The sequence below is a fragment of the Thermobia domestica genome, chromosome 13 (genome assembly GCF_964235325.1).
Source record: "Thermobia domestica chromosome 13, izTheDome1.hap1.1, whole genome shotgun sequence".
In the NCBI taxonomy this organism is placed as follows: domain Eukaryota; kingdom Metazoa; phylum Arthropoda; class Insecta; order Zygentoma; family Lepismatidae; genus Thermobia; species Thermobia domestica.
In genome coordinates, this window is record NC_137466.1 from 64,901,690 (window position 1) to 65,045,868 (window position 144,179).

General features: G+C 35.0%; 3 protein-coding genes across 3 annotated transcripts; 2 read left to right on the forward strand and 1 right to left on the reverse strand.

Moving 5' to 3' along the window:
* Positions 1-290: 290 nt before the first annotated feature.
* Positions 291-79,698, forward strand: Mgat1 (alpha-1,3-mannosyl-glycoprotein 2-beta-N-acetylglucosaminyltransferase). The gene is made up of 11 exons (XM_081735833.1): positions 291-542; positions 7,623-7,754; positions 15,936-16,047; positions 46,815-46,933; positions 51,582-51,812; positions 57,266-57,404; positions 61,709-61,937; positions 64,910-65,014; positions 71,739-71,829; positions 73,923-74,093; positions 77,001-79,698. Exons 2-11 carry the CDS (start codon positions 7,644-7,646, stop codon positions 77,112-77,114), a joined length of 1,422 nt encoding a protein of 473 aa, XP_081591959.1. The 5' UTR covers positions 291-542; positions 7,623-7,643; the 3' UTR covers positions 77,115-79,698.
* A 12,135-nt stretch (positions 79,699-91,833) lies between these two features.
* Positions 91,834-115,848, reverse strand: LOC145668193 (translation machinery-associated protein 7 homolog). Its single transcript, XM_081735835.1, has 2 exons — positions 115,692-115,848; positions 91,834-92,293 (listed from the first exon to the last, which is right to left on the reverse strand). Exon 2 carries the CDS (start codon positions 92,261-92,263, stop codon positions 92,069-92,071), a length of 195 nt encoding a protein of 64 aa, XP_081591961.1. The 5' UTR covers positions 92,264-92,293; positions 115,692-115,848; the 3' UTR covers positions 91,834-92,068.
* A 9,174-nt stretch (positions 115,849-125,022) lies between these two features.
* LOC145668194 (proteasome subunit beta type-4-like) lies at positions 125,023-143,713 on the forward strand. The gene is made up of 6 exons (XM_081735836.1): positions 125,023-125,200; positions 126,594-126,800; positions 128,570-128,716; positions 138,402-138,600; positions 141,003-141,089; positions 143,484-143,713. The coding sequence occupies exons 1-6, from the start codon at positions 125,076-125,078 to the stop codon at positions 143,487-143,489; spliced, it is 771 nt and encodes a 256-aa protein (XP_081591962.1). The 5' UTR covers positions 125,023-125,075; the 3' UTR covers positions 143,490-143,713.
* Positions 143,714-144,179: the final 466 nt, after the last annotated feature.

Here is a 144,179-nt window from a genome sequence, read left to right on the forward strand (position 1 = left end):
ATGTTTTAATCTCACTATGAACATTGTACCGAATGACACGAAAGCTGAAAAACAGATACGAGGAATGACGTAATTAATTCACGTGTACAGATTTATATACTTTCTAATTATTACAAAGAAAAAGTAAAACATGTAACTCATGTTAAAATACAATTTTTAAAGCCTTTTATTTTCAAATTTCCTTGATAAAATGCTATAAATCCCAATGCGAGATTATTATCGTTTCAGATCGTAGGATTTTGTACTGTATCCCTCTTTAGATATTACGGCAGACGCGTTTTTAATATTGAATTTTCTTGAGTGCATTCCAACAGTCATTTGTTTTCCCGGACGTCTTTTTCCCTGCTGGCAATTGAGGTGATGAGGGATGTGGTGGTCCTAATTTTCAAGAAATGAAAGGAAATGGGTGATAGGTATATCACGACTAAAATATTACATTCAAATATGAATTAGTGTTCAAGAAATAATATGATAAAGAACACAAAAGCTCATTAAGCAGTGTTTTTGTACATCAAATTTTGTTGAACTGAGAATCACTCAAGGTAAGCAGAAAAAAAGTCTTGTTGATGTAATTTGTTGTTATTGACGTGTCTTAATTTTCACTGGAAACTTAAATGAATTTTGTGTTGGGCCCATCTCATTAATCTGTTAGTGATCTGCGATTGAATTTTAGCCATAAAAAATTACAGATCAAACGTTCTTGAAAATAAATATATTTTGAGTTGTGCTAACTGCAAATAACTGTGTACAATTAACAGTTTAGCCTCAAGAAGTGATTTAACATTTAAAAATCTCAGTAACATTGACAAGAAAAAAAATATTACACCAAGGGAATTAATGATTCTTTCCAGTTTTTCAAAGTGTAGGTGTAAGGCATGTTCGTTTAGGAATGGAACTTATGATTATGTAATTATTTCATTGTAAGTTCGTTTGAAACAATTATTGATAAGAATTATTTCATCGCTCCAATACCGGAATTCATACCTGAAGGTATTTAAACGCGAAATTATTGTTAGTGTTTCAGTGCAAGAACCCTTTAAGGGGTAAAGCAAGTATAAAAGCTATGTTTGCAATTAATTATAAATTTTGGAGATTACTCTTAGGAGCGCCAGTGATTTAACATTTTGATATTACGAAGCAATCAATCATGTGTTTTCCATTTACTTAATTAGACTGAATTTATTGTTCTTCAGGCCTTGACAAGTTCTTTGCTGTAAGGATGGTGTAAAGGGCCTAGTTTTGCCAATAGATGTCACTACAATCTTCTTATCTCACATGTATTTTTTACCTTTCACGAAAATTTACAATTTCTCTTACAGATTTCAACCTAGAGACTTCAAATTTTTAGGGAAGGAACTTCATAACCTAGGGAAGGCAACAATCCGTGCATTTTTTTTTTAAATTTAGAATTTTCTTCATTGTTAAAACAGTTCTGTTGTTAGAGGTTTGGATATCCAGTCCACGTAGCGACTAGAACTGATTCATTCAAAAATTCCGAAACAGATTGAACCGAGTCACTGAACTGAAATAATCGAATGACTGAATCGAAATAATGAATGACTTGCCATGGATTGTATTATAACTTATGGTAAACACGAATCCAGGCCAGGTTCTAGAAAACATGTCCCCCTATATAGGTTAGTAGCTAGGTTCCTTTCTGTATCAAAGTTTAATTCACATAGTATTGCCGAGCGAGCATTAGCGAATAAAGGCGGGTTAGAGCCCCGACGGGCACGATGCTTTCTGTCTTTATTACAGCTAAATGGGAAGGGGGACCTGTGTTCTAGAACCTTGCCCGATTCCATTCTTTTATCCCACTGTTCTTTTTGGATTCAATAAGTTACTGTTCTAGGAAGCTATTATAAGCGTCCCTTTAAAATTTACTTTTTTTTTTTTTTTTTTTTTTTTTTTTTAAGTTTCAAGTCCTTCTAAGATAATTTCTTCATGTTACATTATTAGTGTGCTATTTATTCGCTTAATCTGTTTCTCTCCGCTGTTTATACATATAGAGTAATTGTTCTAAATGAGAACATTCGAGTATCTACATGTTATAGATACACTTCCACAGATGGCGGCCCCAGATTAGACATACATGAACCTGTTTTCAACGTTCTAGGCTATTACTACTTACCTGTTGTTATTTTAGTAGGCCTATACCTTACCTACAATTACTCCTGTTTCATTTCCGGCGTTCACTTTTCACTGTTAGTCACAGATATTTGTTATTTTCATGGTTCGTTTGCTGTTTTCTACCCGGCGTTGGGATGTAGCTCCCCTATCACCCAATTCTTAGAAACTGCTGTCAGTCACTAGTCCTCTAGGTTGGGGGATCGTAATAATGCAAATTTAAACTAAATATCTAACGTTTTAGCTGAAAGTTAATGGCCCATGCATTTTTGACATGTACTTACCTTTGTTCAGTTATTCCATATTGTACAGGAGACTTGAAGAAATAGCTTAATCTATTTAACGATTTTTAGTTCAGAATTTTACATATCGTGGTAATACGTATCAACATTTTAACCATAATAGAAAGGCCTACATCCGTCCATCTCTCTCTCTCTCTCTCTCGCTCGCTCGCTCTCTCTTGGGAGCTCTCTCGTGGCTAAGCGGTTAGCATACGCGCATTTGGCGTGGGAGACCCGGGTTCGATTCCCGGCGGGAGCTCATGTGGTTCGGATTCCACGTTAATCAGTAGGTCCACGTCTTATAGCCTCGCTGCTGAAAGGGGCGCTAAACTAAAATCAATCAATCAATCTCTCTCTCTCTCTCTCTCTCTCTCTCTCTCTCTCTCTCTCTATATATATATATATATATATATATATATATAATGGGCTGAAAAGTTTTTGAACATTTTTGAATTTTTGAACATAGTACCTACCTCAAGCTTTTATCAAATTACTTTGATTAAAATGCGAATTCCAAGACGATTTAAAACTTTCGCCAAAAGTGGATGGTTTCAGGAGCCTTTCAAGTTACGAAGATAAAATTCGGTGTATAAGTTCAACATTAAAAGTAATGTGACACGTTCCTCAGCGCTTTCGAAAATTTCGCCAGTACTTCCACATTCAAATCGACGTTGTTTGTCTCGTCACCACGAGGAAACGGATGGACCGTTTGAAATGAATATTTAGATATAGTACTTGGTTCGAGTTGGGGTTTTATCATGTCACTTTCATAAATGCTTATCCTAAGGGGGGACGGGATCCCGAGTTCCTCACGTTCGGAAGCTGAGACTTCGCTTATAAACTATTCATAGAAATAAGAGGAGGCAGCTTCAATAATATTTTTCTTAATGTGTACACCGAAAATAAAGTATCTCACGATCGTCGCATGTTACGGAGATGGAACTCGGCATATAACATTATTCATTGAAAATGAATTTTTTCAACATAATTAACGCTTGGAATGACCTAGGTGTTTATCATTAGTTCTATACTTTAAAATGCAGAATAGAAGAAGTTCAGTAAATTTTTCGCAAACAATAAGAGTTGCAACATTTGATTTGAATTTTTGAACATTTGGGTCGACCTGATTTTTATTATTCGATTCAAGTATGCATTCCAAAGGGGGTTAAATATATTTTCAGGTATTTGCCATAAATCTATTCTTTCTGCACTAAGACTGGGGATTTCAGCCAGTTGTTAATAAATAGGAAAAAAATACGAAAAGTAGTAAGGAAAAGAGCTCATTGTTCATTAGAAACATCCTTCTGCTAGAATATCGTATATATTGTGCTATTACCTTTGTCATACTAAATACATATAACGTGAAATTAAATTTTTATATTCATATTCATTCCACCAATCCATTCTGATATGCAATTTTACCTTGAATAATTTTACAATTTTAAAGCAAAAAACAGTAATATTCTATTTATGAGTGGAAGGTTATAAAGTATAAAAATAAAGTACTCGTTAAGATACTTAAAAAGAAAAATAAAGATTACCATACATTATCTTTCTTTTGCCCGATCATTGTGAATTGAATTCGCAAGATCACGGTGACAACACACTTTTAGATGTTTGGTAAGCAATATTGTATTGCTACTGAATAATTGTCATGCTGTGGAAAACACCTTGCAGAAAACAGTAAAAGCATCGAGGAATTCCTGATTTTTCTTTTATTCTAATATCATGTAATAAAGAAACTTGAAACCCTTTCAGTTTACCAATGACGAAAAGGAAATTATTCCGTGTTTTAAAGGAACCAAGTGCAAGTGATATCAATCAAAATGATCGATTTAAATTAAAAAATTAACAAAAATGATTTTTAAATAATTGTAATCAGCGTTTTTTTTTTAACTTAGTCAGTTCTAATTTCACTTCTTGTGATTCCCAAGTTACATATCACATTCAGCCTAATGAATTCATGTCAGTTGTATTAATAACTAAAACTCGTGTTTTGCATATTTATATGTTTTTCCTTAATTTGATATTGATATGCTGTCTTGATATATATCCTTATAGTTAATCTGCAGATGAAATAACCACGTTTTAAAGTGCATATAATGCATATTTTGGGGGTTAAGAGGAACACAGTGGCTCAGTGGTAGAGCGCTTACCTCTAGAGGATGGGGTTCCTGGTTCGATCTCTGACCAAGTAAGTTTGTGGTGAAAACATCGTGTCCATGGGCTTTCTCGGAGTACTTCTGTTTCCTCCCACAAAATTTCATTCCACCAATTCCTCGTCCATCATCATTCGCTTGCTTTAATTATTCGTCTCCCTTAACCTTAAAGGACATAATCGTGGAATGTTAAACTGAAAGAATTCATTTCGTTTCATTGAAGATTAATGTGTATTTCTGCCATCACTGTATGTAAGTGCATATATCATTGAAGTATTACGTCTGCCCAGTTTTAAAACTTAATTCACTAAAGTTAATTCCTGCACAGAAGAACCTTGAGTTCATAATTAGGCAGTTACTTGGATTAGAAATAATTTGAACTAGAAAGACAAAGGCAGTGTCTGAGGCAAAGGCAAAGCTAATATGTTCATTTAGTTGGCGAAACTGTCACACAGTTATTATTTTATAATAAACGTTATTTTGTTGTTTTTTTTTTAGTTCAAGTTATTTAAGACATCAAAGCTAATATGAACTAGTTAGTAATTGGATTAGAAGTTGATTTATTTATTAAAAATATATCCATCGAATTTCCGAGATTATGTAAAGGGGAGATAGAGTGCATGAATCATATATTGAAGCCAGACAATATTCGTTACCTGTTTTTCGGCGTTTATTACCCATCTGAACAGTAGCAATATTTTTCATTGAGCGAATGAATAGGATTACCAGATTTTGTAAGCGAAAAACCGGGACACCAATTTCAGACTATATATATTAGATCACGGTTCCTCCTCATTTGATCATAATCACTTAATTACCTGTCTTTTCCACGTTAATACTCAAAATTTTCCAGTTCATTCTATATACAGTTAACACAAATGAAGCCCCACAAAGGATGTATAAAAATGTGAAAAGATAACATAAGGAAGAGCTGCCTGGTGTCCCTTATTCCGAATTCTGATTTATTTATTTATTTATTTATTTATTTATTTATTTATTTATTTATTTATTTAACAGGCTCTAAATATTGCGACAATTACGACCCACTCTCCCATTTATGATTGAAGAGATATTTTTCTCTTTGTTGCGTTATCATTTGAGTCAGTAATACTACCTTCCATTTTTAGATGAGACATATTAGTTCTTGGCGGGTTGAATTTTTTCAATCTGAAGAACGAAAACCGGGACAAACAGGCGTCCCGAACGCCTTTTTCGGGACAGTTAGTTCTTTCATTGAAAACCGGGACGTCTGGCAACCCTACGAATGAAGCCAGTTGACAAAATTTTCTGTTGTGTGTGCATCGTATTTGAGATCATGATAGCTAAAGGAGAATCGTACAAATAAGTAGTGGATTGTTGTCGAAGAAACTTTATCAGTTGACGAGAAAAATGTATTCTGTAAAGACTGTGTTAAACGAGTAGCATATACACCGAGGGCCAAAACATATACACCTTTCTAATATTTTGACATGTTGTAGGAGACATATTCTGGAGGCCGAAATATGTACACTTCTCATAGATCAAAATTAAATTATTTTTAGGGTAGAAGATCATAAACTTCGCGATCATATACTTACCTGGGCATATTTTTGGAAGGTCGAATATCATTTGCCAGAATTTGAAATGTCCTTCAAAATTTGAAGAAGGGTGTTTTTTAGAACCACTTTTACCGCTAAAATTTTGGGAAGATTACATTTGCCTCTAGAGCTCCCAGTACTATTAGCAAGGAACACAATTGAAAGAATAAGACTTAGAAATCTCTAACACATAGGAACTATTCCGATCATTAATAACCAAATTCATCCAGGACAATTGCAAAGCATTTATGCCAAAACCACAGTCAATTGTTGTGAAAATACTCGGGTCTGAAATTTATATCATGTGTAAATCAAGTGGTTCAAGACACAGTGAACCAAGACTTTTCCGATTTCCCAGTAAGGGAGATTTCATAGTTGAATGTTGCCCTATAACAACTTGTCAGACAGAAGGACATTTTCTGTTTATAAAAGTGTGCTACACAATAGAGGGAAAAATTACCAGAAAAACGTGTAGTCGTTTATTGCAATTCAGAAATTCAGAAACATGAGCGTGAGTTTGAAGTCCAATCATTGTTTTAACATCGACAAAATGACAGTCCTTTGGAATAGTTTCTTCTGTACATATACAGGGTGTCTATCGGTCACGAATGTCACGAAAAAGTCACGAAATTTAGCTTTTGGGTCACGATTTTTTTTAACTGTACAAATTAAGTATATATTGGAAAATTTTGTTTTATAAAACGTCAAAATTCACCACCAAAAATGTCTATGGTCGGCTTTAGACCGCTACCAAATCGCTAGTAAAGTACGTTTCTATCGTATGGATAAAAATTCGGCCTAATTTGCACCTAAATTCGCTCTTGAGAATGTTAGGAAATTGTGTGATTTGGTAAAGAAAAGGTCACGAAAAAGTCACGAAATTTCATTTTGGAATTTTAGTAGACACCCTGATGTACAAATTCCTTGTACTGTAACTCACTTATATTGAACATTATCTTACGTTAGCAAATAGAACTCCTTCATGACTATATGATGAGCGTACGTGCCTTCAGGGCAGGAGATCTGCGTTCGATTCGGGGTGGTAGCTCAGATCCCATATTAAGCAGTATGTCCCGTCTCATATATTCTCGGTTTTGAAAGAAATGCTAAACTCCCGACACCAACCAACTAACATTAGCAGATGCATTAAACTTGATCAACAAAAGGAAAATAGAATTATTAGATATTTTTCACTGTACTGTTTTTATTTTACCTCTTTACTGTATATTCGAGTACATATTTTCGCAATTTTTAGTGCATAGTTGCATGCATATTTTGACAATTTTTAGCACATATCGATCTGAAATCTATTAATGACATAACGTAAAGCCTGAAATAACCTGTTTAGAGTTTTCACAGTAAATAGTTCGTGGTTTGTAATGTTGAATATTCAACTTTAATAGTGAAATGCATTGAACATAGTAAATAGATAATTTCTTAAACACTGATTCTTTTATTTATTTATTTATTCTTTTCAGATGATGTGAGGATAGATTGCAATGCGTAAGAATCAATTCTTCATATTTGTTTTTGTATCTCTGTGCTGTTGGGCTGTTGTTACGTATTTTCTATTTATTCACCGACCTCTCGGAAACAAATTGGATGACGAGGTAAGTTATATTTTCACATTTTTCTCGTATATGTAAAAAATAAAGTTGTATCATAAAAAAGTAATAATATTAATGAGAGATAAAATATTTTAATTCATTCTGGTAGTAGATATGTAATCTTGTAAAATAAGTTAAGCAAAAGATTTAACGAAAATGCTAACTTCCAGAAAATATCTTATTATTTGTCACTGTTGTTCTAACAGTAATGTATGCATCCTTCATAATGTGCGTCGCATTCATTAGTAATAATAATTATCCATTTTCAGCCCTGAAGAGAAGTATTTTCCTATTGTACTCACCAAATAGTTCATTCATTACAACATTCGTAAAACGAACCGATAGGCGAGGCATGCATATCTTTTTAGAACAGACGTTTTAGTGTCATGACTAGTAGTATCTCATATTAAGTATTGAAACAATAAACAAATGTTCCTTCAGAGACTCCGGGTGTATCAGCTTTGGGCGGGATCCAGGGAGACAGAAATATGTGTATCCTGCAATACGCACAATATCAATAGAACGCCAAGCCAATATTAATAATGCGGTAATATATTATACCGCAGAATATGCTTTACATAGCGATATGTTAACCACAAATGCAAAGGAAGAACCATGTTTTCAATACAGAAGAAGAAGAAAAAACACTGGAAAAAATATCTCTTAAGGAGAAGCCATCCGATTTCATGCTTATCTATCTTCAATGTCCAGCAGCTCATAATTCATAAATGTCTGCAACATTTATGAAAAATGATGAATAATGGGTACAAGTACACATTAAGTTTCTCGATCAGGTGTTCAAATAAGAAACTCATCTGATTTAATAAATAATGGCTTCTTGTAGTATTTTTACTTAAATATTATTTACGAAAAATGAAAGTTCATCTGAGCGCTCCTTCAACACTGAAAATACACATATTCTATATTTGCAAAAGAGAAATGATTTGGTTTCTGAAGAGTTGCGTTGCGTTTAGACCTCGGCCAATTATGTCAAGCTCGTTTCTCTGCTTTTACTTTCAAGCGGCGATAGTTGTGGAAGAAATTGAACTCTAGATTTTAATGGAACTTCGCTTTTCGTGATCCGTTCATACAGAAGAAGTGATTTTGAGATGTACTTCCACCTTTTCGTCCTGAGACCTGCGGACTACAATGTGCAGCGTATCGACAACAAATTTGAAAGTATTATGCGAGTCTTCACTTTTTTTTCCTCCTAATTTTCCACTTAACCCATACACAAAAGTAATCTGCTAGAGGATGAGAATCGAAAATTACTCTAACGATTTTCTTCTTATCTTACTTAATAAGTCTATAATGTAATACCATTCGTTACTCAGGGAAGAATCGTAGAAGGGTAGTTTAGTGATGAGCATGGAGTTGTTTTGGTGTCTCAAAAGCTACATAAGTGATTTTATTCCTACTTCATCTTAGTAACAATCCTATGTCATGTGCTTTGGAAAATTCCAATTTGGATAGTTCACTGAGTGAGTTTTGTCCAGACAATTTTCATGACATCAGCAATTTTCTTCATTTTTTTAAAAACTAAGTATTTCCTTAACATCACACACTATAGAGTAATTCTTTTGGGAAACGTTAATTGATGGAATGAATTCAATTCAGACCTGTTTCTCAAAAAGGACTGCTGATGCATATTTTATTAACAACCTACAAATGGTATGGTTTATTTCTTTAGAAATAGTCTAGAAAAGGTTGCTTACCGAAGTGAATATTACGTTTTGGATGATATTTTTGGAAAATGATACCAAGATTTGGTGTTATTTTATTAGCAAATGTATTATACTGGATAAGTCATTTCTCTCGAAAAAATCTTACAATATAGCATGAATAATTTCTCTTGGAAAAGAAAAGAAAGAGAAAGAAAAACATCAGGAGATATACGAGTTTAATAGGGAGAGTTTCTTCTGGACATGTTTTTGGGTGTCCTGACAATTACGATGATTGTTCATGTTTCATCGATATACTTCACTATCTTATACTATCCCTATATAAAGTATGATTTAATTTTCGGAGGTAATAGTGAAATGAGTTTCATTCAGGTGATTTATATATGTTCGTTGTTTATACAGGAAGAATAGGCGATTATTTTTACATGTCACCCTCCTTTCCACCTCCAACCCACTGTGCTTTTTACCAGACTTGAAATTGTTCTAGGTGTTCTAGAGGTCTGGAATATACCTGCAGATATATATATATATATATATATATATATATATATATATATATATATATATATATATATATATATATATATATATATATATATATATATATATATATATATATATATATAAAGGGTGTTTCAAAACAACAACGACAACGTTCGGGAGGTGATTCCTGACACCAAGATAACACAAAAACTATAGACCAACCTGGGTGCACAAATGCTTCCTTTCGGAGTTATGGGCTGCCGAAAACATGAAAAATTGAACGCTGAACGTCCATAGCTCCAAAACTGTGAGACCTACCGTAGTCGGGTCAAGACTTCGCTTAGAAACTAATATGTGCGCTATCCAAAAATTCATATTTTAGAATCCTAAGGTACTTCCGCAACAAGTTTTATAGAGGGAGGTTTGCTATGGGCTATAATCTGAAGTACTCACCAACTACCACCATAAAAATTGTTGCGGAAGTACCACAGGAAAAGCATATACTAGTTCCTAAGTGAAGTCTTGACCTGACAACGGTAGGTCTCATAGTTTTAGAGCTATGAACCTTTAAAGTTCATTTTTTTTTTCATGTTTTCGGCAGCCTATAACTCCGAAAGGAAGCATTGTGCACCCAGGTTGGTCTATACTTTTTGTCTTATCTTGGTGTCAGGAATCACTTTCCAAACGTTGTCGGTGTTGTTACTTACTATATTCAAGGAAGAAGTAATAACGTGAAATACTCAATGATTTTCGTATAAGAGAATTTTAGTACGGAATTTTTGGTTTTCCTTGGTGAAGTTTGGTCAGTTAATAGCAGAGGGAGTCATTTATCACAACGTCTGTTGAAAGTTAAGAAAGGTATGCCATGAAAAATACTTGGTACTTAAGATAAAATTTTGTAACGTATGGTGAACATAGTTACTCAACGATAGTAGGAAAAAGTATTCAGCATATGAATGCGTTTGTGGACTGACTGTAACTAAATTAACACAATTTACTTACAATTTCCAAAAGAATAATTGGCTACTTCAATTGGATTTCAAATTTAATTCAATACTGAAGATATTCCACTCCTAGCTGTCATTTGCTCTATCGAAGAACCACACCATGAGATAGAACAAAAATAAGAGATGAAGATTTTCAAAACAATTGTCGTTTCATGAGTTATAAATGAAGTTATAGTAATAAAGAAATAATGAAAAAATCAAATAATAGTAATAAAGAAATTAATCTAAATTCAGTAGGTGGATAAGGGGCCGCGATGACTCATTAGCAGAGCACTTACCTCTGGCGTGCGGGATCCTTGGTTCGATCCCAGCTCGTGTAAATGGACTTTGTGCTGGACAAACACCATGTGCGTGGGCTTTCTTGGAGTTTATCGTTTCCTCCAACTTTCGTTATTCTGTCATTATCATCAGTCTCGTCATAGTCGTCTCCCCGGTGCATAAACGTGGGACGTTAAACTCAGGTAAAAGAAAATGGTTGTTGTTTCTTGTGGACAGATAATAAACAAATTTATGAACTTGGATTACCCAACTAATTTTGTCATTTCTGGCGACAACGAAAAGCAGGATTCCAATAGTTGTACTTTCAATTCTAAACAATATGACTGCTAAACGAAGATAATATAGATCGGTATATAATTCTGTATTTATTTTGATGCAGTACTTTTCCTTACTTTCCTTGTTTTTGATCGTTTCTTCTGTAAGGTTTGTTGTTTCGGAAATACAGGCAAACATTATGATTCTTTTAAATAAAAATAAAATTCTGATCAAAGCAAACACTTATTATCACTAACCTGCTTACGGTTTAAGCAAAATATCATTGCCTTGATTAGACATTATTATACGTGGCTGATCAAGGGAATAATACATTCAAACCTGTAACAGCTGTTTATAAGTGTTTGGTTTGGTCAGATTTTATACCAAAATTTGGTCAGATTGGTATTTATTTAAGTCATGTGGATAAACATAATGTGCATGGGTTTTCTCGGGGTTCTTCCGTTTCCTCCCACCCTCTCCATTCCACCATTTCATTCATTTCTCGTTCTCATCGTCTCCTTTAGCCTAGCCGGCATAACTGTGGGACATAAAACTTAAAGATTTCATTCCATATTTAAGTCATATATAGTTCCAAAAGCTAAAATGTGTAGCATTCAGATACAATTCTATCTATTATTATAATGTTTATAGGTCGAAAAAAAATTGTAAGTTCCATATGTAACACATTTCTTTGGAACTTACCGAAAACAAATAGTGCTGGAATTAGGCCATATTTAACTCATCCATTCAAGTTATACTCTTAATCTGTGTCTCGAGGTGGTAAAGAAAATTAGTGATATTTTATATTCTTTGCAGTTTCCCTGTGAACTCAATAGAAGACGCTAAAGATAAAAGACCCTGAATTACACTTAATATATGACCTTCCTAAATTCCATAAACTACATATTCCGTTGTATTGGGGAGAAGTCAGTCAGCATGTCGTGTGGCCAAATGGTTGCAGAGGCATTTGAATGAGAATACAACAAGATTTCAATACGTAATTCATTTTATTTTAAAGATTAAATTACAAATGTACTCATAGGTTCAAACTAATATTCAAATAGCTTCCATTGATATTAGTGGCATATACACTTCAATCCCCATACATGTAACAGTTTCGTGTACACAAAAACTTCTAAAGCAGAGTAAATACTTCCGATTTAGAAACCTCTGAATCTTGCTAAAGTATTGAGACCACTTTAGTTATCTTGAGTACAAAACATACAGACAAAAAAGTGTTTTTGCGATGTATAATCCTCCCTCCCCGCTAGCAATCATTAACTATTTTGAAAGTAACCATTGAAAAGTGAAGAATTAAATTTATAAAATACTGTAGATGTGTTGATTATGCTTTATTTTTCTGTTAAAAAGAAAAAAAAGTAAACTTTTTTATATTTAAAACAAGTTTATAGCAAAATCAAATTCACAATCGTAGAAATTATATATATATATATATATATATATATATATATATATATATATATATATATATATATATATATATATATATATATATATATATATATATGTGTGTGTGTGTGTGTGTGTACAGGGAGTAGACAAAAATATCTAAAAACACTTCATACAGGACACGTGAGTTTGGTCCTCCACTGTACAACACGTGTTGCGGTTGCCGATCGTTTTTTTGTTTTCAATGTGTCATGTGGACCTTCCTCTTCCGTCAGCAGTAACCAGTTCACCTGTGAGTGTCGTGGTATGAAAGTGGTGCGGTAAAATGGGCGATCTGACAAACTTCCAAAGGGGCATGATTATTGGTGCCCGTCTGGTTGGAGCTTCAGTGGCAACAATGGCGAACATTGTTGGGGTATCGAAAAGCACTGTGTCCAATGTCACGAGGGCATACACAATTCATGGGCAAGCGTCGTCTGCAAAGCACAACAGTGGTCGAAAGACAATCCTGTTAGATAGGGACCGTAGGGAATTAAAACGGATTGTAGCAGCTAAAAAGAAGACCACTGCAATGAAAATTACGTCTGAACTCAATTCCGGCCTACAGAATCCGGTTTCATCGAAAACAGTTCGATGGGAACTTCATAAAATGAAAATTCATGGCAGGGCCGCTATCGCCAAACCCCTGGTCACAGCAATAAATGCGAAGAGGCGTATCCAGTGGTGCAAGGACCGCAAGGCGTGGACTAATGAACAGTGGAGACACGTAATGTGGTCCGATGAATCAACCTTCACCTTGTTTCCAACAACCGGTCGTGTTGACGTATGGAGAACACCGTCGCAGGCCTGTGATACAGACTATCTGCTCCCAACTGTAAAGCATGGAGGTGGTTCTGTTACAGTATGGGCAGTGATATTGTGGTTTTCCGCAGGTCCCATCATAGCCCTGCATGGAATGATGAATGCTAAGGCGTATGAGGCCAGTTAGCGGGACCAGGTTCTACCCATGGCCCAAATATTGTTCCCTGATGGTGATGACATCTACCAAGATGATTTGTCACCCTGTCACGCTGCAAAAACGGTGAAAGCGTGGTTTGAGGAGCATGACCAGGAGCCATCACACCTCCCCTGGGTCCCACAATCACCAGATCTGAACATCATTGAGCCATTGTGGTCTGAGTTAGAAAGGCGTGTTCGGTCTCATTACCCTCCACCAACATCAATTAAGGACTGGAGCGTGTTTTGGAGGAACAATTTTACAAAATTACACACACCACGATTCAGGAGCTGTATACGTCCATTCCACGTCGGATCCAAGCTGCTTTGGACGCAAAAAGAGGTCTCACACCATATTAGGTATGATTTTCACACTTTTGCAAACGTTTTAGATTTTTTTGTCCAACTCCTGTATATATATTATTATTATTATTATTACTAGGCTTATTATCATTAGAAATAGCAGTAAATTTGTAATAACGGTTATTAAGAAGGAGACAACAACTTAGGAAGGAGACAAATCCTTTAAATATAAGGAACCAAAGAGAAATATAAATGTCAGAATTAGGAATTCAAATAATAATAATAATAATAATAATAATAATAATAATAATAATAATAATAATAAAACTGAAATTGAAGATTATTTAAATGTTTGTTAGTCAGTAAAATGCAAAATTAATACTAAAAGTATTCTACATAATTCGGTGGTGAAAGGGACGTTAAACTCCAATTAACCAAATAGAAAAACAACCAAACAAATACGAGAAAAAGATAAATAAGAGATGACGTGATATAAAAGTTTATAAACATCAACAGACTGCATCAAAACAAAATCGCTGCTAATACCATAGTTGTTCATTTTTCACACACACATTTTTGACGTAGCAACGTTGCTTTACTTAAGATATGCAAAGAGTGAAAAATGCACGATTGAGGCGTCATTCGAACTCGGGTCTTTGGCTTACTATGTTGATTCGTTACTATCACGCTACCCAGTCTGCTTCCTGAACAGTCATACGTTGCCATTCCTAAAGTTAATATTCAGTCACTTAGACCACAATAACTGTATTAGAACTCCTGTTATGCTTGAGCAACCCAGTGTCTGAATTACAGAACACTTCTGACGGTTAAATGTATATTATATATACGATAAACGAGGAAATAACTGATTTTTATTACACCAATTTCTCTATAGATGCAAATTCACAGACTGGTAGCGTAATAGTTAACGTATCGGTACAGTAAGCCGGAGAGGGGGTTCGAATCTCGATCTAGTCGTGCTATTTTTAATCTTTGCATATTATTGAATTTGCATCTTAGATAGAGGAATTGGTGTAATATAAAAATCGGTTATTTCCTCGATTTATCACTAATAATAATAATAATTGCTTTGCTGTGAAAAAATAGTGCATAATCAGTGACATTTTCCTTCTATTTATTATTTAATTTCAGCTCTAATACTGAAGATTGGTAAGTTTTCTTCCCTTCGTTTCACAGTACCAACTAACTCTTCCCATATTCCTTTCTGATAATTGACTCCCGTAGAAAATTATGGTTAAAACAAAAAAAATCGGACAAAAATTCTACTAGAGAAGTCTATGAGTATTTCACGTTATACAAAATACTAACATGTGAATATGGATCCTTATGTAAATTCTGTTCCAAGTCTTCAGAAACGCATTCATTTCTTTTTCCTATTTGGATCTTTATAGTGCACGGGTGAAAAAAGAAATAATAAAAGTGTTAGAATAACAATTGGTGCTGTGAACTACGTAAAAAAGGCACATAATCTGTAGTACAAAAGAGTGTGTTCTTCCTGAATACTAAAGATAACATTTTGCTTTTATATTATGGGAGTATTAAAACAGAATGGCTTAAAATTATATATATATATATATCTATATCTATATCTATATCTATCTATCTATATATATATATATATATATATATAGATAGATAGATAGATAGATAGATAGATAGATAGATAGATAGATATGACGTAAAACTTAGAATTACCTAATCGTGTTGATAATTATGTTGTTTTGTTTCCTTCTTTATTTTTCTTACAGAAAGGTACTAAGCTAGTGAATCGTCTTTCAGTGCTAGAGCATGAATTAAGAGAACAGTTTAAAGTAAATACGCTTCTTCTGGGCAAGCTTCGCCAGATAATTGCAGATGGTAGTAAGTACAGTAAATATTTCGCTTTTCTGTCACTCGCTGTGCTTTCATTTTTGTGTGCTTGATTGACAAGAATACTATTTCTGAATTTAGAGATTTGTTGAAATGTTGGTACTTCTCCCAAACTAAATTTTACAATCCAACGAAGTGAAAATACTTTCCTTTTAAACAGTATTTATTAGTTCTGATTATATTCGGCTAATTAAAGCATGTAATAATAATAATCACCACCACTGCAACTGGACGTGCGGAATGACCCAGTTTCAAACGGGCCCCTCACCTCCGAAATATCCTGGACACCGGGTCACCATGGCAACTGGAAATACGGGTCTGGCAGGTATCAAATTGTTTTTATATTATTAAGGCGTATGATTCTCATGACTGGCGCCTAAGCCAGAAGAAAATGTTTCTAGCACCAATAATAATACAGTAATTGTAGTGTTGTGAGCTCCGTCCACGTTCCAATTGAACAATCTCTATAGTCGAATAATTGTCCTCTTAATATTTTGAATACTCAGTATTTGGGAAATGATTTGAAGAATACATTGTACATAAAATATATTCGAATACAGGATGTTGAAATTTTCAAGCTACGAGAAATTTAGTACTGCGAGAATAATAAGTACGAAACTAAGTAAAGCAGGAATCAAAATATAGCTTAATTATTCCAACATTGGAAACAACTGTCCTTAGTGTTTCTTGAATCATACAACTATTCGAAATTTTATTTATGTTAATTAAATAAAAAAAAGTGTGTAAATGTTATGCAAGCACAGTTTTGCATGACACATGCATCTTTTCATTAACATTCAGAGTAAAATTAATGCCATGTAGCGTACTTATCAGACAATTGAATCAGTGAGTTGTGTAATGTAACTGAATTCACAAGAAGCTTTAAATATAAACTAATTATTTGCTGAGCAAAACTATATATTTTTTCACTAAAATTCAACACGTGTTACAGTTTCGCCAACTAACTCTTTGGCTTCATCAGACATTATGTGATACAGGATAACTGTACAATCGTATACGCATACAACAGCTAAGATATCTTTATGGGAAATATCAAAGAAGCTTTAATTCTATCAGGCAAATGTTAGAATGTCAGCTTACTGTTTCGTGGATGTATGTTTTTTATATGCGGAATGTGTACTTTCCTCACTTAAAAATTGGACATATCAATCGTACCAAGCTAATACTTGAAACTCTAGAATCATTAAGTTTCTGTTTTGTAATTTCTGGTACGTGCCGTTCAGTCCTGGCGTGGAAGATGTGGAACATCACAGGCCTCTTTGTATTGACCGAAGTTGGATGCTTTCTACACAAATACTGGTGCTTTTCAATTTGTGCACATTGCGTGACACTGGCAGGTTATTTTTATTTTTTTTTTTTATTTTTTTAAGGGCTTGTAATGGGCGGGACCTAGTAGTGCGTGCCACATTAACAATAAAACTTAATATTGTGTCACATTCGTTTTTATTTATTTATTTATTTAAATTTTTGGGTGTTTCACTGACGTTCAGTTGATGACCTTTGCTTGATGACATTGTACAGGATCTACTTCCCGTCACATGTTATAGTATGATCAAGTAGGCGACATACCAAAAGGTTGTTGCAGATGTTCAGTCACTGCTGTTTGCAATGCTGTCAGTACCTGCGTGACCCAGTTGTCCATTATTTCCTTTATTTTTCCTATTTGGTGTAGATGGTAAGAAATAGTTGAGATGAAGACATTATAATTAGTCAAGTTCCATGACGGTGGTGCATCAGTTTTCCTTCACGCATACCTTCAAAACATTCTTTTTTCGATTGCATCCTCACCTTGGAGACTGGTCACCAGCATGAAATCTTTCAAACCATTTAGGTAAATTCCCTCATGACTATATGGTTAGCATACGCGCCTTCGGTGCAGGAAACCCGAGTTGGACTCTCGGTTGGAGCTCGTATGGTTCGGATCTTAATTGTTCGGATCTTAAGCTGTAGGTCCACATCTCATATAGCACCCTTCTGAACAGAACACTAAACTCTATTCCAATCTAATCAAATCAAACCAGGTATTCTCTGTTCTGAAGCTAAGTCTATTTCCTGTGCCCTCACCACATTACAGTTATGTTTCTTCCACGTTGTGTTCCAGTTCGAACTTATGCAATAAAATCACTCTTTCTTAACATGTTGCATATCACTGATGCATGCCGTATGACACCTAAAGCTAAACTTCTGGCGTAATGACCACCTGTTGAAAATAACCTTCAGCGCTTTGAGTCAGGGAGAGTTGAATGTGGAGATCATGCACTTCCATAATTTATTTCCGAACAACCTAGTATAAAAAAGAAACCCGTTCTACCTTAAATTGTAATTACTTGATTTTAGTAAGTAGTTTATTATTATTATTATTATTATTATTATTATTATTAAAACAACTGATATCTGTACTTTTTCGTATACATAAAATTATGTGATGAAATTCTGTCATTGCTATATGAACTTTAAACTTCCTTCTTTTTAAATTGTCCTTTTATGGTTATGATTACGGACTCGTTAAAAAAATGTGGGTTTATTTTGTAAACATTAATTTGGCTGCAGTACATATTTTCCTTCTTTGTCGAGGTACGTATTTATTCTAGTGTATGAGAAACAATACTTAAAAGATGTGTGTGGGGGGAAGGGGCATATAAATCTAATCTTTTTCTTATTGATATGGGCTGTTGTATAAAATAATAAGTTAATATATGTATTTTTACGTTTTTCACATTCAGAATTGTGGCAATTTAGCATGGTTAATATAAAATAAGTTTGAAGTTTTAATTAAAATGATTATTACCTCCGTCTCTTGTTTCTTTCAGTTTCTGCTATTTAAAGTTCATTTTAAAGTGAATTTTGTAAAAATCAGTTTTCCTGGTATTGGGAGATGCAAAAGTATATACAATAATTGTAAGAGAAATGATATTGGTACGGCATATATTACACTAGTTAACAAAGGTTTTGTTACATAAAAGGAAATACCGGTTCCTAAAGGAACTTTTTGCGCTGAATTCGAATATGCACTCGGTTTTTCTCCATCACGTACGATTTTCCCGGAACAGAGGGATTTTCGGGAAAATCCCTCAAAAATTTCCCTTTTCGTTTATTTTACACCCCAAGATATTGTCCCCTTGCATATACTAACATAGAAATTATACCTAAGTATACTTTGATTCATATTTAACAAACCCTCCAAGTTTCGTAATAATCACTTTATTCTTTCTAGAGAAATAAATATGTTTGTATGTATACTGTGTGTACTGCTTATTGCACCTTATAGTAATGCTTTCAGATCTCTTAAGTTGAGGTAAAACGTTTTGCTTTATTACCACAAACACATATATAAAATATAATACAATATAATTTACAAGTGTGACAATTTACAATAAACAATAATACAAATGTACCAAAAGGTCATGTAAAGACAATCAAAACTATCACAATATATGAAACTTCCATTGGGTTACAAAAACGTACACTACTTCCTTCTTTTGTAAGAAATGTTGCATTCTCTAACAAGACCCCAACAATAGTCTCCCATCATTGAAGGATCCCATCGTCCCTGGTACCTTTTCTCCATTGCCATTATATCTTGGTGGAATATTTCCCCCTGTTCGTCGCTGAGAGCACCTATGTTAGCAGGAAAGAAGCTGAGGTGGGAGTGCAAAAGGTGGATTTTTAAAGACATCCTACAACCCAACTCTTTGTATTTCTGTATCATGTCCTGTACGATTTCTGTGTAACTCTCAGCTTTGTTATTGCCCAGAAAGTTGCTCACAACACACTTAAATGCTGTCCAGGCAGCTAGATCAGCACTGTTTAACTTGCTGTCAAAGCTATCATCAAGCATTAATTTCCTAATTTGGGGACCAATAAACACTCCCGCTGAAATCTTAGCATCACTCAGGTTAGAGAACTTATCTCGCAAATACTTGAAACCTTCACCAGATGTGTCCATGGCTTTGACAAAGTTTTTCATAAGTCCTAACTTGATATGAAGTGGCGGTAGTAATATCTTATTAGGATCTACCAAAGGAGCGTATTTGACGTTGCATTCTCCAGGTACGTAATTCACTCTAGGTTCCCATTCCTTCACTTCATAATGTTTGTCATCAGCTCGGCTATCCCATAAACATAAAAACCATTGTTACTTCGTGTAACCGCACTGCAGTCCTAATAAAATACCAACTACCTTGAGATCACAACATATTTGCCAACAATGGTCCTTGTAATTTATAAGATTTAGCAAAGTTTACATGGTGTCATAGGATTCCTTAATCTTCACTGAGTGCGCAAGTGGTATAGAAGGTTTTTTATTTCCATTATGTAAAAGGACAGCTTTAAGGCTGACCTTTGACGCGTCGATAAATAACTTCCATTCTTCTGGAACGTAAGGAATTCCTAGCTCCGCCATCAACCCATTTATATCCGTACATACGCACACATTATCTTGCATTGAGAAATAGCTTGAAAATTGAACATGCCTTTTCCTGTACACTGATATGTTCGTTTCTGCATCCAATAAGTTCCACTGCTGTAGCCTTGATCCCAGAAATTCCGCCTCTTGTTTTGTCAGGTGCAAATCACGGACTAGGTCATTAAGTTCACATTGCCGGATGAAATGTGGCTCGCGAACACAGTCAGGGATGAACGTTGGATCCTTGGATGTACATGTTGATGTCGATGGTTCATCAAGGTCATGATTATCATCAGAGTCTTTTGGCCATATCTCTTCCCAGTAGGTAGGGAGCTCGGGAAGTGGAAGTTCATCCCCGTGCGGAATAGGTCTAATTGCGGATTTAACGTTGGGATAACTTATTGTGTATTTGCTTTTTTAGAATGTTCCTTAACTACTATGAGACAAAAATAATTGATTTTTACGAAACTTTTAGGGTTTATTAAATATAAATCAAGGTATACTTAGGTATAATTTCTATGTTACTATATGTAAGGGGACAGGAGCTAGGGGAATAAAATATCTGAAAAAAGGAAATTTTTGAGGGAATTTCCCGAAAATCCCTCTGTTACGGGAAAACTGTACGTGATGGAGAGAAACCGAGTGCATATTCGAATTCAGCGCAAAAAGTTCCTTTAAGATCAGGTGATTTTTCTCATGTAACAAACAAAAAGTTTAAATTTGTTAACTAGTGTTATTCACACTTAGTGATACCAACTGATTTTTTCTACATCAAATAGTTCAGTAAACCTTGATATAATGTGATTAAATAACTTGAGATAAATGTGTTACTGCGATCGATAAGTGCTTTCGTATTCTTGTTTTATTTCGTACATTTACGTAAGGCTAATGCAATTTACCTAGGTGCTAATGCTGACGTCATGTAGTTATCTGAGCTGTACTTAATTCATAAGTTCCAGAGTTGGTAGTTCTAAAGGTACTTGGAATGAAAAGAGTTGTACATACGAATTGGAAAATTATACTTGTAACTTAAATAATTTTACGCATGTAAGGGATTAATTCAGCGAAAAGGCTTACGTAAATGAGAAGGTTAAATACACACACACGTATGAGATAGATGAAAATTGCGTAGTTGATAATGTTATGTCACAGTTACTAAAACCACATCGTACCATTGCATCAAAGGGGGTAAGGGAAAATGAATTAGTCCTGACTTCTCGTTACTTTCATCTACGAACATTGGTTAACAAATATAATTGTATGATCTGATGAAATATTGTAAATGTGTATATTTTAAATACACATGAATGTAATCTTTGTTATTTTGAAGTTAAATGTCTACAGCGCACACAGAGTATAGCGACTAAAATTGGTCGCAAAAATTGAAGAATATAGACTGCTTCCACATCAAATGGCAATTAATATTCATTAAAAAGCAATAATTTTGTAAGTTCTAAAATTCTGCAAACAATTACTAGCATATAACCATGTTACATCTAAAGTTGGGAAGGACCAGCAAATATAAAAGTATTTAACTAAAACCCGTAATCTTTGATTTTGATTCATTAGTGAAATGAATAAATATTTCAGCGCAGTCTTACCATTGCACATCCAACTGAATTATTTCATGTCAAGTTGTAAAACTATTCACTTTCAGAGCAGGTGTACTTGATACAACATGAAAGTGCTTAGGTTGCATGTTACTTTTCTTCAGTTGGCGAATTAAAAAAAAAAAAAAAAAAAAAAATCATTGATCCGCTTCGTAAGATACAGGGTTTGTCATGAAAGTAACGAGCCTAATTTTTTCTCTCACAATTTATTAATCGTACACATACAAAAACTTAATATTCCTCAAAGTACATACCTTCCGCATCAATACACTTTTGCCAGCGCGATACCCATGCTGTATGTGCCTTTTGAGAGTCCTCGGTCGGGATGTTCTTTAGAGAGCCGTCGTGGTTGCTTGGATGTTCTACACAGTGCCCAGATAATGTTCTTTACCCTTTCCGGCAAAGTGGTTTAAGCGTGAAGCCACAGTTTTAACTCTTTTCTTCATGCAGCCTACTGGATTTAGAAAGAAACAATCTTTTAGTATGACTTTGCAAACCATCTAGGGACAGAAATTTAAATTATTTCCAGGATTTTCATTCGTGCTGAAACTGTATAGCCAATTGACGTTCAGAGTTAGTTGTTTTCTTTCTCTTCATAAATTCATTATTTGGGAAGCAAAGGGTTAAGCACCCGTTTCAGTCAAGGGAATAAAAAGAAGTCTGCCGGGGCTAGGTCGGGACTGTAGGGTGGGTGGGGAACCGTTGCTACGCAGATTCATGTCAAGTAGGACGTCACAACAAAGGCGTTGTGAGAGGCCGCATTGTCATGATGCAGTTTCCATGACCCGTGAAGCTCCTTTCGGACTCTGGTGACCCTGGCGTTCAGTGTCTGAAGCACTCCCTTGTAATAGTAAGTAGTGACAGTCTGGCCAGCGGGGACAAACTCGTGACGCACGATTTCTTTTGCATTTTAAAAAAATGACCTGACTTTGGATTTGCTCATTCGAGCTTTTTCTGGCGCGGTGACGATGGTGTGTGTCATTCGGAGCTTTGCCTTTTGGATTCCGGATCATATTTAAAAATCGGACTCATCACAAGTGATAACATTGTCCAAGAAATTGGGATCATCCTCACAAAGTTCTTTCAGTTCTTGAGACGTTTCCACGCGATTCAATTTTTGCGCGTCGGTCAAGACTTTTGGCACAAGTTTTGCACAAATTTTCCGCATGCCCAATTCTTCCAATACAATCTCGTGAACAACGGTTTTCGGCAAGTTTAAGTGTTCCTCTGTCATACAAACACTAATGCGACGATCTGTGTTGAGTAATTCGCGTATACGGGTGACATTTTCCTCCTTTCGCGATGGTGAGGGGCGTCCGCAACGGGCCTCATCGTTGACGTTTTTCCGACCTTCTCGGAACGGTTTGGGCCAATTCTTTGCCTGTGAATCTGGTATGCAGTCATCCCCAAAGGCTTCCTTCAGCATGTAAGATTCCGTTGGCGTGTTGTTCAGCTTCACAAAAAATTTCAACGCGTAACGTTGCTCTAACGTTTTGTCATCGTAAGTACGATAGGGTCGTTGTACAATGGTTCACGCCACATCACTTCCTGACTTGCCGAGAGCACAAAGGCGACTAACCTCGGTACGGCTGGAAAGCTTAAGGTCCCTCCCACTCCTTTTCACCGGTAGCACCGCTCGGCGGTGTACAGTCAAGTGGGGCTGGTTACTTTCCGGACAAATCCTGTAGTCATGGTACATACACAAATTTGCTTTCTTTGTTCAAAGTTAAATCACTTATATCAAGACTGTCATATTTCTATCAGACGAATATTGGGAAGTACAAGGTGAACTGAAAGTCCCATTACCCTCTATGTAGATTAGGAATGTTGATGGAACTAAAATAAACAGAGAATAATAACAAAAGATATATATATATATATATATAATATCATAACCGTGGGACGTAAAACTCAGGTTTCATTTCATTTTTACAGTAAGTTTCACCTAACTTTGCGACCTCAAATATTTCTGAAATGACGAAAAATTTGACAAATCTAGTTACGCAAGAATGTACTTACACCAGGGGCCTAAAAAATTCTGTTAACAACAAGTGCCCCCAGGAGTCCTATCATAGGGCCCCAGGAGCCAATTTTAAATTTTAAATGGAAACCTCCTATTTTTATTGCAGATTCTGATTCTACGATCAAAACAAAGCAACTTTTATTTGAAGCACTTTTTCGTTATTCTAATAGATGGCGCTGTAATCGCAAAAAAAAAAAAAAAATGAATATCATCGTACGTACGTCCCCTAACTTTGCGACCTCAAATATTTCCGAAATAACAAAAACTGTAACAAATCTATTTAGGTGAGAATGTACACATGTCAGGGACCTATAAAATTCTGTAAACAACAAGTGCCCTCAGGGGTCCCATCATAGGGCCCCAATGGCCAACTGGAAAATTTCAAGTGGAAACCCTCTATTTTTATTGCATATTGCAGATTCTGATTCTACGATTAAAACTAAGCAACTTTTAGTTGAAACACTTTTTCGTTATTCTAATAGATGCAGGGTGTCTACTGACCTGGAAAACCTTGAAAACCTGGAATTAGCCTGGAATTTACTTTTGGACGTGGAAAACCTGGAAATAGCCTGGAATTGGGCGAGGAACCTGGAAGTTTTAAAATTGTTTTTAAAATATTGTTTTTGGGGTTGGTATGGAATAAGTATATTTTTGTAAAATGCAAGAAAGTAATGTACTACAGTATAAGTTAAAAGCCAATAATAACTTATTCAGTGGAGACGTAGTTGAGAAAGACAGACAGACGTGAGCAGAGTGCAGGCGGTGAATGTTTTTGGAAAGTATGTTGAGGATACAAGAAGAGACTGAATAAGATTTTATTTGTTTGGCATGGTCGTTGTGACTAACAGTGACTACAAAAAGAGCTAAATTAGTCCCCGATGATGAGAGTAAGGTAATTGAAAAAGTTAAATTTCATGATCTATTAAGTTTGTGTCTTAAGAACCTACATTTCAGTCATTTTTTCTTTTCATCTTGTCACTTAAAGAAACTATCACTTACCATATGCATTCCCAAATTATAACCAGTTTTTGTTAAGAACTATATAAAATTGCATTAACTTATACGTGTTACAATAAATGTCACTCTACTGAATAGACCTTGCAAACCTTGATAAAACCTGGAATTTGAAAATGAACATTTAGTAGACAACCCTGAGATGGCGCTATAATCGTAAAAAAAATGAATATCATCGTACGTACGTCCCCTAACTTTGCGACCTCAGAGATCGATAAAATTGTATAAACAAGTATCCCCAGGAGGGGGCACGGTGGCTCAGTGGTAGAGCGTTCACCTCTGGTGCTTGGGGTCCTGGGTTCAAACCCTGCTCCCGCCAAGTGAACTTTGTGGTGGACAAACACCGTGCTCGTGGGTTTTCTCGGGGTTCTCCCGTTTCCTCCCACTTTCTTCATTCCACCATTTCACTCATCTCTCATCATCACCGTCTCCTTTAGCCTAACCGGCATAACCGTGGGATTTAAAACTTAAAAATTTCATTTCATTTCAAGTATCCCCAGGAGTCCCATCATAGGGCCCCAGGGGCCAACTTGAAAGTTTTGAATAGAAACTCCCCATTTTTGTTGCAGATTCGAATTTGGGATCGAAAATACACAAATTTTGCTTGAAGTACTTTTCGTTACCCGCCTAGATGGCGCTGTAATCACAAAAAAAAAAAAAAATGTCATGGTACATTACGTAGGATTAATTAAAAAAAAAAAAATCCCGAGAAATACACATGCAATTAAAAAGCACGAAATATGTGACCAATATTTTAAAAACTCCTAGCATAAAACAAAATTGCTTTCATGTACATTTCAATGCGACCTTGGTAGACAACTACGATATGGAAAGGAAAGTTTTTGTGTTTTGCAAAAAGAAACGTCTTCCCTAGAATTGTAAAGATCAAGTAAACCAATATGTTTGTTAAATATCACGTCATATGGACAGAGTAAGTAAAATCATTTTTTCACACTAGTATGTAAAAGTACAAATGACAAAGATTTCACAGAAGAACAAATTTACAAAACCTGGATAAAGGCAAAGAAACTTAATTTATATACAGGGCTATTATAAGTGATCTTCACGATTTTAAAGGTTAGTAACTCACGTTTGCTTAGTCACAATGACATGCAGCTTATGTTAAATTAGAGAAAACTCAAAATTAATTTTTGTTTATAAACTCATGCGTGTTATGTTCCTTGTCAAAGTTGCTCAAGATGAGTGAAGTTTGTAATTCAACATACATCAGTTTGATAGTCTAATTCTTGGCACTCTCGTTTTGACATTCCAGAGTCAGGAAATCCATCTGCTTCTTAAATACGTTCTCAAAGTTCAGTTAAATTGTTAGGGAGGGTTGACTGATACACTTGGAATTAACATAACCCTAACTTCGTTGAAAATTCGTTTCACATGAAAGTACAGAATAAAAAAACCTTGCCCTGTCTTCGTTTCGTGCTATCTAAATTACTGTTATAGTTACGGAATGCGTAACTACACATCAGCTTTACCAGCCGCGTAGTGTCTTCCCGTTTTTTTCGAAGAACTTGATTATCATAAGTCCCCTTGCCTCTCTGGACTTGGTTGTCTAAAATTGGCAGATGGACAAAGTGTAACTGATGTTTCACAACATACGCTCAAACTGCACACCTTTCTTGGTCTGGCAGTGAGCAATTCGATGGTAAAACACAAATAATGCATTCCTGGTGGCGTCCAGTTCAATAAGTGCAACTTCATCAACAACCCTTTGACAAAGATTATCCAAAGTGTTTCGTATTGTTTGATTTAGAAAAAATACTGGGAGTTTTAGATAAACCCAGAAAAAGTAGTATAGTGGCGATAAATCAGGGGAACAGAGAACGAGCGGGCCACCCTATCTCACCTCTTTTTGCAATCCGTTATTTAGGAAATTCCGTGTTAAGAAATTGCCGCATATTTACACCGTTGTGCGGTCTTGTACATCTTGCTGAAACCATCTATGGGCAAAATTTTCCTCTGCAGTATCTCTCTTTGCTGGAACTATTTGATTTCAAAGCATCTCCTCACACAATTCAGAAGTCAAATTTTTGTTAATAAAAAAGGGCCCAATTATTGTATATTTAGCACTGCAGCCCAGATATTCAACTTTTCAGGATGTAGAGTGTGTTTGAAGGACCAATGAGATTGCTGTCAAATCAAAACCTGTTATTACGTCTGTTAATGTAACCGGTTAGGTGGAACGTGCCTTCATCAGAGAACACAATGCTGGTAAGAAACGTAGGATCATCATTGATTTGTTTCATCATATCTTCACAAAATTCTATACGTGATCAAAGACATCTTCATTCAGCTGGTGTATCAAATGAATTTTGTATGGGTGAAACTTCATTTTCTTCAACGTTCTTCTCACAGACATGTGACTAATGTCATATTGTTCCGCAACTTTATGAATGCTAAGTTGAGTATTTTCAACAAATGACTGCAACATCAAGCTGTTTGTCGCTGATTTCAGTCGACCAGGAATGTTACAATCCTTTATAGATACCGTTTTCTCGACGCGTCTTACGATGCACTCGACAGTAGATCTCGAAATGGGATTGTGTGGAACGCGATTTCTTTTTTTTCGCTAAATATTACCCTTACTTCAGTACATGACCTTTCCTTATTGCCCATCCTCGTATCATCGAGAGCGTTAGAATTTTACTTTGGGAACTCTAATATAAACCGATTGAAATACAACTTGAGTGTTCAGAGGTTCTCTGTAACAATGCTTACTGCTACCAATATTTAATGGCTTCTACTTTGTTGGATCGTAATGTACAATCAACCATAAGTAATTACAGAACATGACATAGGGGTGACACATATGTGTCTTCTGGTCAAATGTTATTTGTTCCACTAAATTTATAAGAGCACATTTGATCTCTTAAGATCTACCGATCAACTTTGCATCTTCATATTTACTTTCCCTTCTCAAATGGAATTATATGCAGTTTCAAATCAAATCGTAATTATGCACATCTACATAACCATAACAACAAGATGATTATGTCCTTTTAAACTTTAATACATTCACCGATCAATCTTACGTGTTCACTTTCAATTTTAACTCTCAGGTATAATCACATAATCTATATTCAAATCAAATCGCCATCATATATATCTACATAAACATGGCAAAAATGAATAACTTAATTCTCTTTTGACACTATGTCCGGTTATTAATTGAAACTTCATGTTCCAACGGAGAGCTAGTGTAAATCAACTTTCATAGTTTCCACAAGCTCACAGAAAAAATATCAGTTCTTGAAGAATATTATTACAATTTGCAAGTCCTAGCACCAACATCACACAGCATGTCCAGTTCTTGAACCAGCTTTTCATTTATCAACCTCAGGTACAACGATATTATTATTTTTGCGATTTATGTGTTATCGAGGACAACGAAAAATACTTAAACTAAAAGTTGCGTATTTTCGGTCGCAGTATCAGAATCTGCATTCATGGAGAGAATTTCTCTTTGGAATTTTGGAAAGATGAAGCTAACTTCATTTTGTGTTAGTTGAATAGATCTTCCAAAATGATTGGACACGTACTTAAATTGCAAGTGTATTTCTCGAGGTATTTAGATTATCACCAGCCTTGGGTGACGTACGTGCCTACGATGATATTCAATTTTTTTGCTATTACAGCTCCATCTAGTAGAATAACGAAAATGTGCTTCAACTAAAAGTTGTTTATTTTCGATCGCAGAATCAGAATCTGCAATAAAAATAAGGGGTTTCCATTTAAAACTTTCTAGTTGGCTTCCGGGGCCCTATGATGGGACCCCTGGGGGCACTTGTTGTTCACAGAACTTTATAGAAATCTGACGTGGGTACTACATTGTTCCGTAACTAGATTGGTCACATTTTTGACATTTCGGAAATATTCTAGGTCGCAGAGATAGGAGATACATGATGATATTCATTTTTATGCAATCACAGGGCCTTCTATTACAATAACGAAAAAGTGTTTCAAGTAAAAGTTGCTTATTTTTAATCTGAGAATCAGAATCTGCAATAATAGTTTCCAATTGAAATAGTAGAAGTTTCCAATTGAAATTTTCAAGTTGGCCCCTAGGACTCTATGATGGGACCCCTGGGGGTACTTGTTGTTTACAGAATTGTATAGGTCCGTGACATGTGTACATTCTTACCTAAGTAGATTTGTCACTTTTTTTTTTTTTTTTTTTTTTTTTGTTCGGAAATATTTGAGGTCGCAAAGTTGGGGGACGTACGTACGATGATATTCATTTTTTTGCGATTGCAGCGCCATCTATTAGAATAACGAAAAAGTGCTTCAAGTAAAAGTTCCTTTGTTTTAATCAGAGAATCAGAATCTGCAATAAAAATAGGGGTTTCCATTTGAAATTTTCAAGCTGGCCCCTGGGGCCCTACGATAGGACTTCTGGGGGCACTTGTTGTTTACAGAATTTTATAGGTTCCTGACATGTGTACATTCTTACTTAAAAAGACTTGTTACATTTTTTGTTATTTCGGAAATATTTGAGGTTGCAAAGTTAGGAGACGTACGTACGATGATATTCATTTTTTTTTTTTTTGCGATTACAGGGCCATCTATTAGAATAACGAAAAAGTGCTTCAAGTAAAGGTTGTTTTCTTTAAATCACAGAATCAGAATCCGCAATAAAAATAGGGTTTTTCCGTATGAAATTTTCTAGTTGGCCCCTGGGGCCCTATGATGGGACCCCTGGTGGCACTTGTTGTTTACAGAATTTTATAGGCCTCTGACATGTACATTAAGGCACGAGAGTACATTCTTACCTAAATAGATTTGTTACATTTTTTGTTATTTCGGAAATATTTGAGGTTGCAAATAGTGATGCGCACGAGACGAGTCGAGACAGGATTTTCCTGACAAAATTTGAGTCGAGACACGGCTCTTCGAATAGAAACATACACATTTTTCGAGTCGAGACATCACTTTTACAGCACATTTCCAAGACGAGACAGCCACAAATCTTGTCTTGTGCGCATTCCTAGTCGCAAAGTTAGGGGACGTACGTACGATGATATTAATTTTTTTGCGATTACAGCGCCATCTATTAGAATAACGAAAAAGTGCTTCAAGTAAAAGTTGCTTTGTTTTAATCACAGAATAAGAATCTGCAATAGAAATAGGGGTTTTCTATTGAAATTTTCAAGTTGGCCCCTATGATGGGACCCTCGAGGCACTTGTTGTTTACAGAATTTTATAGGCCCCTGGCATGAATACATTCTTGCATAACTAGATTTGTCAATTTTTTTGTCATTTCGGAAATATTTGAGGTCGCAAAGTTAGGTGAGAGACACCTTGTATATATATATATATATATATATATATATATATATATATATATATATAGAGAGAGAGAGAGAGAGAGAGAGAGAGAGAGAGATAGATATATATATGTGTATCGAGTGTTCTAAAAATGGCGCCCACGGACCACAGAGCACAATTCTACAGGTCAAAATAAAGTAAAATATATATATATATAATTATATACCTTTCGGATTTGCACTATGTGGCAACATCTCATTGCAGATAAAGAAGCATACAGTTAACCTACCATCAAATAGTTACATCGATTCTTTCCAGATGGCAGTTAAGTCTAGAGACATTGATACTAGCATCTTCTATTAGCACCGGTGGAAAATAAAACAACTCACTTGTTAATAGAAGAGCAAATATTTACCAAGTTAAGCCAAATGAGCTAAATAGTTTGTACAAAATACGTATTCTAGCTAAATCAGTGTTATTTTATTTTGTAATGAATTCCAAATAAAGAATTGTTTAAAAAAGAGAATGACTTAGATCAAAAGACTTGCTAGATTCAAATAATAAATTCTGTTTCATTGCTTAGATGTTTTTTATAATGTCTCACCGCAGTCTCAGTGAGATCTCAAAATATAGGCCTATACATAAAATTTTAATATTCCTTCTAAAGCAAGGTATAATTACATAACATAGATATTTAAAATGAATACATTAATTATCATTATCACGATTAATGAATTAGATCGTAAGAGGAAAAATAAAACGTAGAATACAGTGGGATTTGAACCAGGTAAAAATGATATCTTAAATTTACAAAATAAGTGTTAAAGGAACATGACAGCACACTCGGCCACCAAGCCAACTATAAAGTAAGATGCTGTTACAATATATTCTATACAATCTATAGAACTACCTTCAACTTTTTTTTATTCATTACTGTCTTTGGTAAACAAAAACATTATGTTATTCTCAGACAGCAAAGATAAAATATTATTTTCGATATATAATTTAAATATACTTTATGTAATAACAGAATATTTGACATTCCAAAATTTGAAGTGGTCCAATGTTTGTTAGTTCAGTTGAAAGGTTTTAAATAAATGAATTAATTGTTATTTAGATAACAACGTTAACTTGTGTCCCATACATTACGAGCTCATGAATTAAGAAAATAGAAAACATTTATTGTGGCGTACTTTTTGTGGAAGATTAAGCGTAATTTTTATCCTTAAGTGTAGGAAACTAACACCAAATTTTCAAATTGTATTTATTCATTTACAGTTTCAAGATTAACAGGAAAGTATCATTTTTGCTTAATCATTACTTAAGTAGCATGGCGTGCAGTTTAATTTAATTTTCCTTTCTTAATATCTTAATCCGTGCAGGTTTAGTTTTGGCGCACCATTCGAAATTATTGTAGAAAAAACATAGTTCTTTCGTTGATTTCCTTCTTATTGTTCCTTAAAAGACCTGCGATGGGCGACATGAAAATATCTTACTTAGCATAGATAAAATTCCAGAGGGCCACCAGAAGTAATTGCTGAAAAATTATAATTCTTTTACGATTTACGTATGAATACGGCTTCCGAATGTATGGCATAAATACTACAGTGCAAAATACACAAGCCAGCCTGTGCTAGGTGAGCACTAAAAAACACGAATGCCATCTAACAAGTCAGAGCAGGGCGAAGCTGATATGCCCGCGCTCAGGCGCGTCAGCGATGATGGGAATACTCATAAGTGAGGATAGTGAAAAGAAGTGGGTTTTGGTAATAATACTAGTTACATATTGTACTTGTCATGGTTTCATACTAGTAACACTCCACTTGTAAACATAAAATACAACTTCTGTACACTATGCAGAAATACACTGCCGATGGAAAATAGCATCTAACAGAGTCACCTTTCATATGTACTCACTTATTTTATCCTCCGTAAAGCACTTGTAATGATTTTACACTACTAACCCTACTTGTAAACCTAAAATACAGCTGTATTACTTTGTATTTAATTCTGTCGCCTCCAGAAATTTGTTCCTTATAAACATGTCTTTTCATGCAAAGTATTCAATTTTGCCTGTAAATCTTCCAAAATGTGGTGCGCCAAAACCACACCAGCACCCCTTAATTCACTCTAGAGTGTTATTATCTTGGTGCATATCCAAATAATTGTACAGATAGGGTTGCCATTCGTCCCGGAAAATCCGGGATCGTCACGGAATCGAGATATGCGTCCTGGCATCCCGAAAATATTTCTTGGGACATTTAAGTGTCCCGGATTCCAACGAAGAAGAAAGGAAGGGAATTTATAGTTAGCTTTTTTTCACAGAATTAAGTATACAATAATTCTCTTCAACTTTGAGCATGGGAATTCAAAACTTGAAGAAAGAAAGAAAAAAAACGAATACATAAAACATGGATTTAATTAAGTTCACGATTTAACTACCTTGACATTGAACGAAGCATTCGTTTCGTTGAGCCAGGGACTAAGGTTTTACTGCTTACAAGGGACATCATCCAAATGTCCGGCTCCCATTTCACTGATTTTTTTTTTCTTATAGGAATGTAGCCAACAATCTCGGAAGAAAATAGGCTAAATGACCTTCAGAAGTAAGCATTTTTATGCAAAAAAATTGTTAGATTTTGAGATGCTAACCTATAACCCACATTGTAGATTTTAAACCCCTTTTTTGTATGTAGGATTATAAGTAAGTTATATTAAAATTTGAAATGTTGAATTTTATTCGCTGAAGATTAACAAGCAACAAAGACTTTAAATTACAATAAAATCCATTAACAACTCATTCGATTTGTGAAAGTCAACAGCCATGTTGTCAGTTGATTTGAAATAAGTCATTATCGATGACGTCGCAGCTAGCCGAGGCGCTTTAACAGGGTGCACCATCGTTGAATTGTGGACTGGTTATGTATGCCATTGTCTCAATTTTCAGTAGTACTTCTTTCGGCAGGTCATAGTCGTTACAACACTTCTAATTTCTCCGTACACCCACACGAATCGTCATGATTGATTGTTTTCAAGCTAATTAGATATCCTATTTGTTTCCTTTAATAAATTAAAACCATCTCTGTGGCAAGAAGAACCAAACAGTTACTAAATTCGTATAAGAGAACTGCCATTCTTGTAACGAAACGCGAAAATTAAAGTAATTAAAAAGTACGAAACAGGACCGTTACGGGAGTAGCATTAAAATTCTTTCTTGAGTAGACAGAGTACCTATAAATCTGTGGGTGGGGAGAGAGAAGAAGAAGAAACAGTGATTTGATGCGTAATAAAACACCCTCAGTCAAGGGAAATCAATCAATACAATGTCAAATAAATAATGGACATTTGATTTTTAAAGAAGAAAGTAATTCTAGAATTTATTTAACGGCTAATAACAGAGGCCAAAAATGGCAGAAGAGTTTCATAAAATCAGCTATATTTAAGGCTGTAAGCATTTCGTATATTTGTATGGCTAAATGACTCTCCAAATAGGCTAGATGTAGCCAAAAATAGACTAAATTGGCATCACTGGCTGATAGAGGGCATGTATGCATTATTTGTGATGACAGAAATTTTTGCCATGGTGCATGTTTTCTTTTCTTTCCTTCTTTTTTTTTTTTAATAATCTTTAAAAGTTGTGATGTGGTTATTAAAAATTACTGCAGAAGTCCCTTACTATCCTTTGTAAATGGAGTGTTAATGAAAAAAAAAAGTGAAGAACATCCATGTGGATACATATAAGACCAATGAAGAAGTCGCATGGTAAGTATGACCTTGAATTAGGATCTTTTTTTTTCTTTTTTTTTTTTTTTTTAAATAAAAGGGGAATATAATAATATGATACATAATTTCGGGCTAGAATTTAATCAGAAAAACAATGCTGAAGTTAGTTTTTAAGATACGCACATTTGGGAAAAAGTTAGGCATATTACTGGTAATAGTTTATACTTACTGTGCGTAAGTCCCTTACCTCCACTTGTAACCAGCGTATTAATCATAATAAGTGGATAAAAGCTTCGGTAATACAATTAGGCCTAGAGGGAAGTGGCACGGTAAGGGTAACCTGGACGGCAGCCATCTTGAAATTCGCCATTTTGAATTAAAGTGAAGTTTTGATAAATGAAAACCATAACGTGTGACACTTCATTTTAATAGCAAATTTTCCCCAAAAACCAATGGCATGCTTATTTTTATTTTCTATGGCACTTTTTTAGCTAGTCAGACAAAAATGTCATTCGTTTTCTAGCAGTTGTTGTCGAATGTTCATATTTGTAAGATTTGTAATCAAGTTTTGATTGGGAACTCGATCAAGTTACACATCTTTATAAACAAGTGACCTGTTTTCGTATTATGATCATGATACAAACAGCGTGTTGGAAACAGTCATATTATGCCTTCGATATTTTCTGTCATTGCTACTGTCAAGGGCGCCGATTTCTCTGTAAATTTGGGGCGGGGGCCCATTCAAATGCAGAAGACACATATGAGGATTTTAAGACAAATTGCATTCAAATTATGCCAAATATTGTATATCCACGAATACAATGAGCGGGGGCTCACATGAGCTTTGAAAGGGCCACCTTTCCCCTACCCCCCACCCCGGGATCGGCGCCCTTGGCTGCTGTTCTTTTAAAGTTGTAGTTATTAAAAATACTTTATTGTTTGTCGTTTGCGCAACATGTCTGCTACATTTCCTGATAATTTTGTGTTCATATAACAACAATTTGTTATAATTTCATTTGTACTTCTTTACATCACATAGGTCCATAGACTTCTCATGTATTCTGGTTTGAAAGAAATAATTACATTGCTAGTCTTCAAAATTCAGAAAGATTGCTGGATGCTTATCCCAACACTATTCATGAACTGACAAATCGCAACTCAAAAAATGTAATAAATTTAGAAAACATGACCCCTGGCAACAATTACAAAGTGCCAGTTGGAATCTTAAAACATGCGGCGAAAATTAGGAGTGTTTCCAATGTGAAAGATCGAATAATGGACGTTTGGTGCACATTAGAAGCAGTCCTAAATTCATACTGGTTAACTATAGAACAAAAATAAGCATACCATTGACTTCTTGTAAAAATTTGCCAATAAAACGGTGTCACATGCTATGATTTTCAGTTTTCAGAACTTCACTTTAATTCAAAATGGTGGAGTTCAAGGTGGCTGCCACCCAGGTTACCCTTCCGCACCACTTCCCTCTAGGCCTAATATGTATTACCGGAATTTTTATCCACTTATTATCATTAATACGCGGGTTAGAAGCAGAGGTAAGGGACTTACGCACATAGTAAATATAAACTATTACCAGTAATATGCCTGTAACTTTTCCCCAAATGTGTGTATCTTAAAACTAACTTCACTACTGGCTTCCTGATAAAATTCTAGCCCAAAATTATGTATCATATTACCCAATTTCCATTTAAAAAACTTGATCTTAATTCAAAATGGCATATTTCAAGATGGCTGCCGTCAAGGTCATACCTACCATACGACGTCAAGGTCATACCTACCATACCCTAGGCTTCATATGTATCCACATGGTTGTTCTTCACTTTTTTAAACATTCGGTTCACAAAAAGTAGTAAGGGACTTCTGCAGTAATCTCTAATAACCACATCACAACTCTTAAGATTATTTAAAAAAAAATAATAGAAAACATTCACCGTGGAAAAAAAATTCTGTCATCACAAATAATGCATACATGCCCTCTATTATATATTAAAAAAAAAAAAAAAACGGAGCCGGACATTTGGGTGATATCCCTTGTTAGTTTTATTGTTATTTTTAGTACTCTGTTTAAAATTGCGCCTTCCTTCTGATATATGCTAATCAATAATCCCTGAATAATATTTTTGGTAACTTTCCGCTGACGATTCAAGAAGAAAAATAATTGTTTTAATTAATAAAACTAAACAGACAACAATAGGAAAATGTTGAAGTATTTTATTAAAAAATAGAAGCTTATGAGGTGGGGGGAAAACGGACTCTGAACCACAACAGACCCTGATATATATATATTTTTTTTTTAATCAGGGGAGAGGGGGTAAATCATCTGCTTACGTTTGCTTAACTAGGGAGGAGAAGGTCTACTAAAATGACTAAAAATTTGATTCTGTAAGACTTGAATAACTCGTATCAAATAGCAGAAAGTAAATTAATATATAACACTTCTTTTCATTTTAAGCATTTTGAAGATTCTAGTAATTTAGTAGCGTCCCAGATTTTCATTTTTGATATATGGCAACCCTAGGCACACATCAATAAAATGCCTGCAAACTTATATGCTTTAAAAATGTTAATGTAAAAAACATGCAGCAAATGTACACTCCGCATTAAAAAAATTGCGACAGTTAATGCCGTGCAGTTAGGCCACCCAATATACACCTTCTTATCCCATAATCGTGTCAGGTAAAGAGACCCCCCTCTCTCTCCTCGTTTCTTCTCTCCCATAGTAAATTAGCTAACAACATGAGCGCAATTCTAATTTCAAACTACACAAGTATTTGTTTCGATAAAATGAAATAACAAAACCGAGACGAAACAAGATTCATAAGTTGATGTAGGGAGAAACTGAAACACACACAAAGAAAAAAAAGAAACCAATGAATGTCTATTACACAGAGATTCAGAAATGAGGCAGAGAGAGAGAGAGAGAGAGAGAGAGAAGAGGAGAGAAGAAGAAAAAGAAAAGGGAGAAAAGATAAAACTGGAATTTAAACGTAGTAAGAAAAGAACCTAACATTATAAAGTTTTGTTTCCAGAAATCCAACAGGAATATAGAAATAACGTTTGTTTTTACATATTTTTCAGAAATATTCGAATATATATATATATATATATATCTGCCTCATTTCTGAATCTCTGTGTAATAGACATCCATTGGTTTCAATTTAACGTTGTGTGTGTTTCAGTTTCTTCCTACATCAACTTATGAATCTTGTTTTGTCTCGGTTTTATTATTTCATTTTATAGAAACTAATACATGTATAGTTTGAAATAAGAATTGAGTTGATGTTGTCAGCTAATTTTAGTGTGGGAGAGAAGAAAGGAGGAGAGAGAAGGGATCTCTTTACCTGACACGATTATGGGATAAGAAGGTGTATATTGGGTGGCCTAACTGCACGGCGTTAGCTGTCGCAATTTTTTGATGCGGAGTGTACAATAATTGTATAAATAGTCTTCTTCATGGCTGGATGAAATTTATGGACCTATGCAGGGTTGAACCTGTAGGGTGTAGGCGCAAAGCAACGATGAATATAAGTGCGAACGGAGATCCTTTGGAAACTACAGTAGCTACTCATATTATATTTTAAAAGCACTAATATCTCTAGTAAGGCCGGAAGTTTTAGAAATCTACTACCACTTCCGGTTTCAATATTAATCGAAAAAAATATAATGTCATATAATAAAAATAAATTCCTTCATGGGATGTACACGTAACACTGTTACCTGTTTTTATGTATAGTCTATTACATTATGGTATGTTGTAGTTTGTCTTAGGTGAGTGTAATTCTAGCTTCGTTTCCCAGTATATCACAAAATGTTTGTCGTTAATCCAGTAACTTGAGATAATTGGAGATCTACTGGAATTAAACCTATAAGACTTAGCTACAGTGTGGAAATTTAGAAATAACGGCAAAAGGAATTATATCCTGACTATACATAATTCAGCTAAATGCTGTCGAATAGGACATTTGTTATAATGCATACGTGTATTTTAGGGTACGGTCTGTGAGGTTCTTTGTGCACGGCCTTGGTGAGAAAGGAAATTGACGTATTTCTTTAACTTTTGTTACTGTAATATCACCTCTTACTATATCTAGTATATGTTTCTCTTACATAATTAATGTCTTATTAACTGATATGTGCAAATGAATGGGTATTGAAGATATCATCATTCAATTCTTTTATAGATACAACCTTTATTTTTAATTGCCATTTTATCATTCCACTCCTACTCCCTAAGTTCACTTTGTCATATAGGCTATTAGGTGCACGAGATCTCTGGATTAAATCCCAGCTCACGCCAAGTGAACTTTGTTGTGGAAAGACACCCTGTACAAGGTTCTCCTGTTTCCTTCCGCTTCTTAATTCACATTTAGTTCACTACAATCATCACTACCTTCTTTCTTAACCTCGGGTGGAATACAAAACTGAAAAAAATATGCGCAGATATATCATGGTTTATTCTTCTGTATATAAAATGCATAACAAGCAATTTCATACTAACGGTTTATTACAAGTGGAATAGTTTCTGAATGTTGTAAAAGAAAATATAATTAAAAAATCAGTTTACATAACTGAAAAAACTATATTGCTCAACGAAATAGAATCGCAGACTGCGGAGGAGCACTCTGCAGAATTTCTGTGGGATTCTCAGCACCCCACAAAAACAGACACAATTAGGAAAATTGTAAATAAAAGAATTAAGACAAAAGAAAGAAAACTAAATTCTAATCCAACGTAATTTCTAAATGGGGCATTCAGTGCACAATGGATTCAAATCCACTTTTTGGTTAGTTTGGTGATATTTTACATTTAAGATTTTTATATGAAGTTCCTTTCAGTGCTTGAAAGATTTATATCCAGGTATTGTAAATACTTCTTATATTGTAGAAAACAGTGCTCCTTTTTTCATGTATACAAATTTTGTCATTTTTTCTCATAGCTTTGATAATTGAACTAGAATCTCTTGTGCTCTGAACACCCCAAATGATAGTAGGAACCGACATTTTCTTAGGGTGACAAAATATATATATATAATTTGAACTGAGATTTAAGCAGGGATAGAAAAGTCCGAAATCGTGGTGCTGATGATGAAAACACAGCAAAAATCATCTTCACTGTATTTCTCAACGAAGTGGCGATTCCTTTAAATGACAGATTGAACTATAATTTTTATGATTCATAATTACAAACGACAGACGTTGAAAATGGCGTGGCGAGAACTAAGGTTGGGCGTTAGAATCATAGAATATCCCTAGTTACACAGCAATACTCTCATCCTAGAATACATATTTTCCACTGTGGAAAAAAGAAGAAACACGAAAAGAATACATTCATTCAAAATACCTAAAACTGCAGTTTTAGGAGAGCCAATTTCCAGAATTATCTGGGAAAGGGCACTCCTATAAGCTGAGTGGTATTCGTACCCCTAGATTCCCGATCTTGAACAGTTAATCAAATGACTACTACTGATTTACAAAAACCGGCGCTTCTGCATCGGAATATTTCTGAGGATTAGCATTTTTCACAAAGTTCTATCCTAGTAATACTAATGTAGAAATGATTAAAAAAAAAAATGTCCTCAGTTGGATGTTTTCTTCAATTTCTACAGTTATAGTTAACATGACAATTATTTCACTACTACAAATATTTACAAATTGATTTTATTGTTATGACGTTAAACAAGTTAGCAACACGTATCGATTCGCTGCCTTAGTTGTGTAACACACACACACACACATACATGAATTACCTACTCTAGTTGTGTCTTTTCTTGGACCATGATATAACGCTACCGATGCTATGAGATGGCGTTAGTATCAACATCTTCGAAACAAGGAAAATAAGGGGAATGACAATCTATTCTGCAATCGAGTAAGGATTAGCCAATGAAGAATGCTGAAATAGACTATCAGCCAATCAGCTTGTTCGATATAATTCTCAGATACCCTTAATATGACTGTTATGAAATGCATATAATTTCCATTTACTCTGCACTTGTCAGCTGTAACTCCATCTGGCGACAATCAATGTAACTACTTGATGAAAACTCGTGGAGTAACTGCGTATGTTTCAAAGTTAATCTACAATGTTGCTACATTGTAAATTTTTATTTCCCCGTAGCGGCTAAAGGAGGCCGCGGAGGACATTTCATCATACAGCATTTTCGCTTTATATTGAGTTGTAGAATAGTGCTCTGTGGTCCGTGGGCGCCATTTTTAGAACACCTGATATATATATATATATATAGGGCGCGGAAAAAGTCCCGGAACGATCCAATATACAGATCAGCAAAACAAAAATAACACGTGTTAAATAGGTTTTAAAAAGCTATCCAATGATACAAAACACAAACCCCTATCCCCCCCCTTCGGAGGGTACGGGGGTAACTTTAAAATTGTAAATGAAAACCCCCATTTTTTATTGCACATTTGGATTCTCCAGAAAAAGTGACAGTGATTTGACCCAAAATTAAAAACAGTGCCTTCATTGATGGCACTTGAATCGTCATACAAAAAAGAGGGAGGTAAAACGTTATGGAAAGGTAGTCTTTAAGTGTCGTACTCTGTGGCTATACGGTTAGCGTACTAGACTGCCGAATCAGAGGTCGTGAATTCGATTCCCGCGCAGAGCAACGTTTTTATGTGAATTATTTATACCCAAATATTGAATTCATACATTTTAACTTCGATAAAAATAATGTATTTGTCCATATTCATTAATTTGCAAGAAAATACAAATGGCGACAAAAATGGTTTATTTTTGTTGTAAATAACCCTATAAACTCTAACCCTATTACTAAGAACTACTTCATAAAGTTAGTTTGCAAAACAGTTATCGAAATTTGTATTCTATGTAACTTCAAAAAAGTACTAATTGAAGTTAAAACGTATGGAATTTATTTTGGGAAATAAAAGAAAAAGATTGCCTTGAACGGGAATCGAACTCAGAACCTCGAACTCCAAAATCCAATACGCTAACCGTACGGCCACAGAGCACGAGACTGACAACAATCATTTTCGTAACGTTTTGAATCTTCCGCCTTCTTTGTGTGTCGATTCAAGCGCCATCTGCGATAACACTGTTTTGAATTTTGGGTCAAATCACTGTCACTTTTTCTGGAAAATCCAAATGTGCAATAAGAATTACAGGTTCCCATTTAAAACTTTAAAGTTATCCCCCGTACCCCCGAAGGAGGTGGGGATAGGGGGTTGTATTTGGTATGATTGGATAGCTTTTTCGAAACTATTTGACACGTGTTATTTTTGATTTGTTGATCTTTATACTTCACGAGATACTGGACCGTTCCGGGACTATAGACATTTTATTTCAGAATGTTTGTGTGTAAGGCATCATTTTATAACAGAGAATGATTCGCAACGGGTGTGAAATTCTCCAGAGCATTGCAACTCGTTTCAAAAAAAAAGCTTTTCCTATCGTATCGTTTAATTGGGTGGGGGGAGGTGTGTAACTTTGCAGCAAAATTGCTTTGAATGTTTGTCATTGTTTATGTGAGGTTTTTCATGAGCTCTGGGGCTCTTTACAGCCATTCGTTCACAGCATGCAATGACTCATCGGCCATGAATCCACTATCCGTAGTAAAAATAAAATATACTATATGCAGGCAATACAACCCAACAATGAAACATACAATAGTTAGATCAGTATTTACAATGAAACACGTACAGGATGAGCACTTATTCCGTACTTTTAGCACGAGGTTACTCAATTCTCTTTAATGATGCATGCCTATCAAGAACATATTCATCGAATGATGGTAAATGTTGACCAAAGCCAATTTAACTACTTAGTGAACCACACATTAAAATTATTCACAATACATTTATTTCAAGAATACTTGAAACACTGCAAGTTTTCCGGCTAAAGTAAACGAAACTTAAATAGTTAGCTGCGTAAACTAACAACTGAAAACTAACGTTTATATGTAGGAAGCTGAGAACACTGAGTATTAATGTAAGTTTTGTACCTTTAAGACTAGTAGAAAAGCTATTTGTATTTCATAGTATAAAGCTTTTCAGTTTTAGAATATTGTAGTAGTGTAAATAAAATGTCAAATGCATTTTTTATAATTCAGAGTAGACATAATAAGTCGAGTAAACGGAATTGTATATTACGTAAATTTCTCAAAGTTGTAATCGTAGAAAATAAATTTCTGTACATACACAACGATCATCTATTTAGTTAAAGAAATTATTCAAGTGGTTTGTTGCTCGTTAGATAAAAATGTGTAATTTTCTTTAAGTGTAATTTTAAGAGTTCTCTAACACGAAACTTGTCATATTAATCACATGCAAAGGATATAGAACAATATATTTATGCGAACTTGTGCATTGTCTGTAATTCATAACCTAGGTATTCTTTCTTTTTTCTTTTCTTTTCTTTTCTTTTTCTTTTTTTTAAGAAAGAAAACAGCATGTCGATTATAAATTTTTGTTCTAGTTTCTTCTTATGAAGAGACACAAGAAATCAGAATTTTAGCGATATGTTGATTTCATGTTTTTATGTCAGTTGGTTAAAAAAAATTACAGCTTGTAAATATATTTTCGACAGAATTATACTATTGGCAAATACATTGTACATGGCTTACGTGGACCAATGGTAGAGCAGTTACCTTTCGAGTAGAGATTGCGTATTCAAACCGTGATAACGTAATTGAGTTTTATGTGGGACAAACATAATGTATGTTGTACATTTTCGTGGCTATGTTTGCTTCAGATACAAATCCGAGTAGTGGTTCAGATTACACTTTAAATAGTTGTAGATTCCGTCTCGTGTAGCTTCAGTGCTGAAAACGAATGTAAAACCTTAATCAACCATGCAAACATAATGTGCTTGAGTTCCTACGGGACGCCAACGCCCTAGCTGCACTGGAATGTCACTTCTCGTGAGATCAGTGAAGTCATACAGTACCTGTACTAATCAGAAGAAAGATGGGTGACCGTTCATACTCACCAGCTCCACCCAGCGTCGTGGTAACAATTGAGGAGCCACGTGAATGAAAGAAGTAACGAACTTTGGTCTAGAAAGCTAGCATTAACGGCGAAGGGACCGATGTCTGTAATGTGAATTTTGGTTGGTCTCTAAGGGAAAAAAATGTAAATGTTTTTTTGGAAAGAAATTATATTCCATCTTTTGTGACAGTAAATGCTCGCATTGGTTATATGATTCGCGTTTTTAACGCCAGGATGAGCTGAGTCTAAGCCTTGACTGAGATGTCGCTGTTTGACCTTACATCTACTGGCTGAATTGTAAACCTGGTCGACTAGGCGTGTACTAGTTAGTTATTGGAACAGGTAAGAACTGAGGAAGACGTGCCTTCCTTTACTCCCTTTAGATTATGTTTAAATCGAGTTAAATTAAAAAGTTAAAAAATGGAGTAATGTAAAATTAGGGATATTCACTATCGTAGGGGGCTTTTGTTTAGGCTAAAGTTTACTAAATTATAACCTATTATTTTTTCTCCTATGATTAGTGGAAATTCGTGATTTTGTGCTTAAATCTTGGCATGAACATAAATATTTTTGGCGACTTCAATTAGAGATTTACTAGTACTACGTGGTGGATGACATTTATACAATTCATTATTTTTTTGCAATGTATTTTCTGTCTTCGTGTTTATTTGTTAAATTCCATTCAGTTCTTCGATATAATAATCAAAACGTGCAATTACTGCAATTTTACAATTCTTGTTCTTCTCATATGATATAAAAAATTTTTGCTCCTATATAGTAAGTTATATTGAGCTTTATCGTTTCTTGTTGCTTGTTAGTTATTTGGTTTTAGTCGTTTAGTTTTTTAGTTCGTGTGGGATGGTAAAACATTTCATTTTATTTATTGTTCTCTGAATATTTCATCGCTATTAAATTTCATTGTCATCGACTTCTGCCTAAAGGACATAACCTGAAGTTAAATTTGGATTGCATTTCAAATGTGTTGTCTTTTGAAGAAAAATTTACTTATCTCTGTATTCGGTTTGAATTTGAAATGTAAAATTTACGATACGCACTGGTATCTTCCTCAATAACAGTTCGCCTAGTTTTATAGTGGAAAAAAATCTCCAACAGTAAGTAATGCTAGAAGATATAAAGGAACATGACAGTAAGTAATGCTAGAAGATATAAAGGAACATGAATCATCAGAAGAACAATATTAGTTGAAATATAGAAAGTTTTCGGAAGATTTGATGATCACTTTTCTTCCCACACTTAAGCATATTTCTTTCCTTGAAGAGTTCCTTCATAAAAAGCACATAGTTTTAAGCTATGAAAATCAATATGTTACGTTTAAAAATACTACTTTTTGTTATATATGATATAATGGGTTGCTTTTCACAGAATGTCCGTCTACGTTTTGAGCCGCAGTCCGGAAGCATACAAATTAAGAGGCTATGTGCAATTAGGATTAGGAATTACATTTCTGGGCATTCGGCATCTATGCCCTTTTAGGCTCGTCACATGAGGGATGACATCCTTCGCCAATCAAACTACCCGGGGAAGTGGGGAAAGAAGAGAGAGGCCTGGGACCTTTATGTTAAGTACCATCCTGGTATTTGCTTGGTGTGAATAAGGAAAACCAAAGAGAAAGTTCACTCAGTATGATTGGCCTGAAATGAGCTTTACACCTCTCTGACCGAATGTTCCCATTGGGAATCGAATCCGGAACCGAGAGGCTGTGTGTGATCGTAGTTTCTGTTTGTTTTGGTGACAGCTGTGCTGTATTAATACAAACGGTAATAATTTTCAAATTGAACGCAAAGGTTAATAAATTGTACATAAATCTAATTCAATAAATGTCTTTTAAACTTGTAGAAATTTCGTACAAACATGAATTTAAGTGTCTTCCCCTTAACAAAACTTAAATTTTTAGCAGCACTTATATTATGTTGACACTTCTTTACATTCAAGCAATGATGAGAAGAAAGACAGTATTATGATCGCGAAACAAAAATCAGAGATTTCAACGGATTTACACATTTCATGACTCCTACACGGCGGAAAATAGATCTTTGGTTGTCCGTCCGTTCATCCCAATGTAAATATGTTCACCCGCCTGGAGGCCATACCGTTGAATGTATTGAGACCAAATTTTAAACCTAAATTTTTGTAAGAATCTCTAGGAAAATTTTTGAATTTTCCTTCTACCCCAAAAATTAAGGATAGTTTACATAAGGATGAAAATCAAAATTAGCTATTTTCTCGAGAACGACTCTAACAATTTTGTTTATATTTCATACGTCAATATTTTATGAACAACCCTATACTGTGGTATATGTAATTTTTCTGGCAAAAAAATCAGAAAGGGAATTTACTTTTGGAGATGAGTTTTTTCGGAAGATTCTTTCAAAAACGGCTCAGGCAATTTTCGTATTTCATAAATAACTTACGATAAGTCTTTCTTTCCCCGAACGATTTGATCAAAAATGACTCAGGCGATATTTTCAAATTTTATAAATAAATATTTCATTAAAACCCTGTATCATTTATGAAAATATCCACAAGGGGTAGGTTTTTTTACGGAATTTTCCAAGAAAGGTTTATAATTTTGTTCGTAGTTCACAAATAAATATTTCAGTAAGAACTGCAACATATCGTGATTGAGTTTAAAAATTGGAGCGAGAAAATGTAGTGGATATCCCGGATCCTTTATTTCTTTGTTGGTGCACACTAAATACGTATAAATATCGCGGATATAAAATTACTATAGAGTCCTCAGCTTGTAATCACGACCCTACATCGTAGTACTGTCGATTGGTGGCGCTTGGGGGGAGAAATAGTAAAAGAGCCATACAAATTCTATCCGAAAGGACAAAGAATATAATTTGAGAGGAGCTGTCAAATGCAGTGTATATCTCATAATGAATTTGGCCTTATCAGGAGAGTAGTCTTTCAGCGTTAACAATTAGAATTCAAAGACATTAATTGTGTTGTAATAAACGTCCTTTATACTTTTGTGTAACAAAACTAACCTCATACATATTTGTCAAAAATCAGAATGTGACAACGCAACAACGGAGATTGTGTGCTCGTGGAATATTTTATATACCATGAAGGCATACTTTCACTTCGTTGTGGACTAGTGAATTGCACCTATGCTTTGATCACTAAAAAAACACTAGAGCTTTTCACCATCTTTTCTTTCTGAACAAAATACATATAATACATCACTTATGCTTGCTGATTAATCCTTTTGCAGTAAGTAAATGATTAGTATTGAAAACGTGCACAAATTTTAAACAGAATACAGAGGTCAGTACATTCTTATTCATTTATTTAATACGTATCCTGTAGTGTCCATAAGCACACATACTGTCTTTTTTAATTTCTTGAACAGGTTAATATCCCGACAGTTCGTGGTGGTTTTCCAAGGTTTTCTTTGCCCACCACCAAATGATAAAATACTGTCGTAAGTAGGTAGATTAGCTGTTATTTACTTCATTATTTGGCTTCACAGCGTGTACCCGTTGAGAGACTCATATCAAAGACCTGCACAACTAAGAATTTGAAAATCCGTAATACTTACAAGTATTAATTTATACGAAATAAGTTTACGAGTTCTTTCAATGTTGTATTCAAGCTATTAAATATGTTACCTTGATAGCTTGTGCGATGTGTTATCTCAAATCGTACTAATGTGTGTACACCTTTTGCAGGACGAGTAAAATTAGTAGAAACTGCGACGGAAGATGAATTTAGGAAAGAAGTACAAGCGAATTTAGAAGCTGTTGCAAAACAACAACAAAAGTTGGAGTCGGTAGTAGATAACAAAGCGGTAAGTTTGATAAAAGTTGTAATGTATTCATGTAAGTACAGATATAAAAGTTCGACTGAACTTCCAGTGATTTTAATAAAATACACATTATTGTTTTTATCTTTCTAAGATATTATTAAAAAATTCGTTTTCACATAATAAGGAAATTAAGACGACATAAATCTCAGTATTTTAAAGTGTTCTCACTCTCATAAAATAATCAGTATAAATTGAACTGTTGTACCCATAATATGCTATTATTATGGCATAATAAAACATAAATTTCGAAAATGGACGGGACAAGATGTTTGCATGGAAAACAAGCGTAGGATGATCTGGTAGAATCTGATTGGAAACTCTTGGAAAAGAAAACTTTGGGTAGACCAAGAAGGAAGTGGGAGGATAACATTAAGCAATTCTTTCTGGAGGGAGATTAATAACAGAGTATATTGGTAAGGATACAGGCTGAGGCTTGTTTCTGCAATGATGAACCGTCACTTAAGTGATAGTTTCTTCAGTTAAATTGAACTACTATGTGATAAAGTGATCTTGTGCGGGATCGAATTACGGAAAAACTGGTGTACTGTTTGAAATGAATTTTGGAAGGCAGTTATCACGTACTTCAAGCTGAGTTTTGATCATGTTACTTTGATAAAAATGCGTATCCTCAAGAGGTGAAGAGGCAGGGGGTCAAAATTTATGCTCAAAATTTAGTATCACGAGCCCGTCAAGTTAAAAAGATGGAGCTCGTTATATGAACTTATTACAAATACGTGGACACGTGCTCGAGTGTTGAAATTCCGTTTTAAAGTATTTTGGCAGAAAGTTCCTTGTTTTTACACACTAACTTAAAAGAAGAAGATTGAAAAAAAGTTGCCGCGAAGAACGATCATTTCCTCTAGTCTAACAGATAGTTGATCTATTGTATCAAATTGACACACTCACTCATAGGTTTAAACTGTGTACGTTGTTCCAGGATTGATCTTCAGCTGAAGTCAGTTGAAGTATAGCTTAACGGAGTGGTTCAAAACTACATTTAAGTACATTTTGTGAAGAAAGTACCGGGAATGGTACATTTACAAAGTCCAATAAAAGGGAGCGTTGAAATATTTGTCGCTACGTTAGCACAACTGCCCTCTATGCTCACGCGGAATTTGAGTGCCATCTGTCAGTTAGTTTGTTTACAATGCTTCATTTGTTAGTTCGTTGCAAGTGTGTGTGGACGATTTTTACAATGGATAAAACTATCAAACAAAGAATCTGTCTGAAATTTTGCATTGTAAATGGAATTACGTGTGCTGAAGCGCTGAAAATATTACATAAGGCTTACGGTGAATCAAAAACACGTGCGTATGAGTGGACAGTGCATTCAAAAGCGATCGAGAGGTGGTGAAAAATTTGCTTCGCTCTAGTCGACCATCAACGTCTCCCAGTGAACTTAAAATCGCTAAAGTAAAGGAAATGGTGACTGAAAATTTTCGTTTAAGTCTGAGAGAGATAGCTGCTGAAATTTGTGTCTCTCACGAGTCTATTCGTACCATTTTAAACTATTGTATTGCTGCTCGACTAGTACCAAAGGTCTGAATTTTCTGCAAAAACAAAATTGCGTAAGGGTTGCTGAAGACATGCTAGAATGAGTCAATTCCGACCCGACCCCACATTCATAAAACGCATTATAATAGGTGATGAAACATGGGTGTACGAGTTTAACATGCAAACCAGTCAACAAGCTTCGGAATGGTGCCTTCCAACTGAGCCGAAACCGTAAAATAACATTAAAGTCGATCAAAAGTGAAGGTAATGTTCACAGTTTTTTTTTTTTTTTCGATTTTCACGGTGTTGTGCACTCGAAATTCTTGCCAAAAGGTGGGACAGTAAATGAAAAATATTATCTAAGCGTTATGCGGCGTTTGAGAGCGCAAATTCGTCGAAAACGACCATATTGTGGAAAGAAAACTCATGGATTGTGCACTACAAAAACGCACCATCTTGTAAAGCTATCATTGTGAACGAATTTTTGGCCAAAACCTCAACGAATCTTCTCGAACAACCACTGTATTCCCCAGCCGATTTTTTTTTAACTTAAATTATCGCTTCGAGGCACCTGTTTTCAGTCGATAGAAGACATCAAAGAGAATTCGTGGCGAGTACTGAAGTCGGTTCCGGGAAACGTGTTTCAAAAATGTTTTGATGATTGGATTATTCGTTGGCATAAGTGTATTATTTCGGAAGGGGCCCACTTTGAAGGCGATAAAATAAATTTGGATGAATAATGCATATTTTGTGTTTTATTGACCAATTCCCGGTACTTTCTTGTCTGTACTTCCCGGTACTGTCTTAATGTATATATGTCGTCATAATACCCAGCTGATGTAGAAAGGATGTAAATGAACTTATTTTTCAACCATGTCAACCAATGGTATGCTCTAAGGATACAAAGGCTAAATAATCCTACCTCACTGTTTCCTCTATATATCCATAAACGTGATTTCTTCAATATTTCAGGAAAGAAGTGGACCATGCAAACTTTAAAATTACACTGTAAAAATTATTTTAATCCAAGTAGGCTCTGTTTATGTTTGGCGGCTAAAAAATCAGTTTGCCAACTATTGTTCTTATTTTTATTGTGTAAATTATAGTCTAACAATGTCATCTGAACATTCTTAGTCAGATTTTAATTTTAAATTTGATTATTTTAATAAAAATTGATTCGAAAACTTTTATCTTTTAAAAAATGTAGCATCCTGACTCACGCAAAATTATGATTTGTTAGCCTCAAATTTTTAGAAAGAATGTATTTTTTATACCTAATGTGTTTTAATATTTGAAGGGTAAGGGGAAAAAGAAGGAATGTCTCAAACTGCATTTTCGAGAAAATGGCGTTTTAATATTGAAAAACGCGTAAAAAGAATAGGGTTAGTCAAATCTTTTGCCCCTTTTAACATGGACATTTCTACATGTACGCATGTATGGCATATACAGTCAAATAGTACTAAGAGTCACCAACAAATAGGACAAAACACCCAATAAATCACACACATGGACATTCCTTGTTTTTTACCCTTACCCTTCATTTCATTTCGTTATACCAATATAAGGCTCGTTACATATGCAGACTTCGTATATTCCTGATGAAGAAATATTAGTGGAATAGATCTTATAATTATTTAATAGTTTCTCCGTATTCGTTGAGTGGGGGGTTTAATATTGTATCCATGGAGTATAGATTATAATTTTGTAGTTATATTTGGATCTAAATTTTTGAGTGGTTCCTGGTGGTGGTTCATTTTATTTGTATTTCTGTGTTGTTATCTGTTAATAAACAAGAAAGAGTTCGGTGCTCCAAGGAGGAAAGAAAAACCGAACATTTAGTCAGTTGTATGACTAATTGCATACTTTATTAGCTCATCAATCTCTCATAATACGCAATACTTTCCTTCACCAAATGTGTCTTATGAAATTTTAGGTACTATTCTTCCTTTGTTGCCGGGATCGGTGGCGGGATCCTGTAATCTAGTTTTGTTGGAGGAGATAGAATTTGAGGACTAACCTATACTGTGGGGTTGATCTTGCATAATATCCTGTGCACCCACCAACTGTGCTGGATTCCAACTGCGTTCCAGGTTCGGGGCTCACGTTAATAATAGTAGGTCGTCTTTCATAACCTCGGTATTGCATAAGAAAGCGAGGTACAAAAACTTGAATTCAAACTTTCTTCCTGCAACATTTCGTCAGTATTTTGCAAATATTTACCTACTAATTCATTCATTAGGAGGGTACAATGGCTTAGTGGTGGAGTGCTCACCTCTGGTGTGTGAAGTCTGGTTCGATTCCAGCTTGCGCAAAGTGGGCTCTGTGGTCGGCGAACACCGTGTGCATGGTTTTTTCGGGGTTCTCCTGTTTCAACCCACTTTCTTCATTCCATTATTTCATTTTATTATTATCATCGTCATCACCCATCTTCCATAGCCTCAGTACATAATCGCGGGATGTTGAACTAGAAATTTCATTTTATTTAATTCATTCATTTTGAAAAGTTATATTAAAAGGCTGTTGTAGTATTGTGAATAATTAAAGCTAAAATACAATATCTTGTGGTGTAGTCAATGAAGAACCAAACTTAGCTGCGGCTTAAGGTTTCGTAATCAATATATAGTTATAAACGATTATATATCCACGTGTTATTTCAAGAACAAAGTTCTTTTAATGGAGATGATAGTTAAATACACCAATTCAATGCTACATAAGTTGAATATAAACTAATTATTTGCTGAGCTAAACTATATATTTTCATTAAAATTCAACACGTGTTACAGTTTCGCCAACTAACTCTTTGGCTTCATCAGAAAATATGTGATACAGTATACAGTAAAGAGTTAGTTCGCAAAACTGTAACACGTGTTGAATTTTAATGAAAATATATAGTTTAGCTCAGCAAATAATTAGTTTATATTTAATTATAACAAAGCAAAGCTTCTACTTATGGAAAATACATAAGTTGGAATTTTAAATACAGAGGTTAAGTTCGTGAAATAGGAGTACGCAAGAGCTTATGCTTTTTTTTTCTTGTTTGTTTTGTTTCATAGAGAAAAAAAATTACTCAGTACAAGGTATATAGCATTTTCTGTAATGTAAGTGGTAATTTACTTTTCTTCCTTTTTTGTTTTAGGTTGAAATTCCTGAGAAGGCAAAGAAAGTGTCCTCTGTGGATGGGAAGAATCCTGTGATAGCTGTGCTTGTGTTTGCTTGCAATCGAGTGACTGTGAAAAGATGCATAGACCAGTTAATCAAATATCGTCCTTCAAAGGAGAATTTTCCTATTATTGTTAGCCAAGATTGTGAGCACCAAGCTACCGCAGATGTGATAGGATCGTATGGTGATCAGATCATTTATATAAAGGTACCAATTTGTTGTGTTACATTTAAATGTATGAGTAATATTAAATTCAAAAATAACTACTACTATGAAGTACAGAAGTAAAGCAAAGCAGTAATAGATCGAAGTTAGGTTGGCATCTGATGTTTAGAATCGTATGTGTTCTATCTTATATTGTGTTTTGTGGTGAGAAATTATAGCGTGTGTGAGTTTTGATAAGATATTTCCACATTATCTTACTTCCTCTGCAGTTTTTTGACTATGACTAAATTTTATTTTATCGTCCTCTCGTCCATGTAAACATGTTTCCTCTCGTCCTCATGTCCACTCATGTAAACATGTTTTTAGAAACTTGTTCGTGTATTATTTCTTAGTTTTATTGACTGTTTGCAAACTGTTTCCCAACAGTTTTCAAAATGATGAAAGTGTACTGGAAACATTGAATTAAAATAACACTAGAAGTTCGATTACAAGGAAAATGATAGGATTAGTAGAATTAGATCTTATTCGGTCTCCGATCAAATGGAAAATAGGAAAATATAAAAGTAGGGTATTACCGTGTTTCCGAATAAATTTTATATTTATTTGATGAAAAAATTTCCTTGTGGCTACGTAGATAGTCGCTACTGAAAGGGATATTAAACTCAAATCTAACAAACTAATTTGATGAAACACTACATTCCGTTGCAATTCTGGGCTCGGGAGTCCAAGGCTTCTTCATGAAAGCTAATTCTTGGAGCAATTCATTTGTTCTGCGTCTTGAGGGTTGTTTCTGGAAGAGGCGAGTGAGGTGTTAGTGCTGCGGCTTTGACATTTATTTTCGTAAAGTAATCAATATATTCATCCTTACGTGAGATTTGACTTTCTACAGTTTAGATGTTTTGCAGTTGCCAGTGTAATTGAGGCGTGTTTTCGGTTCGTCGAGTATTTCTGAAAAACTCTGTCTGGTAGTAGTTTTTCAGGGGGAATATTTTAGCAGTTTTTTCCATCATGGATTAAAGGTATAAAGTGGGCTTTCGATTTAAAGGGTATTTTGCTCAAGGTATCGAGGTTTTCACAGTGGATAGTTCCTTCATCATGTCATGGGTTTGGTAGTGCGGCGAAATGAAACACACCGAGGAAGGGACAAGAGAGACCTTGAAGTAATTTGGTACAAGGACGTTAAGCTGGATTGTCTTTCTCTTTTTACATATTAAATAATAGCAATTAATAAGGAAATAAAGTCACTACCTTAGCGTATTTGGGTAACTTCAACATCTTTGTCGAGACGAACAAAACCTGGAGTGTAGGAATCGAGTTGCTGAATTTTTACGTGTTGATCCTTGATTTCTTCATCCAGTTATTATATTTAACTTCTCCTAAAACAATACAAATGTTACCATCACTCACAAATCACAAGAAATTATATTCTAATAGCAAGTTGTTAAAAATACCACAAATATGTTTCCTTATAACTAACTATGTTTCTTGAAACACCAGGTCACAATCATTATTCATTGTTGCCAATCACTTTTTTGTTCAGTTCCTAAAAGATATTTAAAATTGCAAATAATAATAATAATAATAATAATAATAATAATAATAATAATAATAATAATAATAATAATAATAATCAAAAAGATAAAAAATAAAAAATCTTACAATTATATTATTATTATTATTATATCAAAAACAATCACTCACAGCTAATTGATTACATAAATATTTTAAATCTATACTCGTGTGTATATATATATATATATATATATATATATATATATATATATATATATATATATATATATATATATATATATATATATATATATATATATATATATATATATATATATATATATATATATATATATATATATATATATATATATATATATATATATATATATATATATATATATATATATGAAATCGATGTTGTATGTTGCCTTTCCACGGCAAAACAGCTGAGTCGTATTAAATGAATTTTTGAACATAGGTAGCACTTGAGTCGAAATATAGTTTATTATTTCACTTTGATCCGTGTAACGTGGGTTCCTGTCACCACGGCATGGCGCGTCCTCAGGTTGCGGATCGAGGAGAAGGCCTCTAGATATAGAGGTTAGCTGCCAATATACTGAATAAGCAGTCGCGGACAGACGACTAGGAGCGGTCCTTCAGCTTGGGGGTTTGGGTAAGGCTAACAACCTCATCCTGTAAAACAAGGCACTTGTTCAGAAATATTCACAAAAGCCTCGGACAAGGACTGATAACTTGGCACGACCTCAGCAAAAGAAAATAGACATGAGATTTGGAACATGGAATATTAGAAGTCTTTATAGAGCAGGCGCGTTAAAATCCGTAACGAGTGAGTTAGAGAAATACAGGATGGACCTAGTAGGAGTTCAGGAAGTTAGGTGGGAAGGAAATGGATCTGTGAATTCCGGAAATTTTACGTTCTTTTACGGGGAAGGAAATAAAAATCACCAGTTAGGAACAGGGTTTTTCGTTCACAAACAAATATTACCAGCAATTAAACGGGTTGAATTTGTTGGGACGGTGGTGTGATATTATTGTTTTAAATGTACATGCCCCAACTGAAGATAAGGATGACGATATAAAAGACAGTTTTTACGAAGAAGTGGAACGGATATTTGACCAACTCCCGCGATACCATATGAAAATTCTATTAGGGGATTTCAATGCTAAGGTAGCAGGAGAGTATATTTTCAAACCGATTATCGGGAACGAAAATCTGCATTAGGAAGGTAATGACAGCGGTGTTAGACTCGTGAACTTTGCAACATCCAAAAACCTAATCGTGAAGAGTACAAAATTCCCACATCGCGACGTTCATAAATACACTTGGACATCACCAGACGGAAAAACATAATAAAATTGATCACGTTTTAGTAGATAGAAGAAGGCCATCTAGCATAATTGATGTCGGTCTTAGAGGGGCTAATTGTGACATTGATCACCACCTGGTAGCAGCGATAATACGAGAGAAATTATCGTTGAATAAAGGTAATATTCTATGTCCGAAAACGGAGAGATTTAATTTAAAGAAAATAGAAGAGAGCCAGGTAAGAGAGGAATAGCAGATTAAAGTTTCGAATAGATTCTCGGTTTTAGAAGATTCGGAGTGCACTAGTGTTGAGGATACCTGGATTGAAATTAGAGATAGTATTAAAATTTCAGCAAAAGAAAAATTGGGACATGCGGAAATACGTAGGAACAAACCATGGTTCGACCAGGAATGCATTAAACTAGCAGAGAAGAGAAAACAGGCAAAAATACGCTGGCTACAAAATCCCAATGAAATAACTACACAAAATTTCGCAGATATCAGGCGGGAAACTTAAAAACTTTAGAACAAAGAAACGCGATTTTTTGAAAGCTAAAACTAAGGAACACGAGAAAATAAAAACATTCGGGACATGTATAAGGGGATCAGCGAATTTTAAAAAGGCTATCAACCTTGTGCTTATATATTAAAGAAAGCTGACGGTACAGTTCTCACTGACACGGATATCATCTTAAATAGATGGAAACATTTCTTTGACGATTTGCTGAACACGCAGCCAAAAACTAATGTGCGCGGAGAAAAAGAGATACACACCGCAGAACCGTATATTCCAGAACCCAACCGAATAGAAGTAGAAACCGCTATAAAGAAATTAAACACAAATCTCCGGGTGTAGATGAAATTCCGGCTGAGTTAATTTTAGCTGGAGGCGAAAAATTGTGGAACAAGATACACAAACTCAATCTCCTTATCTGGAACAATGAAGAACTGCCACAAGAGTGGAAAGAATCAATCACCGTTCCAATTCACAAGAAAGGCGACAAAACTGACTAATAATTATCGAGGCATTTCTTTTGTCAACATTCTATAAAATGCGTTGTCGTCATTTATTTAACTTTGTTCTGGAATACACTATAAGGAAAATCAAAGATAGCAACCAGGGCCTAGAGTTAAACGATATTCACCAGGTTATGGCATATGCTGATGATGTAAATTTAATAGGGGATGATAGGAGAACAATAGAAAGAAATGCAGAGATCTTATTAAACGCTTACAGGGACATGGGTTTAGAAGTAAATGCAGAGAAAACTAAATACATGGAAGTGCGTCGGGACTGTAATACGGAAAATTGTGGATGCGTTAAAATATTAAATAATACTTTTGATAAATTGGATACTTTCAAATATCTAGGATCAATATTAACAGACGAAAATCATATTCACGAAGAAATTAAATGTCGACTAAAAGCAGGGAATTTGTGTTACTATTTGGTTCAAAACCTCTTGTTGTCGCGAATTCTGTCGAGAAATTTAAAGCTTAAAATATATAAAACGATAATCATACCTGTTGTTCTGTATGGTTCCGAAACATGGTCACTTACTCTGAGGGAAGAACATAGACTGAAAGTATTTGAGAACAAGATCCTGAGACGAATATTCGGACCCAAGAGGAACGGGAATGGAGAATGGCGGAAACTTCATAACGAGGAACTACATAATTTATACGGTTTACCCAACATTGTTAGGGTCGTCAAGACTAGGAGACTTAGGTGGGCGGGTCATGTAGCTAGAATGGAAGAAAGTAGAAACGCTTTCAAAGTCTTGACTGGAAGACCAATCGGAAAACGACCATTAGGAAGACTTAGGCGTAGATGGGAGGACAATATTAAGATGGATCTCGCAGAGATAGGAATACAAAGTAGAAACTGGATCCAATTGGCTAAGGATAGAAGTCAGTGGGGAGCTTTTGTGAACGCGGCATTGAACCTCCGGGTTCCATAGGCCATAGAGTTAGTTAGTTAGTTATTTCACTTTGATAATCAGCTGTCTGTTCATAAGTTGAGATAATGATAATTAAAGTGTCCATTGCATTACGATGGAGATAATTTTATCCATTGCTGCGGCTGGTCATTGCACATGTACATTGATTTTAATTTCTGTAGAACTTGTACAACGTTATAAGAGTTGAGTTGATTTTAATGTCCCTTCCAGCTATCAACGTTGTAAGAAAGCCATTAGACCACTTCCTGTGCTATTTCTGTTTTTCGTTGTTGCGTTATTGTCCCATTATTTACAATGATCTATTTCACCTTATTTGTTGATTTTCCTGTATTTTCTTTTAATTTTTAAGTGTTTTCGTTAATTTTCACATTATTATTATTATTATTATTATTATTATTATTATTATTATTATTATTATTATTATTATTATTATTATTATTATTATTATTTTAGTTGGGATTTTATTTCGTTTAGCTGATACCAGCGTAACAAGTTGAAAGAAGCCAGTAAATATTTTCATTATTATTTGCGTATTTATTTATTTCAAATATTTATATAATACAATTAACATAAGTTCGTTCACTTTTATCTTTATCGTGCAATAACTAAATAATTTCTGTGACCTATATATTCATTTCAATAATTAATGATATATTCCCCTGTTAATAAAATGTATTTTTTCGCTATTGCAGCAACCAGACCAAAGCGACATTCCAGTACCACCAAAGGAAAAGAAGTTTAGCGGGTACTTCAGAATTGCCCGTCATTATGGTTGGGCTCTGAATGAAACTTTTTTTCATTTTGGATTTGATACTGTTATAATTGTTGAAGGTATGTTGTTATTTACTTAACCTCTTTGCTTTAAATTGACAATAACTGTACAACTAAGGTAAAGACGAAGGTATTTACTTAACCACTTTTAAAGAAGATTTGATGGCTTGGAAGATGGGCAGATTAAGAAGTAAAGTAACTGGAAAAATATTTATATATGAAAAACAGGATCTCTAGGTTTGTAGTAACATGTATGTTAAAAAATTGTAACAATATAAAATAAAATCCTGTAATATGGCTTCTTTCTTTGGAAATTATGTGATCATAACAATTTTTACTATACCTGTTACAAATTAAGTGAAGAAACCTGCAAGTTTATTCACATTGAATGAATCCATCTTATTACTGTCCATTCATTTCTTAACCTTCAATTTCGACTGTAATTCTCCCTGTGCTCAGGCTACAATTTTTAGATAGAAAAGAATTATCTTTATAAGAGATTCGGAATCGAGAGATTTTTTTTATGAAAATCTCTATGAAACTATGAAACCTACCGTAGTCAGGTCAAGACTTTGCTTAGGAACTGGTATGTGCACTATCCAAATATCAATGTTTCAGAATCTTGAAGTACTTCCGCAACAATTTTTATAGAGGTAGTTGGTGAGTACTTCAAATTATATGCCCGTAGCCAAACTTCCTGTACTAAAATTGTTGCATGAGTACCTTAGGATTCTGAAACATGGATATTTGGATAGGACACATAATAGTTCCTAAGTAAAGTCTTAATCCGACTACAGCAGGTCCCACAGTTTTGGAACTATGGACCATTAAAGTTCATTTTTTCATGTTTTCGGCAGCCTATAAGTCCGAAAAGAAACATGCGTGCGCCCAGGTTGGTCTATATTTTTTTTGTTTTATCTTGGTGTCAGGAATCACTTCTCAAACGTTATCGGTGTTGTTTGGAAACACCCTGTATAAATTTCAAGAGGATGTAATAATAATTTTTAGATCTAGACCATGAAACATCTATATCGATATAAGTGCATTTATTTTTATTATTCTTTTCTGTTTGTTTGTGTGAAAGAGAATTATTTCCATGTGGTCCCATGTAAACTTTAAAAAAATCAAAACATAGTCTTCAGAGCCAGACCGTGAAACTCCTCAATGACTTACAGTGTTCATATAATAATTGTGTGTATGATCACGCATAACTTCGACGTAGACGAGACAATTTTATGATTCTTTTTTCATTTATAAGAGTATATTTTCCTTGTGGTTCTTGGAAACTTCAGAAGCATCTTACAGTAATCTTCAGAATTAGACTATGAAATTCTTTAACGGCTCACAGTATTAATATCATACTTAACCGACATCATTGTGTACATGTTCACCCATAACTTCAACATAGATTATACTTTGATTATTTTTTTTAGTTTCAAAGTGTATACTTTCTTGCAGGTTTCACATAAATTTTATCATAAACAATGAAAGTCTTTGGAATCAGACGATGAAACTCTACAGCAGATGGTAGTGTTAATACCGTGTGTATGATCATCTATAATTCCGTTCCGTATTCTTTTATGCTTATATATATATATATATATATATATATATATATGTGTGTGTGTGTGTGTGTGTGTGTGTGTAAGCATAAAATAATTTATTACCATTATCTATATAAAAAAATTGAAGCCTGTGCCAACCCAGATAAACGAATATATCATAAAATTATCATCCAAACTAATTTTATATTATGTATTAATTCGTTTGGCTTGGCACAGATTTCATTTTTTTAAATAGATAATGGTAATAAATTATTTTCTGCTTTTAAGTCCAAATTCATCAGTCATGCGTATCCTAAGGGGGAGGAACGGGTTCACTTTATAGAAACCTATTCTCCCCGTGCGAAGAATGGGCATTTCAGCTAGTATATACTGTATGTACAGTATACATGTAGTGGCTTAAAAAAGCATTTTCATTATTTGTAAGAACTCTTAATACAATCAAAAAACTATTATTTGCGTATGGAGGACTGAAGTATATTTCATAAAAAGCCAAATTCAAGGATTAGTAATACCAAGTAGTTTTGTTGGACTATTAGTATGTAGTTGTGTTGAGCGGAAATGTTCTTCTTTAGTTGTACACGAATATAAATAATAATAATAATAATAATAATAATAATAATAATAATAAATATGAGTGGATGTCTTTTCGATTCCATGTTGAAATCTTATCTGAAAGTATATGCTTATTACACTAGTTAACAAAGGTTTTGTTACATAAAAGGAAATACCTGTTCTTAAAGGAACTTTTTGCGCTGAATTCGAATATGCACTCGGTTTTTCTCCATCACGTACGATTTTCCCGTAACAGAGGGATTTTCGGGAAAATCCCTCAAAAATTTCCCTTTTCGTTTATTTTACACCCCAAGATCTTGTCCCCTTGCATATACTAACATAGAAATTATACCTAAGTATACTTTGATTCATATTTAACAAACCCTCCAAGTTTCGTAATAATCGCTTTATTCTTTCTAGAGAAATAAATATGTTTGTATGTATACTGTGTGTACTGTTTATTGCACCTTATAGTAATGCTTTCAGATCTCTTAAGTTGAGGTAAAACGTTTTGCTTTATTACCACAAACACATATATAAAATATAATACAATATAATTTGCAAGTGTGACAATTTACAATAAACAATAATACAAATGTACCAAAAGGTCATGAAAAGACAATCAAAACTATCACAATATATGAAACTTCCTTGGGTTACAAAAACGTACACTACTTCCTTCTTTTGTAAGAAATGTTGCATTCTCTAACAAGACCCCAACAATAGTCCCCCATCATTGAAGGATCCCATCGTCCCTGGTACCTTTTCTCCATTGCCATTATATCTTGGTGGAATCTTTCCCCCTGTTCGTCGCTGAGAGCACCTAGGTTAACAGGAAAGAAGCTGAGGTGGGAGTGCAAAAAGTGGATTTTTAAAGACATCCTACAACCCAACTCTTTGTATTTCTGTATCATGTCCTGTACGATTTCTGTGTAACTCTCAGCTTTGTTATTGCCCAGAAAGTTGCGCACAACACACTTAAATGCTGTCCAGGCAGCTAGCTCAGCACTATTTAACTTGCTGTCAAAGCTATCATCAAGCATTAATTTCCTAATTTGGGGACCAATAAACACTCCCGCTGAAATCTTAGCATCACTCAGGTTAGAGAACTTATCTCGCAAATACTTGAAACCTTCACCAGATGTGTCCATGGCTTTGACAAAGTTTTTCATAAGTCCTAACTTGATATGAAGTGGCGGTAGTAATATCTTATTAGGATCTACCAAAGGAGCGTATTTGACGTTGCATTCTCCAGGTACGTAATTCACTCTAGGTTCCCATTTCCTTCACTTCATAATGTTTGTCATCAGCTCGGCTATCCCATAAACATAAAAACCATTGTTACTTCGTGTAACCGCACTGCAGTCCTAATAAAATACCAACTACCTTGAGATCACAACATATTTGCCAACAATGGTCCTTGTAATTTATAAGATTTAGCAAAGTTTACATGGTGTCATAGGATTCCTTAATCTTCACTGAGTGCGCAAGTGGTATAGAAGGTTTTTTTTATTTCCATTATGTAAAAGGACAGCTTTAAGGCTGACCTTTGACGCGTCGATAAATAACTTCCATTCTTCTGGAACGTAAGGAATTCCTAGCTCCGCCATCAACCCATTTATATCCGTACATACGCACACATTATCTTGCATTGAGAAATAGCTTGAAAATTGAACATGCCTTTTCCTGTACACTGATATGTTCGCTTCTGCATCCAATAAGTTCCAAGTGTGTTGTTGGCTATTGTAAATATTCATTTTTATGTCTGTGTTTGTAGTAATAAAGCAAATCGTTTTTACCCCAACTCAGGAGATCTGAAAGCATTACTATCAGGTGCAATAAACAGTGCACACAGTATACATACAAATATATTTATTTCTCTAGAAAGAACAAAGCGATTTTTACGAAACTTTTAGGGTTTATTAAATATGAATCAAGGTATACTTAGGTATAATTTCTATGTTACTATATGTAAGGGGACAGGAGCTAGGGGAATAAAATATCTGAAAAAGGGAAATTTTTGAAGGAATTTCCCGAAAATCCCTCTGTTACGGGAAAACTGTACGTGATGGAGAGAAACCGAGTGCATATTCGAATTCAGCGCAAAAAGTTCCTTTAAGATCAGGTGATTTTTCTCATGTAACAAACAAAAAGTTTAAATTTGTTAACTAGTGTTATTATTAATAATAAATTGTGTATCTATGTGTACCTGTTTCTATACACAAAAGCTTATTTCCCTCCTTTCAGATGATTTAGATATCGCTCAAGATTTTTTTGAGTATTTTCTGGGAACCTATCCCATCCTTCAGCAAGATCCAACGCTGTGGTGTGTGTCAGCGTGGAATGACAACGGAAAGGCTGATTTAGTGGATGCAAATGCTCCTGATCTCTTGTATCGCACAGACTTCTTCCCAGGTTTGGGCTGGATGTTGAAAAAGAACTTGTGGGAAGAGCTTAGTCGCAAATGGCCCAAAGCGTAAGTACGAAATGAAGATCTCTGAGGAAGGGTCTTGTAACGTGGTTAGCGCAGTGGCTAGCGCATAAGTACAGTAAGTTTGAGTCTGAGGTTTGGTTCTCGGTTCGTCCCGCTGTTTCATTCGTTAAATTTTCATTGTATTTGTACCTTTAAAGAATATGGTGTAAGGGAAATACATTGTTTCTCCCATTTACTAACATAGTTCAATAAGAATGTTTTTGTGTTTGAATAATTTTGGTGTAAATTATATTGTTTTAAACGAAGATACCTTTAATGATGTTACTCTCAAATAGAAGAGAAATTTATTTTAGTTGAATAAAAATTTAAGGAATTTTATTATCATTCCCATTTTTTTTATGTGCGCAATTGCCCATTCATCATAGTTGAGAACGAATGCTGTTAGTTATGTGAAGTACGAAGCAGATCCAGCATTTTCTTTGAAATGATAATTATCCAGAAGTAATATAGAATGCAGCACTATGCTCCATTTATTTTATTATTGGTTAAATATATAAACATTGACAGTGACTAGTATTATTTATACATATAAATAAATAGTGTAGTTATATAATTATTTTAAGGAATATGGTTGTTTATTTATTGGTTTATTTCTGTAAGTAAACGCGTTCGTGAGTCGGAAAGTGGAATGCAAAGCATCTTACAAAGGACTATGACAAGAATGGAGTTAATTTGAATGCTCGTATAAATCATAAGAAGATTATACTTTTAACATATATTCTTCAACTTGTTGGGTTTCTCGTTAAAAATAAAGTTTTCGTTATACTTTGTAATAAAAAAAACAAAAATATTTTTTCAATCGTTTAGTACCCGACAGAGGGAAGAATCAGTATGTCAGTAGGTTTTCTTTCTTCAAAGTTAGAAAAAAAATTCTGATTAAAAAATAAGAATCTATGTCAAGTACTTTTCATTTACAAAGAAAATATTTAAGAATGTTCTTTCTTTTTAGTTTAACCTCCTACGTTTTTGTACGTGGGTAAAGGAGACGGTAATAACAATGAACGAAATGGCAGAGTGAAAAAGTAGACAGAAAAACCCCGAAAAAACTCATGCACTGTGTACGTCCACCACAAAGCTGGGATCTAACCACGAATTACATGTGAGCACTCTGCCACTGAGCCAATGACGCTCCATTGTGAATGTGTGTGCAAACAGAAACATATCCTCTTGTTAGCTTTGAATTATGTTTAAGAACTCTTACATACCGAAATTATAATGTATAGTATTTTTTGTTTTTAATTGTACATTATAATTTAATTTTACATTACATAATACATACAAGGAAATAGTACAAATATAATTTATAAACTTACAAAGTATGCTATGCATACGTGTGGGAGATCGTATAGAATGGATATGTTTCTTCGTCTGTGGACAGATATCGGAGCGAATGTGCTAAGCGAGAGAGTAAGAAATAACTTTTTTAAATATAGGTTTCAAGAATTGGTTACATCTCGTCCCGTAACCCTCCATTCAAACCGGACATTGTAGAAGTTAACCAGTTTCAGCATTCATAACTGTATATGAAAAAATGGAATGGGAGAAACAGTTTTTTATTGTAGATCCAAGAATAGATCTAGCTCCACCCTTCTCTGTCTACTAAAACGGAAGTGGTAGAAATATATTACCACTTCAGATTTCCATGTTAATCGCCATAGAGCAAAAATGATGAGAGATAGCGAGAAATGATTCAGCTTCCCAAGAATAGGTTTCATTCCATTCTTATTCCTCTATTGAAGTCGAAAGTAGTAGAAATGAACCATTACTGATCGCCATAGAGCAGAATGGTGATAAATAAGTGAATTTCGTCACTTCCTGTCACAACGAAAGTGTGCCTTATCAAAACTTAAATTTTCGTTTTTAGACAATATGACTGCTAGTAAAGGAACATTGGCTAGTATATAATTTATCCAACACATTTTCTCACCTTCCCCACGTTGTACTGTTTATTATTTAAAGGTTTCTGGTATTGGAAATCTAGGCAAAGATTACAATTTTCTTTTCCATTTTAATGTTTATAGTACAACGCAAAACATCACAGTTGTAAGTTCCACACCATTTCCTTGGGACCCACTGGAACAAATTATACTGGAAGTATGTTATACATGACACAGCCATAGATAGCGAGAAGCCTGTGTGTCTGTGTATATGTTAGCGACTCGGGAAAACATAGTGATATACCACATTTTTTAACTTTCGAGTAAACTGGGAAGGAAAGTTCAACATTCCCATGTAATTCAGTGCAATGACACGTATCAAACAAGCTTTCCCTGGCATCTGCAGTTACATTTCCGAGATTAAGCTACCTACATACTGTCTTGTGGTTCGATTACAATCTATATCCCTTAATAACTTAATTCCATTGGAAATTATGCTTACTACTATGTTCGCCCGAGCCGCTCGTGTTTTTTAGTGTTACAAGAATAGGTTCCATTTGTGCCATTGTCTTTCCACTAAATTGGAAGCGGCAGAAATCTACTAATACTTTTCGGTTTCAATATTGATTTACATAGAACAAAGACGGTAAATAGGGAGCAAGAAACGGTATTTTGATATGGATCCTGGATTCCAAGAATTTTATCCCAGCTATTTTTCTACTGAAAACCGAAGTGATAGAAATCTATTACAGTATTCCGGTTCCAGTATTCATCTACAGAGACCAAAAATTGTAAGAAATAACGAGAAATGCTTTGGGGTAGGTTTTTTGATAACAGGTCAGCTTTTTAATAACAGGCTCCATGCCCGACTTTATTTCTATAGTGAAACCGGAGGACGTAGATCTGACATCTCCAATTTCAATGTCGAATTTATATCCTAAAAGAAGTTTCATAATATGAAATAAAACCCACTTGTTTGTTTATTTTCATGATTTTTGTCATTATTCAATCCTGTAGTTGTAGTTTAGAATTGCTGTTATTTAACATCGTATTGTACGGTTTATGATTTAATTTCAGATACTGGGATGACTGGGTAAGACAACCACAACAAAGAAAAGGACGAGCGTGTATACGTCCGGAAATTTCAAGAACGAAAACATTTGGAAAAATAGGTGTAAGCAAGTAAGTTTTTTAAATACAGATTTTCACTTATTTGTTAATTGTTAAGCAATAAATATAAACATCGGCTTCTTGTACAAGACCGTCTAACTTTATGATGGAGCAAATCTTGCGAGATTCTTTTGTTCCTCTAAAATATATGTTGTTTACTTCGTTGTATTCCTTTTAAAATAATTTAAAACACAAACATGTTGAATGTAGTGATTTAATGTTTTAAAGCAGATAATTTAATTATTGATAACCAATTGTAGAAACAAAAACAACTTAATATTGAAGAGTATAATTGAAATTCAACACCAGCACGTATTACATATATTGACTTAACTCATAGGATTTTGTATTAATCTTCATGTTAATAGAATTGTTAGCATAAATAAAAAGCAGGTGAAAAGAAAGAAAAACTATTTCCTGACACATTAATTAAAAGCACGTTCACGTACATTCAAGCGCCCTAGCAATTCATTTTCTTTTGGGCGTATAAAATTAGCATTACACATTTTTGCTTTGGTAGAAATATTTGTTTCGTATTAAGGCACAAATTAGTGCAGTGGTTTTGAAGATTATTTTATGGCTAGAGATACCTTGAGATGGACTACATCTCATCTTGGTTTCACCAAATGCTACTGGAAACGCATTCAAGAACACCCAATAGGAGTTTGCGGATCTGGCCCATAGTTGATTCATAAAAAAAGGTAATAGCGATTCCATTATGGCTCTCGTAGAATATCTTGGAGCAGGTTATGCGGTGTGTTGAAAAAACATAAGGCCTCATCTTAATAGCACACAAACGTGTTAGGGTAGAATAGATGGTCGTACAAATGATGACTGTGTGTCTGGGATATGATATCGAGAGTGCTTAGGTCACATGTGCTCGAGAGGGCTTAGGTCCGGATACCTATCAGGATAAAAGACAAGTACCGCCTAAGTCACTCTAGATTGCCCTGGCGGAATAATGAAGGCGTTGTCGTGCTGAAAAATGAGTTCCACAAACTGTCCAAATAAGATCCGGGGATAGGGCGTTACAGATGTACGACGTACTGATCATACTCGCCGAACGAAAGCCAGAGTCAAGCAGAATGTGCAGCTTATTGTCTCCCTCCAATACCAGAATAACATGTCAGTATGAAGAAGACGAATGCACACTAGTTTCTCACATACCTTCACGTATACATACGCACACTGTGATAAGATTTAAATGTTGTGGGTTCGAATTCAGCTTCTCTGTAAACTCATGCACTACTAAACCTCGGATGTTTTATATGTATAATATGCATGAGCTACCAGGACAAGATAACTCGTGTGTTACATGTTATCATGAGACCAAAGTAATGCGATTGCTTTACTTTCTTCCCCGACAGATTACACAGAGAAGAAAGAAAAAAAAAAAAAAACCCACACAAAACAAAAATTTTAACTTTAAAACGAAAATTCAGCATTACTATAGAAAACAAATATTGGGTTGATTCCATTAGCACACACACACCTGTGATAGGATCTTATGCTAAATATACGAACTATCCTGCAGCAAACATAACCACACATCATGGGAGCAAGCAAGAAGTAACGTAATATGTACATTTCTTGTTCAGGCATTTTTTAGACTCCCAAACTACGCTATACATAAATGTCTGAAGTCCTATAGAGTATCTATGTCCATCCGTCAACACTATTAGAGCAAAAGCGGTAAGATATATCAAAAAGCGATCTCCCGAGAATATATTCCATCTCCTCCGTTAATCCTGTATTTAAACCGGAAAGTAGTAGAAATAACCATTTCCGCTTTCAACGTTTATAGCTATAGAATGAAAACGGTAACAGAAGTGACAGTCAGTTTGCTAGAAGCGTTTTTTGCAAGTGGTTGAGTACTGCAAAAATAGTCCCATCTTCTCCATTAACCCTCAGACCGAAAAGTGCTAGAAATCAATCATTTCCGGTTTCAGCGTTGACTGCCAGAAAACAAAAACGGTAATAAATAGCAATAAGCGGTTTTTTGGCAATCGACTCAGTGTCTGAAGATAACATATCATTACCCAGAATAATACCAAACCTGAAAATGGTTGAAATTTACTAGTACTTCTGGTGTCAGCATTGATTGCCAATTTGCCATAGAACAAAATCGGTAGTAGATATCGAAATGCATTTTTTTGCAATCGATTCAGCGACCCGAGAAGAGATTCCATCTCCGCCAGTAACAAACTATTCAAACCAGAAGTGGTAGAAATCAACCTTTCCGTATCAAGGTCGATCGTCATAGAACAAAAGGTAATACATAGGAATAATCGGTTTTTGTAGTCGATCCATCGCAAGGCAACAGACAATCACTACCTGAAACATATCGTAAAACTCATCTAATTTGTAGTTTATAAAAAGAAAGCAAAAATAAATAAGAACGAGTAAAAGGAAATAATCGAAAAAAAAAAAAAACGCAACTATTCCAAATTAATTTTCATTGCATAGAAACAATTACTTTTCTTACTTCATTAAATCGGCCTTCAACATTAGCCGGAAAACAGACATGCAGACAGAGCATAAAATTAAAAAAAGAAGTTCAACGAAACTGCAAACCTAAAATGAAAACGCATTGAAAAAACCGTTCTCATCGCCAGGAAATCAATTTGCTAAAATATGGACGCTTCATCGCTCGAAGAACGCCATACGAAACTACAAATAAGACCAACGATTTGTAACATTAATCTTTCTGCCTCCAAAAATCTGTCGCGCAAGATCTCCGTGTGCGAGCTCTTCCTTATTTGTTTAACTTAATCATTAAAAGACAAATTTAATATAAGGAAAAAGATGTCCAATAAAAAAAAAAAAAAAACTGTTTTACAATTTTTTAAATACTTCAAAATATTTAAAAAATACCCTCAACATCCTCCCAAAAAGAGGGAAGTCACCGAAAACATCGCCCTCACAGAAGAAAGAAAAGAAAAAAAAAAAGAAACAATTGCTAGCCGCCTATGATGCTGGGACCCCAACTCCTCATTGGTCACCACTCAAAATTGAACTTCTAGCAATTTTAATATCAAATAAATTAGAGAACTTTCCATTCATCTTTATGAACTAAACAAGTGCCACCGAAAAACTTCTACAAACTGTGTAGTAGTGAAGTGTTTGTGTGAGTGTTGGTGCCGATTACAACAAACTGAAATAAAAAACTTTAAGTCCGTAAGTAGTAAGCATTCATTAACATAAATCTAAATCTATTGCAGTTTCTTTACAAATGCCTATAACTCTGCTCTCCCGTCTAAATGTCTGTTTTAAAACTAGGTGTTGTTTTCAGTCCGACACTAATCAAAATTTTTCCTAAAAACTAAATTCCAAATTAAATTCATTTTAAAAAACAAAGGTACTCGCATTAAGCCTCACACACTACCTTTGCTATTAATAAATGTTTCCTTTTGCTTACAATTTCCTCCACAAAATTTATATACCCTTTATTTACTCTCATAATCTCCTTCGTAAAATAAACATAAAAATACGTTCTAAATTTGTAAGTATAAAAACCTCATCTAAAAAAAAGCGTCTAATGTGCGCTGTGCCTCAATAGCATAGGCACACAGCGTGGTGCCGAAACCCGGATATTGCTAGAACTGAAAGTGGTTGTAATTTATTAGTACTTTCGGTTTTAAACTTACTTCCATAGAGCAATTTTTTGTTACCAATTTAGTGTCCCAAGAATTAGTTAAGTCTCAACTTTTATTTGTCTGTTGAAACCAGAAGTGGTGAAAATATGATTTCCAGTGATAACACTGATCGCATAATGGATAAAACGGAAGTAGATAGATAATTTTGTACCAGCCGGCCTCTGGCAGCCCTTTTATACAATCACATTTGAAAACATTTAATTGCACAACAAGTGTTCGTTGGGGTTGTCCTGGCATTATAGACGCAAATTGTGATCCATGCAACTATGTATATACATCGTACTGTTCGATGATATTTCAATTATTAGTAGTATGTACTCTACGATGGCAGTTATTTTGGTTCTTTAAACAAACATCAACATGCTCCTACATACTCACATTCCGTTATGCAAATTGCTGTAGAAACAGGTGATTTATATGGGATGCCCTTTTCATCAGTACATATATATATATATATATATATATATATATATATATATATATATATATATATATATATATATATATATATAACCAAGTAAAGATAAACTCTGTTGTCAGTTTCATGTATTATAATAATTATTATTATTTTCTAGCCTCTTGTCATTATATTTGAACGAGACGAAAACATATTTTTTAGTCTCAGAATGGCATATCATTGTTCTGAATTGTATAATATACGTCAACACATGTATATGTGATTCTGTTTACGCATCATTATGTAACTTCCTATTGTATGATTCGCGTGGACAAATTCTTTTCCAACACAACAATTTTTGACATAGTATGAGTTTTTGGATTTTAGGCTGCAGCAAGTAATACTTTTCCCTGACTACTCTGGTACTACATCAGATACTTCTTGGAGTATAAAAACTAAGGTTTTTTCCCAAAATGTCAGTCAGTCGCGATTAGACAGTAATGCTGTCTGTCAGTCTACTAGAGATTAAATCCATAACAGACTGTTGTATGGTGTCCATAATAGCACAACTTATACGTAACATTTAACTAAGTTTGCGTAGACAAGTAGTGCGTCTCTCAGACTTCAGTTATCCAACAAAAATGACCAAGAGAGTGTTTCGAGGTTCCAGAATAGAGAACAGCTCATCGAGTCATAAAATCCAGTTAGTGTAAGAGAAAGATCAAGTCCATGCCTTCACTTTACAAAATGTTTACACATACACAATTATGTTAATCGAATGCATACTACTCAAAAATTCTAAATTATGCTCAAAACTACGGCTTGAGTTACTTATTTATTCATGTTCTGTAAAAAGAGTAATTACTACCTTAAAGATGTTATTTCTCACCAAGATTAGAAAAAAACCCTTCAAAATTCCTTCAAAAGAAACGGTCGGTCATAGAGACATATCAACATATATATCAAATAGTCTAAAAAAATATTGATTCGTTTATATGTGTCCTTAAATCTCACGGTGTAATTGCAGCAGCCAGCCCAAACGTAATTAGTCATCTAATAGTTGAAGATAGTAGATGTGCCAAAGTTTTGGAATTCTTATAATTAGAGGTAAAGTGTGCGCTGTGAAGATGATTGAACTTTCCGGCAATACTATGCTACATTTTATAATTTTATTTTGATAAAGACACAAATGCTGGACAGACCCGGGAACAAATTTGTGCTATTTATGGACAAGATACGTCATCAAAAGTAACAGCCAAAGATAGTTCAGTCGCTTTCGTTCTGGAAATTTCAATGTCTAAGACGCTCCTCGCAGTGGTTTCTGTAGATTCGCAGACACAACCAATGATCTAAACACCCATCATCAAACTGTGTTAAACCATTTGGAGATGACAGACTACAAAAACAACCTTGACGTTTGGATGCCCGCTATATTATCTGATTCAAAAACATTTGCCCGATCAAATTTCTGTCTGCGAATCTACAGAAATGTAAAGAATTCGGGTTGTTTTTGAAGCAGTTCATCACAAGTGATGAAAATTGGATAAAACCTACTGCAACAATGTGCGAAAAAGATAGTAGTTGAAGCGAGGTGAAGCTCCACAGTCTGTGGTAAAACTCACATTGACGCCCAGGAAGGTTATGATATGTGTTTGGTGGGATTGGAAGGCCATCGTTATCACGAGCTGCAGCCGCCGGGCTGAACGATGGACTCGGACCTGTACTGTCGACAGTTAGCGCGAGTGTGCTCAGCAATTCAAAAGAAACAGTCGGAACTGGTCAACAGAAAGGGTGTCGTGCACCACATTGACAATACTGGACCGCATGCATCCTTAATGAGCTGTCAGAAATTGAGATAACTTGACTGGCAGGTATTAATGCATCCACCGTATACCCCAGACGTGCCACCGTCAGACTATTATTTGTTTCGATATCTGCAGAACTTCCTGAATGGTGTAAGTTAGTAGAAGAATCTTGTGAAAACCACTTGTCACAATTTTTTGACCAAAAACCAGAAGTTCTATAGTGACGTGGTCATGGCGTTAGTGAAGAAATGGCAAATCATCATCGAACAGAGAATGGTGCATATCTGGTGTCATTATGTTATTCTCAAATCACAATGTATTCTCTAATCTGACTTCTAAACACTCAATAATTTTAGACAACCTAATATATAATATGTGTCCTTACAAGTTCAGATATATTTCGGTCTTGAGAAGTAACCATATAGACAAACTATTGAGTGCTCAGCGTTTCAGAAACTTTGAATCCATTTATTTTGCGTTTTTCCTCCTGAAAATGTCTCGAGTAAAGAAACAAAAATTCAAAGTATTATGTAAATTTATTTACATATTTTTTTCCACTCACGAATTTAAAAATACTTATCAGGCACATTTTTTTTCTGAGACAAGTATGGCTCACCCATGGAAATGTTGCGATTATTCGAGTGCAAAAGCCTCTTCACTTTGTCAAAAAAATTTATAAAACTCTTCTGTGTAGCCGTTAAAATATGGTAAACACGCTTTAATATTTCTCCGTAGTAACTGGATACACAGAACAAATATGTTACGTAGGAGCAATAGTGGTATTTCTTAGAAGTAATGTTTGAAAAAGACACCATTGATTTTGCTGCAGTTCATATTTTGGAAAATTGTAATAATTCATGTACTTCTTTTGTTTTCAGTGGTCTTTTCTATGAAAAGCACCTGAAGTATATAAAACTCAATGATAAGTTTGTGCCTTTTACTCAGAAGAACTTAACGTACCTTTTAAAGGTAAGATAAAAAGTATGGCTCATCCGTAGAATATATTACAATATCTTTTGTTATTCATTTTAACCATGCACATGGTTTGTATGTTAGAAATCACAAGTATTTTCTTGGATTTACTGTATATTTTTATTTCATTACTCATGGATTATTCTGCAGTGTCAGCTACAGGGTTTTTCCATCTGCCAATTTCTCACCCTTGTTGAAAATTTTAAGAATATTGCCTTCTATTTATTATATTTTCTCTCTATCTCTTTTTTTTTTTTTTTTTTTCAATGTTGTATAGTGTCTATGTGTTATTCGTTTAGCATTTTTCTAGTATGTGATAACGATGAGTAGAAGCGTACACTGGTACCATGAAACATTTCATTCTGCACGGTAGTTTCCGGTGGTTCACTGTTTGACCAAGGCATTTTTTTTTTTTTTTTTTTTTTTTTTTTTTTTTTTTTTTTAAATGCAGATGGTGTCACACGCAACCCTCCAACTTCTAGCTTCCGGCGTAAGCATACAGGAGTTTATAGTCTCACTCCAGTTGTATGTATACTGTTTATGTGGTACTTTATCTCTTGATAACTACTGGCGGGATCTGAACCGAATTTCTGTATGCTCCCACGTTAGCACGGAGCCGAGTAACATTTCGCGAAGCTTGAGCAGGCGCGATAGCTGAAGTGGGTTGCGGGTGGGGAATGTAAATAATAATTTCGAACACCGAAAACAAATTGTTCATGGTAACTATTATGGTGTTCTTATGAAATGGCATCCTATCTTCTTCCAATCCCTCCAAGTTGTCTCGTCTGCGCAATATTCAACTTTAAAATGTGCAAGTCGTCTCCGCGCCATCCTGTATAGGTATTCTCATATTTATGCATCGTATAGTTTGGGAGTAGTGGTTCAATCTCATCCGTTTCATGTTGCCTCAGTGCTGGAAAGGGACTATTAATTCCAGTCAGTGAATCATAAAAGGAATCTTATATGTAGTAGATGTTGATATCATTGGCAATATCGTATGGTTTCCCCTAAAAGAAATTGTAACTTTACCGTCACATTGTCTTTAGATGTTTAAATTCAGATGAATTTTCATACGTTATTTTTCCCTCGGTGAGTGGTCACGTATTGGTAATCTCGTACTTCAAGCTTTCCGAGTCTCATCATTGCGGTCTTCCACTGATGTTTAGAATTTACCAGTTCGTGTGTTACTGTCGCAAATACCAATCAAAGAAAACTAACTGATCATTCTAGGCCCTATTATCTGTTCACAATCTAAAGATGTGATATAAATGGAGAGTGTAGGAAAAGAATGTGCTTTGTCTATTGCCCAAATATTTTGGACATAGTTGATTTTCTTGCGGTAACAATGGTGACTGCTGCGCTCTTTTTACCTATACATCAAATCTTAAACCTTCAAGTTTTCTCTTATCACGTTGTTTGAAAATAGCAAAAAGCATCATTTACACCAGACAGTGCACCACCAGGAACAACAATAACAAGAGCAGCTAATTATATTATTATTATTATTATTATTATTATTATTATTATTATTATTATTATTATTATTATTATTATTATTATTATTATTATTATTATTATTATTATTAACTTTTGTTGGCAAAGCATGTTCTTTTTCTGAAATCTTCACTTGCTTCCATATTCGACATCTACCATGACTACAGTACCATCGAATGGATACAATTCTGATTCAAATATTTCCGTTTTCAGCAGATATTAAGCCATAAGAGTTTGAGCTTTTGTGTTTTATATCCTTATGGAGCACCTAGGTTATGAAGGATTGAGCCTATTATTAAAGAGGGCTCCGAAGAATCAATAGGTGCGCAGGGCATCGTGTAAGATCAACTCTTACATAAAAGTTGGATTGCAGAACCATGCCTCCGGTCCCAGCTATCAAGCTGGTGTACAGTTGTCTGTAATATTGTAATATACTGAGTTTATATCTTTAAGTTTATTATGTTCATAGTCAAAAATATGGTGAGTTAAGTGTTACTTGTGTATTTTTCTTTATAATATTCGTAAAATATGTATGTATAGAATAATTAGTTGAATATTATTTTTCTACGAACATCAACTATTTCTTTTCATTTCAGGATAATTATGACGTCCAGTTTGTTAAACAGGTGTATGATAGTCCAATTGTAACAGTTATGGAATTGAAAAGTAACTCAATTGTGCATGAAGGTGCTGTCAGGATACCTTATCACACAAAAGATATTTTCAAGAAAACAGCCAAAATATTAGGTCTGATGGATGATTTTAGAGTGAGTAAATTTTTTAGAAAATACTTTTAAAATTCGCTGTCATTTTGCACTACTTAATTTTACGAAATCTATAATGTTTACAGCTAATTTCGTCATTTTGTTATCTTCGTTGTACTAGAATATACAAACATACCCATTAAATATGTAAATAATCTTTCTTTTCTTCTTCTGCTACTACTACTACTTCTTCTTCTAATAATAATAATTATTATTATTTATTGATTCAAATATTTTTATTATTACCATATACATAATCCGTTTTATGGCGTGTTGGGCGTTAGAGTTTTGATGGAGTTCTGTGTGCAATTTGAGATTAGCTTGTAGCACTGAATGGTAGATAGTTGATTTTTCGTGAGCATATTTAACGCAATTGTATCCATTTGTTTATGGTTTGTAGAAAGGAGTTGATAGCAGGTAACTCATTATAATTGTGTATAGTAAAGTAATACATACATAAGTTGTGCATTTTGCAACAGATGCTCTATTATTTTGCTTCATTGATAATACACCAACCAATTCTTTGAAAGAAGTACTTTATATGACAAACATCCCGGTAATGTACCCAGCCAAAGATTTAAAAATGAACGAAACAGCCAGGAAATGATGCACAAGTGAAAGATTTTCTAAGGAAATCACAACACTATATTCACAAGAAAAAGTGTAATTTATTTGCCAGTTCGGGGATCGAGGGATAACAATCAAAGAGGGTAAGATTTTGGTTAAGATAATTATTAAGAAAAATACATTACTTTGTGACAAGGAGAAATCCTGTTTGTGTACAAAAATAAATAAGTCCAAGTATTATGACTGTTTAAATGTTTATTAATTACATACATTACAATGAGGGATTGCAAAATAAAAATCTCTTCTGCAATTTGGCCGCCAGGAAGAAACATTTCTTCGTCAAACATATTTCTACTGAGGTTGAAATAATGTAATCTTCACTGATCAAGCTTGTCCTTTTGCATCAATCGGATTCGCTCTATAACTGGCCGCTGTTCGACCTATTAGTAAACAGGATCCGTCAAGTTTTTTAAATTTCCATAGCGCTAGCGCAAAGCATTACAACGTTCCCTTCACGGCAGTGAATCGACACTACTGTACGTTAGTCTTCTAATACGACTGCTACGAGCTACAGTCCCATTTCTGTTACTAGTTAAGTGTAATCTCTCTGAACGCATGGTGAACAAACGCCTTATGTGATATTTGGAATCACGTTTTCTTCTAAGCAGCTTTCAGTCTGGTATCCCTCAGACCACTGTTTGGCGTGTATTGTGTAGACGTTTGTCCATGAAGCCATACAGACTGACCTTGGTTCAAGAACTGAGTGAATCGGATAAACATACCCGACATGAATTCTGTGTTACCATGTTGGATCGCATTAATGGTGATGAGTCATTCTTGAACAAAGTGGTATTCAGTGACGAATCAACTTTTCACCTTTCCGGCCGAGTCAACACACAATTGTCGTATTTGGGGCACGGAAAATCCACATGCGCACGTGGAGCTGGTTCGTGACAGCTCCAAAGTGAACGTGTTTTGCGCTGTTTCCAGAGCAAAGGTGTATGGACCGTTCTTCTTTGCTGAGAGCACTATCACCGGTATCACCTATCTTAATATGCTCCAGAACTTCCTTGTTCCACAGTTAGATGAAGATGACCAATATGGCCACTTATGGTAGCAACAAGATGGCGCCCCGCTGCACTATCTGGTAGACGTAAGGGAATTTCTTGATCAGCGTTTCCCAGATAAGTGGATAGGTCATGGTGGACCAATTGCCTGGCCTCCAGATTACATACCACTTGACGTCATTCTGTGGGAGTTTGTGAAAGATAATGTGTACACCCCTCCCCTACCTGCTAATGTTAATGAACTGAAACATCGCATCACAACAGTCATCGCGGACGTTACCCCCGAAATACTGACTACTGTTTGGCAGGAAACCGACTTTCGTTGGGATGTATCCAGAATGACCGCAGGTGCACACATTGAGCTATAACGGATTTGTCACATACACACACACACACACACACACACACACACACACACAAATTGAAGTGTTTTGCAGTATAATGACATATAAACGAAGTCTGTATGTGGTTTCAATAAAGAATTATAACTGATTGAAGTTGTAAACCCTAAAAGAATCACCCTGTATATATATATATATAAATCAACAACATTATGATAACAGAACGTAAAATCCCACTTATATGAGTGTCTTTCCCCCCTCCCTCCCAAAGAAATTTGAAATGCTTCTGAATTCGATGGACGAAAATTCCTCTTATTTAGATTTATTTTAGATTATATATCCACTCATTTAGAACTCGACAATTGTTTGAGCTTCTGGTGACTAAAGTAAGCATTTATGGCCCCATGTTATTATGACGAGGTCTTTTTCCGACGGGATTTCGATCCATGAAGTATTGGACGGAGGGCACAGGGCTGCGTCATCGTTGTCTACTGGATCCAGGGACATGTCGTCATTCGGGGAAACGAGTGTGCAGCAGCAAGCGCGCCACTGTGGTAAGTGTTACATTGGAGCACTTTCTCCCATGTTCCGATCTCTGCAGTTATTTCATTGAACGGATGCGGATTTCTGCAGTTATTTCTCATTGAAACCAGACCAACGAAGATAAGCTCCATTCTTCAAAAACCTGTCTTGGTGGACAAATGTCAAGATGAAGTGATCCTGGCATCATTGCATACCGGACACATTAATGAAGGGGTTAACTAAAAATAAAATACATAAATAATACTAATTAGAAAAATTAAAAGTAATAGATAAAAAATGTGAAAATATAATTAAAAAAGAGAGAAGATAGAATGAAAAGTAGTTTAAATAATAATAATCTGTCATATTTTTATGATTTTTTCTGATATATATTATTTCTTCTTTATTTTCAGAGTGGTGTTCCACGTACTGGTTATAGGGGTGTTATAAGTTTTATGTACAAGAATAGACGAGTATATTTAGCTCCTAGTGCAAATTGGAAAGGATATGATCCATCATGGAGCTAGCAGTGATCCATTTCCAGTGTTATTCGTGATAGAATTGTGAATATGTGAAGAATATAGTAATAATTTATGGAGCACATTGAATAGTGTCAAGTTTTTTTCTTTCTCCCGCCCTATCAAAAGGAAGGAGCTAATGCATGGAGAAATTCGTGGCAGTGTTAAGAAAGAAAGAAAGAAAAAACGAATTAGAGATTACATTAATGGGATATTGTTTTATCTGTGAATGCACATTGTAATTGATTTTTGCAGGGTAAAAAAAAAATTAAAAAACAAAATGAATTGTGCCAATAATTCATTTTTATGTTGTTTGCACTTAAGTACTTTTGTTAAACATCAAAAGGCAGTTAAAAATTCTGAGTTCTAACCACTTTCTCCCTTTCCTCTGTATTAAGGTAATTTCAATTCGGTGCTAATTCCAAATCCTTCCAAACAGCATTGTTATAGATGCTAGAAGAAAGAAAGAAAGAAAAAAAAAAAAAAATTGTTGGTAATTTGTGAATCCTCAAACCTTTCTCTGATTATACATGTCTCGCTTATTTCGGATACAGATTTTTGTGTGTTAAGAGAGTAATATACGTTATATAATTGTGGCATTATTATTATTATTATTTTTTACATTCATTCATTTTCATTGCACCAAGGGTAGTCTTCATAAAACCTTCATATCAGTTTTAGAAATGAAATATTGTTTTGATTTTTGTTAATTTTTAATTGGGAATTATTTCCTAAAAATGCATTTATGTTTTAAAATTAAAAAAAGTTACTTGGTGGTACTTGTTTTTATGTTTTACATACAATCAATTAAACAAATGGTGACTTTTGTAAATATCACTCCTTAAGAAATAATAATACTTTTTTAAAATTATATTTTTGTAGTAATACCAACAATGGGAAATTTTGATGTTTCTGGTTCTGCGGTCGGAAGCAATCGTGTAACATGGTTGTCACTCTAGGAAGAGAAGGCAAATAATGGTAGTTTCCATTAAACTCGTAAAATGTTCCTTACTTGTATATACTGATTGAAGAAAAATTTCAACTTAGACTTTTCCTTGCTTACCTTTATTTATATATGTTTGGAAACTGTATGTTGTTTTTGAATGTTATCTAAAGCTGAAATTGAGAACCGTATCAGAATGTAAAAAGATTATTTTTTTTTTCATGATACATTAAGTTTTATGTTCGGATTTCTTCCTCTCTTGAATGTCACGACATTACATATGTGTTACGTAATACTATAAATGGTAGAAGAATCAGAAGGACAGTATTCTTCAAGGCTTTTGTCTCGTCAGTTAAAGAATAAATAAATGCGAAGTGCTATCATCATGGCGTTAGAAAACATCGAATTCATGTTTCAGGATCTTCCGATTTCGTTTCATTTTCACATTAGGTTGAAACCGCAGATATTTTGTAATTGAATTCTGACTTTTAACGACAGAGCCGGATAAATGATATTATAAGGTAGTGAAGTGCAGTTTTGATGTTTCGTTAGGATATTTAATTCAATACAGTATTTGCCGGCGTGTAAGACTCACTTTTTTCTTTTGAGAATAAGTCAAAAATGAAATGCGTCTTATACGCCGATACAGAGATTTTGATAATTTCAATCAATAAATATTCCCGATTCTGTGTTGTTTAATGTCTTCCTAGATTCCTTCCTGTGTGTAACATCATTCAAACTACATATAGTTCAGTGTTGCTTGAATACAATCGTTTTATTAACCTTCGTTTTTCTGGACGCCCATGCACTATAAATATTTCCAGACGCGCGATCGATTGTACATTTAGTTAATTATAGTTAACTCTGTATATGTTTGTTGCTAAAAATATCACTTCGTATTTTTAGAAAAGAAAAATCTTTACGCAGTTAAAACAACTTTTCCTAAAAAATAAATAGGGTATCTCTTATACGTCTGCAAATACGGTAAGTTAAGAATTTATTATCTTAAATTACTTTTTCTACTACAGTAGTCCGAACGTATGTGAAGTAAACAATATTTTTTTCCTTTTAAATATCCGGCTATTAGCGGTAATCCCCCCCCCCCTACTATTGGTCTATAGTGTTAGCGAATTCTGTGTAGGCTCTCTGAAGCTTGTGTTATACGTACATCAGGCGAAACTTTTGTAACTAACACCACAGTTTAGATTATCTGCAAATTTCAGCTGGAGTCTTTAGTAAGTTGAGTCTGACAATTTAAGCAATGACTACACTGAAGTTTAGAGTAAGATTGATTTCAGCCGTAAACAAATAATGAACAACTCATGTTGTTTTACTCTATAGTAGAGAAGAGCAAGATGATCACTGTGAAATGGATCTATCATGTTTCAGTCTTCACTTACCAACAATAATTTTCGTTTACTGTTTATGATTTTGTTTCGAGTAATATAATTGTTGTATAGGAAGGTAAAGACACAATGCACAGATTATAACATGAGTAGAAAAGAATGCGGTAGAAAGAATACTGAAAATATCAAGGCTCCATATTCAGAATAACTGTCCATGACGGTAGCTGTATACTTTTTATTTATTTCTTCCCAGCATGTTAGTTTTAAATATGATGCTTTAATAAGAGAGAAACTATCTGAGTTCCCTGTGTTCATATTTTATTTAGAAGTTTTGATTTTATGTAATATCCTCATCCCACCTCACTCACTATGCTGGCTGGAGACAAGGCTTATTATTAAAATTTTCAGTCAGTTATGATTTTCCCATGATAGGTAATAATCATCTCAAATTTTAACACTGAGTAAATGCTCTGACCGAAACTACATTCGCAAGATACAAACAAAAAGGAAGGAAAAACATCCTTATTTCTACAGAGCATGAAAGAGAAATCAGCAATCGCATTTTCACAAAAATTAGGTAAAGTTGTCATACCATGCCTTTAACTCGGCTCATATTGTACATAGAATCTTGCTGCAATAATTGACATTCCATTCATGGGTGCTAAATTTAATGGCGCTATTTTGAACTTCCAAAACCGACCAGAAGTGGTCTACCTATACTGTAAGTCGAATTTTTTATGAAAAATGACAAGGTTTGATCTTGCTTCGGGATGTATACGCAAAAGAAACTTTAGTTTCAAACTTCTTTTTCTTTTCCTAAAACGTACCCTTTGCTCTAAACATTATATCGAAATTATACAAATAAAATAAACTTAATATGAGACATCACTTCGAGAACGAACTTCCGTCACAACATTAAATATTGAGAGATCTAAATTCTGAATACTTTATTACTGAGTGAGATTTTCAATCTTTGCAACAGTCTAGAACTGGCCTACTCAGACCAAAAGTTGAAATATTCAAACGTAATGTCGCGAGTTTTGCTTAAGATGTGCAATTGCCCAAGAAAACAAACAAACAAAACAAAAACCTGTTTGAAGCCTTTCTTTAACCCTTTTAAATTCTTGCCTTTTTCGGCGTTTTTCTTGAGTCTCAGATAAGCAGCGACAGTGTCATCCCTATTTATCCTAGAATCATGGTTTATATCTCGTTTTTCTCAGAATGGAACAGCCTTTCAAACGGTACCACTTACATGTCCCTATAATATGCCAGAAGGGAATTATTTGAGGGAAAATCGGGACTTTTTTAACCAAAAAAAAAAAACTTCTTCAAAGTTTGGGACCCCCTGACGCCCTACCGGGTCTGCGCACAAACCTCCAAAAATTTGGAAAAATACTACGTAGTGTACTAATTACTTGTGACAAATTCGTAATACCTGTCTTCAATAGTAAGGGCGGGAAAATTTTTTACCCATTTTGAGAGAGCATCAAAAAACGCCCAAAATTTCCCTAACATGCACCCTACAAATATTTTTTTAAAATTCTGACACGCCCCTAATAATCGTAAAATTATGGTTCATACGTCGTTTTCTTTAGAATGGAGTAGCCTTTCAGATGGTATCACCCGCATGTCCCTCGGACATCCCTAAGGAGGGAAAAATTTAGGAAAATGGGGATTTTTGCTGAAAAAATCCCTTTTTCCCCGGTTTGGAGGCCTCTGGCGCGACCCTGGGTAAACATAGAGATCCAGAAATCACTTTGAAAATACTACGTAGTATACTAATTGCTTGTGTCAAGTACCAATCTCCCATCTTCAACACTAAGGACGGGAAAAATATTTTCCTCTTCTGCGAATATTCCCAGAATGTCCCAGAATACCCTACATAAATTTCAAAAATTTCTTGACACGTCCCTAATTGTCGTAGGATCACGATTCATACACAATTCTCTTCAGAATAGAGCAAGCTTCCAGATTGTATTAAACTCATGTCCCTCGGACGTCCCGAAGGAGGGACAAATTGAGTAAATAGGGATTTTTACCGAAAAATTCCTCTTTTTTCCGTTTTCGGGCCCTCTGGTGCGGCCCTGGGTAAACATAGAGATCTGAAAATCACTTTCAAAAATACTAAGTAGTGTACTAATTACTTGTGCCAAACACCAATTTCCTATCTTTAATACTAAGGACGCGGCGGGAAAAATATTTTCCTCTTCTGCGAATATTTCTAAAATTTCCCAAAGATACTATACAAACTTCAAAAATTTCCTGACACGTCCCTCATTATCGTAGGATGATGATACATATGTCGTTCTCTTTAGAATAGAGTAGGCTTATAGATGGTATCACCCGCATGGCCCTAGGACGTTCCTAAGGAGGTTACAAATGAGAAAAATAGGGATTTTTGCAGAAAAAAATCCCTTTTCCCCGTTTTGAGGCCCTCTGGCGCGGCCCAGGGTTAACATAAAGATCTGGAAATCACTCTAAAAATATTACTTATGGTACTAATTACTTGTGCCAAATACCAATCACCTATCTTCAATACGAAGGGCGGGAAAAATATTTTCCTTTTCTGCGAATATTTCCGAAATTTCCCAAGGATACTATACAAACTTCAAAAATTTCCTGACACGTCCCTAATTATCGAAGGATGATGATTCATACGTCGTTCTCTTCAGAATCGAGTAGGCTTTCAGAAAGTACCACTCAAATGTCCCTATCATGTAGCCAAGCGGAGCAAGAATCGCGAAAGTGGGATTTTTGGTCAAAAATATCCCTTTTTTACACTTTTGTCCCTTTGAACCCCCCTTCTGTGTTGACGAAGAGATCTGAAAAAATTCTCATACAAACTAGTTGGTCCACTGATTGTTTAGGGAAAATATTAGGATTCTAGATTTAAAGAGAAGCTCACCAAAAAATGTTGAAGTTAGACCTCAGTAAAGAAAGGGAATTTGTAAATTGATGACGTCATACCTTCCTATGTTCTGACGCTCGGAAGCGTATAGTCCCCTTCCAAGGCTTTCTTGAATGCCTCCTCTCTTGGAAAATAGAAAAAAAAAAACCGGAACTAAATAGCATTCTTAGTTCCCTTTTAATCGAATCTTTAAGACACTACAATATCGGTCGAAAACGACCGAAAAAATTTAAAAGGGTTAAGTGTCCCCTTTATCCTTAAAATGTAATGGAAAATTAGTTCGATATGTAAAACTAGTCTCGTTGCAAATTCAAGAGCAAAGGAAGCACTAAGAAAAAAGTTTTTGAAATAAGTTATATATATATATATATATATATATATATATATATATATATATATATACACATTCAGATCTGAAGTAAAAATTACTACATTCCATTCATATATTCTGCTATTTTCTGCTAGTTAATATCTGACGAAGATAACGTTAAGATATTGAAACTGTTACGACTTCTTTTAATTTTAATTTTAATAAAGAATTATATATATATATATATATGATAGAATTTAGATACAGTATTTAATATGCTTTGAAAAAAAAATAATATTTTAAGAAATGAACGAGTGGTGCTTATGTATATAGCTTATTTTCCCATTATATATTGAATGTGATTTTTAGAGCAATAGAGAAATTACAAAATAAATAAGGAAAATATTTAATTTTTTTATTAATTTATTTTTTTGTGTCCAAATCTGGATTAAAAAGTGATATTTTTCCATTAATAAAAAAACTCCACTTTCGGTATGTTTGGAAAGTTCAAAGTAGTACCATTAAATGTGGCATTTGCTATTTGCTGCAAGTCTATTTGCAATATTATCTACCTTTTAATAATATGGCCTCATCCTGTATATGTACTGGTAGGAACTGGTATTTAACACTATTTCATAGCAATTTATAAATCTGAAAGTTGATACATAAAAAGGATGTGATGGTGGGTGTGGTAATTCCAACATAGCGCCCGGGGACATCCAATACATGTTATTACAGATTTTTGGAAAAACACAATACTCACGTCAATAGCACGTATAAATACCCTGAGCATAATCAATTGTCTAGACAGCTAACTGATAGTATAGTTGTTAAATGTTTGGCGTAAATGCTCGATGTAAGTCTTCGCGTGTTTGCCTCACCCACTATGCCCCATATATGCTCGTTAAGACTTAGTTCCGGAGACTTAGAAGATGAAGGTAGAAGGCATATACCGAGTACATCACGCTGTTTTGTCCTGTTGAAATGAGACATGCGTCGTCTTGCTAGCAGATGGGGTCTCGCAAAATGTCTAAATAAGGTCAAGGTAAAGACACGTCACGAATGTACGATGCACTGGTCATATCCTTTGAATAAAAGTCATATTCTCCTTCAAAATTGAATGGAACAGAGACGAGCAGGGTGTGGACACCTCGTTCGCCTGTGCGTCTAAGGGCACACTCTCAGCTGTCCAAGTCAGAAACGTCTTCCATTGCTGAACACCATTGCCTCCCATATGCAAGCATACACAGTGGGAAAACCGTTTCTGCGAAACTTAACAGTGATCGATAGACAATACTGTCAGACAGACAGAAGCGCATTCAAATTGTGGCAAGATAAGACCACAACTACCACAAATTACGGCGGAAGTCAATTGTCTGAGAAGCGAATCACGAAAACAGCGCAAAGGGAACTCCATAAAATGAATATTCATGATAGAGCTGATATAGCGAAGCCTCTGCTGATGACATTAGTAATAAATATTACCAAACGACTCCGGTAGCACAAGGAACACACGACCTAGATACCGAGCAGTGGAAACACGTTATGTGGTCAGATGAATCGATATTCACATTTTTTCCTACAAAAGGAGGGGTAGCGAACCCATCTGAAGCTTACGCTCTGAACTGTCTTCTGCCAACCATGAGACATGTGGGTGGTTCTGTGACAGTATGGGTGGTGATATCGTGGCTTTTCTCTCGAGTTCTTATGCCCTTGCGTGGAACGGTGACTCCCACTCTTATGAGCAAGGTTAAGGAATCATATCTTCCCCATACCCCAAACAGCTCCCTGTCAAAGTTAGGACAGCCACAGCGTAGTTTGCTGAATATGACCAGGAACTTCCACACCTCTCATGGGTTCTACAATCGCCGGATCCCAACATAAGCACTGTGATCTGTTTTAAAACCGTTTACGATATCAATTTCCTCCATTAGCATCTCAGAAGGAATGGGCAGTGTTGGTTGATTGATGTTTAGATCGTCGGACCCAAGCTATTTTGACTGCAAAACGTGATTCTACACTGTACTAAGTATGTTTTTCAATCGTTTTTGTCCTGTTCACATTATTCTTTCCAAGCCATTATATTGATACAGTGCAAACATTGTTTCAGGATACTCTTTATGAACACAATAAACAGAAATATCAAACAGCTTTTTTGTGTGTGTGTGTATATTGTCCTACAGGAGCTGCTGCTACCTAAATATACGGTCAGATGATCGGAAAATTGAGTCAATTTGTTAGCTCTACGATTATTTTAACACCAAGATTCCATCATTTTTCCACCTCTCTGAAACCTTGTTTCTTTTCTTTTTTTTTTTTTTTTTTCAATAATATAGCTTTATTCATTTCACTTTTAAGAAGAAAAAAATTCCCTTTATTGTAGGATTCGTATTGTTTCAAAGGGGGACATATAATTTTGAACATGAATTAGCCTATGAAATTCAGCATATACAAATTTTAGTCAGCAATAATTATTATTGAAGTGAATTTCCTTCTCGAATTGTTCGTACCAACCTGCCATTTCCAGTTCCAGAAACTTACACTCATCACTCGAATAGTTTCCTTCATCCGCTATAATGTAAATTGCAATACTATCTATCAGTGCATTTCACTTGTGCCTTTGGAGGTTGGATGGAAATGAAACATTTTATTTTAAAATAATTGTATCAATATGGCTTTGTATTCTCAATATTCCAAGTACAGTTCGATTTCATTTTAGATGCAATATAGCGGAAATTATGATCATCTCTAACTGGATTAAGATAAATGTTATGTTTAGGCATTTAACGCACAGATAACATCTTATAATTTGTATGTTTCATGCAGCTTTAATCAGTGAGCCATAAATCGAGACTGGATATACAGGCACTACCTTGAAATAATAAATATTTATGGCATACAAAAACAAATTAAGTTATGGGTAGTATCCAAATAGGGTTCACTCGAGCAGACGGCTCTACCAAAAACAAAATTTATAGGTAAAATACCTTGTCAAACACTTTTCGTAAAAGAAGAGGAGTAATTTCAGTCAGTGGATATCATATTGAAATATATTTTGAATGGTAATGAACGTATTCTAAGTGTAACTATTTACTGAAGCGGAAGAGTACAAGGGCGCGAAAAAGATGGAAATAAACGGCGGGAATATTCTGTTCGTGTTAGCAATGGACGTTTGCGATACATGTAATGCAATATACGATTCTATTACAAAGAATTGTGCGATAAAGAGCGTAATATTATCGTGGTTGATGCATTAGCTCCTTATTTAGTACATGCTGTGCAAGAAGAAACCGGGAAATGCAATAGATGTGTGACAATTTGGTAGAGCCATCTGCTCGAGTAATGCCTCCAAATATTTTAGAAGCATGCCTTGCCTGACCGTTGTTTGTAGATTTTTTCTAAAGAAAGAAAGTGTATATAAAATAAATAATTTATATTATTTTGACTGATAGAACGTATGGGATACATATTACACGATAAAAATAATACTAAGTTTGCTGAAATTGAAGCATGAACTTCAGCGCTTTATTATTATTATTTATTGTTGCTTTTGCATCTGTAACATTAAGACGGATTGTGCTTAAGATCAGTTTTCTAGCCAAATCAGGATATACACTACCTATCCAATGCACTGACCACTAATAAACACCACACACATTTTGTATCATCCTATTTAGCGGATCTTAATCGTGTTAATAACCATTCAGTTACACTACGAAAAATAGAATGTTAACTTTTCTCCATGTTCTATATTACCGATCCACTGCAATCAATGAAAGATCGCCTGCTTTGGAAATATACGGTGCAGATGGTTGTTGCCAGAGCTGTATTAGCTATTTGATAATTTAATTTTAAAAGCAAGAAATTAACAAAAGTCAAAGATGGAATCAGAATTATTTGTTCTGGCTTGGGCGACGTGGACATGCGCTGTGAAACTGTAGGCCCATGGTCTCCATAGAGGTGTGTCCCGTAAATATGATAACGCATCCGATATTGCGTCCAAGTCCTTGAATTCTACATGCCATGATGAAATCTAAGTATATCACAACGCACGGTGGTGGAATCTTTGAACCACGACGTAATTAGAATCAGAACTTAATAGTAATCTGATAATATAGAGTAAATTACAAGTACATAACATATGAATTAAAATTTAAATGAATTGTCAAGAGGATTTTGAAACAGAATGTTGTATTCAGTCCAAAATAAATTGCACTAACAACATGCGTATACGACAAATAAATAATCCCAATTAACATAAGTTGGATTGTAGCTTTTAGTCAAGTTAGAAAACCATATGCAGAAGTTCAAAGGAAAGGTTGGCAAGATGAAGTAGAATGTTTTGCACGGTAGAGCGTCATGCTCTTTAGTTATTTCAATTTAAATTTAAAAAACAATTTCAATTTAGACACAATTTAGTGTATTGCAATTTTATAGTATTATACATAATTTTTTTGTATGTTCTACTTTCTGCCTTCCTTTTTAATTAACAAAATAGTGTGGAAACAGACCAATTCGTCCAGTTTGGAACGGGCCATCTACAGTTACAATATCAACAAAAAAAATATTTAAAACAATTATAGTGAAGCAGTCAACTGGGGCATAGTGCTGACACTTTTTTATAAAATCTCCCGCGATGGAGATGAATAGAATTGTTGCAAGTTTGAGAGCAAGCAAAATTATGGAAGTAAATAACACAGATGTAAGCAATAGATCTTGTTAGATGTATGTTACATAAAAGCGTAGATTAATTATAAAAACGTTGTGCCTTAATATAAGAAAAAATATAATCAATATTTATTTGTTTATTACAAAGATGATAGCTGAACAAACCATTCTTGAAAACAATTAAATATGACCAGATAAATCAAATTGCTTACATATTGCACGTAGCAATACCTCCTTTTAGTACCATTCATGCTAGATTAATCATTATTTATCATCATTAAGAATAACAATAATTAATATACTTTAAATATTTCGTCACCTTGGACTTTACTCTCGAAGAACTACGATTTTTACCGGTGCATATTAATTGTATTTTGTTTCATTTAGGTTATCATGCATCAGCTATTCCAAGAATGACGTGCCAAATCATCGTTCTTATGTAACATCAAAAACTTTCATTGTGATAGCTAGTATTTTGCTCTTTAATTCTCATTTTTTAGAACTTTGCACATTTTACTTCTTTATATGTTATTATTGTATTAAAATACATTTCCTTATTACATGATGAATATGAAATTTTAAAGGCCAACTACTTCTTTTAACCACAAATTGGAAAGACAGCAAACAATCGGCTCACTTGAAGTTACCATTGATTTTGAGATTTAAATGCAAATATAAAATGCTACATGAATTTGGTGTTTTGTCGCTTTGCAGATTATTGGAGAAAGGGGGGCGGAGCCCCTAAACTTACTTTTACAGACATAATCTGCTGGTCTTTTCTCTCTGTCATGAAATTAACAGAATAACACACACAATTATATCACAATAAGTTTTCAGTTTCAGTTATCTCCCTTTCGGAAGATTATAAAGGAAGTCCCAGCCGTAGAGCCTTGTGGACTATTTCACTAAATTTGTTTTAAATCAAATTTGTTTCAAATAAGCATATGTACTAAAATGGCACGAGTCAAAATGGCCGAAATTGCCTGTTTGAAATATAATTGTTTTTGACACTGTTATTGTAATAATAAAGGATAAGCGGCGCATGAATATATTAAAATTGAAATACAGTATAATAAGATTGTCACAAATAGTAAAATTGTCAAAAGCAATGAATTATAAATAATAAAAATTGAGAGCAAAGCTCCCCAATACTTATTGTTTACAGCGCCATCTCTTATCCACAGTAAGTTCTTACGTAAATACTATTAAACGTCTGTGCCTTTAATTAAAAGAAAAAAACCTCGTATGAGGTGGAAGGAAAGGAAATACTATTAAACTATTGTGTTTTTCTTCTACCAACATTGATTTCTGTTAGGTCCAGACCATATTCCAAGTTCCCTTAACGCAGCTTCTGTAACTAGATTGAAAACAAGGTATCTTCAACAAAATTAACATGAACTTCATTAAACATTTCAGAATAATAAGATTGTAATGCCCATACCAAAAGAGGCATTACATATTTAATACGTTGCAATAGGCACGCTTAAATTAAAAATTAAATAAATTGGGTTCTATTTTTTAAGCTTATGTTTGTAAAATAAGGCAACACACGGTGTCTACCAAAATGAAATTTCGTGACTTTTTCTTTATCAAACCATAAAATTTCATAACATTCAAAACCTAATAACAGTACCTATATTCTTCAGCACTTTTTGTCTTATCTCAACTCTCAAAGGCTTTTTCTTGGAGTGATAAAAGGTTGGTATCTTCTCACAGTTGAATAAACTGGTTAGATGCGTAGATGGTTTCGGCGATGCAATGCAATTTGCATCGCCACTGTTCAATGATGCCAGCTGAAGGACAGTCTCAAGAGCGAATTTGAATGTGAATAGGCCGAATTTTCATGCATGCGATAGAAACATGCTTTGATTGCGATTTGGTAGCGTCTAAAGCCGACAATAGACATTTTTGGCGGTGAATTTTGACGTTTTATACAATAAAATTTTCAAGTCTGTACTTATATTCGTACAAATAAAAAATTTAAAAAAATAAAAATTCGTGACCATAAATCTAAATTTCGTGATTTTTCCTTGACTTTCATGGCCATTTTCTGATTTCATGACTTTCGTGACCGTAGACACCCTGTAACAGAACTATGTGGTATGATTTCTTTGACGATTTGCTTAACACGCAGCCAAAAACTAATGTGCGTGGAGAAAGGGAAATACACACCGTAGAACCGTATACTCCACAACCTAGAAATCGCTATAAAGAAATTAAAGAAACAAATCTCCGGGTTTAAACGAAATTCCGGCAAAGTTAATTTTAGCTGGAGCCGAAAAATTGTGGAACAAGATACACAAACTCATTCTTATCTACAAGGAAGAATTGCCACAAGAGTGGAAAGAATCAATCATTGTTCCAATCCACAAGAAAGGCGACAAAACTGATTGTAATAATTATCGAGGCATCTCTCTTCTGTCAACATCCTATAAAATCCTTTTAAACATTTTATTAGCAAGATTGACCCCATTCGCAGATGAAATTATTGGAGACTATCAGTGCGGATTTAGACGAAATCGATCAGCTATCGACCAAATATTTACCATTCGCCAAATACTCGAAAAGAGGTGGGAATACAATACCCCGGTACATTAACTATTTTATTGATTTTAGAAAGGCTTACGACTGTTAGAAGAGAAACATTGTACAACGTTCTTTCAGAATTTGGAATACCGAAAAAGCTAATTAGATCAATTAAGGCATGAAATAAATCCCAAAGTAAAGTCCGGCTAGGAAAATTTTTGGCCACGAGCTTTCATGTCGAGAATGGCCTGAAACAAGGAGATGCGTTGTCGCCACTATTATTCAACTTTGTCCTGGAATACGCTATAAGGAAAATAAAAGATAGCAACCAGGGCCTAGAGCTGAACGGTGTTCACCAGGTAATGCGTACGCTGATGATGTAAATTTAATATGTGATGATAGGAGAACAATAGAAAGAAATGCAGAGGCCTTATTAAACGTTTGCAGGGACAAGGGTTTAGAAATAAATGCAGAGAAAACTAAATACATGGAGGTGCATCGGGACCGTAATACGGCAAATTATGAATGCGTTAAAATATTAAATAATACTTTTGATAAAGTGGATACTTTCAAATATCTAGGATCAATATTAACAGACGAAAATCATATTCACGAAGAAATTAAATTTCGACTAAAAACAGGGAATTCCTGTTATTATTCAGTTCAAAATCTCTTGTCGCGAAGTATGTCGAGGACTTTGAAGCTTAAAATATATAAAACGATCAGCATACTCTGAGGGAAGAACAGACTGAAATATTTGTTAACAAGATCCTGAGACGAATATTCGGACCCAAGAGGAACGGGAATAACGGAAACTTCATAACAAGAACTACGTAAATTATACGGCTTACCAAACATTGTTAGTCATCAAGTCTAGGAGGCTTAGGTGGGCAGGACATATAGCCAGGATGGAAGAAAGTAGGAACGCTTTCAAACTGTTAGCGGTAAGACCAATAGGAAAACTACCATTAGGAAGACCTAGGCGCAGATGGGAAGACAATATTATGATGAATCTAGCAAAAATAGGAATACAAAGTAGAAACTGGATCCAGTTGGCTAAGGATAAAAGTCAGTAGAGAGCTTTTGTGAACGCGGCATTAAACCTCCGGGTTCCATAGGCTATAGAGTTAGCTTACGAAGCATGAATAGATGCCTAGGCTGATACTACAAATAGATTAAATGTGCATTTACTGAAAAGAGAGGTTCTACTGACATTGGACAATCTATATAGTCTTCGTGTGCTAGGACCTAGGGGAAAGGAGATAAGATTTCATATTAGGTTACGTCACGCACAGTCACACGCCTTCATTTTCATTAAAAATGGAAAAGCTAAGAGAAACGAAATTTCATCTCACTTTCCTTTGTGGCAGTCGGGCACAAATCATCACACTTATCCCAAAAAACACTTAAGTCAGATTATTGGGGGGACAGTCCCCCAGGTCCAAGATTGGGGCGGACATGTCCCCCCGGGATTTGCGCCAGTGGGGAGAAGCATTCAATTGCAGTGTAGAAACTATTCGTGAACAGTTTCACCAGCTTGGGAAATTGTATAAACGGACTGGGACAAAGCACCTGAGCAAATCGTAGTGTATCTTCGAGTAAAGGACATTTCTAGATACAGTGCTTATGTGCAATGATGAGAAGTAGGTTCTTTACGGTACACCGCAACACCGTTACCATGGATTGTTACCACATTAATCAACCCACACCTACATCAACAAAAGAAAAAAGTTATGCTCTCTGTTGGGTGGAATGTTTGAAATGTTGATCGATAACACCTGCTACTCATCAAACGATCAATGAAAATATGTACTCGCAGCAATTGGAACGTATGCATGCAAAATTATAGATTCCCCCCCCCTCACTCTGGTGCATGCATATATGCCTAATGGCAAATGAACAGTTCTTCCTGTTGAGAATATAGGTTACACCCATGTAGGTTTCTTATACACAATGCCACACGGGCTGCCACCCAGAAAAAAAATCAACAAAATAAAATGATTGGTTAATTAAGTAAAACTGAAATATTCATGTATGAAAATTTATTCAAACTTATATTACAAATGATACTAAGTCTTAACTTAGGATATGTGATTTGAAATAATACCTTTGAAAATTTGCCGAATGTTGTACGGTAAAAGCTGCATGAAATACTTTAAAATGCAGAAAAAAAAATAATTCACCAAGTAGCCCAACTTGTCCTAAATGTTCCATCTCTTTCATTACCGACAAGAAAAAATTGTGTTAACACGCACCACTTCATCATCGTTTTCCAGACTTCTTGATTCCACCCCCAACAAGCGGTCCCTTTTGAGCAGCCTTGGCTTTGGCCGCTTCTAGAGCTTTCTGTTGCTCCTTCATTTTCTGCTTTCGAGCAAGGTCCTCTTCATCCATTTCCTGCTTGTCTTTTTTCGGCTGTTTCAAGGGCTTCTTCTTTCCACCTTCACGACCAGACATCTTCACAGCAGTTCACAGAAGGTAGAGAACCTGCAATTACAAGGACATCGTTGCCATTAGTATTCGATACGAAAAGTGGAACTACATTACACGATTTCATAACACAATCATCATATAATAAAAATCTAATCAACATTATTCTGTCAAATTGCTGAATGGTTGTGGAACTGGGGGACTTTGTTCATATCCCTCATTTTAATTAACAATCTATCGTCTGTGAGAACATTAAGCAAACAGAAAAATTAACAAAAAATAAGTAGATCTTTACGAAAGAGCTTCCAAAGTCTCTTAACAAGCTGAAACCTGAAAATGATTTCGATCTCTCACTGTTCTAGGTCCCGTGGCCCATTCTTTATGACCTCGATGTTACTTTATGATTTAAAAACAGTATTATAATACATAATGAACAATGTATCATTTACAATGTTGCAGCAGAAGGGAAAGTATACTCAACTATTGGAAACTGTTGCTATGCCTTCAAACATATTGTTAATAGTAGCTGCATAGTCGCCAGCGAGGTGCATTAGCTTTCTTACGTACAAGATGCTTATATTAGTTGCGAACACACACAGAAAAGGGATTGCATAAGCCACTTAGTTTTAAAGCTAAACGTGTCATGATAAGCATGGAAAAAAATATATACATTAAAAATAATGCAGGTCATTGGTTGGTTGAAGTTTAGTAACGGGGAAAGTGAAAGTAGCGACACGAGCTTCATAAAAAGCTAGACCGGTTGATTAGTTTGGATCAGGTCCGTTTCAGCACTGAAAGGCTATGTGAGACGACGTCCTACAAGCTAAATGTGGAATTCAAACGTGGTCGAACACAGGTCTATTGCGTCAAAGACTTTTCTTCGAGTTTAACGACCCACAATTATCCGTCAGGGCGAAGGGAAACTTATGATAATCAAATGGTAGAATGAAGAAACTGACAGGAAACGGGAGAAATCCGAGAAGAGTCATGGGTACGGTATCTATCCACTACAAAACCCAATGAGACCCTAAGGCGTGTACGTTAATTATGCTGCCATGAGGAAGTACTCTGGAGGAATGTTAAAGGATGGAACACACTGGAGAAAATGTGGGCTGTTGCACAATTAACGCACATTTCGAATACATTGACTTTCCGACACGACTATTTACATAAAACATATTGCCTATATTCATATTATACAAGGTGGTCCAAAATTGCGGAAACATCCTAATAAGTGGTAAACGCTGCAAAATATAACGAAAGTGATAGTCTAATGTTTGTGATACTGTAGCATTCTTAGTTTGTAGTGGTATCGTAAGTTTTTGTTTAGCATGAACATCTGAATTATGTAATTGACGTTGAGCTATTTAAAAAATATAACTTCTTATAAATCTATTAATTTAAAAGTTTAAAGGCATTTCAAGATATTTTGGTCCACCTTGTATAATGGTTGCTTTTTCAACGAACTCCAACCTTTATAAAGAGAAAGCAACACAAATGTAAGACGAAAATTCCCTAGAACTCTGCTACATTAACCCAATACGATTTTATTTCGATAGTAAACAAGCACGTACTTAGTTAAAGGACGCTTTTCTAATTTGTTTACACATTAAAAGAAATTCACCGACAATATAATTCTTCAAGCAATGTTGATTGTCTTAGAAAATTGGTACCTTCAGTGAAACGTCGAAGTTCAAGATTGTCAATGTTACGAGTGGTTACTCATAGAACTATAGTTAGTACATCTGACAGTTATTCCACACGGTAACTGGAACGAAAGCGAATTCTTCAAATGTATTATGCCATAGACAGTCACAGCGATTATCTCGATCGTGTTCGACAAGGCTCATTCCACGTCAAATCATCCAGGCCTTGTCACCCACAAATTCAGATTTTAATGAAAATTCGTGTACTTGTTAACACTACTAAGGTATGAAGACCTGTAAAATTTTTTTTTCCGAAATCTTAACAGTTTGTGAGAAATACGAGACAAAGTTTCAGAATTTCAGGCATCCCGGTCGTTCTCGAGGCCATCTAATATTTCGTAGAGCTTAATACAAAAATTCATATCTCAGTATCTAAGCAATGTATCACTTGGAAATTTCTACCCGAGGTTTATGTAAGTTTGTAGAGCTAATGAAAAAAAAAAAAAGAAAAAAGAAAAAAAAAGAAACACCAAAGATTGCTGTACATAAAGGGTGAAAAATGCACCCTTGCATTTCAAAATAGTTATTTTTTTGTGTAAATTTCTAATTTACACAATGCGCATTATCGCTGTGAGGCGGACCAATTACCTTGCCGCTCTTTTTTAAATTAAACCTTAAGGTATGTTCTAAGAGACTGTAAAATGAAATTAATGTTTTTTTTTGAATACTTCGGTTAGTAATTCTCGTTTAACCCTTCAAGGCCTACGCGCCAGCTTTTCGTGTCATTTGTAAAGTGTTATTGCCATTGATGCAAGCATGGTATTGGCACATTATTGCTCGATTCACTTATACAGGTCTCAAGTAATCACTAAGTATACGTGTTGTTTGTGTTGAACTGTGTGGGGGTTCAGAGAAGCGGGATAACCAGGCTAGAAACATTCATTCTCGAAATTTTAGTTTTTTTTTTTTTCTGCTTGCTGAACTATTAATATAAGCAAAGTGAATTTAATGTTAAAATTGAATTAATTTTCCAAATCTACGGTCCATTATCTTTCAAATAAAGTAGAAATGAAGGTTATATAACAGTCAAGGGGAAGCCAGTGCCAGATAAAAGTCATGCCAACCAAACTTAACCTAACCGCACAAACTAAAGTACAAGCTTTTAGTCATAATGCAAAGTTTTGTATGACTTGAAGAGTACACATTTATTTAATATATTTGTTGATATATGTATCTATAGTGTCAAAGATCTTACGTTCGTAGTTGTTAAATATACAGGGTGTCTCAAAAGTCCCCTGACATAGGGTAACTGTTATCATAGTTACAACAAATTGTAAGAGGAAAAACAGTTTCCAAATATGATGTTTCAATCTAAAGTGAAGGATTTTTTTAAAATAATCGGACTAGCCGTTTGGGCCGTGCACTCTTTATGCGCCCAATGTTAAACGAAAATGCAACGTTGTCATTAATAGAGGGGCTGGGGGAGGTGGATCAATTTTGTAAAAGTATGGTGAATAGGGGTCATGTTTTAAATGGGGCTGGCCATCGACACGTTAGCGTAAAAGACAGTAACTTCATTCACTTATGTTGTGGGTCCACGTAAATGGCAATGTTGCATTTTCATTTTAACATTGGATACATAAAGAGTATACAGCCCAAACGGCTAGTTCGATTTAAAAAATTCCTTCACTTTAGATTGAAAACATCATATTTGGAGACTATTTCCCCCTCTTACATTTTGTTGTAATTCAGATAATAACCGAGTTACCCTATGTCAGGGGACTTTTGAGACATCCTGTACACACGGACAAATGTTCGTTTCATGAGCACCCGAATAAAATACTTTCTCCATCTGAAGTTCTAAACTCTCTGTTATTTTTAGGTATTGTGTAGGTTTCAGTATTTGAGACGAAATGAGATTGACCGAATTTGCAACTGTAGGAGGGGAGTAAATTTCATTTCTTCATTTCAGATCTTTTAGCTGTAAATGTACACGATGCATAATAAACTATCAAATCTAATGCAGGACTAGTTACGGATTGAAAATCGTTTAGTTAACGCGAACATGCAACTTGTGTCTTGAACTGCCAAGCTGACGTGAAAGATCTTGTTTGAGCAGTAGGAACATGTCTAATCTTGCCTGATTCTGCATTGTGGCCGTACAGTAACTTGTTCATTTCGGTTTCAGCTGTTTCTGTGCAGATGTTTATGTCGGGTTGAGTGCTTAACACTGAATACTTATTGGGGTTGCTGCAAGACGGTGTTGTTCATCCCGTCAAGTGATAATTTGGCCTACAACGATGTCGCGAAGTGAATCAGAACAGTGCAGTGTAGGAAAGGAAACTAAAAGTGAATGCCACAAAAACAGCTACACACGGGTGGTCAAATTGCATTGTATTATCAGTGCACCCGAGAAAGAATTGTTATCCCAAAGGAGTGGAATAAGTTCTGATTTGTTAACTAATGTTTGTGAAAATCAAACATATTACTTGAAGTTGAAAAAAACTTTGCGAAAAGTGTTGATTCTGCTAATGAATTAATAAAAACACTGACTCTGTAAAGGTTATTCCTGGACAAAAGATATGCGGTAATTGCAGAAACAAACCTGGATTTCCTTTGACTGCAAAGACGTGGGGGGATTTACTGAACACGATGTATCTGTTTTAGAAGAATCTGTCGCAAAAAACGAAACTGTAGAGCATCTTAATGTTTCACTTACAGCATTAGCGGAGTCACCTCTAAAATTCCATGCCATTCCGTCACACAGCTAGCCTGCATATGCTAAAAGAAAGCTTGACCCAGCAAGTTCTGCTCTGAAAAGTAAAATACGCAAAGTTGTGGGAAAAGAGCTTGTATCTAAACAAGATTCTCGTAAAATTTCAAAAGATGTGAAAGAAAAGGCTCACGATATGGATAAACTTCTTGATTTAATAAAGGCCAAACTCCAAGGTAAAATCACTAGAAGAGAAAAAGTACAACTGTTAACTTTAGTGCCCTCATCTTGGAACAGGAAACAGATTGTCGATGAATTTAATGTGGGTGAATATGCCGTCCGGCAAGCAAGGGAAGTTCTGAAGAATAAAGGAATTTTAGCTATTCCTGAATTTAGAAAGGGAAAACAGCTGAGTGAAGATACAATTCAAATAGTAAAGAATTTCTACGTTGATTATGAATATTCCAGAATTCTACCTGAAAAAACAGTATTTCAAAAAATGTACACATGGAGAAGCGATTATTACTTGGGAATTTAAAAGAATTATACTACATTTAAACATCAACATCCCAACATTAAAACTGGATTTTCTAAATTTTGCACGCTACGTTCTAAGTGGTGTGTATTAGCAGGTTCTGCTGGGACACATTCCGTGTGTACAATACATCAAAACGATATTCTCCTACTGCATGCACGTCATATGGAAGAGACATATCAAGACCTGATCCGTCATCTGGTTTGTTCTGTGTACAGTCGGGATTGCATGCTGAGGCATTGTTCCGAGTGTCCCTCCAGTGAAAATTGAGTCAGCTTCTGATTGCAAAATTCGAGGATTTTGATCCTGGGGAGGAAGTAACATATTCCCAGTGGGTATCAACGAACAGAATTGGTGAAAAGTATTGTCACACTGGGCACGTGACAATTTTGATACGAAAGCTTGAAAAGCTTGTGCCACATTTATTTATCTCCAAAGGACAGTCACATTTCTTAAAGGACAGAAAGAAAAATCTTGAGCCAGAGACAGCCGTCGTTCTGATGGACTTCAGTGAAAATTATTTCTACATGATTCAAAACGAAGTTCAAGGGTATCACTGGTCTACTGATTCCTGTACCCTATACCCAGCAGTACTATATACACGTCTTCCTGGATCTGCAGACCTGACTGTTTCTAGTTTGTGTGTGATATCAGATGACTTGGAACACGATGTCGCATTTGTTTATGAGACTCAGAAACAAATAACTTCTTTTCTGAAAGAGCAATTTCCTTATGTCAAAAATGTAAATCACTTTAGTGATGGATGCGCTGCGCATCACAAGAAGTACAAGAATTGTAAAAACTTCATGAACTTGTGTTACCATTAGGAGGATTTCTCCTTAAGTGCATCATGGTCATTTTTGCTACAAGCCATGGTAAATCCCCATGTGATGGTATTGGTGGGACAATTAAACGTCTGCTTACTAAAGAAAGCCTTCAAAGATGTTCTGATTTTTTAAATACGCTAGAAAAAGCTTTTACCTTCTGTAGATCTCGCATTGAACACATAAATTTTAGCTTACTGAAAAAAGTAACTCTCAGATACACGCAAAAAAAACTACAAAATCGTTTTTCTGGTGCAAAAACAATTCCTGGAACACGATCATATCATCAGTTCTCTCCTCTAAACCAAACCTTGATTGGGACAAAGCGAATCAGTGCTGATCCAGATTTCAGTTCCATTTTTCATTTTACTGAAGAAAAGACATCTTCTCGAATGAACATCGCGGACATAATCACTAATTCTTATCTTGCATGTGTTTACAATAACCATTGGTTTTTTGGGTTAGCGTCAGGTAAAGATGAAGAGGAAAATGATGTTGAAGTCAAGTTTATGCACCCCTTTGGACCGGCTCCATCTTTTTACTGGCCTTCTGCAGGAAAAGACGACGTGTGTCATGTTACGATATCCAATATTATTTGTTCTGTGTGCGCCCCCTTTACTACAGGTACTGGAAGAGTATATTATTTCTCAGATAAGGAGTTTCAGTTTGTGGAGGAACAATACAGGCTGCGTTTTGCTTAAACGAAGTAGCAAGTTCCTTCAGTCTCAAATAGTGAAATGCAATCACTGTGATTGGCATATGCTGAGGTAAGAAATTGATTTCATGCACAAGGAGTTTTGCATATTTCTTTGGTTACAAATTTTCAATTTAATGTAGTGGAAAAGTTCAATCATTATTTTTATTTCGTTTTGAAGACTAAAATGTAACTGTCGTAAATGTTGATAAGAAGTACGAAATTGAGTTTTGATCTGTATTTTGTATTGGTGCTGTTGTTCCTATTTGTAAATTACGTGTATGAAAGTACGTCTTCCCAATCGAAAAATAATCCGGTACTCCCCCCCCCCCCGGACTATCATATAGCCTTTATTTCTACGTTATTTGAAACATAATGGATTGTAGATTCGGAAAATTAATTCAATTTTAACATTAAATTCACTTTGATTACGTTAATAGTTCGGCAAACAGGAGGAAAAAAAAAAAAACTATAAAACTTCGAGAATGAATGTTTCTAGCCTGGTTATCCGGCTTCTCTGAACTCCCACACACTTCAACACAAATAAAACGTATACTTAGTGATTACTTGAGACCTTTGTGAGTGAATCGAGCAATAATGTGCCAATACCTTGCTTGCATCAATGGGAATAACACTTCACAGATGACACGAAAAGCTGGCGCGTTGGCCTTAAACGGTTAAACGAGAATTACTAAACGAAACATTCAAAAATCATTAATTTTATTTTACAGTCTCTTAGAACATATCTTAAGGTTCAATTTAAAAAAAAAAAAAAAAAAAAAAAAAAAAAAAAAGGCAAAGTAATTGGTCCGACCCACAGCAATAATGCGCATTATGTAAAATTAGAAATTTACACAAAAATTAACTATTTTGAAGTGCAAGGGTGCATTTGTCACCCTTAATGTACAGCAATCTTGATGGTGTTATTTTCTTTGTTTTCATTAGCTCTACAGACTTACATAAACCTCGGATAGAAATTTCCAAGTGATACATTGCGTAGATACTGAGATATGTATTTTTGTACTATGCTCTACGAAATATTAGATGGCCTCGAGAACGACCGAGATGCCTGGAATTCTGGTCTCGTATTCCTCACAAACTATTAGGATATCGGAAGAAAAATTTTACAGGTCTTCATACCATAGTAGTGTTAACAAGTACACGAAAGTCCATTAAAATCTGAATCGATGGGTGACATTTCGGATTTTTCCTGAGTGATTTGACATGGAATGAGCCACAATGCAGTCAATCCGTTAACATATTTAAGACTGTCGGTGACTTTAACGGTGGTCATCCATATCCCGTTAAAAATTATACGGTAATAATACTCCCTTGATTATATTCAACCAAGGGTACGGAAAAAGGCGTCACTGGAGTTGGATTTTTGTAATGAATAAAAAGACAGGACGTCAAGTAAGAAGATAAAACATAGTAAACAACAGATTAATAGCAGTAAAACTAGCTATCAAAACATGTGATACAACTATTATTCAGGTATAAATGCCAATGACAGTGCACAATGAAGAAGTAGAGCAAGTTTATGAACATGTTGAAAATATCATGAAAGACGCACAAGGCGAAGAAAATCTTACTCTGCTAGGAGAATGGAATGTGATCATGGGAGAAGGGGCAGAAGGGAGAACAGTAGAAAAATATAGACTAGGAAAACGCAATGAAGGAGGAGAAAGACTGACTGAATTTGAGGACTGAAGACTGACACGAAGTACACAAGCTAGTAGTAGCAAATACTGTACTTTGTTCAAGAAACATAAGCGCAGAATTTATACGTGGAAAATGGTAGAAGATTTACAGACGTGCCAAAGAGATTATATACACCTTAAGGAGAGATTCACAAACCAAATTAAGAACTGTGGAAGTTACCCAGGAATTGATGGGAATGATGACGGCTTAGTCATGAAGTGAGTTGAAATTTAAGAAGTTATGAAAAAAGACGAAAATTGGAAAACCTGATACAGGCAAGCTAAAGAACAAAGAAATTTAACTAAGTTACACACACACACACACAAAAAATAATAATAATAATAATAATAATAATAAGAGCACGAGAAAGAATGAAGAAAGAAATCCCCAAAGTAGAACGTTTTTCAACTTTCTACAACAACTTACGAAAAATCCAAAAACTTTCTGCAAGCATATAGTAAAATTGTAACAAAATTTTCAAGCCCATAAAATCAAAAAGGGTTTTACAATTCTATTTTTCTAAACTACTTTTACTTTCAAGCCTTTTATTTATGAAGAAATATACAGGGAGCTTATACGGCTGTATAACTGAATAAATAACCAATCAAGACATCCCCACATATATTTACCCAAAAAGAAGTGCAGATACTTATTTTTTCATTTTATTTTATTTACTTATTTATTTTTTACATACAGCTTAAAACACATGCGATGAATCCAGCGTTTCCCAACCTTTTTCAACTTAGGCACACTACAGGTGTAACTTGAATTCTCGCGGCACACCCATATTATATATATATATATCTTACCATTATTATTTGTAAATATAAAATACCGTGGTATTTTTATGTGATTACTTATCTCCTTCTTACAGAGAAGAAAGCTCGATCACTAATTTTCCCCCGTGGTAAATCATTATGCATATTTTTTATTCTAATTTTAAAATAGAAAACAATTGCAATGAAATATAGGACTCGGATTTTAAAACTCCACTTTCTCTTTCGAAAACTGTATCTAACCTTTAACTAAAAGGGAAGATCACTAAATAACGAATAAATAAACAAATCTCCCATACTTTTAAAACACAAATGTAGGTAATTTGTATGCATGTTTGCTTTGTTGAATTTATTGAATGATATGTTAAAATTTCAAGTTACGAAATAGTCTGCAACAATAAACGAGCAATAATGGTCATGACAATGATAAATACGTTTTTCAACATTAAAAATGTACAGAAAAGTAACACAGTATGAAACTTAAAATTGTAGATTTATAGTAGAGGTTCATAGTAATGTGAAATACAAATATACATTTTCCCCTATGTCTTGCAATTTGGTTCCTATAGAATTAATAATTTGTTTCGGTTTCCTCGCGGCACACCGGTTGGGAAACGCTGGATTAATCACTTAAGCTTCGTTGAATTTTTTTCTACTTTGAGTGTCACATCTTTAAACATTATTTGTCCCCACAAATAAGCTTGAAATAGTTGTAGTATTCACTATCATATTTCTGACATAAAACAGTTTTGAAAATTTCCTGTTTCCCTTGTAACCAGCAGATGGTCCATTTACCTGGAAGTAAATCAACATATGTATCAGTTACGCCAATCTCTTCAAAAAGTGACTGGCTGCAGGGCAGTTAGTCATAATGTTGCTAATTAGAAATCCCCAGCTCTCACAAATCGTCCTGAGGTAGCAATGTTTTAAGTATCACAATCATGTTAACCACGACGGCAGTGCTACCAAGCAATGCACAATGGCTTAACAGGCACCCTGCTATCAGACAGTTGTCTGCTAGGATCCCGACTCGGTTGCATGCACTATAGCGCTCATATTTGCGACTGTATGTGCACTTACTCTTCTCTTTCGCCCCTCTCAAGTTTATCGGTATATTATCATGACTACCAAACGCTGAATTGTTCTGAATCGTGTTTTATTTACGGAGAAGAAAATCTTTCTGCTACAGTAATTTTTATTTAGAATAGACAATCTTTCTGAGGCAGTAATTTTCATCTAGAGATTAGCCAATCTTTCTGCAGTCCACATTTTCTTTCTGCGACATTGTCGCACTGTTGCCCTTTATTCTGCTTTCGAGAAGGAAATTAACAAGAAACAGTCATTCATATATTGAGGTGATTCATAAGTTCGTGCGGTTTTCTTTTGAGTTGGCGATAATGCAGCATGAAGCGATTGTTTATAGTCATTCCGATGTTTTACCGTAGTTTGGATTGTGTGTGTTGTGAAACAAAGTTTCCTTGATTGTGAACGTATTATTGTATATATATGACAATATGATACTATGATACGGACAAACTAATATGAAATGTCAAGTTGAGAAAAATGATCATTTCCGTCACATTCTTCGAGTTTGACCGAGGATCCAATGCAGCAGAAGCTGCGAGAACAATTTGTGCAGTGTACAGGAATGAAGCAACTGCTGAAAGAACAGTACAGAAATGGTTTTCCCGCTTTGAAGCAGGACGGTTTGATTTGTCTGATGATCCACGTTCTGGAAGACCTTCAGATTTTGACGAAAATCGTTTGAATGAATTACTTCATGAAATGTATGCAATGTGAGTGATAAAATGTATGCAATGTATTGTTACACTCGTAGAATATGTTAATGCTATGTCTATGTTGTATTAACAGAACAGCAAAATAAAATATAAAATGTAAGAACCGCACGAACTTACGCATCGACCCAATAAAAACTGGATTGCTTACTATCGCAAATGAAGTGTTAGGTCATGAAGAAAAAATGGGAAGGAAGGAAGGAATCACCAAGGAAATTCTGGACTTAATGGATGAGAGAAGGAAAATGAAGAACATCAACAACAATTAGACTAAGACACAATATAGAAAAATATGAAATCAGATTATTCGTAAATGCAGACTTGCCAAGGAGAAGCGGGATGAGATAACAATGTGAAGAAACAGCAACGGATATGAACACGGGAAAAGTAGATGTGACTTATAAAGAACGTCAAGGTGAACTTCAAACGACGGAAACCAAAGATTAATGCACTAAAAGATAAAGGAGGAGGATTCATGACAAGCTGAAGATAATAAAAACATGAAAGAAATATTTAAAAAGGCTCTCTATGGAAGCGACAAGCAATTAGAAGAATTATAAAATATAGAGGAACTAGAAGAGGCAAGAGGACTTCATACTCAGATCCGAGTAGTACGACAAAGCATTACAAGAACTAAGAACTGGAAAAATTCCAGGTACAGATGGAATATCAGCAGAAATCATACAAAATGCGGAACAGAAAGTTCAGGACAGATTGTATAAATTAACAATATTTATGAAGGACCTATAGACTTCCAGACCAGCAAGATATAGCGCGCCACAGCTAACCTAGTAGACGGAAAATATGCAAACTAAAACAGTGTGTCAAATTTATGAACTTTCCCAGCTATTGTTAAAAGCACTATGTTGAGCTATTAATGCTTTAAAAAAAGTTATCTTATTTCCTTCTCATTCACTGTCAAGTCGTACTAGAGAAATTTGTTTCGTAACCTATTTGCCAAAGAGGGAACAGAGCGAGCGTTGGCGAGGTAAGTCAGTTTAATTTAAGATCAGAACACACACGCTTTCACCGGAAATCGAAGTCGGGCCTCAGACAAACCATATAGCTGCGATTGAGTATGCTTCTTCCTTGAGAGTAGTTATTTCAGTTATCGCATGATATTACACAACTACTAAATGATTTTGCGAAAGAACTGTGTTACGTCAAAATAAAGATACTACGTTTCGTTTACGATTTTTTTTTTTCCACAGGGGGATGAATTTCACTCATACACACCCAGCCGTCACATACACACAAACAAAATATACATGGTGTAACTTGATGTAACTAACGTCGGTAAGTGACTCCTGACACCAAAATAAGATTTAGAAAAAAGAAAAAGAAAACATACACCATATTAGGCATATTGGCAAAGTTAGCGAGGGCCGAAAGCGTGGGAACAATCAATTCGAAGCAGTAGGATAAACTGTTTAGAGAAGTACCTCACCCAATTGTATAGATGGCTTTCAATATATGACAAGATGCCAGCAACTTTATATCCCTAACTGTTCTGGAGATTTCGGAAATACTGGTAAAGTGTGATTAAAATTAATGTAATTCCGAGAACTTGTAATTATACCTACCAAACAGTATTGTTGTAATATCACAAAAGCGAAATAAATTAAAAAGTGCTTTAAAAAGTTCTCACAATTACGCAATTTTAAGCAATACATCAAAAGGTCTTTCCTAGTAAGATAGTGAAACCGGCCTTTGATCGAAATTGGGTCGCTAATTACCCAAAAAGTTACCCTTGACCTAAAACTAAAAAACACCTCCTCTAACCGAATTATCGTATCATGCTCAAAATTGAATATTGTTTTTAAATTTTGGTGGGGGTGGTCGAAAAATTCTGAAAGCTTCACAGATTGTAGATACTATCTAGATGTAAATGTAATATTTTTTCAAACCATCGTTGCGTATTTTCTTGATATTTTTGCGTGTTGAAAATTTTGAAAAATTGTAGAAAAAATATTTGGAGAGAACACGTCGCTGATTTTTTGGTTAAAAAATTTGTTATGCCCTTAGGTACAACATATATTTTATTCGGGGACTGAAAGTGATGGCAACATTGTCAAAAAGAAATAAAACAAAGCAAACGTGTTTTTCACACAGTATTCCCACAATTTCAGGGCCCCTCAAGGTGAGGGACCCTTCAAACAATCCTTTGCCTAAGTTTCAATTTTCATTTCTCTTGCGTCCCTTCCGCTTGTTGTTGTTGTTCGGCTGCTTCGATTGTGTCCATTTCGGAATAGAAACACCAAATATATCTCCGTAACAGTGCTTCCACTTCAACCGACTTTTGCACAACGATATTACACAGCTTGCGGTAGAGAGCGTTACTGTGTATGGCCAGACAAGCAAGCACTGATAGATACGAGAAGCCGACACGAGGTGTGTGTAACTTCGTTGTGCAAAAGTCAGTTGCACTGGAAGCACAGTTACGGAGATATATTTGGTGTTTCTATTCCGAAACGGACACAATCGAAGCAGCCGAAGAACGACAGAATCGGGAGAGACCAAGAGAAAGGAAAACTGAGCTCAGGCAAAGAATTGTTTGAAGGGGCCTTCAATGAGAAAACTGTGCGAAAAACGTGTTTGTTTTCAGTTTTATTTCTTTTTGACAATGCTGCCATCATTTTCAGCTCACCCCCCCCCAAATACGTTATATTTAAAGGTATAACAATTTTTTAATCAAAAAATCAGCGACGTGTCCCCCCCCCAAAAAAAAAAGTTCTACAATTTTTTGAAACTTTCAATACGCAAAAAAATAAAGAAAGTACGCATCGATGGTTTTGAAAAATATTACACCTTTACAGCTAGATAGTATATACAATCTGAAAATTTCAAAATTTTTCGACCACCCCACCAAAATTAAAAAAATATTCAATTTCGAGCATGTATAATACGATAATTCGGTAAGGGTAGAGGTAGGGTCTTTTTTTTAAAGGTAGTTTTAGTCCAGGGTAACCTTTTGGGTCAATACGGACCCAATTTGGATCAAGGGCTGATTTCACTACCTTATTAGGAAAGATCCTTTGACCATTTTTCGCATCTCCGGAATGGACTGAGATATCAAATTGAGGTAAATGGCATTATGACCTTAATGTCTACTGAAAACGACTACATTATTCGATGTGATACTTACCTAAACACTTATCCAAAATCCATCATATGGTGACTGTAATATTTGACACTAATGTACTTTGTATGTGCGTCACCCCATAAGTATCACTTGCGGACTTACTGTTGTAGTATCCTCCAATGTTTGTGATACTGCAACGTCCTCAGTTTGCAACACCCCATGGTAAATGTGAAATTGTAAGTTCTGTTTTTCATGTATATTTGAAATGTGTACTAACCTGACGCAGTGGTATTAGAAAAAATACAGCTATGCGGGGTTGGTAACAGTTTAACCCTGGTGGTATTGCAAAATGTGAAACTATGGTGCTTGTCTATATTTGCACTGTACAAAATTTCAACGTTTTTCATTTTATTACTTTAAAAGTTACAAGGGCGTATGAAAATAAAATGCAACCCTCTGGAAAGTTAAATGAAATATCTAGTTTAAAGTTACATATACGTATATTTGAACTTGTATATGTACATAATTTAAAGCTTACGTTAAAAAACGCCTTTTTTTTCATAGGATGTGTAGACCTGCTTGTGATTTGGCGTTTCTTGTTCAACAGCTAACACCCCACTCTACAGTATCGTGCTACGGCCTCGCCCGTTTCAACTTAAGATCAATCAAACCAAGGAAGTACTCAAATTTGTTAGTTCCTGATGTGGATTACGTTATTATGAAAGGTTTTTTCTGACATACTATCCAACTTTAATAGACACTACCGTTTCATTTCTAGTTTTTTTTTTTTTTTTTTTTTTTTTTTTAAAGTTATGTCGTAGAATGGATTCGAACCACCGATCTTGGGCTTTACTAGTTTCGTGTTTCCCACGCAGTTTGCCACGCTATTTTATCACCGAGTACTATTATTCCCTTGTTAGTTCATGTAGAAGAACAGTGAGTAAAGTGTGTAGTTCGCGTTTTCGTAAAGTTCTTTTCTAGATTATCTCATAAATATTAAAATCCATGTTTAGAATATTTATTTCTATAGTGCAGATAACGTGTAAGGTAATTTCATGATAAAACAATGTTAAATAATTCACGAATCAATGTTAAAATGTTAAGTTCGGATGTTCCCAAGGTTAGAAATTATTATAATCATTTATAAAGAAGCAATAAGTTGTGCAATACTTTTCAAAAATTATATAGATAGATCAGTCTGAGATGAACAAATAAAGGTAATTGTTAAACACGAATGCAATAAGGACTTTAGCCTGGCGGTGGTCTACCTCATACCTGGCAAAAGGTAAATGGCTATAAAATTTAGCTTAAAATAGTTTCTTTGAATAACAGCCTATTGCTGTTTGTTGAAGTTCACCGTACTTTTTTAGACCGGAGGCTACGCGAGACGTAGCCTTCCATTTTACGACAGAATGCGAACCTCTGTGATGCATTCAAATTTCAAGGCTCCAAACCAGGACCTGGTGCGTCTAAGGTGCACACCAAAACTACAAGACCAGCGGAGAGAGCAATTTAACGTCCCACGGATATGCCTTTGGGCTGAAGACAGATTATTAATAAAAGTGAGTGATTGTGAAATTTATTTTGTGTGTGTTCTCCAACCAGGTACCGAACACGGGACCATGCGCATCAGAACAACACGAACTAGCCACTATTCCAGCAGGGAGGGCTGCTACCATACAAGAATGCATATTATTCCTATACGCACAATATCTTAATGCCTTAAAAATTTGTTTTACTAGCAGCTTTCCACATTTACCAGTTAATGGCAGTAGCTACTTTGGGCAAGCAGCGATATCCTGTCACTGTTAGTATTATTCACAAGCTATCACTGGTTTCTTGCTGTTCATAATTCACCCTGGAACTGTTTTTGCCTCAGTTACTTCTTGGAACTATTTATACCTTTCCTGCTGTACGCTTAGATGGTATAGTCCACTTTCCACACACAACTTTGATATAATAATAATAATAATAATAATAATAATAATAATAAAAAGTGATTTACTTATGTTACGAAACATACCTGAGTGAGCGGGCGAGCGAAGGGTGTTACAAGCCCCGTAGGGATAGTTTTGTCCCACCCATGATAATACCATGTGACATACATCACGATCGAGTGGAGCAACTTCAATGTGATTCCTAAACTGCTCCGGGGACCGGGTCAGATGAATAGGTTCCTTTCATTGCCTTGCCTAAAGTGAAGTCTTGCCATTAGGGCTGATGATGGGATTTATTTTTGAATGGACTGGGAAGCAGAGTAGGAATGAGTTTTAGAATACCGAAGCACTATTTATGGTCATTGACATTTACAAGATTGGTGATGCTTTGTTAAAGTGGTGAAGTATGCAGTACTCCCCTTGTGAAAGATTATATAGTCGTGAAGCTCCCATTATATTGTTTCGCGTTATTCCTGTTGGCTTCACAGCGACTTCTTAGAACACTTATTTCACTGTAAAATTTCACAGACTACAGTGAGGTTACAAGTGGAATATTCGCTCTTATCATAGAGCCAAATGAAACACATCATGAACTCGGTCAAAATGTGTACATGCCTTTTCAGGCCGGCCATCCTGAGATTTGCTTGCGTTTTCTAGAACCTAACGAAGACTGTACGTCGATTCTTTCCTTCACTACTTCCCCAGATACTATGCTTGCCGAGGAAGTCATTCCTCTTATGTGACTGGTTAACAGGCCACACCTGCCGGTAATGCCCAGAAATATAATTCCTAATCCTAAAACAAAGCATAACTATTTTTAGAATATATTAAAATGAAACGGGAACTGATTGTAAATTAAATCCATACGTAGCATAGCTAATTCAAAATATCTTATGCCTTGTAATCAAGGATGCAATGACAAAAGCATCCCTGAAGAATGACTACCACTTACTTGTCACAGTGCTATAATAGTGTATGGGATAACAAATCTGTAAAATTCACAGAAGAAATACTTAACTAGTGCAATAGGGGCAACTCTAAACTTAAGCCCATATATGACACACTAGGCCTTACTTAAGTAACTATGCTTGCATTTTGAAGAGTTAAAAAATTCGCGGGTTAACTTTACAATGCCCGCTCCAGCTGGCAGAAATGAGAAATTACATTCGGAAAATTCTAATTACGGGGAGCAGAATTACTTACTTTACAAAATAACTTGAGCGAGCGAAAGGGGTTATAAGACCCGCAGGGCTCGTTTTCTACCTTTATCACAATTTAGACAAAATAGACAGCAATGAAAGAAACGAAAAATACATTAATTGTGGAAACTGCCTCAAATGCAGACATGGCTAAGATAACGAACAACAGAAACCTGCATCAGATTGTTAAAGTCGAAAAGCCAAAAAAGAAAAAACCGTTGTTGATAATATATGATGTTCCAGCGGAATACCCCAACGAAGAGCTGGTAGAAACATTAATTGAACAGAACTTTGAGGAAGAAGAAATAGAAAAAGCGAAAGAGGAAATAAAACCACGCTTTAGAACGGGACCCAAGAACAAAAGCAAATGCCATCTCGTAATCGAAACGAGCGCCGGTATAAGAAGGAAGCTGATTGGAGAAGGTAAAATAAATCTGATGTATGAGGTCCACGGAGTCAAAGACTTTGTAACTATCCCAAGGTGTTTGTTTTGTTTCGACTATGGTCACGTGAGTAAACATTGCAAGGAGGAGGAAAAAATCTGCATACAGTGCGGAAAACATGGACATGAACGTTCAAATTGTATTGAAAAAGACAAGGCAAAGATCTGTATACCGTGCAACAAAAGAAAAAAGAAATGTGAGGCTAAATCAGAGAAGGACTGCGCGACCTACAAAATGTTTTACGAGCGCACCATCGCAAGGATAGACTATGATGGATAAGTATCCTGAAAGATTTATTTATAAACAACAAGGAAAAAACACAAAAAGTAAAAAGAAAAGTCAGTCCAATATAATAAGAGATAAAATTAGGTCTGAAAATAGAAGCAAGAATTTCTTAAAAGCAAAATTTGAAGATTGGCTAGAAAAATCAACACCAATAAGCAGCGCAGAAAAGGATATTATAATAGAAGGGGGATATATCGATCTTGAAGATACGAATACGTGTGTAATGCATCTCATTAATCCTGATTTGACAACATTCCCAAAAGGTTTTGCTGCGAACGTGGTTAAAACTCATGAAAACTTTAAAATAGACAAAATGTATTATGTGGATATTAAAGAGGGAGACAAAGTCATCAGAGTAAATTACTCCTCGAATAAGTTTCGCACCAACTTCATCCATATAAGATCAAATAAAGAATCGGCTCTGGAAGACCTAGAAATAGTGTTAAGATTTATTTTAACCGTGGAGATAAGTAAAGATAAAATAAGAAAAGAAATTCTAGTCCCAGCACTTGCGATGGGGTTATGGAGCAAAAAGCCGCAAGAAGTAATCCAGAGATTATTCAAAACAATAAAAAATACACAAAAACTAACTCTAAAAATGAAAATAATGGACTCAAGACTCCTCAGTAGCTCAAAACTGGCACTTGAATATTACGAAAAAGAATGGAGCGAGACGGTTTGTCATGGGTACAATGAGAATGAAGTTAGAAAAGACTTAGAACACCCACAAACAAAAATAATGAAAGAAAGTATTAAAGAGATGGAAAAGAAAACAGATTGGGATGCATCTGACAAGATGGACAGACTACTAATAGGAAGGGAAAAATATGAGAACAAAGAAATACCGGACACGGAAAAACTATATAAAAACATTGAAACGCAGATGATCCTTGGAAGATTAGAACAACCTAAATTACTAACTACGGCATTGAGACACTTAGTGCGACAACATATTGAACTCGGAAAAACCATTGTCTTCCCGCAGTTGGAAGACGTGGATGAAATAGAACTAAAGGCAAATGGGATAACATCTGATCCATACAATCTTTTAGAACATGTCAACAAAGTATACAAAAGAAGAAAAATGACACTGGACTTGCAAAAGGTGTATAGAGAGTTCGCTAAACAATATGGGAGAATCGTCTATGACCATAAAGCAGAGTGGCCACATTGCCACATCAAAATTTTTAATCCTTGACCATCAAAATGGTTGAATTAACTGCAAACAATACGATTAAAATCATGCAGATAAACGCAGGAAACTCAATAACGGTCATGGACGAGATTCAAGAATTAGCAGAAAAAGAGGAGATAGATATTATTCTCATATAGGAACCCTACACCAAAAACAATAAATTAACGGTGATGGGATCAATGGAAGTTATCTATGCAGGAGAGAAACCTAAAACTAACGCAGGTGATAAACCAGGCACGGGGGAGAAACCGAACAAAAATAACACAGGAGAGAAACCAATGGCAGTTATAGTAAATAGAAACAAGAATTTCAAAACATTAAATTTAATTCTATTTAGAGATCCGTGGACAATTAGCATCGAACTATCTGGAATAGTAGGATTACGGATGAAAAAGGAAAAAAGTTAGAAGAAATGATCGCGCAAAATGAGCTAGTGGTTATAAACGAAGAAGGACATCCGCCAACATTTAGAAACACGCAAGGTGGGGAATCGAATATAGACGTAACATTATCAACATTACAACTAAGTAACAGAATATGCAACTGGAGGGTCTTACATACGGCCACGCTAAGTGAGCACAATGTTATTATGTTTGAGATTGACGGTACAAATGTGAAAGAAAATATGAAAGCACAACAAACACACTAATCTACAACACCAAAAGAATAAACTGGGAAAAACTTTGGAGAAACATAAACTTACCGAATATAAATGATGATGATGATGTGGATGATTTGTCAGTAAAAATAGAAGCCGAAATAATAAACGCTATCAAAAGTTAAAAAAAAAAAAAAAAAAAAAAAAAAATCACAATATGACAAACCGATTAAAACAAAAAAATTTTGGAATGGGGAGTTCCAAATCTGAAAACGAAAACCAGAAAAGCAAGGAAATTATACCAAGCCACGTGGGATGCCGAACTCAAAGAAGATTAGAAAAATATAGAAAAATTAAAAGCAAATATCAAGATAAATTAAAAGAAACAAAATTAAAAAGTTGGAAAGCATTTTTAAGGGAAAACATAAATCTAGACATATGGGGCGAACCATATAAAATAATTAGTAACAAAGTAAACAAGCCAACAACACTTTCTACCCTCAAAATGGACAATGGAGAACATACCAAGGGTTGGGAAAATACAGTAAATTATTTAATGACAAAGCTCTTACCGACTGACGACCCAACTAAAGACAACGATGAACATAGGCAGGTACGAAATCAGATGAAAATATCACCTAGAAATGATGAACAAATAGAAAAAAAACTACGAACGAAGAGATAATAGCATACATAAAAATGCTGAAAAACAAGAAAGCCGCAGGACCGGACAATATAAAATCAGAAATATACAAGGATCAAGTGGAGAAATGGGCACCATACTTATCAAGACTGTACAACTTGTGTCTAAAACAGAGAAGGGTACCTAAAAACTGGAAGAAAGCCAATTTAGTCATAATCAAAAAGAATGACGACAAAATGAACGACGATCCAAAAGCTTACAGACCAATATGTCTCCTAAATACAATTGGCAAACTCTTCGAAAGAGTTATCGTAAAAAGATTAAACAAATACAGAAATATAGAAAATGATAGGCTACAACATGGTTTTCGGAAAGGAAGAAGTACTGAGACTGCAATAAGGAGACTTTTGGAACTAATTGAAAAGGGTAAGACGGAGAAATATCAGGTAGTAATATACGTAGATATAAGTGGGGCCTTTGATAACCTATGGTGGCCATCACTATTTAAGCAATTTAAAGAAATGGGGGTACCAAAGTCTCTGTATGAATTGATGGTAGATTACTGTACCGATAGGAACACAACATACATAACACCAAATAAAAATGTAACTACATATAGTACAAAAGGATGCCCACAAGGATCCATATCTGGCCCTACATTGTGGGATATTGTAATAGATCCATGTTTGAAATGTCTTAATCGACTTGAAGAAACAGAAGGAGTAGCTGGTTATGCTGATGACATAGCGATAGTGTTGTCGGCATCTTCAAGACACGAAGTAGAAAGAAAGGGAAACATAATACTAGAAAAGCTACAAAAATGGTGTTCAACAAATAATTTAACACTTTCCGGAACAAAATCAAAGTATACAATTTTTGGACAGAAAATTCAAAGAGGTCCTATTCTAAAGATATCCAACAAAAAGATAGACAGAGTTAAAGAGTTTAAGTACCTGGGAGTATGGATAGATGAAAAATTAAATTACGGAAAACATATAGAGGAGATTACGAATAAGAGCAAAAAAGTAGCACACAAATTACTAACAACAGCAAGAAGAGACTACCAAATCCCTAAGAGGATATTGCAAACTTACAACAAAACAGTGATCATGCCAGTACTTAGCTATTGTGCCAGTGTGTGGTGCCACACTTTTTATGAACATAAAACTAAGACAAACAATAAATCGGGCACAAAGAGGGGTACTTATAAGAACCCTAAATGTAATAAAAACCATGTCAACGGAGGCTCTACAGGTACTGGCTCAGGAAGAACCAATACATTTCCAGGTACTAAGACAGGCCTATAAGATGTGGCCGAAAAATAATGAAAATGCAAAAATTTTAGAAATACTAGGACAAATTCCAAATAACGAAGCAGAGTTAGATAAAATTATTGAAAGGAAATGGCAACGGGAATGGGAAAACTCAAGTAAAGGACAGAAACTTAAAGAATACATACCGACGATACAAGTAAGGAAAGAGATGCCAAACCTAAATAAGGAGACCATGGAGACACTTTCTGGCCATGGACCATTTAAGTCACATTTATACAGGATCACAATAGAAGAAAATCAGACATGTATCTGCGGAATGGCCCAGACACCCGAACATGTAACATGGACTTGTGCACACTTTATAACTAGAGAAGATATAATAAATATTAGAGACGAACTCAAAAACGAAACATGGGAAAACATCAGATAGGATAAAATAAAGCTACCAAGTTCCAAGCTAAAGTTCCAAGAATTGACAAAACACGTAGTGGGAAACATGTGGAACAGAAGATGGAGAGAACGGAACACAAACTAGTTTTAGAGAAAATATAACATACAGAATTCTGCTTACAAATAATAAATGCATTTTATAAAATTCCTGGAATGAAAACCGGAATAGGAAGACGCTACTCTTGTTTTGTGTTTAGTGTCAGTGCTAGTGTCATATTGTTAATTGTGTGTCCTATATGTGAATGTTTGGTGCGATCTCAAGAAATAAACAAATAATAACATAAAAAGAAGTAATAAAAGACAGGAAAAACTCTGAAGAAATTTGTACAAACCAATATTTGTTTCGCACTGTGTATCTTGTTGTTATATTGTTATTAATGTACATTCCTTTTAATTTACTTTCAGGTGGCGGTAGAGGAAGCAGCCCAAAATAGTGCAAAAAAAAAAAAAAAATTAATGAATGACAAATGATAAAAAAAGAAAATTTATCTTTTATATATTTAATATTCTTTAATAAGTTTGTCCGTTTTTTGTAAAAAAAAAAGGAAAACAATAATAATAAAAATGAAATAAAAAAAATAAAAAAAGGTACATTAAAGGGCATGGTTTAAAGTATTAGATGCCATGCTAGTAAAATATGCCTCACCTCAACCTGCTGAGGAATAATAGCCGAAAAAGAGATACACGAAAATAAAAGTAAAGAGAGAAAATAAAGGCAGAGGCAAAGTTGCGACTGCCCTATAATAAGTCCAAAAGTAATTGGCAACGGCAGGGGAATGTGGAGGCCTTAAAAAAAAAAAAGGCTTAAGTTTAGAGTTGCCCCTCCAGTCTGAAGTTGCCCTTGGACTTTGTAACATACAAAAAACAGTGCTTAAAGTATTAAAAATTGTTACATTTCTCTTCAGTACTCCGTGTGTTTCACAAAAATTTAAAAGGTTTTCTTCATTATTTTTGCGCATCCGTTACACCTGTTCGCCATATTTTACAACTACCATGCTGCTGAAACCTTCCGCAATGCTTCCGCATCCGGCAAATAGTACTAACTTCCACATATCTTTTCTCGTATTAAACATAACTCTTCTGCCGAACTTACATTCCTAAACATCAAATAAAAACTTCAAATTATCATTTCTTACCTCATTTCTCCTGTAAATTTTCCTAATTTTTTATAAAAAGCGGAGGGGTAACTCTAAACTTAACCCAAAAAAAAAGAACTCGGTTCTGGAGCCAAGAAACGAGTTGCAGGAGATTCTAAATGTCATTCGTATTTACCTTCAGGGTTTGTATTGGCCCCCGCAATTAGAATTAACCCATTACACACTCTATGAAAATGGATCTCAACTTCCCTAACCTTAAGCTAACCCGTTCCTACCCGTAACCTACTTATCCCTATTTACTTTAGTTTGCTTTACTCTATTCTATTCTACTCTACCCTATTCCAGTATACTCTTTTAAAGCGCCCCTACTTATCGATGCCCAGCACGAGCGTGTATTGTAGAGTTTACCCAGAATTGCTAACTCGAACATTATACTGATGTACTACCCCAAACTGTCTGACAGATTTTTAAGCACATTTGACTCTTCTCAGTAATCGAAGTCATATGAGAAACAATATTAATGATATGATAGTTAATGTATTTCACAACTTTAAAACTAGTAATTACCTTTCTCTGCTATTACTTTTAATTATAATCCTGAAATTTCAAGCGTAACACAAACCAACACCCTCGTTGGTCGCTACCAGGGTCGTTACTACCACAAACGGAAGTCGGAAGTCGGAAGTCGTTTTCGCTCTTTTTCTCTGAACCACTGTTGCCAGCATTCGTGATTCACGATGGTGCCAAGTACGGGCCTGAATTATGCTAGATTTTTCTAAATTATGCCAGATTTTCAAATGATATTTTCACACCAATTTTAAAGACTTGCCTCCACTTATCTTCATTATTAAAAACTGATCTAACTTGAATATCTATTTCTACCGTTGTAGTTCATATTTTTATCAAAGTTATGAAGGAACAGATCTATTGCATAAACTAGAATTAAAGAAAAATTATTCGGATTGCCATCCTCCCACAGCGAACGCACAACTATAAAGGAGAATTCTCTTTTTAAACAGTGCAATTCACCTAACTGAAGCTTTACATTGCGAAGATTATATTAGTAAAAGGAATTGGAGTATATTATAAAAGTTCAATTTTACAACTTAATTCACATATTATTCAGGAATAAAAGTGAAAGAGAATGTGGGGGAACGCCTTCCTTAAAAAAAAAAAAAAAAAAAAATACAATGGACAAAAATAAGTAGGGAGATGGAGTGATGAGATGCGTCCCCTACCTCTTCAGATCGAATTTTACCCAAGATATTATTAAATATTGAGTTTTGTGGCTATTTGGTTAACGTATTCATCTTCAGTATGGGAGATTCAAAATCGATTTCCAGTGCAAGTTCATATGATTCAGATTCCATCAAGTATGCCCCGAGAAATTTATATTTCGAGGTGTCGAAATTTGGCGGTCTACCTATTTTCTAACAAAAAAAATGAATATTTCAGAATGCCCTAACTCTTTCTGTCAGTGTGGCTTCACGCGAATAGAGCTTTCCGGAATTAAAATTAATTAAAAAATATTTGAGATCTACTATGTGCAAGGGGAGCCTCGCCTTGGTATCAATTGAGTTCGACATTCTTCAAGACATTGACATGGATGTCATTGTCAGATGCTGAAATCATGTATTTGAAATTGTTTAATTTGTTGCTAATTTTCAGTAATAGTCAATTTGACTTTTTAAAGGTTTTTCTTAAGTTTTGTTATGCTATTATCACACCTGAGACCAAAGGTTGCAAAATTAAAAAAACAATTTGTGTAAATTATTCTTAGTTATTCTTAAGTTTTGTTATGCTATTAATTATCACACTTGAGGCCAAAGGTTGCAAAATTAAAAAAAAAATGTGGAAATTAATCTAGATTTGAAGGTACTGTTTTTACGGAAGAAAAGAATATGGACGCTTTCTCATAAATTTCCCTAAATTGACTTTCATATGGTTTACTTACTTATCAAACTTACGAAACTTACAGGATATCTATACTTGATAAAACTTATTATTAAGCTTTATTCTTGTAAGAGTGTTCTGCTTTTGCACAAATTCATAAGAAAATGAAATGAAATCTTTAGGTATTACGTAACATGGTTATGTCGGCTAGGGTAAAGGAGACGGTGATGATGAGAAATGAACGAAATAGTGGAATGAAGAAAGTGGGATCAAACGGGAGAATCCCAAGAAAACCCCCACACACAATATTTGTCCATCACAAAGCTCACTTTGCGCAAGCTGTAGGGATGCGCTCGAGTCGAGACATGTCTCGAATCTCGACTCGACTCGACTCGAATTCGAGTCGAGATTCGAGTCGAGACACACTTTGTAAAATTCGAGACGAGTCGAGACAAACGTATTTCTCGACTCGAATTTTCGAGTCGAGACACGAGTCGAGTCGAGACGGCTCTTAAAAATCTCGACTCGACTCGAATGTCTCGAAAATCTTTCTATAATTTTTAATATTATTTTGAAGAAAGTATTCACTCAGAAACAGCCTTGAAACCAATTCCAGCTTTTATTCCTTTAGAAAGGTACAGAACGCATAAAATTAATAGTTAGTCTTTAAAGATCAAGATTTAATTTTCAGCTCAATTCAGTTAATTAGAACTAATAGTTAATGTCGTTGTATTTGGTTGTACTGCAAATATAATGATAATAATAATAATAATTGATTATCTAGTTTGTATAAAACTATTATCCGTAGTCTATTTCTAGTTTGTATAAAACTATTGCGATAGAGTGAACTTCATAAATTCTCTGAATGAGCAGTTGGTAGTCTATAGTAATTTAGCATAGTTATAATTATTGTGTTTTCGTTCCCATGAACGCAATAGGGTTACGTAACTTCTGGATTATTCACTTGCCCAACTATTCTGAGGCTTTAATATGTGCAGCATATCACGAGCTACGGATAATATATAATGTAACATTTGTTGTACATCACATATTATGATACGAGACTATTTTACATAGTATATCTTATCTAATATAAATAAAATAAAGAGTTTGTTTGTGTGTTTGTCTGTCTGTCTGTGCGACCTGGGGACCAGACGAGTGGACCGAGAGTTCCCAAAATTTGGTCACGGGTACCTTAGTCCAGGCCCCAGATCAAGACGAAGCGTTTTTTTTTTAAATTTCGAACCAGGGGGGTCTCGGGGGGGGGGACGTTTACTGGGACCGACCTGGGGACCAGACAAGTTGACCGAGAGTTACCAAATTTTGGTCACGGATACCTTGGTCCAGATCCCAGTCTAAGGCGAAGCGTTTTGTCAAAATTGGAACCAGGGGGTCTCAGGGGGGCGTTTAGCGAGACATGTAGTAAAAGTAATCCAAATTGATCGACATTAGTGTCAAATCCATAGTTTTCACGGTCGCTGAGATCAATGGTGACACTTCCATCAGCGATGACTTGCAAATTCAGCTACCACTGTATGCGGGCCGGGTGTCAGCGGGTGAGGAATACCGAGACATGTATAAATAGCCCATATTGATTGATACTAGTGTCAAATCCATAGTTTTCGCGGTCACTGAAATGAATGGTGATACTTCCACAGGCGTTGACTTCCAAATACAGCCCCCATGCGAAGAATGGGTATATTAAGCTAGTATTACAATAAATGGACTGCTTGGATGCCAAGAACTAGTACAGATAAGTACCATCCACTTCTATGAATAGGTATTTTTTAAAAGGATTTTTGTAAACACTAAGTTATAAAACAATGAACTACATACAGTAGTTATGGTTTTGGTTCCCAACATAAAAGAAATATGGATTGTTCAGGAGATATTGAACTTCAACTTTCACTCCTGGAAAATTTCAATTTTGGAGTTAGGCCACTTGGCATCAAAGCAGTTCACTGTAACCATAAATACATTCCGCACATTAGTAGCATAGTTGTTCAGGAGCCTTCGATTTCCATCCTCTCAAATGAAAGCTGAATGATTGCTTGATACATGCTGACTATATAGGAGAAATAGTGTATTAAGTTTTCGAGCTTTGGTGCGTATCCGTATTTACACTCTGATATAACTTTAAGTTCACACTCAAATCGAGCTAATTGTTTAATGCATTTCGAAAGCTTTTGTTTTTATGCAGCTCATTAAGGAAAATCTATTTCATAATCGTAACATTTATGTACTAAGAAACTATGAACGTAAAGTGGACTCGACCTAGCCCCGTGGCCGCTGTGACTCAGTGGCACAGCTCTCACCCTTGGTGTGTGAGGACTCTGATTCTGTGTGTGTGTGTGTGAACTCCGCGGCTAGTGTATGCGTACAGAGTCGGAAGCGGTATGTATTGTTTATACTACTTACAACGTTACCCCCCACATAAAATATAAATTCACCCTTTCTCCCTTCTCTTTTTCGAATACAATGAACCGACTCTTTTGCTGAAGAACGATGCTAAAAGAAAATTGAAACATCTGTGTCTAAACTTTCTTTGAAGCGCAGTCTTTTGTATTTGTAAGGTTTTGCGAGTGTTTTCGAGATAGCCAAATTTTTACCATGGACTCCTGCTGCGAACTGACCGTGAGTAAACACCCGATCTCGCTGTGCTCAATTTCTCCCGCACACGTGAAATGGGTTTGTTGTTTCCAAAACAAATAGGAAGTTACCTTGTGCTTTTGCATTTCTGCACGCACACAGGTACCATTGTTGTTTTAATGATCAGAAGAAATATCAAAACCATCCGATATATATGATACAAAACAGCTAACAGAGGGAGGCAAAGATAAAAGTAGGCCTATACCAAGTTTTCCGCGTGGTACCATTATGGAGAATAAATATTTGATAAAGTCACGTAGATGCGCTTAAACCTATTCCATCTGTCCTTATAATTTTTCTGGTCTCATCAATTTCTCAGGAGAATACGTACAACATATGTCCAAATTCCATATATACTCTTTCTAAACTAATGAGTAAACTCATTAAGAACACCAACTGATATCAATAAACAGGAAAGAAAACAATACTTTATACTTCTATCATTTGGTACACATCTCTATGAAGCACAGCTTGTTTCTTTTTGAAATAGCTCCTTCGTGTCACAGCTGTGGTTAGTTTTGTTTTGTGTTAGGATGAAAGAGAGAAATGCAACATTTGCTTCGAGGTGAAGTTATATATATTATTAAGATGAGCGGTGATAAGCGAGGTTTAACAAAGAGTGCCTTTCGGACGCACAATTTAACGGGTAGTTGCAGTCCGTGTTGAGAATCGAACCAAAGCTATGTAAGACATGTTAATATTGAGCTCTTTTGTGGTAAAAGTGAACTTCAGAAACACACAAAAGACTTGAAACATCAAGCTAATGTAAAGCAATTGAAAAATAGCCTACCTATCGCTGCATCTTTTCTGTGGCTAGAAACATGCAGTGTGTAGCAACAAGAATCGTGTTAAGGACTTTTTTTTCGAACATAACATTCCCTTCCACACCATAAAAGACAATATAATGTTTGTTAAAAGAAAGTGCACATAATATTTTTAAATTTTGTTTGTGATCCTATCATGCATAATTATAAATAATGCCTTTCATACTACGAGAATGAGTTCAACTATACGTCATGGCCCCTCTAAAGCGGGGCCGCGGTGGCTCAGTGGTAGATCGTTCACCTCTGGTGCTTGGGGACCCTGGTTCGATCCCAGCTCGTACCAAGTGAACTTTGTGGTGGACAAACACCGTGTGCGTGGGTTTCCTCGGGGTTCTTCCGTTCCTTCCACTTTCTTCATTCCACGATTTCACTAATTTCTCATCATCACCCCTCTCCTTTAGCCTAACCGGCATAACCGTGGGACGTAAAACTCAAAGATTTCACTTCATTTTTTCCCTCGAAAGCGATATCTTTCAAAATTATTTATTGTTAGATATTGTAAATTTACGGTATCTATTTTAGTGGACGGGAAATTTTGCATCTAATCGGATAATTTCATGGCTTCTAACAGGAATTCGCAGTTACGAAATTTGCATCACTGTCTTTTGAAAGGATGCCTAGAAAAAAATACTACTAGAAAATAACTGAAAACACAAAATGGATTTGATAGCCAAATTCACGTCATCTTGGTGCGTCATCATTTTTCTTTAAATATTTGTATTTAGTATTAGATTAGAGTTTAGTGTCCCTTTCAGCATCAAGGCTATATGAGACGTGAACTTACAAATTAACGTGGGTTCAGAACCACAGGAGTTCCCATCGGAAAGCGAACCTAGGTCTCCCGCACCAAAGACGCGTACGCTAATCATATGGACAAGGGTGTTCGATATTTAGTAATGTGTACATAAAGTTGTGAAATTGCGCTTGTATAATGGAATGCAATTCCTTCTACTGACATAAACCTTCACAATACTTTGCTGGACAAAGTATCTTTAAAAAGAAAATGTCACTCTTTATGTTTCAGTTCCTGGTTCGACTGAAGGATGGAACAAATTGCAATGAGTGTTTTTGGATCCTACTTTGTGTAGTTGATTCATCATAAACTTGGTATTTGATACGGATATGAACTATTACACTTATTTGGTGTTTATTTCTAAATAATAAGTCCTAATACAATTTCATAAAGTTGTAATTCTTCTTTAGTTTGTATCACTTTACACAATGACAAATCCAAAAGGTGTGTTGTATTGGTGCAGTACCAGTTTTTCACGTTTTTCAAAATGTTCCAAAACCCAAAGAATAATCTTTAATTTCTGATATTTTAGTCGTCACAAATTACAATTTTATAATGTAATCAATGTTTATAATTACTGGGCAGTTGGGCGTTTAAACTAATGACATCATAATAAAGTCAAAACCATAATTTTGAGTTGAATTGATTCTGATTTTAACGTCCCGTTCAGCAGCGAGGCTATGTGGGACGTGGACCTACTGATTAACGTGGAATCCGAACCTCATGAACTCCCACCGGGAATCAAGCCCAGGTTTCCCACGCCAAAGGCAAGTATGCTAACCGTTAGCCACGAAGGAGCTCCACCATAATTTTAGTGGGCGATAAGAAATATCTCGCCAGTGCTTTTACAATAAATAAAATTTTATAAATATTAAAGAATAGTGGTAAGAGATTTTATAATAGCTCTTTTATTTATGAGATATGAGTATTTTGAAAAAAAAAACAACTAAAGAATAGGTTGGCGGAACCACAAAAGACTCGTAAAATAAACTTTCTTATAAATACATACGCACCTTACTCACCTTTTATAATTGCTATGCTTACGTTCTCCATAAAAACAGAAATTCTCTTTTAGTGATACTTTACACAAGATCATGAAGTGGGTTCAAATTTGATTAAAGGCAAAATACAATACAATAATCCACAAATATTGCCTCAAGTGAGTTTAAAGATTTCTAAACACTAGTGCGAAACCGGGCTCTGCCGTTGCGATCGATTTACAGGTCTTGAGACGAAAGTAAGAAGGGTCTTACGCACACAGTAAGTAAAAACAATTAATATGCCGGTAACTTTCCCCCAAATGGGTGTATCTTAAAACTAACCTCACCATTATTTTTCTAATTAAATTCTAGCCCGAAATTATGTATCATATTACCCTATTCCCATTTTGAAAACTTGACCTTAATTCAAAATGGCGGATTTCAAGATGGCTGCCATCAAGGTCATATCTACCATACGACTTCCCCCCAGGACTTATATGTATCCACATGGTTTTTCTTCACTTTTCTTCATTAACGCTCCGTTTACAAAGGGTAGTAAGGGACTTCTGTGGTAATCTCTAATAACCAAATCACAACTCTTAAAAGTTATTAAAAAAATAGAAAACATGCACCATGGCAAAAATTTGTCATCACAAGTAATGAAGCATACATGCCTTCTATCAGCAAAAAAAGTTTCATTGAAACTGGAGCCGGACATTTGAGTGATGTCCCTTGTGGGATGTGATTGAACGTGACGTCAGAACACATCGCCCCCCTTCCCGGAATTTACGGGAATTAGGTGACCTGAGTGAGCACATGTGGTGCCAGCTCTCTCCAGCGACCTATCAAGGATCATTGCGTGTATGCCAAGACGTGTCGCCGTTTTTATCCATGCCAAAAGTCGACATACTGACAATTAGGTAGGTAGTCATGATGCTCTGGCTGATGTGTGCGTATATTTTAACTCGTACATTTTGTCTCGACTCGAATTTCGAGACGTCTCGACTCGAATTCGAGTCGAGTCGAGACAGAGACTGTCGAGTCGAGACATGAGTCGAGACAGAAACATATTTTCGAGTCGAGACAACATTTTCTCGAGACGAGTCGAGACAGGCTTAAATCTCGACTCGACTCGACTCGAATGCATCCCTAGCAAGCTGGGATCGAAGCAAGAACTCCACGCACAAGAGGTGAATGCTCTACCACTGAGCCACCGCGGCCCCTACAAATTCATCAGATACGTTTTATGAATGCTATGTATTGATTTCCACTCCTATGACCTACATAGAAAGGGTTGTTTATATTGCTGTTCGTAAAACGCAACATATGTTCAAATTACGTGAAATGTATTTATTGTTATTTCACGTTATTAAAATAGATTGTAACATAGTCGGATATATGGTAGAATGATTCCTCATGTTATTGATATAACAAAACAATATAGCAATATAGCAAATAATCATGTCATCATTGGTAGTATTCAATAAATGCTGTTCGATATTGTTTTTGTTTATACATATCAGTACATAAATAATAATAATAATAATAATAATAATAATAATAATAATAATAATAATAATAATAATAATAATAATAATAATAATAATAATGACACAATGTAATTGATACCATATGTAAATTTTTAAGTACTAAATATGCCTTTATCATGTATTTGAATATTAATCTTTCTTTTTGAAAAATGGGTTTAAAATATTAATATCACTATAATAAAATGTAAAATGTAGGCTAAGACTATGGGGGGCGCCAAAAAGTTACTTTGCACGGGTGGAAATTTTGCCTTAGTCCGCCCCTGCCGTTAGTACACCCAGAACTACGTTAAGCGCCCTGCCGTTAGTTCGCCCAGAACTACGTTAAGCGCTCATGTATGTTTGAATCAATACTTGTGGATACTACAAATGCTTACTTGGGAGAGTGAGCAAACTATTCATTATTCTCTGAATGCAAGTGATAGCAGCAGTGTTCTCACAACTTCAAAATACCGAAAATCCTACCAGTCGGCCACGAAGGTCTATTTTGCACTGAGACCGACCATTCGTGGGCGCTACAGATTATTTAATAACAAATTTGCAAAACAAATAAATAGAAAATATAATATTAATCATAGTAATGAATAATCAAGCTTGTTTTGTAGAAGTTATATTGAAACTAGGGATTAATGAAAAACTTACATTTTTAATTTCACACATGCTATTAAATGTATGTTATTACTCTCAGAAAATGAAATACAGTAAATACAACAAGCATATGCTACGACATTTATAGAAATATGCAATTGCAGTATTAATTGCTTTGAATTGTAATTAAATCACAATTCCTGTAGCTTTCTTAATTTCACGAGAAAACAAATAACCAATACGTACTCGCACAACGGCAAATATATGGCACCATTTTTTCTATGTACCAGTAATACATACAGAAACATTACATTTCGAAATTCTCTTCAAAAAAGTGGCGGACAACTGCCACGTCTTGCCCCCCTGATGTCCGAGCGTTTCATTCCTTACTATCTTTCGCAAAATTCTACGTAATGGAACGCATGTCGAAAAATGTATATAGAAGCGAAAAGGCATTATAAGCAGTATGCGTATTATCGCAAATTTTGAATTGCTTTAATGTAAACCATGACGGAATATGCAGATTTCACACTAATTGCACGTTTGTTGCCGCTAAAATTCCATACATAAGGAGGTGAATGTCTGAGAAGAAGAGGATAAAGAAGTTTACCATTAAGAAACGGTGTCTTTATTTCATAACACCACCACCACAGTGATTAGACGATTTGACAGGCAAAATGGAAACGATGAGGTCGGATGTTATTACACCAAGTTTTTGGGATATTAACATACCAGGTGGTGTACCGGAATTTAGTAGGAATAGCAGCTTCGTATCCACTGGAGATATAGTACGACACACGCAGTAAGTTCGAATTACAAGTCTCGTTGTTTGTACTTTACAGAATGTATTCATTTTTGCACGGACTTCGTTGAGTTGAGTTGATTTTAGTTTAGCGTCCCTTTCAGCAGCGAGGCTATATGAGACGTGGATCTACTGATTAACGTGGAATCCGAACCACATGAGCTCCCGCACGGACTTCGTGTACTACAGGTCGAGTGAAAAGAAATGAATAAACAAGAGATATTGGTAATAGCATACATAAGAACCCCCTGATCTGCGTTTCTTCTGTGTTCTATTACCACTTCTACATGAAATACCATAAATTTTCTACGTAGTGCAATAGTAAGAAGTATCCATGTCCACAAGACATGCGATATGCGTTAACACCCCCCCCCCCATACACACAGTTATAGATAAAGTACAAGGGCACTACAAATGCAGATATAAAGTACAGGTACGTTCTTTTTGGCATATATTCCGAAGTTGGGTGTCCGCTTTCGTCAAGTTTTTTCACTTATTTCCTTTCCACACTTTCTGCAATTTGTTATTAGGTTCATTAATCCGTGCTCTTCACAAATTTTTAAAAGATTTTGCTCGTTATTAATGTATTCCTTCACAAATATTAAAACTGCTAGTTCATTGCCCTTGTACATTCGCCATATTGGTAACATAAATGCTAGTTTCTTTCCCACAATGCAACTGTTCGGTTACCTTGCGCCAAGTAGTTCCCTCCGCTCGCCATATAGTCCCATGTTTATAACCGCTTATATATAACAAATAAACAGATTTTTCGAGACTCTTATATATTATCAAGCACACAAACGATCAAATTATCCATATATTTCCTGTAAATTTTAAAAATTTCGCTGGAAACGGACGCCCAACTTTGGAATTTAACCCATGTTATTAAATGAAAACAGCTCGAGAAAAACAGTATATTTTGAAGCAGTAACTGTTTACGTCAATTTTAACACTCTAATATGGAAACATTTCATGCAATAAATATCAGTGTATTATTTGCACTTGTATGATTTAAGTGTTAGACATGGTAATTACCTACAAAACGCATCAATGACTTCTTGTCTTTTTTTTATTTTTTAAATCTAGGAAGAAATTGTATTTCTTGTAGAACTATGTATATTTATTCAGCATCATCCAATTATAGAGAAGAATGTTATTGATTCTTTGAGTTGTTATTAAATTTTCTTGTTAAACACTAAACTACTATTCCTTTTACTCCTTTTCTTATCAGGAATAAGGCTCCACGAGAGACCCTAAAGCTTGGAAGTGCAGTGATTTGTCAGAAATCAGAATCTTAAGATAAATTAGATTAGATAAATGTCACATACTTAAATGATAAAAAGTTAGTATTTTTTTTTTCTTGTATTGAAAACATTTTGTTTTCTTGTTGCAGGGCACCTGTCACAACAGCAACCTCAGTGCTGGGAATTGCCTTCAAGGATGGCGTTGCTATTGCCGCAGATATTTTGGGTTCATATGGTTCTTTAGCGAGATTTCGCAACTGCTCTAGAGTACTGAGAGTGAATAACAATGTGATCCTGGGCGCCGGTGGAGATTACGCTGATTATCAGTATTTGAAGGATATTATAGAACAAAAAATGTGAGTCAGTGAATAATCTTTAAATTGCAGCTGATCAAATTTCATAGTCGTATTTATTAGTTTTACTGTACTCAAGGATGATAGCCCAGATTTATCTCATGTGGACATTCTCCAGAATAATAACGCTAAAAAGTATGGTGGATGAAGGGATAATAATTCGTAAAATTGAAATTTGAGTATGAGCTTTGTCTTACTTTCTTATGCAGCACCGAGGTTATGAATGACGGGCCTTCCTATTAATGTGGGCTCCGAATCATGACTGGGATCTGAATCTGATGCAGTTGGCGGATGTGCAGACAATTATTCAAGATCAACCCTCGGAGTTTAAACCGTTACCCACCACATTATTTCAGATTACAGTACCACACCACTGGTCCTGATACGTCAAGTTGAAGAGATTGTATTTATAGTTAAGTTCAAGTTGAACTGTGCTGTATATTTCTTCGCATCTCATCTTGTTGTAAGATACATAGCAGCATCGGCATCCATTACGTAAAGACAATTTTCAGAAAAATGTCCCGTAGACTCTTCATTCACCAAATCCGTCAATTTTTCTTCAGTTTGTTTACTGGGCTACAGATAGTTCACATCACCATAGAGCAGACAGGATGATTAAGTATTATGGTAAATTTCGTATTTTATACATGGCTACTGGTTATTTTATATTCAAAGATGAGGATTACGGTATAATGGAAAATAGACACATGATATATGGTAAATGGATGAAATAATTGATTTGATATCGTACTAATTCCTGCATTGGTGCGAATTCTTAACTTTTTTTGACTCTTTATATATCTTAAACAAAGAATAATTTGTGAAAATAAGTTGCTCACTTATTTGTTTATTACGTCTCAAGCTTAATGTACTAAATTGTGTCGGTAACTTATTACTTTTCTGAGTAGATCTGCGTAAACCACGTAAAACTCTCTTTGCTTTTGACTGTCATCTTGCACATTTTGTGTCCACTCTGAAAAGTAATGCTGTCGAATTAATATATATAATCTAAATTTCTCGTACCTGGACAACTGTTCTTTTAAAAATCTTGTTGCTAAAAAATAACGTAGTATTAATTTGTAGAGTTGTCTAACTTCTTAAGAATATTTGGTTGAGTTACCTAAATTCTTGACCTAGATCTGTGAATGAAACTTAGATGAGTACACTTCTTTAACTAACCATGGAATATTCAATAAATAAATATTTAAAATTATATAATGATAGTTAAACAAGTTACTATGCAATTGCACAGATTGTTCATTCACCTTGTATTTACTGTTTCTTAAGTATTTACTACATCTATTCGACAATCCTTGTTACCTGCCTTGGTAGGTCTGATTAACTCATGTGAAACTCTTGTCACTTCTTAGAATGCCATCTTTCACGTTTTTAAATGTGCTCTCAGTTAAAAAATAATGAAATCCAGAGGTTAGCACAATTTCCTGAACTGTCCGAAATATTTTTTTCAGTTATTTTTCCTCTTCACTTCAGTTTTTTAACTGAACTAAAATCATGTAAGAATGGTTTCAACTCATCTACATGTATGAATTTGCGTTTGAGGCAATATTGAATAAATGATTATGGTTTAATGAGAAAGTCAGCAGTGAGGCTATTTCAACCCGTTAAAACAAGTTTGATCCATCATTGAAAGTTATTTATTTATTTATTTATTGCATAATCACTTTATTTGCTTTAATGCTATAAAGAATATAAGCGAAGATGTTTGCAACGTATTGCATATCACCATTTTGTGTTAATTTTTCTTATTACAGAATTGATGAAGAGTGCTTGGATGATGGTTTTAACTTGAAGCCCAAATCTCTGTACTGTTGGCTAACACGTGTATTATACAACAGACGTAGTAGATTCGATCCGTTCTGGAATAACTTCATTGTTGGAGGTTTGGAGGATGGAAAACCGTGAGTAAACACGAATTGTATAATTTACAATAGTATACTGTTTATATTAAAAGCACGATCCAATATGTCAAACACTAAACTACTTCAAATGGGTTTCTAAACTGAATGTTCTGTAATTGTTCTCTTTACGTCTACTTGATTTTGTTAAAAGCTTTGTTTTGTGAAGAGCGTTCAGTAATTCAGTTGTAGACCTAAGGTTTGCAAGTGGCATTCGAGAACATGTTGGTTCTGTGATGAACAAACTGTTTTTCTCAGAGTAAATTTGAACATTATTTCTTTTATGATTTCATCCATTATTTGCAGTTATCATCCTTCGTTTCTTACAAGGTACAGATGTTTAGCCTTTATTGGCACGAGTCAATTATTTCGTAAGCCTAAGTAACGTAAATTACATGATTAAAAACTAAGAACTGTGAGCACCGAAATCCGAAGGACTTATTTCTTTCAGTTGTTGGTTTTCAAATTGGGAAATACGTGGTTAGCATATCACTTGCTCCATTGCTCTTATTACTGATTTTCTTGACTGAACCTCGTTGTATATTTCTTAAAAGCACTGGGGGAACGGTGTGTTGCCAGGACCATTTAGCTTTTCCTAGCCATCACGAATCACTCATTATAAATTTAAAATAAAGTCATCCTCATCATCACCTCTCCCTTGGCCTCAGTACATACTTCTGGGACGTAAAACAAGAAAAGTGGTTGTTTCTGCCTTTTTAGTAGTTGGCCTCACCCTTGGCGATAGGAAGGTAATGAAAAAGTTATACATGATCATCACTATCATGCCCTAATGTTATGTGTTTGTAATAAATACATTTTACATGTAGTGCGCTAAGGACATTTGCCTTCATTTATAAAACTTCGAAAAGGCTGATGTGCTGACCCTATCTAGTTTTGAAGACTTATGATTGTTGCCATCTAGTGTTATACCTTGTGTAGGTGTTACAACAATATAAAACAGAGTATTATATATATAGGTAAGTTCTGCAAAGCTTGAACCGATAAGCGGCACACTGTGAACCTCGCATAGTACAGTGGTGTCTATTTTGTGACATAAGAAATTTTTATCACATAGGTGTAGTGTTTGTAACTCATTTATTTTCTGAAAATATCACTCTTTTTAATCTGATATAGAAAAAAGACGTACGAAATAAAAAATAAAAAATAAAATAAAATAAAACATACTGCCCATACAGTTTTGCGTATTTATATTTAAATGTTAGGGAATAAGTTACATCAGAAGAAGGTAGAAGATATATTTGTAAACCGATGAAATTAACTATATCTTCTTCAGGCATCAGGTATAATTTGGTATATTTTGTTTTCGTAAAATACCTGTACCTCCTAACGCTATGGGCCATAGGAATAGAGTGAGAGATACCCGAAGTCAAGACTGAATTTGTACCCGGACTGAAGGGAATGAAGCCGGGTCTCTCACCCCTAGCTGATCGATCAACTGAAGGAACTGTAAGACTAGGATCAGATTTACCGATAACACACAGTAAGGTGTATGAATTGACTATTGCGTGGTCCAGTAGGTGGAATTTTATTTATTTATTTATTTATTTATTTTTTATTATTTTTTTTTAAGTCCACTTAGCTGTTCTGTGTGGAATAGGAGCAGGTGATTTTATCGGCATCACTAATATAAACCATTATTCTAGTCTCAGTTGGTACGTTTCACAACGTTCTTCTGTTGACTCAAAACACGTTTCAACTTGTAGCTTGTTAAATTCTTCAGTATATGGACTTCACGCTTGTTGGGCCACATTAGAGCAGTCAAGTTTCCCTTTACATGTTCGTTAACTTGTTCATTTGTGTCTAGTAGACCATTGCGTGAAGTTTGTCAGCATTTTTAACGACCTGGAATTGACAGCTTCGAAACTGATCCTCTTCCCGAATGGTATAGAGGAGCTAACGAAATTATCCATATATAATTTATGGTCAGCTTCTTCAACGGTCATGGACAATTCGACGAGAACTTCAGTGCTCAAAGTCTTGACTGTTAGTCCGGTTATTATCCTTTTTAGCTTAAACGTTATGTTAACAATATAATCCAAATTTCATATATTTGCTGCCAAATATCCTCCACTAAGAACACATTATTTGACCAGACCCTTTCTTCTGTCCTTTGAAGAAATAAAATATTTCAGTTCAACGTCCCACGATTATGCCCTCTAAGCTAAGGGATACTATGATTAAGGCAAGTGAACGATAATGGGAAAAATTTAAGGAATGAGGAAAGAGAGGAAACAGATGTACCCCGAGAAAACCCACGGATACAATGTTATCCACCACGAACTTACTTGGTCGGGGACCGAAGCGTGGCCCCCACGCACCAAAGGTAAACGCTTTACCAATGGGCCACTCTGTCCTTTGAAGAGAAGTTTCTTTATCTATAGTAATGTGTTTACAGCAGGATTCACACACACACACAAAAGTTTAAACCAAAAAAAAAAAGTTTTAAATCGTATGAACTGCATGGTGACGTTTTCACATATCAAACCATCTGCATTAGTTTTATCTCCTTTTCGCCTTTTAGTCAAGGCGTCCCATGTTCAATTCTCGATCGAACCACAACCCTTCTTTCGACGGTAAACCAAGTAGCGGTTCGGATGTCACTTTAATCGAGTCTTCCCTTTAATAACCTAGGTATTACATAGAATGTTAAGTCTAAACATACGAAGCGAAACCAAACTGTATATTTCTGCTGCCTGAATGCCTGTTGTTTTATTTATTTATTTTAAAAAACGTTCCTTAATTGTATTGATAGCAGGGTTGGCTGGTTTAAACCATGGTTTAAACCAAAAAACAAAAAAATGTTCGTAAAAGTGTAAGTGTTTGTAAAATCTTGATGAACACACATTTATGGGTTATCACGTTTCACTCCCGTATATTATTCGTATTATATTCAGACCTAAATTCCTCATTCATTACTCAAAAAGATTATACTACAAAAGCAACTTCTTTCTACAAGTTTATTTTGTGATTTTATTGTAGTTGTTATTATTGTTATGTAATTGTAATCGAAGAAAAATTCTAAATATTGTTTCGTTTCAATATTTACTATTGATAAAATACATTGAAAATGCCGTACTTTTTTTGTGTGTAGGGGGGGGGGGGTCATACAGACCCCACGAGAGGCATTTAGTGAAATAAGTATCTTTGGTATCTATTTATGTATAAATGAGTTTGAGCCAAAGTGAACTCAAATAATTCGTATCTTTATTCACTTTTCTTATTGATATGCAGATTAAGTCGGTGTATTTCTTTAATTTGGACCAATAAAAATCGTTGTTAACTAACTTGAACTAAATTAGTTCTTCTGTACTTCGTAGTACTTTGAAATTGTTCATATGTAATTCTGTGTAATGGTTTCACTTGTGCAACTGTTCATCTTTTTGTCCTTCTGAAATGACTCTTGACAGTTATATTAAGAAGCATGTAAAGATCAGTATAACGTATTTTTTTTTTTTATCAGGATTCCTTCGTGAGTGAGTCGGCAGACGTATCGCATTTGTGGCCAATTAGTCCTGGTTCTGAGTTCAAATGGAGGACAATTTCTCTCGGATGTAGCTCGAGAAGCGGTTTTTATTCCGCTTTAAGCTTATGTGACCCCTTCCAGCATAACCCGGTTGTTGCATAATAACATCAAGGCGAAACAAACTTATTTCTGTCCATATATGATATGAATATATAGAGCAAATCATTTAAACCATAAAAACCTGGTTTAAACCAAAAAAAACTGGTTTAAACCAAAAAAACCGGTTTTTTGGGTTTTTTAAATAAAAACCATGGTTTTTGCCAACCCTGATTGATAGAAATTAGCATAATTTATCGACTGCCTTCGTAGCTTCCAACATTAACTTGGATTAGGCGTTAAGTTTTAATTTAATTGAAATATATCTACATACTAAATTTGTAATTTAATACCTCAGCTTTAGCGTACTGATTATGATACGTTGACCATAAAATTTTACATGCCAAGCAATAACGGGATTTCTCCGTTATTGGTTTGCATTTAAACTAACAGGATTTTCCCAATGGCTAAGGCGGGAGTTTCCCGATTTATATATAATTCTGTATAATAGTTTCATTTGTGCAACTCTTTATCTTTTGTCCTTCTAAAATGACCCTTGACAATTATATTAACAAGTATGTAAAGATCGTATATGTAAATAATGTATTTTTGTTAGGAGTCCTTCGTGAGTGAATCGGCAGACTCATTGCATTTGTGGCCAATTAGTCCCGGTTTCGAATCCAAATGGAGAACGATTTCTCTCGGATATAAGCCGAGAAGCGGTTTGCATTCCGCTTTAACCTCATGTGACCCCTTCCAGCATAACCCCGTTGTTGCATAATAACACGAAGGTGTAACAAACCTATTTCTGTCCATATGTAATATAAATACCTAGAGGAAATGATTAAGCCCAAATATATATGTATATATAAATAAAAAAAAATAAACCAAAAAAACTTTCGTTTTTTTTAAATAAAAACCATGGTTTTTGCCAAACCTGGTTTACAGTGAGAATACACATTACCATAGTTTGAGATTATTTTCTCAGAGATTTCTGATCTTACATAATTGTCGTTGTTCGGTGTACTCCTTTCAAGGTTTCTACGCATTATTGTCAAGGAAAATAATTATTTTCAAATGGCTTACCGCTAATTATTTTATAATAATAAAGTGGAAAAACATTCAATCCTTCACTTGTCATGTAATATTGAAATCAGTCCATTCTCGATGTACAAATAAGATGCATCCTACCTACACTTACGCAGCGTTGGAAACACATTGACATCGTTTGGAAGTTGCTGCTCTGATCGTGTACCACCTAATTGAACGTACGCTATGTAGCTGGTCAGGATACTGGGTGGGCTGAATACGCCACATATTATGTATTATAATCCAATTGAATGAGCAAATAATAACTGATATTGCAATGTTGTTAAGAATGAAACTAGTGGGATTAGTGGACAGAAAGACGTAATGTGTACATTCTTTTGTCATTTTGTTATGTCCTACCGCATATGTTACTATTGTATTCCGAAACTGTCAGAAACATAGGATAGTTTACTAACAGATATTTTACCACCAAATCGTGGTATTAAATCAACTGAAGACCGTAATTAACCAGTAGAATTCCACATAATATGAGTTATGAACAAGAAAACAGTTAAACAGACGTATGAGGTATAATTTCTTAATGTGCATACAATGTATGACAATCTCACTGTTTTCTTGAGATACTTCTGTTATGACAATGAGTAAACAATTTTATTGTGAGAAACTACCAATGAAAATAAATGTCAACTAAAGATGTTTGCGAAAAAATGGAAACACCTGAAGAAAACTCAATTTATTTTGTTAATACGTCTTGGATTATCGTTAGTTTCCAGACCTTCTGATTCGTCATGGAATGAGGAGTTTAAGTTATTAATGTTTTTCAGAGGTACATTTATCGTTCGTAATGCAGTTCATTACTCAGTTCCATCAATGAAGATGAAGGAGGAGAAAATCTGCTCTTGAGTTTGAGCTCGAGAACATATCATAGGTGTTCAATAGCGTTGAAGTCTGGGGATTGGAAGGGCCTGGAGATGTGGTTTAGTTTATTTTGATGCCTCAGCAGCGTGTGCTAGGATTTTCATCTTGGTAGGACACATCTGGACCATAGGGTGTTCATTCTCACCTAAATTGTCCACGTAATCACAGTAATAATGCGTCCTGTGAGGATAACCACAGGACCTGCGGAATACCAGGAAATTGCGCCCACGGCATCACATAACCGCAGTCATATTTCACGGTAAGGAGGAGACGGTTTGGAGCGTAAGATTGCTTGGGCTTCCACCGTAGGAAAACAGCTTTTTGTTAGAGGTAAGGTGAAAGATAACTCACTTGACCATATTACCCATTTCAGTCATCGGAAGTCGTGTTCTTAGCACCATATTCTATGCCCTAAGGCGTTGTTGACGGTTTTCAACGATTGAAAACTGACTGCGAATATTCAGGGAATGCAACCCGCGTTGGACAATAGACTGTTCTAGTGTACATTGAATTTCGCATTAGCTATAGAGTACTTAGTAACAATCGTCCTCCGTACTTGGCAATCATTGTCACTGGTACTCCTCTTCCATCCACTATTCCTCTGCACTAATGATTTCTGTAAGCCATCACTTTGGACTCTGTTCCTCGCGACACCTAACATACTGGCCACCTTAGGTACACTTGACCTAACCAACTGCGCACCGACAATTTCGCCTTTTTGAAATTCAAATCGGTCTCCCATTGTGCATCACTACCGTCTCCCCGCTTCACACATCTATGTTCCACACTGCTTGACGTATTGTATATGATCACGTAACACAGTACTAACAGTGGGTGTGCCACATCGTCAGTTACTATCTTAAACACGTTGTATTGCAGACTACGTGTGTTTCCATTGTTTTGATACTTATTCAGAGTTTTCAAGGTTTCTGCGGTCAATTTCAAATCAAATCGAAACGAATATACTAGGTAGGGACTGTAATTAAATGGTAAAAATAAACAAACATTCTAGACCCTTCAGTTTTAAAATCACTAAAACTGTACAATTCGAACGTGTAGCATGTCATTATTAATTTATAAAAATTACTTTATTAAGGCTATATATTCATCCTATGAGCATTTTTAAGAACTCATCTGTTCCTTTTGAGCTCCTTCGTGGCTAAGCGGTTAGCCTACGCGCCTTTGGCGTGGGAGACCCGGGTTCGATTCTCGGCAGGAGCTCATGTGTTTCGGATTCCACATTAATCGGTAGGTCTACGTCTCATATAGCCTAGCTGCTGAAAGGGACATTAAACTCAAAATCAACTCAACTCATCTGTTCCTTTTGTCTGGCATAATCTACAGGGGGGGGGGGCTAACATCGAAACAAATTAAATACAAAGATTTTTGTCACCTCAACCCTCATAGCTAATTTGTTAAAAAATGGAAGAGTGAACAACGATCAGCGTTCACTGACCAATAAGTATTCACAGAATATAATCAGAATAAGTGTTGGGCTTCACGTTTCAAGCTTACGAAATTAGTACTACATCCAATAATAAGGTAACAAGTAAATCAAACAGTACCGATACGTGGATTTTATTCAAATGTTGATCAAAGCTGTCATTTGATTTAAACAAAGCTAGCGATAAAGTATGATTTGAAGATTAGCTATAAATTAGCTTCTAATATTGATTATAAAAAGTATTTTGTTAAATAAGTTACCCATGCAGGAGTTTACAATGCCATGTGTCAGTGCGCGATAATTCATGTATTGGTATGACCAAGAGAAACATCAGAACCAGAATTACAAGAGTTCTATGGATCAGAATTCAGCTATTTCTTAATTGTTAAAACATTTAAGGATGTCCAACCACAATATTAAGGATGTCAAAATTATCCACCAAAAGCATCTTCAATAATAATAATAATAATAATAATAATAATAATAATAATAATAATAATAAAAGTGTGTATGAATCTTATTACGTTAGGACCAAAAACGCCTCAACTACTGTGTGCGCAAGGAAAGGTGGCTTCTGACAGTTGGGTAGAGCACGTGGAGTATTGGAAGCTTTGATCCAGAGGCTCCGCAACAGAGACAGCAGCTCTGGCGACAAACTTAAGACGTTTAACAAGTCGTCTCAACTACCGGCAACAGCGCGGTCAGTGACCTTCGTTGCTTAGAAACAGCGTGGAAGAATACTGCTGTGATTGGCGAACAATCCTCCCTCTCATTTTGTTTAGAGCAGCGTTTCCCAACCTTTTTCAACTTGCGGCACACTACGGGTGTTATTTGGATTCTCGCGGCACACTTATAGATATTATTTGTAAATATAAAACACAGTGGTATTTTTTTTCTGTGATTATTGATCTCCTTCTCACAGAAAAGAAAGCTTGATCACTGGTTTTTCCCCGTGGTAAATCATTATGCTTATTTTTCATTCAAATTTAAAAATAGAAAACAATTGTAATGAAATATTGGACTCAGGTTTTTAAAAATACGCTTCCCTTTTGTATCCAACCAACCTTTTACTAAGAAGGAAGATCAATAAATAACGAACGAACAAACAAATCTCTTTTTACTTCTAAAACACAAATGTAGGTAATTTGTCGAAAGGATTGAATGATATTTTAAATTTTCAAGTTATGAAATAGTCTGCAACAATAAAGAAGCAATAATGGTCATAACAATGATAACAAATACGTTTTCAACAGAGCAGTAACACGGTATGTAACTTAAAATTGTAGACTCACAGTAGAGGTTCATAGTAATGTGAAATACAAATATACATTTTCCCCTACGTTTTGCAATTTAATTGCTATAAAATTAATAATTTTGTTTCGATTCCTCGCGGCACACCAGCGGCCCATTCACGGCACACCAGTGTGCCGCGGCACACCGGTTGAGAAACGCTGGTTTAGAGCATGTGTAGCAGTCTGTCTGAGGCCACCTTTCAGTAACTCAATAATAAATCCGGATAACTGGCTAAGAATGGGGATAATATCATCAACAGTTACACTAAGAAATTTAAGTTACCTTCAAGTTTATCACTTCTTGATGTTCAGAGAAAGCAAATACTTAAAAATATGTTCGTTCAAAGCAGCAATTAGACATGGAGAAATATGCAACAAAACTCATACTGTGTTTATATTATCTTAGTTGTTACTGTTTAACGAATGTTTATCGTTGTTCACTTTATTATTATAACTAGCCTTTGGCTAGATGGGAGCTCTGCTCCCAACCCCTCGCGGCGTTTGCTCGGCCTACGGCTTTGCATCTCTCATGTATCAGGCTTTGCATCAACAGTGAATTTCGTGCATTTGCTCTTCATATTTCCTGAATTTGCTCAGCTGGTGGCTTTGCTCCCACAGCCCCGCGTTTGCTCGGCCTATGGCCTTGCACCTCTTAAACCCACAATTCTATCGAATTTCAAGTTTCTTCTCCTATTTCAACACTATCTACAAGATAATTTTGTATCTCAAGACAACGCCTATTTTAAATAACATGGGGAAATTCTTCGTCCTCCCTTTAGAGCCCCTAAAAATTAAAAATATTCACTTCTAGCAATTTTCCTGTCAGTTAGTCTCGAAAAGCTACAATCGTCCCAAGTTTCAACTTTCCACGTCAACAGAAGTACTCGTTCATGTAGTTTATGTGTGCCAGTATTTATGTCAGTTCATGTAGTTTTATATATGGTTAGGATATAAGTAATCAAATTTCTGACAAATTAGTTTTGAGTGTTTTCTAGACAGTGATTATACTCTATTTTCGTACGTCAAAGTTATAAAATCTATGCATGTAATTTTGAGTAATAACCAATTTTGAATGTTTAAACCATCATATTTGTACTAAGTACTACTAAATACTGATTTTATTCAATAGCTTTTTGTTACTTAAAATAACGTAGAAGGGGGATAATTTTATCATGCAGTAGCATCAGTTTAGCCTCTAGATCTTCGTACATAAAATATATTAAGATTTCTTGAATATAATGAGAAATTGGTTATTTTTAGCTATTTTTCTCTTGATATTGTATCGAGACATGTAATTTCTCAATCATGTAAGATTCATTGGTCAGTTTTTGATCAATGTAACATCACATTTTTTTTCATCAATTTGTATTTTATTTATTTATTTATTTATTTTGTTTTTATTAGGTTCCTTGGCACTGTTGATCTGAGAGGTACTGCTTTCGAAGACTCCCAGATAGCAACAGGATATGGTGCCTACATAGCATTACCATTAATGAGGGAGGCTACTGATAAGAATCCAAACATGACCGCTCAGGAAGCTAGGAATCTGCTTATTAAATGTCTGGAGGTGCTGTATTATCGCGATGCAAGATCTTTTCCTAAGGTAAATAATTTTCTTCTTTCTTTTTGAATAATTTCCTATAATTCCTTTTATGCATATACCTGTAGTATGTTTTACTTATTTTCCATTCCGTATTAATACTATTCACTTTATTGAAGAGAGACAAACACCGTGTGCGTGGGTTTTCTCTGGGTTCTCCCGTTTCCTCCCACCGTCTCCTTTAGCCTAACCGCCATAACCGTGGGACGTAAAACTCGAAGATTTCATTTCATTTTGTATTGAAGAGATGAGGTCCAGTTTATTATTAGCACGTGGGAATCCAAAAATGCAACATTTCCTTACGTACGACGGAAACTATGCTTTTATTTACTGGCTCTTCATATAAGAAGTTTTTTCAATTAGTCATACATACACCAATCTAATGAAATACTGGTAGTTACTCTTTTACTGAAGAGGCTGTTCTGCCAGTTGGTAGTCCGTATTTTTGGGTTTTTGGTATCTTACTTGTACGCGCGTAAAACGCAACATAAGTGTTAATTATACTAACACAAAATTAATTTTAAAAAAAGTCTGTAAATGGAAACTATACGTAATCATTCAGTAAATTTTTAGAATCGTAGTTACAGTAATATGTAAATTTTAACATATGTGGGAGCCTTGAAGCTTGCTTGTAGGAGACAATATTCTTTCATAATATTATTTTTCAAACAAACATTGTGGAATCGTGTTTAAGATCATTATGTACCGTAACAGTTCTGTTCAGACTTCTAGGATCGAAAGAATTGTTTTGACAATATAACATACTGTATTATTGTTATCTTCAGTATTTAGTATTAAAGTTAGGTTTTCTTCAGGAAACATCTTGAGGTAAAATTTTCCTGCAATTCTTTTATTTGAAATGTTTTGGTTGGTAATTCAAAGTCTTAAGAGAACTCAGTGATAGAAATTCTGCGTATGAGTTGCATGGAAATTGTCCGTAACAGTTGCAATTCAAAAATTGTGTAAACGCATCAGGCTCGAAACCATTATATATATATATATATATATATATATATATATATATATATACAATAAACATCTAAAAGTAAACTTTTGTTTGCTTCGTAGCCTATCCGAATCAAATTTCCAGTAAATTGTTTTGTAGACGACCTGTTCGTAAAACTTATTTTATCCAGATACAATAAACTATGTTTCCCCTAGCAGTCACGGTCATCTACATCGACAGGATTAAAATGTGGTGCTTTTTTCTTTCTTTCTTTTAAGTAGCTGGAAATAAATAAAAGTAGTAAAAAAATATCAGATTTGCAATATAGTACATTTTCTGTGATTAATTTAAATTAAAATACAGATTTTTAACAACCGGCAAGAAGTTAATTCAAATAGAAGCCTATTTTTGATAAGGAATAGATCAGTTTAGTAGTTTCGTCACCTCTGCTGTCAACCCAAGTATAAAGTTCCGAAGGTCATATTTTCAGTTTTAAACAGAACATCTGCTAGATAGCCAAAACATAGGCCAGTATGTGTTTGTAAATGTTCCTTACGTTCCTTAACTTTGATCCATTTGCTCATAAAATCACAATCTTTCAGAAACTTGAACAAAAAGTGTAATTTTCTCTCTCAATATGACAATAATCGGTCAACACACGATATAACACTTGTAAGTTCCATGGCTTTGAAACCCACAGAAAACAATGGCGCTGGAATACTGGCGGAAGTATGTCATGCTTAATTCATCCATTATAATTTTCACAATTGGTTAACAATGCATTGTCCTGTATATTTATAATATCATAAATGAAAATTCAAGTATAACCTCAAAAACATGATGAAAACACACTATCGGTATACTCCGTGGAATATCTTGGATCGTGAAATGAATCAAATAACTTAATCTTTAAGTTATCAAATAAGAATGGGTAAGGGAATGCAGTTTATTATTTTAAAAGTCCTTAAATCAATTACTTATTACTTTCTACATTTTTATTAGTGATCCATATTAAAGAAAGTAGCCATAATACGTTATTTATTTTACGCTGTCTGAACTAATTCTTAATTTAGTACATATTTTGCAACACTTATCAAACAAGTACGACAGATAACAAGATATCGCCACTACTAAAACATCATAATAGGAGGTATTATTTGTCTCAAATACTAATGAATATCATATAAGGGAAACGTAATGCATGTAAGAGCCTATTTTAATTTGTAGTGAGGACATATACGTGTATCCCCATTTAAGCTATAATCTAGGGGATAAAAGAGTACGTTAAGCTCTGCATCTGTTTGAATTGATCAAGGTAATATGGATTTAATTTCATGTAAATATATTTAAAACGTGTAATGTAAAATAATGAATAATGGCGAACAACGTATGTACATTGCTGTGTGTTTGTTTATATTACATATTTTAGTTTGGTTAAGTGATCTTGTCCTTTTTCCAGTTCGAAATCGCAATTTTAACGAAAGACGGTGTTAAAGTTGAAGGACCACTGGAGCTGACAACTAAATGGGATGTGGCTCATATGATTGTAAGTTAGACATAACTAAATTATTCTTACTTTAAAAGTTCGGCTATTTTTGTTAAGATTACAACCAAAAACCTTTTTTATGTGCCCTGGGATTCTTATTCTAATTATTCTTCACTGCTTTATTTCAGGATATTCCTGGATATTAGTTTATGTGAATTACGTTTGGTTTCTAATTAGCCTGATAATTGGATTCCATTAAAATAAATTTATTGTGTACTTTGTGTAAACAATTATGGTGAAGTTATTCTTAAGAGACTTTCAATCTGACGTAAAATGTGCGTATTGCTAATGCAGAACCGTTTTATCTGTAACCTAGCTACTGATGGAGAAGGATCAGAAGCAATCTGTTTTCTCTTATACCTTATCCTCTATATGTGCGGACTCGGTGTAATTCTTAGGGTAAAAAAGAACATTTGAGCCTTGAGAATTATGGCTAGTCAAGACCGTAGTACAGTGCCTGGTTATTAACTACTACGTTACTCACAAAGGACCATCCGATTTGGTGAATTCAATTGCTGAAAATGATTGCTAGCACTGGATTCAAAAAAAAAAAAAAAAAAAAAAAAAAAAAAAAAAAAAAAGGAGAGAAAAAGAGGGTGTTTAGTGGCAGACCATATACAGAGTGCGAGATAAATGAGGGCACAGTGCGAAGATTGAACGTAGAAAATGTCCTAGAAATGCCATGTTAATTTTGAAACGATAGAGGGATTGAGGTCAAATGGATATGAGGAATGCATGTAGAGTTCCACTGAATGGGCGTAATGTGAGCAGTGTTTTAACTACCAGTTGTTTGTAACTGGTTTTGAGAAGAATCACTAGTGTTACAAAAGGCACGTTTTGTTGGAGGGATCATTAATATATCAAACCTAAATGGGACAGATGTCTTTGTGTAAGGTATCACGCCAGCATTCATTCAGTGGAAAGACTTCTCATTCCGTTACACGTTTTAAATATTCTTCTTGATGTTCCAGAATTTGATACTCTCTCTTTCTTCCCCTCGTGCATGCAACGTGCTCATGGACCGTACTACAGGGTCTCTAGTTCCTCATTCACGACAGTATTGATACATTGCCATATATGGCAAACTGTACTGGCCACTATTGATTTCAATAGAGGATGTGTGTCAAGAGCCATATGTCATATTACTCCTTTCCGTATGTTCTTGCGCTAATTCCAACACGGCAACTTTTCAGATGTCCTCCATGATTCACATTACGCCTGTTCAGTGGAGCTTTAAATGCATTCCTCATATCAAACATTTGACTCCAATGCCTCTACTCGTTTCAAAATTAGCATGGCAATTCTAGATATTTTCTACGTTCTATCTTCATACTTTGCCCTCATTTATCTCCCACCCTGTATACGGTCTGCCACTAAACACCCTCTTTTTCTCTGTTTCTTTTGGTGCTGAATGCAGTGCTAGCAATCATTTTCAGCAATTTGATTCACCAAATCGAAATGGTCCCTTGTCAGTTCTCTTCCAGATCAGCTGGACGTTTTCACTCTTTAAGTTTAATGAGTTATGCATTAAAATCCTATGAAACTGCATGTCATAGTGATTAGCATACCGGCAGAGTGAGCCGGAGATTTTGATTCAATCAGAGGCACAGTCATATATTTTTATTCTTTGAATTTCATCGAATTTGCACCAGTAAAGGTGGTGATACTGTTTCCTATTTTTTCATATGTATGATATACAAAGAGTGAATAAATGCCGGTCGTCAGCTTATTGTGTCCATGCATTAATTGGTACGGTATCCAGCCTGCTCCCTGAGCAATCATTCGCTCTATCATTTTTGAAGTCGGTCGATAAAACGAAGACCTGAGTTCGGTTCACGGTCCAGTCATGCATTTTTCACTCTTTGTATATCATAGATTTCGCACCTGCAAAGAAACTGATGTGATATAAAATCAGTTACTTCCTTCATTTATCTTGTATCAGGTATAATATCTATTTCAAATACCTTAGATGATTATTAATATAGACACTTGATTGTCCAAGCACATCAATTGTAGTACAGTCGGTGATCTGAATAGCTGAACACTACTGTAATCGCGAGTAGTATGGCTGGCCTAGAAACAGACTGGTTAGCGTAGCATTGTGCTTACTAGCATGATAAGCCAGAGGCAAAGGTTCGATCGCACTTTCCAGTTTGTGAAATGTATTCGATTGCAAGGAGTGAAAATGACCCAAAATGTGTGCCTGGAAAGATTGAACTCAGTTTCCAGCTTTCAGTGCTAGTGTTAGCGACTACACTAATCAATCCTCCCTGAGGTCAATATTTGAATTTCATTATTACGATATATTTTAAAACGAATTTTGTTAAATTATAGTTAGCTAAGGTACCTGTATCTTTCTAAAGATAAACTAATACTGAGTTCTTATATTTTCAGGGTTAATGATGTTCTTGAAGTTAAAAGAAACTCCATTCTTTGCCTGTTGCGTTAAATTTTGAAGAAAATTTCATCTGAGTTTTTTGCATTTTTTACTACTGTGGTGGTTCTGAAAAGTAAAAAGAAACTAGTGCGTCTGATCCATCTTGAAGAAAATATTGTCAGAATTTTGTTATATGTACTACTTTGAATTATCTGATTGCTAAACCAATAAAAATAATTTAATTATATTTTTTAATGTAGTCCCTTGATTATTGAATGTATGAATACTCCAGTATTTATATTTCGAGTTCTAGAAGTTATTTGTTTTGTTTTGTTAGATGTTTCAGATGAGGAATCATCGTCACTCTTATAATAGAAACTTGAAACAAAATACAACTGGTCCTTCATTCCATATCTATTGTAATGTCAGCTTACTTGCTTTCTACATGGTAAGTCTGTACAACTAGTACCACTTCTAATTTGAAATTATTTGCCTTATCAATATACACTATTTCTGCGGTGAACACCACCTGCTCCTACCTTATTAAATTATTTTGTAACCTTAGGACTGTCCACACACACCCTTTCCATAACAAAACATTTGTACCAATGTAAATTTTTCTTTTGTGTACTTATCATAAAAACAGGTTTCACTGTTTGATCTGAACAATTACTTTCATTCTCACTTGTCTGAGTATTATCGGGGTATAAGTC

Bases quoted from the DNA above. Each gene is read 5' to 3' on its own strand.
- LOC145668193 (XM_081735835.1), bottom strand. From the start codon at position 92,263: ATGTCTGGTCGTGAAGGTGGAAAGAAGAAGCCCTTGAAACAGCCGAAA.
- Mgat1 (XM_081735833.1), top strand. From the start codon at position 7,644: ATGCGTAAGAATCAATTCTTCATATTTGTTTTTGTATCTCTGTGCTGT. The intron at 51,813-57,265 runs GTACCAATTTGT...TCGCTATTGCAG, and splicing joins ATCAGATCATTTATATAAAG to CAACCAGACCAAAGCGACAT. The intron at 61,938-64,909 runs GTAAGTACGAAA...ATTTAATTTCAG, and splicing joins AGTCGCAAATGGCCCAAAGC to ATACTGGGATGACTGGGTAA.
- LOC145668194 (XM_081735836.1), top strand. From the start codon at position 125,076: ATGGAAACGATGAGGTCGGATGTTATTACACCAAGTTTTTGGGATATT. The intron at 128,717-138,401 runs GTGAGTAAACAC...TGTTTTTATTAG, and splicing joins GGTTTGGAGGATGGAAAACC to GTTCCTTGGCACTGTTGATC. The intron at 138,601-141,002 runs GTAAATAATTTT...TCCTTTTTCCAG, and splicing joins ATGCAAGATCTTTTCCTAAG to TTCGAAATCGCAATTTTAAC.